The sequence below is a fragment of the Phaseolus vulgaris genome, chromosome 5 (genome assembly GCF_000499845.2).
Source record: "Phaseolus vulgaris cultivar G19833 chromosome 5, P. vulgaris v2.0, whole genome shotgun sequence".
Taxonomy (NCBI): domain Eukaryota; kingdom Viridiplantae; phylum Streptophyta; class Magnoliopsida; order Fabales; family Fabaceae; genus Phaseolus; species Phaseolus vulgaris.
This window is the reverse complement of record NC_023755.2, coordinates 2,977,763-3,121,941: the sequence shown is the minus strand read 5'-3', so window position 1 is coordinate 3,121,941 and position 144,179 is coordinate 2,977,763. Positions and strand designations below refer to the sequence as shown.

The following is a 144,179-nucleotide window of genomic DNA, read 5'->3' as shown; positions in this document are numbered from 1 at the left end:
TGAATGTTGTGATCGTGTTTGGAATGATATTGTATGACGGGATGGTATGGAATTGAATTCATACATTTGGGATAATGTATGGACTGATATTTGCTGTGTATTAAGTATTGATGCCTATATGGTAACAGAGATCTCCGAGCTTAACTGATGATCTAAGTCACATAGACTAAGATATCAGGTGGTGAGAAGCTGATGGGGGAGTTCATGCACACCGTGACATATGAGATGCACGGCTTGGGTTGTATTGAACTTACCCTGATCATTTCTGTTGGATTCGCTGGTAATCTTTGGATTAGGTGTTAGTCTCTGGTAGGACTTACTTAATACGGGTCTTCCGGAAGATGTTGTTTGTTGAATATTCTGGATGTGTAGATCCATGTGAGATCTGTGTGATTGTTTTATTGTTGAGATTTGAAGAAGATTGAATAATTTGAGAAATTGATCATGTAACTTGGTTTTCTCTTTTGATTTAATTGTGTATATTATAAAATTCTATTTTCACTAGCTTACCCTTGCTTTTTTTGTTGTGTATGAACTGCGATGACTGTACTACGTACACGAGCAGATGATCTTACAGGTGTCTGAGGATCAGAAGAGTTTTAAGGCGTTGATTTTGAAACTTATATTGTAAATATTTGTATTTCTATATGTCATAATCACGTACTAGAAATATTTTGAAAAACGGTAAGCTTGTATAGAAATATGTAGAACCGGTATTGTAATAGTTATGTGTAAATTATGGGGTGTTACATTTAATGGTATCAGAGCGGTTCATCCTTAGGATAACCTGAGGGTAGTGGGTTTATTTTGTTTCTCTTGCGTGTAGATTTTTGTTTAAGTCTAGCCCCAAGACTTAGTTAAAAGTTTCTAATAAGATGTTTGACAAAGTTGTTTTTCTTGAAATCTTGTTTGTGTTCGAGTCAAGTTAATTGTTATGAATAAAGATGAAAGTATTAAGAATGAAAAGAATCTTGATAGAGTGGTGAGGGTGCACACTCATGACTAGATCAAGATTATTTTCTATCTTAATTCTAAGTAGCTAGAGTACATTTTAGGGATAAGTTTTGATTGGTTTTTACTTGTTTCGTATGATTATTTCTTTGAAGTTAATTTGTCTTAAAGATGTAGTTGGAAATTTTTAGTAATTTCTAATCAAATTCTTTATGTGCTTAGTAGATGGCACGTAGACCACCTACTCCTCCTCCACCAGTAGATATGCCCAACTTAGCTCGGGCAATAGAGATGATGGCAACAGCCTTGCAACAACAGAGTGCTACTATGGCACAACAGCATCAGGCTGCCCTTCATCAATTAGAAACAACTAGATTAACAGCAGAAGCATCTCAGCTTCATCAACAACCCCATACCTTTAGTCTGGAGGATTTTCTGAGACACAATCCACCCAAATTTAATGGCAAGGTAAATCCAGATGGAGCAGACCAGTGGGTGAGAGACATAGAAAGAATCTTTGAAGCTACTCAATGCCCTGAAGAGAGAAAGTTATCTTATGTCATCTATATGCTTATTGAAGAAGCTGAGTTTTGGTGGATAGACATGAAGCAAATGATGGAAGACAAAGGTGAAGATGCTACTTGGGAGAACTTCAAAGTAAGATTCCTAGAGGAGTATTTTCCTGATAGTGTCAGGTATGCAAAAGAAATTGAATTCATGCAGCTGGAACAAGGAAATCTTTCAGTCACAGAATATGCTACAAGGTTCAAACACCTAGCTAGATTCTACACCCAGACCATGACTGAGGCTTGGAGATGTAGAAAATTTGAATTTGGGTTGAAGCAAGAACTTAAAGAAGTGGTGATCCTATGTCCATTAGAGATTTCCCTGCTCTAGTGGAGAAAGCAAAAGTAGTGGAGAGTTTGAAAAGTAGTAGCAGACTTGCTAAGCCTCATGTGGGAGGACCTTCTAAAAGCATGCCTAAATATGAAGATAGAAAGAAACCTTATTTCAAACCTCAATCTTATAGCAGTGGAAGACCCAGTTCTCAATCACCACCTAGTTTCAGATGTTTTAGATGCGGTGGGCCACATGTTGTTAGATTTTGCCCTCATCCAGTGTCAAATGTGACATGTGATAGATGTCACAGGTATGGTCATGCAACAAAAGACTGTCGTGTCCAATTGGGAGCTCCAAATTCTGGCGGAGTGCAGCAAGTACAACAAAATAGTAATCAAAAACCCAAAGTTGCTGGCAGAGTTTTTGCTATTAGTGGAGCTGAAGCTTCACAATCTGATAGCCTTGTTAGAGGTATTTGTTCTATCCTTGGAACACAATTATCTGTATTGTTTGATTCTGGGGCAACCCATTCTTTTATATCTTTTGATTGTGCTAAGAAACTTAAGTTGCCAGTCCGAGAATTAGAATTTGAGTTGGTGGTATCTACACCAACAGAAGGTATTATAGTAACTTCGTCCATGTGTGCTGAGTGTCCAGTAATTATAGATGGGCAGAGATACAAGATCAACAGGATTTGTATACCTCTAAAAGATTTGGAGGTTATATTGGGAATGGATTGGTTGTCTACTAATCATATCCTTATAGATTGTGGTCGGAAGAAGTTAATTTTCCCGAAATTAGAAGGAATGCAGGTTATCTCAGCTCATCAGTTTGAGAGAGAGATACGAGAAGGTGCAAAATGTTTTATGCTCTTGGCTTGTTCTATAGTTACTGATAAAGTACAAAAAGATATGTTTGTAGTTCAGGAGTTTATGGATGTATTTCCTGATGAGATTCCTGGACTTCCACCTAAAAAAGAGATAGAGTTTGCAATAGACTTGATTCCCGGAGCAGGCCCCATGTCAATTTCTCCATATCGAATGGCACCAGCGGAGTTAGGTGAATTGAAGAAACAACTAGAAGACTTATTGAAGAAGCAATTCATTCAACCTAGTGTTTCTCCATGGGGAGCTCCAGTGCTATTAGTGAAGAAGAAAGATGGTTCGTCACGTCTATGCATAGATTACAGACAATTAAACAAGTTAACAATAAAGAATAAATATCCTCTTCCTAGAATTGATGACTTGATGGATCAGTTGCATGGGGTAGTTGTCTTTTCTAAGATAGATCTGCGCTCAGGTTATCACCAAATTTCAGTGAAAGCGGAAGATGTTCAGAAGACTGCTTTTAGATCAAGGTATGGTCACTATGAATTTCTGGTTATGCCATTTGGGGTGACTAATGCTCCAGCTATTTTCATGGATTATATGAATCGGATATTCAGACCTTTTCTTGATAAGTTTGTGGTAGTGTTCATCGATGACATCTTGATCTATTCTCGTACAAGGGAAGAACATGCAGAACATCTTAGAACCGTCCTGAACATTTTGAGAGAAAAACATTTATATGCTAAACTTTCAAAATGTGACTTCTGGATGTCAAAAATACAATTTTTAGGACATATCATCTCTGCACAGGGAATATCAGTAGATCCTTCTAAAGTGGAGGTTGTACTTCAGTGGGAACGTCCTAAAACAGTTACAGAAATTAAAAGTTTTGTCGGGTTAGCAGGATATTACAGGAGATTTATAGAAGGCTTTTCTAAAATAGTGGCTCCTTTGACCTAATTGACTAGAAAGGATTATCCTTTTGCATGGACTGAACAATGTGAGAAAAGCTTTGAAGAGTTGAAAATAAGGTTGACTAATGCTCCTGTATTGACAATCCCTGATACCAATCAGTCTTTTGAAGTTTTCTGTGATGCTTCCTATCAGGGATTGGGTTGTGTTCTGATGCAGAATAAGAAAGTTGTTGCTTATGCTTCTCGTCAGTTAAAGGTGCATGAAAGAAATTATCCAACTCATGATCTAGAATTGGCAGCAGTTTTCTTTGCTTTAAAAACATGGAGACATTTTCTTTACGGAGTTAGTTTTAATGTGTTCAGTGATCATAAAAGTTTGAAGTATTTGTTTGATCAAAAGGAGTTGAATATGAGGCAAAGGAGATGGATTGAATTTTTAAAAGACTATGATTTCCAGCTAATATATCATCCTGGGAAGGCAAATGTTGTTGCAAATGCGTTGAGTCGTAAAAAGATACAAATGTCGTTGCTTATGATTAGAGAGCTAGCATTGATTGAAGATTTCAGGAGTATGAATTTGGAGGTTTCCATGTCTTCAAATTGCATTAGTTTTAATTTGCTTGTTATAACTAATGAATTTCTGGAGAAGGTGAAGGAGAAGCAGTCGGAAGATTCAAAATTGAAAAACTTCATGGGTTTATTAAATACTGACAAAGCTAAAGACTTCTCTTTAGGAGTGGAAGGTATTTTGAGATTCAAACAGTGTTATCTGAAGGTCATAAAAGCAAACTCAGTTTACACCCAGGGATGACCAAGATGTATCAAGATCTCAAGAAGTCTTATTGGTGGCATGGCATGAAGAATGATGTGGCCAAGTTTGTAGCTGCTTGCTTGACTTGTCAGAAATCAAAGATTGAACATCAACGACCTGGAGGCATGTTAACTCAGTTAGACATTCCAGTGTGGAAGTGGGATAGTATCTCAATGGATTTTGTTACCCACTTACCACGTACTTTGAGGAAGCATGACTCTGTTTGGGTCATAGTGGACAGGTTGACAAAGACGACACACTACCTACCTATAGACCTGAGAATCTCTATGCGGAAGTTGGCCCAGATTTACATAGATGAAATAGTCAGATTGCATGGTGTACCCTCCAGCATAGTTTCAGATAGAGATCGTAGATTCACCTCCAGATTCTGGAAAACACTTCAAGAAGCTTTGGGGACTAAACTCAGACTAAACTCAGACTGATGGACAATCAGAGAGAACTATCCAGTCCTTAGAGGATTTGCTTAGGACTTGTGTGTTAGATCATTTGGGCAGTTGGGATGAAATTCTACCATTGGTAGAGTTCACTTACAATAACAGTTACCAAGCTAGCATAGGAATGGCTCCTTTCGAGGCATTGTACGGAAGAAAGTGTAGGACACCTCTGTGCTGGTTTCAGGATGGTGAGAGTGTGTTGATTGGACCAGAATTAATACAACAAACCAATGAGAAAGTCAAAATGATTCAGGAAAGATTGAAAACATCTCTCAGCAGGCAAAAATCTTATGCAGATCAAAGAAGAAGACCTTTAGAATTCTCTGCGGGGGAGCATGTCTTTTTGGAGTTACACCGTTCACTGGTGTAGGAAGAGCACTCAAATCCAAGAAATTGACTCCTAAGTTCATAGGACCTTATCAAATTCTCAGGAGAATAGGCCCTGTGGCTTATGAAATTGCTTTGCCTCCTTCTTTAGCTAACATTCACAATATTTTCCATGTATCCCAGCTAAGAAAGTATGTACCTGATCCTAGCCACATTCTAGAGTCTGATTCCATCCAAGTCAAAGAAAATTTGTCGTTTGAAGTGAAGCCAATTAGAATTTTAGATTCACAAGTGAAACAACTTCGTGGAAGGAGTATTCCCATGGTAAAAGTATTGTGGGATCTCACCTCTGGAGATTCCACTTGGGAAATTGAAGAAGTGATACGAGCATCATACCCTAATCTCTTTCTTGGTAAGTTCATTTTCGAGGACGAAAATTTTTGTAGTTGGAGATAATGTAACGGCGCTTTTTTTTAGAAAAAGCTACAGACCCCTCCCCCCATGCCATTTTCTCTTCTCTCTCTCTCTTAATTTCTCTCCCAATCTTCATCTATTTTAGAATCTGATCATACCACGCTGTAGCAGAGGAGTTAAGGAACATTTCTACCCGATCAAATTTTCAAACAGAGTAAGTTCATTTTTACTCTAAATATCCTTTGTTCTCTGTTTTTCCTTAGGATTTAGTCATCAATCTTGGTGGGGTCAGTTGAGAAATTTAATCCTCTCAACTTATTATATTATATACAGAAATTTTGTTCTGTTTGGATAATTTGCATTAGGCCCGTAAATCTTGAAGCTTATCCAAACGGCGGGGAATAAAATTCTAAAAGTTGCTTGGAAAGCAAGCAATTGAGGTAAGGGAAGCTAAATTTAATTTTTTATAGCACCCTAGGATAGAAGATCTGAATGCGGAAGGGACGTGGTCCCAATATTCAATTTTTCTTGCAGGGATGTTGTGTGTTATATATATTGGGTTGTTTGTTTATATATTATTTAAATTTGTAAAAATATCATATTTTGATGGTTTAATATTTAAGTGTTGTTTTTTTTTATTTTAATTACGTTTTTGAATGTTGTGATCGTGTTTGGAATGATATTGTATGACGGGATGGTATGGAATTGAATTCATACATTTGGGATAATGTATGGACTGATATTTGCTGTGTATTAAGTATTGATGCCTATATGGTAACAGAGATCTCCGAGCTTAACTGATGATCTAAGTCACATAGACTAAGATATCAGGTGGTGAGAAGCTGATGGGGGAGTTCATGCACACCGTGACATATGAGATGCACGGCTTGGGTTGTATTGAACTTACCCTGATCATTTCTGTTGGATTCGCTGGTAATCTTTGGATTAGGTGTTAGTCTCTGGTAGGACTTACTTAATACGGGTCTTCCGGAAGATGTTGTTTGTTGAATATTCTGGATGTGTAGATCCATGTGAGATCTGTGTGATTGTTTTATTGTTGAGATTTGAAGAAGATTGAATAATTTGAGAAATTGATCATGTAACTTGGTTTTCTCTTTTGATTTAATTGTGTATATTATAAAATTCTATTTTCACTAGCTTACCCTTGCTTTTCTTGTTGTGTTTGAACTGCGATGACTGTACTACGTACACGAGCAGATGATCTTACAGGTGTCTGAGGATCAGAAGAGTTTTAAGGCGTTGATTTTGAAACTTATATTGTAAATATTTGTATTTCTATATGTCATAATCACGTACTAGAAATATTTTGAAAAACGGTAAGCTTGTATAGAAATATGTAGAACCGGTATTGTAATAGTTATATGTAAATTATGGGGTGCTACAATCGAAATTAAACCCAGTTTATCTCATAATGTTCAAGGTTACTTGACTAAAATATTAGTAATTAAAGAATGAAATCTAATAAATTTCCATCAAATATAATAAAAATATAATAGAATGTAATACTAGAAATCGATAAAACTTTATTTTAAATATTTATTTTATAAAATTAAGTTATATTTAAATTATAATTCTTAAAATGGTATAAATATAGAGATAAAACAAAACGCAAACCTATAACTAAAGTAAAAGAAAGATGAAATCAACAGAAATTATAAGATAAAGTTAATTTGTTAGATATTCATCGACATTTAATAATTTTATTAGATATTAATTTTTTTTAATAATGGTTAAGTAGGTTGAATCTGACTCGTAAAGGATAGATTGACTTTGTATCCTTTTCTTAATAATTTTTTTATTAAATTTTTTTAATTAAATATGTTTTATTAGATCAATATTTTAAGAAATAATATAAATTTCATTTTACTTAGTTATTCTTTTCTATATTTATTAAAAACATTAAACGTAACCTTTATTTCTTTTAATGTGACTACGACTTTTATCATTTAACAACATTCCTTCAAAAGTATAGAAACATTCTGATTATTTTGATATTTATTCTATTAAAGCAGTTATTTATATATAGAAGTTATTTTGATACATATAGAAGTTTTTCTTGTATAATAATTATATTTTATTGAAATTTAATAAAGGTATTATGTTTTACAAATACATAACTAATGCATATTATTATAAAATTGTTGATTGAAAATTATTAACATTACATTTCTCAAATATAATATACATCGAGTTAATTCTAGATAATATTTATGTATCCATAAAACACGTGAGGACTAACATATATGTTCTAGCAATAATATTGTTACATAAATTATATATGTTCAAATAGTTAAGTATATAAAATATGACTAAGAAATCATATCACCTTATTATAAAATATCAATTTTTTAATCATTACTACAATTGAAATAGTATAAGAAAAAAATGTTATGCATTTCCTTTTTTTTATCAAATTTATAATAAACAAACACGTTAAATAATTTGGTTACGTACATTGTACAAAATAATGGATTTATTAATTTTTTATTAAACACAAGTAAATATATATTTTCAATAATAAAAGAGAATAACTTTCACTATTATTATTTCTCATTGTATACATCTGAATCTACATAAATCGACAAGACAATATCAAAATCCTATCCCATAATCTTAATAAAACTGTATTCTTGAAGTACAATAAAAATTAAACATACAAAATTAAACTCACAATAAATACTTAATTAAAATTAATATTCAAGCATTAAAATCAGTAAAATAAATATAATTAATTTCCTAAAATATATATTTAAATTAAATTAGCTTTAATATTTACCATCTGTATAGGTTAAATGTTACATTCACTGCATATATAAATCATTAGAAGAAAATAATAAATAAATTATTAAATTGTATATATTATATTAATTATATTAATATTTTTCCTTATTAAAATATATTTGATTGACTAAATATTATTAAGAGTAAGAAAATATTACAATATTTTTTCTATAAATTTATGTTTAGATTTTTTGAAATATCACAAGTGAGATTTGATCTTTTGCACAATATTTAGATCCTTAGAGAGAATTCTAAGAAGAGTCATGGGGAAAATTGAGATAAAAACTATTGGAGTTATACTCATTGTCATGATTCTATTGAGTTTTACGCAAGCCCAATTAAATGGCAAACCTGATAATGCATTTTTTTGCAAAGCGAGGTGTTTTCTCAAATGTACTGGGGAAAGATTTCCTAAACCAAATTGTTTGGAAGATTGTGAATCACATTGTAGTGCATTCCTCTCTAATACGGTTGATAATTGCATTACTAGTTGTCACTTAATGAAGTTCGTTGCCATCAATATCGGTATGTAACATCAAAATATTTACTTATTTTCACGATTTTATAATTTTCCTCTATATTTGATTTTATTAATTATTATTTTTTTCATGATTTTGATAATTGACTTTGCTTTGTTATAATTTTGACCATTGAATTTACTTGCTTCTCAGGTGCTCGTGATCTTATGAACAACGTGATGAATACTTGCTTGAAAGAGTGTGAGAAAAAGTTATAATTTGTAACCAGAATTTGTCATTCTTAGAAGAAATATTATTCCTACAGACTTATGAGAAATACATCTTATTCAATAAATAATATATGTTATTTATTTTAACAAAAAATTCTAACTACTTCCCTCCATATTTTTATGTTCCTTTTTTTATTGTTACTAGTTGTGTATTAATAATATTTTTTTTTAAACATTATGGTAAAATTCTATTAAGGAAGACAATTAGAAAACATTCTTAATAGGAAGTGATATGTAAATTGTGTGAGACGGATGATAAGATATTAATATGTATCTCGATGTATAAAATTAGGATAAGCTTACAAAAATTAATTAACTTATACTTTTTGAATACACAAAAAAATAAATTTAAATAAATGAATATATAAGTCAATGTATTGTCTAAATTGGTGAATCAAATGAAGTCTCATAGACATACAATTGATGATTGAATATTTGTTAGTGAAATTTTTAATAGTTTAGTTGAACATTTGGATCAACACTGGTAGTTATAGAGAAAAAAATTAAGAACTTCTCAACCATGATTGTTCAAGGATTGACATGATACTTAGATCCTATGAACAAAAATTGTTGTATGGTGTTGAAAAGTAAATAAGAAGTGTGTTTGAATTTAAAACTTTAACATAATCTCAAATAAGATTCAATAAATATTGTTGAGTCTTATAAAGGTGACAGATTTAGAAGATGTGGAGAAAGAGGGAAAAAACCGCGTGGAAAAGGAAGAAGCTAATAGGAAACAATGAGAGTTTCAACAAATGGTGTGAAATTTGTAAGAAGAACAATCATGAAATAGAAAATTGTTGGAATAAGAGTAGACCATTATGTTATAATTGCAAAAGATGTTTAAAGGTTTGTCACTTTGGCAATCATCAACATAATTAATTTGCTGAAGCAAAAAATGGTGAAGAGAATTGTTCTTTGCTTGTTAAAAGAAAACTCTATATAACTCTTTTATTTCAAAATCATTTTACACTCGATCAAACATAAGTTTTTGAAAACTTTTTTACTATTGAGAGAGAGTCCAAATAAATTTAAAAATTGTTTGTGAAGCTTTCTTTGTGAAAATGTGAGATCAATATATAGCATGATTAAAGAGAAACACATATTTACTTGGTTTCTCTCTCTCTTTTATTAAAATAAAATATATTTTAAAAAATAAAATATATGAATGTTATGAAAATTATAAGAAAAATAAATATTCTAAAGAATGCAGTAAAGTTTGTCAGTGAAGTTTCTCCTCTGAGAATGCAATTATTCTCTATGAAATCAGATTTATATTTTTTTTTTTAAAATGTCGTAAGATTTATCATTAACTTCATAATATATAATGTACAATTATAATTATTACTTTATAATGGACAATATGATATATTAAAATAAATAAATAATAAAATATAAATTTAATCATATTTAAGTTAATATAATCAACACTCTTTTCTAAATAAAATAAAACAAATTAGTGTTACTTTAGGAAAAAAATATAAAAAAATTTAACCTCTCCTTTATTAAAATAAAATATATTTTAAAAAAATAAAAAATATATGAATGTTATTAAAAGTATAAGAAAAAAAATATCTATTTTAAGAATACTAAGAGTTTGAATAACCTTTAACATGATTTATAATGAGATAATTAAACTTTTTTTAAAAATAAATTATAAAAAGAAACATGATTTTCTTTAAAAAAATGAAGAGAAAGTGATGTTATTTTAGGTTCCTTAGATGGATCATCATGTTGATCAACACTAAAATTATACTTCATCTTCACATTACTCAAAGGTTCATGTTCAACAATTATTTTCTTTTAGAAGTTTCAAAAATTTATTTTAAGAACTCACCAAAATAACCTTGGATAATAAGTATTTCAAAAGTATTTACATATATTTTATGATTGATGGTAGTTGGTTTATATAATTCTTAATTTTTTTGTTACAAGCTCATACTTAAAAAAACCTGAGTTATTTTGTTTTACTTTTTGATATATGTATATTTTATGTGCAATTTTAGTTATAGTTATAATTGTTAATATTTAATTCTCATAATTTTAAAATATTTTAAATTAAGGTCTTTATTTTAAAATGCATCCAATAATTATTTCACTGTGAAAGTGTGCAGTAACAAAGCTAACTTTTCCTTACAATATGTTCTTGCAATCTTTGAAACCCTCGTAGCGCAAAACACACATGACTTTGAAGCCCACATCTGACAAATAATACAATTATTTAGGATATATAAAACAATAATAAACAATTGTTGTCGAGCTAGGTAATAATTTAATTTTAAAAAAATCTAATTATCTCATTATTGTAACACCCCATAATTTACATAGAATAAGTTGAGAGGATTAAACTTCTCAACTGACCCCGCAACCTAAGGAAAAACAGAGGACAAAGGATATTTAGAGTAAAAATGAACTTACTCTGTTTGAAAATCTGATTGGGTAGAAATGTTCCTTAACTCCTCTGCTACAACATGGTATGATCAGATTCTAAAATAGATGAGGTATGAAGTGAGAAATTAAGAGAGAAGAGAGAGGAGAGAAGTTGGTAGAGAGAGAAAGTGATTTGGAAGAAAGAAAAAAATGGTGGGGATGGGGTCTGTTGCTTTTTTAAAAAAAAAAGCGTCGTTACAATTATAATCTTATATTCTTAAAATAGATATTTATTTTTCTTATACTTTTAATAACATTCATATATTTTTATTTTTTAAAATATATTTTATTTTAATAAATGAGAGGTTACATTTTTTATTATTTTTTTAATAAAGTAACACTAATTTATCTTATTTTATTTAAAAAAAAGTGTTGATTATATTAACTTAAATATGATTATATTTATATTTTATTATTTATTTATATCATCTTGGCCATGATAAAGTAATAATTATAGTTGTGCATTATATATTATGAAGTTAATGAGAAACTTTACTACTTTTTTTAAACAAAATTGATAAACTTAATTTTATATTGACTTTTCAACACCATACAACAATTTTTTTCATAGGATCTAAGTATCATGTCAATCCTTAGACAGTCATGGTTGAAAAGTTTTTAATTTTTTTTTCTATATAACTTGATCAACTAAATTATTACAAATTTCCCTAACAATTATTCAATCCTCAATTGTATGTACGTGAGACTTCATTTGATCCACCAATTTAGACAATACATTGAATTATTTATTCATTTATTTAAATTTATTTTTTTGTGTATTTAAAAAGTATAAATTAATTAAATTTGTTATACTTACCCTAATTTTATACATCGAAATACATATTAATCTCTTATTATCCGTATCACACCATTTACATCTCCTAAGAATGTTTTCTAATTATCTTCCTTAATAGAATTTGATGATAATGTTTTAAAAATAATAATTTATTAATACACAACTAGTAACAATAAAAAAGGAACATAAAAATATGGAGGGAAGTAGTTAGGAATTTTTTTAAAATATATAACAAATATTATTTATTGAATAAGATGTATTCCTCGTAATTGTGTAGGAATAATATTTCTTCTAAGAATGAAAAAATCTTGTTACAAATTATAACTTTTTCTCACACTCTTTCAAGCAAGTATTCACCACGTTGTTCACAAGATCACGAGCACCTGAGAAGCAAGTAAATTCAATGGTCAAAATCATAACAAAGCAAAGTCAATTATCAAAATCATGAAAAACAATAATTAATAAAATCAAATATAGAGAAAAATTATAAAATCGTGAAAATAAGTAAATATTTTGATGTTACATACCGATATTGATGGCAATTGACTTCATTAAGTGACAACTAGTAATGCAATTATCAACCGTATTAGAGAGGAATGCACTACAGTGTGATTCACAATCTTGCATACAATTTGGTTTAGGAAATCTTTCCTCATTACATTTGAGAAAACACTTCACTTTGCAAAAAAATGGAGTATCAGGTTTGCCACTTAATTGGGCTTGTGTAAAATTCAATAGAATCGTGACAATGAGTATAACTCCAATAGTTTTTATCTCAATTTTCCCCATGACTCTTCTTGAATTCTCTCTAAGGATCTAAATTTTGTGCAAAAGATCAAATCTCACTTGTGATATTTCAAGAAATCTAAACATAAATTTATAGAAAAAATATTGTAATATTTTCTTACTCTTGAAAATATTTAGTTAATCAAATATATTTTAATAAGGAAAAATACTAATATAATTAATATATTATACACAAGTTAATAATTTATTTATTATTTTTTTCTAATGATTTACATATATTAAAGCTAATTTAATTTAAATATATAATTTAGGTAATTTATGATATTTATTTTACTGATTTAATTCTTTAATATTAGTTTTAATTAAGTATTTATTGTGAGTTTAATTTTGTATGTTTTATTTTTATTGTACATCAGGAATACAACTCTTTTTTTTAAGATTATGGGATAGGATTTTGATATTGTCTTGTCCATTTATGTAGATTCATATGTATACAATGAGAAATAATAATAAGTGAAAATTATTCTCTTTTATTATTGAAAATATACATTTAATTGTTTTAAAAAAAATAATAAATCAATATTACGTACAATGTAACCAAATTATTTAATGTGTTTGTTTATTATAAATTTGATAAAAAAAAGTTAATGCATAATATTTTTTCTTATACTATTTCGATTGTAGTAATGATTAAAAAATTGACATTTTATAATAAGGTGAACATATATAATTTTTGTAACAATATTATGGGTAGAAGGATCATTATTCTTATTGAAGACTAAATTTTATGGAGGAATTCATGTTAGTCCTCACATGTTCAAGTTTATGAATACAAAAATATTATCTAAAATTATTTCGATGCATATTATATTTGAAAAATGTAATGTTAATAATTTTCAACTATCAATTTTATAATAATATACATTAGTTATGTATTTGTAAAACATAATACCTTTATTAAATTTCAATTAAATATAATTATTATACAACAAAAACTTCTATATGAATAATAAAAATATTTAAACTGATTTATTTTTTTAGCATATAAATAACTAGTTTAATAGAATAAATATCAAAATAATGGGGATGTTTCTTTGAAGGAATTTTGTTAAATGCCAAAGTTGTAGTCACATTAAAAGAAATAAAGGTTACATTTAATTTTTTTAATAAATATAGAATTTAATAATTAAATAAAAGGAAATTTATATTATTTCTTAAAATATTGATCTAATAAAAATTATTTAATTAAATAAATTTAATAAAAAAACTTTAAGAAAAGGATACTAACTCAATCTATCGTTTACGAGTCAGATTCAAGTTACTTCTATATTAAAAAAAAGTAATATCTAATAAAATTATTAAATGTCGATGAATATCTAACCAATTAACTTTATCTAATAATTTCTGTTGAATTCATCTTTCTTTTGCTTTAGTGAAATTTCTAATATTACATTCTATTATATTTTTATTACATTTAATGGATTTAGAAATCATAAATTGAATGAAAACATGACAAATGACATTTTTTTTTAATAAATGTGAGGTTAAATTTTTTTAATAAAGTAACACTAATTTGTCTTATTTTATTTTAGAATATGTGTTGATTATATTAACTTAAATATAATTATATTAATATTTTATTATTTATTTACTTTAATATATCATCATGTCCATAATAAAGTAATAATTATAATTGTATATTATATATTATGAAGTTTATGACAAATTTGAATGCATATTTTTTTAAAAATAAAATTGATAAATCTAAGTTTAAAAAGAATGGTTGTGTTTTTATAAATCTAAATACTCACTTATGCATAGATAATTTATCTACTATCCAATTAGATAATTTATTTAGAATTCAAATAGTTAGAATATCTAGATGTGCATGATAACTGATTTGATTATAACTAATTAAACAACTAGATAGTTTTAAATTTATCTTTGAATATTTTAACCTAAATCAAAAAGTCTATAAATACATATTGATTTATTAGGAAGTACTCACTTAATCTTTTCATATAATTATACTCTTAAATTTCTCAAATTCTTATTGACTTAAGTATTAGAAAATCTTTTATAGGTACATTTTCACTCAGTATTTCTCAATAGCTCGGTGACCATTCTTTAGAGGACCCAACTTGACTTCCCTCTAAGCCCCACTTGTTCCATATTAACCTCTCTTTTTCTTTGATTAAGTTCTTCTTGTACTTCATACTTTATAAATGGTATAAAATTATACTATGTATTAAACTTTATCCCTTTCTAAAAATAAAATTTATCCTTATTTTTAATATATTTTATATTGTTAATTTACACTACAAAAAAAATAGTTTTAACGGGGTTTATTTTTATATCATCTAGGGTTAAAACCTCTATAAGTCATTTATTCCAAGTTGTCGTTTCCCCTGCTAAACTATCTCTGGGGAAAGTGTTCCCCGAGGTTAGGTTTTTTTAAACCTTAGAAAAAGTTTTTCACAACTCCTGTTAAATACCATGGGTTTAAGAACCTTCATAAAATACCAATAGTTTCAATAAAATACCGTGGATTTAAAAACCTTTGTTAAATACCGCGAATTTAAACAATTGGATTCTTTATCCGAAGAACTTTACCAGTATGAGTATTAATACCAAAAAACTAATTTATTAATACACAACTAGTAACAATAAAAAAGGAACATAAAAATATGGAGGGAAGTAGTTAGGAATTTTTTTAAAAATAAATAACATATATTATTTATGAATAACATGTATTTCTCATAATTGTGTAGGAATAATATTTCTTCTAACAATGAAATATTCTTGTTACAAATTATAACTTTTTCTCACACTCTTTCAAGCAAGTATTCACCACGTTGTTCATAAGATCACGTGCACCTAAGAAGCAAGTAAGTTCAATGGTCAAAATCATAACAAAGCAAACTCAATTATCAAAATCATGAAAAAATAATAATTAATAAAATCAAATATAGAGAAAAATTATAAAATCGTGAAAATAAGTAAATATTTGGATGTTACATACCGATATTGATGGCAATGGATTTCATTAAGTGACAACTAGTAATACAATTATCAGTCGTATTAGAGAGTAATGCACTACAGTGTGATTCACAATCTTGCATACAATTTGGTTTAGGAAATCTTTCCTCATTACATTTGAGAAAACACTTCACTTTGCAAAAAAATGCAGTATCAGGTTTGCCATTTAATTGGGCTTGAGTAAAACAAAATAGAATCATGACAATGAGTATAACTCCAATAGTTTTTATCTCAATTTTCCCCATGACTCTTCTTGAATTCTCTCTAAGGATCTAAATTTTGTGCTAAAGATCAAATCTCACTTGTGATATTTCAAGAAATCTAAACATAAATTTATAGAAAAAATATTGTAATATTTTCTTACTCTTGAAAATAATTAGTTAATAAAAAAAATTAATAAGGAAAAATACTAATATAATTAATATAATATATACAAGTTAATAATTTATTTATTATTATGATTTATATATGTAATGAATGTAACATTTAACCTAAACAGATTGTAAATATTAAAGCTAATTTAATTTAAATATATATTTAGGAAATTTATTATATTTATTGTACTGATTTTAATTCTTTAATATTAGTTTTAATTAATTATTTATTGTGAGTTTAACTTTGTATGTTTTATTTTTATGGTACATCAGGAATACAATTTTATTAAGATTATGGGATAGGATTTTGATATTGTCTTATCCATTTATGTAGATTCAGATGTATACAATGAGAAATAACAATAAATGAAAATTATTGTTTTTTATTATTGAAAATATATATTTACTTGTGTTTAATAAAAAATTAATAAATCCATTATTACGTACAATGTAACCAAATTATTTATTTAATGGGTTTGTTTATTATAAATTTGATAAAAAGGAAAATGCATAACATTTTTTCTTATACTATTTCAATGGTAGTAATATTAAAAAATTGATATTTTATAATAAGGTGATATGATTTCTTAATCATATTTTCTTAATCATATTTTATATACTTAACTAGGTGAACATATATAATTTTTGTAACAATATTATTGGTAGAAGTATCATTAGTCTTATTGAAGACTAAATTTTATGGAGGAACTCATGTTCGTCTTCACATATTCATGTTTATGGATACAAAAATATTATCTAGAATTATCTCGATGCATGTAATGTTAATAATTTTCAACCATCAATTTTATAATAATATACATTAGTTATGTATTTGTAAAACATAATACCTTTATTAAATTTCAATAAAATATAATTATTATACAACAAAAACTTCTATATGAATAATAAAAATATTTAAACTGCTTTATTCTTTTAACATATAAATAACTGGTTTAATAGAATAAGTATCAAAATAATCGGGATGCTTCTATATTTTTGAAGGAATTTTGTTAAATGCCAAAGTTGTAGTCACATTAAAAGAAATAAAGGTTACGTTTAATTCTTTTAATAAATATAGAATATAATAACTAAATAAAAAGAAATTTATATTATTTCTTAAAATACTGATCTAATAAAAAATATTTAATTAAATAAATTTAATAAAAAAAATCCTTAAGAAAAAGGATATCAAGTCAATCAATCCTTTACTAGTCAGATTCAACCTACTTTTATATTAAATAAGAGTAATATCTAATAAAATTATTAGATAAAATTATTAAATGTCGATGAATATCTAACCAAATAACTTTATCTAATAATTTATGTTGAATTCATCTTTCTTTTGCTTTAGTTATAGGTTTGTGTTTTGTTTTATCTCTATATTTATACCATTTCAAGAAATAGAATTTAAATATAATTTAATTTTATAAAATACTTTTTTAAAATATATTTTTATTTTTAGTTAGCGTGAAATTTCTAATATTACATTCTATTATATTTTTATTATATTTGATGGATTTAGAAATCATAAATTGAATGAAAACAAAACAAATGGTATTTTTTTTAATAAATGTGAGGTTAAATTTTTTTAATAAAGTAACACTAATTTGTCTTATTTTATTTTAAAATATGTGTTTATGATATTAACTTAAATATAATTATATTCATATTTTATTATTTATTTACTTTAATATATCATCATGTCCATAATAAAGTAATAATTATAATTGTATATTATATATTATGAAGTTAATGACAAATTTTACTGTATATTTTTCTGAAATAAAATTGAAAAATCTAAAAAATAGTTGTGTTTTGCTATGTCTAAATGCTAACTTCTTATCCATATTATATAACTTTGAGGTATTTAGAGATATGTTACCCCGTTCAAGATATGCATATATAATTTATCTACAATTCAAATAGTTAGAATATCTAGATATACATGATAATTGATTTGATTATAACTAATTAAATGACTAGATAGTTCTAAATTTATCTTTGAATATTTTAACCTAAACCAAAAAGTCTATAATACATATTGATTCCTTAGGAAGTACTCACTTAATCTTCTCATATAATCATACTCTTAAATTTCTTTAATTCTTATTGACTTAAGTATTAGAAAATCTTTTGTAGGTGCATCCTCATTCAGTATTTCTCAATAGTTCGGTGACCATTATTTAGAGGATCCAACTTGACTTCCCTCTAAGCCCTACTTATTCCACTTTGAATGATTCACACTTCTTCTTGCTAAGAACATCCACTAATTTTACTTAAGTAAATTTTAATGAAATTAATGTTTATAATATAAGCATTCAAGCTAACTAAATCTCCTCATTATCAATATTTATGCAATTATGTATAATAATAAATTTTGTACTTAATTAATTAAATCATATATAATCATATTATTTTGTCAATAATAATATAATTATATATATTATGATTTTAGTAACAAACTTTATAACATATTTTTCTAAATAATGGAAATAAATAGATAAATATAATTGAATTAAATCTAGATTATTAAAAAGAATAAATATAACTAACAACAACGTTTGTTTTACAAAATTATATAAAATAATAATCAATAATTTACATCCAACATTTATCTAATCTCATACCTATTAAAAAAAATATTATATTAGTCAATGATTTGAGAAATTCTACAAATACAAATAAAAACATATAATCAAAATTCATCAAATCATAGAATAAATAATTAAAAGTACATATTTTATTAGTCAATGATTTTTTTTTTTATCTTTTCTCTCCATATTAACCTCACTTTTGCTTTGATTATGTTCTTATTGTACTTCATACTTTATAAATGATATAAAATTATACTATTTATTAAACTTTATCCCTTTTTAGAAATAAATTTTATCCTTATTTTTAATATATTTTATATTGTTAATTTACACTACAATAAAAAATGATTTTAACGAGAGTTTATTTTTACATCATCTAGGATCAAAACCTCTATTAAGTCATTTATCCAGAGTTGCAGTTTCCCCTGCTAAACCATCCTAGGGAAAAGTGTTCTTGGGTTTTTCTTAAACCTCATAAAAAGTTTTTCACAACCTCTGTTAAATACCATTGTTTTAAGAACCTCTGTAAAATACCAATAGTTTCAAAACCTCCGTTAAATATCGTGGATTTAAAAACTTCCGTAAAATACCATGTGTCTAAGAACCTTCGTAAAATACCATGACTTTCAAACTTACCGTAAAATGACTTGTTGTCTGAAATAACTTTCAATCCCATTTTCCATCATCTCTAACGATCCTCTTTCTCTTCCACCGTAGACACACTACTATATGACATAGACTCGATGGTCGCCGACGGCAATCCTAGCAAGAAATTACAATTCACTCACACTTATATTTATTATATCTAAGGAGAAGAAACATTAAATAGGACATTATTATTGTTTTTTACATCACCTTAGTGTCCCAACTCGAGGCACAATTCACCGTAAAAAGAAAAATGATTTTTCTTTTAAATGAAGAGGAAGTGATGTTATTTTAGGTTCTTTGGATGGATCCATCACATGTTGATCAACACTAAAATTATACTTCTTCTCCACATTTTTCAAAGCCTCATCTTCAACCATTATTTTCTTGAGATCTCTTAGAAGTTGCATGAGAAAAACCCTATTATGACTTATTGTTTTCATGACTCCTATTAAGTCCGAATTTAGTTGATTTCTTTAAAATGTTTAATTAGTTTTTAAACGTAATAATTTATGGTAATTATGACTTTTATGTTTAAGTTAATATTATCAGTTCAATCACTCAATGTTTTGAATTTAGACTAAATCATAAATTGCACTAGATTGTTTTAAATTGTCTTAGCTAATTTCATAAATTCATACACTTATAGAAATCTAAATGCTGTTTTACCTTTTATTTATTTATTTTCTAAGGAATGTTGAGTTTCCAACTGAAAATATATGACATAATATTAAATAATATATAGATATGACATAATATTAAATAAATAGTTTATTATATATTTTAAAATAAATAAATATAAATATATGACATAATATTAAATAATTAAATAAAATATTATTATTTATTAAGCTAGAAACTTATATGTTGTTAATATATAGATATTTGAACTTTGCAAAAGAATACATTTAATTGAGGAAGTGTGAAAAATAGTTTAAAAAAATAGTTTAAACCTGTCTTCAAAATGCATTCTCTCTAATTTTTTTTTAAATGTGAAACGTATAAAAAATAACTTTATGTTAGCAACACTGAATTAGAAATATGAGATATTTAATTAACCGTTAATACACGTATTTATTCAATTTTGTTGCTAAATGTTGCGTTTATTCAATACGGTCTTTTTTTTTCTAAATATCAAAAGAAGAATATAATTTTAAAATATGTTAATTGTAGTTAAATATCATTATATGAACTATTATTGAATTTAATTATACATTAAAAATCTAAATGATTTTACGCTATTGTTTAAATGGGTATTTATTTAAGATGGTTAACTTCTCAATAAATTTAAAGCAATATATATTTAAAATATTTTTAATTAATTAATTCCATAAAAAATATACTGAAATAGCATAAAATATAAACTCAAATAACTAAATTGAAAGAAAGTGATTTTAACCATCATACTTAAACAAGATCACTTTTAAGAGCTTTTGTTATACATAGTGAAAGTACTTTTACAATTTTTTTTCTTATTTAATATATTTGGTTAAAGTTGAATCGTAGTATTGTTTTTAAAATAGTACACTACTACAAGAAAATCATGAAATAGAAACCAAATTTTAGAAACTAAAAATATTTTTTTACTATAGTCACTAAATTAGAGACTATTTTAGAGACTAAAATAATTTGGTTTCTAAATTAGTTTTTATTATTGTTAAATGATTTTTAAATTGGTATTTAATTATCAACCAAGGTTTTTGCTATCAAATTTAGAATCTAAATAATTGGTAGCTAGATACCAATTTTAAAAATATTTAACAATAATATAAACTACTTTAAAAACCAAATTCTTTTTAATATCTAAAATAGTCTCTAATTTAGTCACTATAGCAACTAATTTTTTTTTTCTAAAAATTGGTTTTTATTTCATGATTTTCTTGATAAACTACTTTTGATAAATTTAAAACATAATTTGTGCTAAAAACTCAATTTTATTCTAAATTTTAATTATAATACATTAATTATAATTATTTATTTGTTTTTATATAAAATATAAAATAAAATTGTAAAATTTAGTGAAATAATTTATTTATTGTAATTTTTGAAAGTGTCATTAACTAGAAACAATCTATGTAAAGAAGATGACTAGGTTGACTGCATCTCACCAACCTTGCATACTATGTCGGCAGGTTTAGGACACTCTGACATTAAACACGTGTTTCATATCTAAAACAAAAACCAAAAAATCTATTTTTAATCACTTAATAAAAGGTTTAAGATAAAATTTAAATAATAATTTAAAAATTATTTATCAACAATAAAAATTAATTTAGATATTAATAATTTTTTTAATTTATAAAATAATATCCAAATTAATTAATATAATAACTAATTATTTAAAAAAAATATTTAATGATTTTATTTTAATAGTGTAAGTATTATTCTTTAATGTATAAGTATATGTGAGTCATGCATTATTAGCATAGACATCCTAGTTATCTATCTACATAAGCTTTTGAAAAAAAATTAACTCTTTTAAAAATAATTTTTGAACTAAAGAAGAAGATATTAATGCCTCAATTTTTAGAAAGATATAAACAAAATAATGAATTATCACTAATAATAAATAATTGATTAACTTTGTTTCTAAAAAATATAAGTTAGTTTTCTCTTTAGTTTCATATATAAAGAATCAATTTGAATTTACCACTTTCATTTTGGCAAAAATATATTTTTAAGAATAATGTAAGATTCTAATGGAAAACTTTTTGAACAATATTTGAAGAAGGGTTTTCTTCTTAAGATGCTTTCACAAGCTTTTTTTAGATAATTTGTTTTTTCTCTTAATTTTTTAAATTCTATGACATCTCAAGTTACATATTTCAATTTTTTTTCGACATCTAGTGTGGTGGGTTAGAATAATAGGTTTCTAAATTAGGTATTTCTAAGAAATTTTAGGGTTTAGGGTTAAATTCATGTCATTTGTTTTATGAAATTGTTGGTCAGAAACCGTATTTCTTATAAAAACCGTAACATGAGTTTTGAAAACTTCTTTTTCTATCATGGTTGCTTTTGAATTCTCATAACACAGAACTAGTGATTCTATTTCATAGCGTAATCTTAAGGTACTCCGAACCTTGAACAAACCACAAGAACATAGATAGTACATTTGTCTATTTGTCTGATAAAAAATCATAACTTAAAGTTTGGAAACTCTTTTCTCCATCATTCTTGCTTATGGGCTTACATAGAACATAATAATAGTGATTCAAGCTCATGGCACATTTTTATGGTTATCAGTTTTTTCTTCAGATTGCAAGAATTCAAGGATCACAAATCTGGTGAGCACTTTTTAAAAAAATTAATTTGAAATCATACAGAACATTTTTACATTTCAATTAAAACCAAATGCAAGTAAGGCTGTGTTTGTCTTCGGGTGATTACTGTTCACCCGGATTGAAAAGGAAATAAATCTGATGTTTGTATCTGGTAGTTAGCGGGGATTAGGGGGAGAAGAAAAGCGAAGAAAGGAAAAAAGGCTTCCCTAATGAGATGAGAAGATTTGGAGAGAAACCTTTTCATTTTACCATATTACCCATCCGTTCACCTAACCTATATGCCATAGCTGCCTATGCTCGTGCCATGCACTCCAATATTTCCGAATAAATAATTTTAATTTAAAAACAATTATAATTCACAAATAATCAATCGAATTAATTTTGTATCAATTTTTAAATGTAAGGACAAATGTGTAAAGTTACATTTTTATCAATTAAAAAAAGTACAATTTCAATCACACCCATCACATCACTCACAAACTTTTATAAATTTTCTCTACACTTTTCACTATATTTACCTTAATCCAAACATCCTAACTTTCTTTACACTTTCTCTTCAAATCATCTTAAATCCACTCCCTCATTTCCACTCCATAATCCAAACAAAGCCTAAATGAGCATAGTTTTTACGTTTTTCAGCACAGCAACCAGTCAAACTAAAAATGTCATAACTCTTTCATATTTTTTTCAAAAATTCTTGATCATTTTTTAAAGAATTGGATATGGTCATTAGAAGCATTTGATAAGATTGAGTTTTGACTTTAGAGCACACAAGTGATCAACTACTCACTGAAAAAATTAACAACTTTCTGTCACATTCAAGTCCAACTCTCAACCAAAAAAAGAATTAATTTCTACTTACATATATAATATGGCAAACAATTTTCTCTCTTCAAGCTCCCCATGGTACGAGGAACAATGGTAACACAAGCAGTATCTATCATTTGAAGCAACTTTCTTGATCTCTAATTGGCACTGAACAATCTGAGTTAATGCTGAGATCCCTCAATGTCTGACTTAATTTCAGAGGTCTAGGAATGCCCTTTAAGCTAGGAGATCTTTGCTGATTAAGAGAAGTCACAAGTGGTAACTTTTTCTTGCATGGTGAATAGCTATCAGAGTTCATGTCAAAATTCCCTCCTGTCCTTGCTCTTGGGGAGCTTGTTGATCTTGCTTTTGCTTGTGTTGATTTTGTTGCAGCCATATATGTAGGAATTGCAGGTGAGCTTGGGAATGAGTGATTTTCTGCCTCTGAAGTCTGGCTCCTGTGGGGAAATGTGTTCCTTGAAGAAAGTGCTGGAGAATCTAATCCTTCAACCTGATTTTGTATCTGAGTATTTCTTAGCTTTAGTTGTCTCTTTCCACTTTCCTTCCCAGTTCTAGAGTGATGTGAGCTGAAAACTGAGTCTAAATCTTCAAGTTCTTTACTCTTGGAAAGTTGTGTGTCTACCCACTGCTCCATCCAGTACCTCCATCTTCCATTTATCTTATCTCTTTCTGATTCAGCTGACTTCTGAAAGTGTTTTCTTAGTTAGAATAAGAACAATAAGGCCTATTTGGTTTGAGAAATGTTTTCTGTTTTCCTTTCTTCTTTCCACAAATAACTAGAAGAATATCACATTGTTCTCTTTTTTTTCCCCCACTTTGAAGGATTTGTACAGAAAACAGCGAAAATAACAAGATCTTAACTACACTATTTCTTAAGGAAATTGTTGGAAATAGAACAAAATGAAAACATACCTTTCAGTTATTACAAAAATAGAATATGAAGATAGATCATGCTTTCCCAAACTAAAGAAAAACTGGTTTAATAGCTTACTCTGTGGTTAAATGAGTATTCTTTTACTCTTTCTCTCTTAACAACTGCTTCTTTCTTGCTCATGCAAGAGGCATCTACCTCTTCCTTCAACAACATGCTGTCATCCCACCTTCTCTCACTGTTTGAGTCCATCTGACAAATATGAAAGCCATGTTTCAAATTTAAACCGTGCAAGGGATAACAAGTGAGAAAAATATGCTTGTAAGCTTCCATCCACAATAACATGCAGATTATTACATTGGCAGCGAAAATTTACTTTTTTGATGTGATGAGAACATAACTAATGAACAACAAGAACATGTTATCCCTATACCCTTATTATCTTGTCTCTTGAACCTTCTGTATCTTCATGTTCACCACATTCCCATTTTCCTTCAACCATTTGGAGTCTCCTTGCAAAGACATGTGACTGGATACTTACTATGGACTCCAAGCACTTCAGAGTGCACAAAGCTTGGCGTCTCACAGCTCTTCCACGAATGATAGCTTGAAGCTTCACTATTCCCTTCAATGCTCTCAAAGCTTTCCTTGACTGCAACTCTCACCAGTTAGTGAATTGTGTGTAAGAATCTACTAATATGACTTCAGTTACTTATTTTCATCTACCGTAACTTATGTTACTTTTCCCTAATTCTTTCAGATTTCTTTTCCTCTCTTTGGTGTTAACTTGGTAAATATGATCACAAAAATTTTACTCTATTTTCTGTTCAGAAGTTACCTTATTCTCGATTTGGGTAATCACTAATTGGTCAAATTTGTGAATTATGTTACATAAAAAAGTAGTTTCTGTTCCCAAGGTACCTTATTCTAATTTAGGAAATCACTAGTTCGTTGAAGACTTCTAATGAATAAGTATTTACTAACTTCATAACCAAGTTTTAGTTCTGAACATATTTGTGTACCCTTATTTGTATTTGGTTTCTCAAATTTAACTGAAACCGATAAAAGACCACTTAGCTAAGAAAAGTGAACAAGGTGGAAAAAGGATTTAAGCTTCATAAATGTAAATGAGAGAGATTAGAAACTCACTAGGTAACCTCTAAATGCTGTTTGAATTTTGATGGCTGAAGATTCTTCCATCTTCCTCTGGCAGTGGTGTGTGGAATGAGGAGCATCATGCCTAGTTCTGATAGGTTGAAGCTGTTCTTGTTTTTCATTAAGTTGTTGATGAGCTGATTGGAGCCTGACAACCTCGACAGCAACCTGAGCAGCAGTAATGGCAGCTTCAGCAGCAGCAGCTGAAGCAATGGCCACTGTTAAAGCATGCTTGTTGTGTTCTTCTTCAGCTTCACTTAGTCTCGTTTCTTTAGAGAGTGGTGGAGCTGTAATTGAAGGCAATCTCTTGGTCTTAACCCTCCCAAATATCCACACCCTTCTTTTTTCCTTCTGAAAACAGGTTTGTCTCATGAGCAGCACAATCTTGCTTAAAGAGAATTATCAGTCAAATGAGCAGAAAATTTACCTTCGTTGGTGAGGACTGTGCCCCCCATAAAAAGATCTTCTTAATCATGCTAAACCAACCTTTCTTAGCCATTTAACAATATCACATGGAACAACTCCCGTTTCCTTGATCTGAGAGAAATGCTCAAAAGAAACCTCTCTTATACAGCATATATCTTGGTTTTTTGTCTATCTAGTGGCCCCAACTCAGGTTGAACAAGTAGATGGATGAAACGTACAAATTGGCTTGTGAGTAGACACTAAACTGATTTAAGAAATGGACTTGTTGAAACCTAAACATTACACTTGTCCCAAAAAGAAGGAACCATCTGCAGACTTTGTCATAGAATAGAATGGCTTCTCATAGGGGCAAAATAGTTGTTACAAAGACCAAAACATGCACATTAATAAAAACTTTACTTTCAGAGTAATTTTAACACTAATGCACACAATTCAGCATAGTTAAAAAAAAATATGAATGTGATGCAGATATAGTGTGATCCAACATCCACTGTCATACTTACCCATCTTATGAAAACTCTTTGAAAAAGTGCTATAAAACAAAAATAAACTCTTTAAAAAGGTCAAGAATCACCGTTTAAGAGAACTAGGAGCTTGAAAAAAGTGCAGTGTAGTCACTAAAATCAGATGGAATACCTTTGAAATCACCAAACATTCTTTATTATAGTATCAGATACCCAAGAATGAGGAACTTTGGATAGATTTCACAATGGGCACGGATAACAAGATTTTTATATATTATTTTTCCCCAATAGTTAGAAATCACAAGGTTGGAACTTTTGTGAAGTGGATATGATTTTTATGTGGGTGCAACTGCAATCATTTCCCGTTTTTCTTCTTTCTCATGCATGATGAGCTTTCTCTGTTCAAATTGTGGACCCTCAAGAGGAAGTGTTCCACAGCAAAGAAACAGACCCACTTTGCTTTCATTAAGAAAGCCAGTGATTAAATAATAATGAGCAGTTGCTCTCAGCCTTGTGGGCCTCCTCCAAATTTTCCAACTGGCACATGTTCATATGCCTGTTCATTGAAAAATAGTGAAATCACCAAATTATACACCACTCAACTGCTGCAATGTACACAATTTCTACAACATTGTAGTGGAATTCAATTTAGAAACAAAAAAATTAAGAAAACAAACTTTATTGCATGTAATTGATCAAGTTCTTTTGATAAAAAATATTCATTACTATGGTTGGTAAATACTTCATATATTTGTTTATGACAAACAAACAAAAACCATGGCTACAGTTTTGAAAGTGTGTAAAAGTTAAAAATAGTTATTAAAGACCAAGAGTAAAATTCATCAGAAACCAAAAACATGTCTAACTTTAATTTAAAATAACAATGCATCTGTTTTTTCCAGTCAAACATTTTCTAATAAGAAATAATGTTAATTAAAAAAAGTCCTGCATAATGTAAAAGAAATGGCAAACAGCAAGAGGCAGCAACCCTTCATTATAATACTAGGATTGTCAAATTGGTGAAGTATGGTTCAGGGTGGTCTACAAGGATAGCAACTACTATCTGTCAGTTGAAACATAGACCCAATAGTATGGCATTTCCATGAACCAGCTTTGATTTCATATGGCACTGCCCCAAAAGTCAAATCTCTATTATGTATGAACTTGGAAACTAAGTGAATAAAGATGCTCACAACAACTCATCCTGCAAAGGTAGGTAGCAGTCAGATGGGTGCAGAGATATCTGATGAACCATTATATACACACTAATATATAATAAGTAAGGAACAAAGTGAAAGAAGTCTTTAACTCTAAGATTATTATACTATGACAAGAGGGTTGAGAAACGTGTTCTTAAAACATAGCATGGTGACATAATTGAAGTAAAAATTTGGACTTGAATGGTGGGTGTTTAAGATTGGTGTTTGAAGAGTTAAAGAATGTGAGGAAGAGAAGAAAGACAGCTGTAAAAGGAGGGAAAGAGAGGAAATGTGATAATACATTCTCTGAAATCTCATCTTTTGATAAAGATTTCGGGAAGTGAGGGTTCTGGTCGGCTATTTGAAAACCAAAAGCACAGAGTGTGTCACGCAATGGTTTACTTTAAAATGACTTCTCAGGATTGAATCCTTTGAATGAAAAAGATGTTTGTTTGGTTATTAATAGAGTACTGAATCAAGGTTTGGTTAGCTTGGTGAATCAGGGCCTACCCTCAATGATACAATGAACGTTTTAGGGGAAACAAACTTGGACCAAAACTGGGACTATTTATTATTGTACCACTTTTTATCCTATTCAATTGAATTATCCTCAAGAGACAACTATGAGGTTAAACCACCCATCAATAATTATGACAACGTAAGCTTGTCTCTACTGTTTTTCTTTTATTCTTTCTCCAAACAACTTATCCCAACATACAACACTAATATTTCTCTTCACATATTATTTAGTGTAGTACCATGCCCATGAAATCTGGGCAGTTAATAATAGCTTAGAGTAGTGATAATTACTCAAAGTAATCATAAAATTTAGGATGTGTATTATGTTTTTCTTTTGCACAAGCAACAAGACAATTTGCTTGTTGCTTAGCTTCTTGCGTCCATGTCTCCATCTATGTTAACACATATAGTTGTATTATGTTTTGCTCATCTTATCTAGGAAAAGTTGAAGGTTTATTATGCTTCACACACTTGCGCTAAAATTCAAGCTCCAGCTGAAAACTCCTAAACATGAACATTCGATATCTGTCTATCATCTTGCCATAAAGAAAGTGGTGGATTCCCTTGCTGCCACTGGTTTTCCAGTTTCCTCTGAAGATCACATTGACACTATATTGGATGGTCTTCTAGAAGAGTACGATGTTTTTATCACATTTATCACCTCCCATCTTGATCCTTATAACATTGAGGATATTGAAGCTTTGCTTTTAGTCCAAGAAGAAAGATTCGAGAAACACAGGTCTCTTGAACGTCCCTTCATACAAACTAATGTTTCCTCTACCCACTAGTCTTCTTCGCCATCTTCCAACTCTTCTTTTCGTGGTGGTCATGGATCTTTCAGATCATATAACAACAAACAACGCCAATAATCTTTTCGCAACCCACACACTTCTTGGACTAACTCATCTTCTTCTACGTCTTTTGCCCGTGTTCAGTGTCAACTTTGTTTTAAATTTGGCCATACATCTCTCACTTGTTGGACTCGTTATGATAATAAATCGCCTCTATATGTCTCTGTTAATACTATATGTTAGAATTGTAGGCCTAAAACAAGAGGGGTGAATTGTTTTTAAACGTTCTTCACAAACTTTGAAGGTATGGAGAAAGCCAATGAAGAATCAAAGACAAAGGAATGAAAATGCTCAAGTTACAAAACTGTTTTAGTTTATTTCTAGAAAATCAACTGGATGTTTTTGCGATTCAACTGATTGTTTTTATCAGCAGTTTATAAAAATAACTTAAAACAAATATAATTGAGATTAGGGAAAGAGAGAATCACACAAACAGATTTATATTGGTTCACTCTTACACCAAGAGCTACATCCAATCCCTAGAGACCACTGGGTATTCCATTATGTAATTAACCACATATTACAACCACACACACACACCAAAGAAGTGATCTTAAACCCCTAAAAAAAACTCACTTCCTTTGGCAATACAACACACCACAGATCAGAACAACCTTGACTTAGTGAAACACAAATCTTTACAAAAATACAGATCAAGAGAGAATAAGGAATGATCACACCTGATACAGATTCAATCACAAAAGATTACACAGTAGTCTTATTCCACTCTTAGCAAGTTCAATCAAAGTTTGATGTAAATCTTGGAGAAAATTGTTTTCAAAAGATTAATCTCATGTTCTTACTACCAAGAGAGTTAAACAACCTATTTAAACTCCAAAAGGCAGTTAAAAGCATTTAATGAAGGAGTAAAAACAGTTTTGAATCAATTAAAATAGATTTACCAAACTTAACAAATTTTGTTGAGAGTTTTCAAAAAAAACAATCAGTTGAATTGTCAAAACAACCAATTGAATTGGTTTGACAGCAAGTCAACCAATTTCAAGCTTTTTCAAAAACTTATTTCAAAAACCACGAAGTGTCAAACTACCGATTGAAAAGATAAAACAACTGATTATTTTTCCACTTCTTTGCAAAACACTCTTTTTCTAAAGGATTTGATTTAAACCAACTTTGAATCCTAACTAAGAGTGGATTTACAATTTAAACTACTCATAACACACACACACAAGCTACACCCAGTCTTCAAGCAATCCATAGAGATTTGGAGACATCAAAGCCTTGTTCAATACTATATTCTTTCCTTCCTCATCTAACCTTGATCAATTTTGAACCTTCCATCTTGGGAACACCTTCCAATATCCAAGATCCCTTGTGGTATTCTGACACTGGTGCAACCCATCACATAACTCATGACTGCTCTGTTTTCTCCAACAAAAATGCTTACACTGGTAATGATTATGTACAACTTGGCAATGGTTCAGGTATGAGCATTCGTGATTTTAGTTCTACTTTTCTTTCTACTACTCATTCATCTCATTCCTTTAAATTGCATAATCTTTTAAGTGCATCTCAGTTTGCACGTGATAATGGAGTCTTCTTTGAGTTCTTTGTTGATCATTGCTTTGTTAAAAATCAAGATACAAAAGAGATAATTCTCCAAGGAAAAATTTATGATGATCTTTATGTTTTTCCACATTTACAACAAGCTTTGCAACCCTCTATTAGTACTGCTTCTTCTAATAATGTTGTGAACAATTATGATATTTGGCACAAATGCCTTAGACATGTTTCACTAGAATTTTTCATCATGTTATGTGCTTACAAAATATTTCATATAATAATAATGTTGATTTCTGTGATTCTTGTGCTAAGGCTAAATCTCATCAATTACCTTTTTCATCTTCTCTCACTCTCTACACTACACCTTTGCAATTGATTTTTGTTGATATATGGGGTCCCTCGTATACTCCTTCCACCAATGGTTCTTTATACTGTATTGATTTTCTTGATGTGTTTTCCAGGTTTACTTGGTTATATCTTCTCATGTCCAAATCTGAGATCACTACTGTGTTTTTACATTTTAAACTCCTTGTTGAAAAATAAATTAGTTTCACTATCAAAAGTCTTCAAAGTGACAACGTCAAAGAATTTCTATCTTTAACTAAAAGATTACGTAATTTTGGCATTGCTCATCGTCTCACTTGTCCACACACACACCAACAAAATGGTTCCATTGAAAGGAAACATCGCCATGTTGTTGGAACCGGACTCGCTTTTCTTGCTGCTTCTTCTCTTCCTCACGCGTTTTGGGTTGAGGCTTTTACTTCTATTGTTTACATCATTAACATATTACGCACTCCTGTTTTAAATAATCTATGTCCTTATGAAAAATTGTTTTCCATTAAACCTAACTATAATTTTCTAAAATTTTTGGGGTGTGCATGTTACCCATTGTTACGCCCCTATAACCAACACAAGTTTGACTTTCATTCAATTTTATGTTTGCTTCTTGGTTATGATGACAAGAGGAAATGTTATATTTGTCTCCAACCTAGTGGTAAGATTGTTATATCACACAATGTTTTGTTCAATGAGTATCTCTTTCCTTTTTCTATGCCAAACAATCCTTTTATTCCCAATGATACTTCCACTAATACCTCTGTCTCTTCTACTACACCTCTTAGTGTTTTTCTTTTTCACATGAATCTACCTGTGTTGCTACCACCACTTCACGACTCTCACCTCCACTGTTTCTCCTCCTCTTGTGCCAGATAATAACATTCATCCCTTGCTCACTCGTGTCAAAGCTGGTATTTACAAACCTAAAGTTTTTACTACTTCTCTTTCTAATGCTTTTCTTAAACCCTCTACTTACAAACAAGTTGTGGCTAATCCTCTTTGGTTTCATGCCATGCAAACTAAGTATGATGCTCTCTTACAAAACAACACTTGGACGCTAACTTTGATGCCTTCTAATGCTAATCTTGTTGGATGCAAATGGGTCTTCAAACGAAAGTTCAATGTGGATGGTTCTCTTCAATGTTACAAAGTTCGTCTTGTTGCCAAAGGTTTCCACCAACGTAAAGGACATGATTTTGTTGACACCTTCAACCTTCTCATAAAAAAAAACTATTATTCGTGTTGTTCTTACAATTGCCATGTCTTCCCGATGGCCCATTCATCAAATATATATCAATATTTTTTTCTTCATGGCGAGTTGGATTCTCCTGTTTATATGCAACAACTTCCAAGATTTTCTTCCAGTGACTCATCTCAAGTTTTTTGTTTCAACAAGGCCATATAGGCTCCACGATCATGGTTCCAGAAACTCTCCACCACTCTTCTCCAAATGGGCTTCCTTCACACTAAGAGTGATATCTCTTTGTTTACATGGTTTACTTCTTCTAAAACTTTGTTTATTCTTATTTATGTTGATGATATCTTGGTTACTAGTAGTTCAGATATCTTAGTGCAGGATTTTATCAAAATCATACAACCACAAGTCACACATAGTCAACCACTTATAAAAATGAAGAAGCTAAATTAAAGAGTCATGGAAGTCAACCACTTATAAAAATGAAGAAGCTAGATTAAAGAGTCATGGAAGCACAAGGCAAGCCTTCTAGTTATTCACTCATTGTGTGAACAGCTTCTTTTACTCCAAAACTAAGGTTTAAACCTCCAAATGCATGAAACCTTCTCAATGGGTATGCAAGTCACTTTAAAAATTATTCATTGAAGCTACATTAGACCTCTCACACTAACCTAAAAAAATTCACATTCAGGTTTAGAATTCTCACGTTCAGACTTAAAATTCCAATCGAGAATGTTAAGTTTGACTTTTAAACTCTAAATCTGCTTCCATAATGAGCTTAGCTTCTTCTTTCAAAGGCCTTTTTACTTATTTCTTAACTATTCCTTTTTTTTCTACTAAAAAAATTTGAAATTTCTAGTAATATGTTTAAGTAGATAAAATATTAAATATACTCTTATTTAATGGTTGGATTACCTCAAATTAAAACGAAATTTCAAGTAAGAGACTTGCAAATAAATGCTCTAAATATAGGTATATAAAGCATTTATCAACCCTTCAATGGAGGTCAACAATATTTGAACTCAATAAAAGAAAATCCCATATGTAACACAATACACATTTATTCAAAACGCTCAATAGTCTTAAATTATATATTTAGAAGTCGATATTAAAGATAATTTAAATATATTTTTTTTTTTTCTAAAATATTTTTAAAAAAAATTATAAGATTTAAAGTAAATAATAATTCAAATATAATAATTGATTTTAATGATACTATTTCAAAAAATTTGAGATGCATATTATAATGCTTGATAATCATACATAACATAATAATTAAGATTTCAATTTGAATATAGATTCATTGACCCCTAATGGGATTTGAGATCATAACAACATTTTTTTTTATGAACTTAAAAACACTACTGGTACCTTTTTTTTTTTCTACACTATTTTTTCATAGAATGAATGTATCATTTATTTCATACCAATAAAAAACCCAATCCACGACTACTGCTGCTGTAATCCAAACTGGCAGTAGCCAGTGGAGTGTTTGGTTCAATAAATATGCCACCTGCACTGCTTTTTCATACCATTTTCAATTCTATATAAGAGATTTATTAAACTAGAATATTCAATCTGATTTTCCTCTGTTATTTAATTTATTGAATTTCTTTGTTTTATTGATTTAATTACATTTTAAAACAGCAATAATTTAAAAACGCTAAAAATATGTGAACACTTTAACGACATATACAAGAGTTACATAGAGATGAAGAGAAAAAAAAAAACTAAGTTTTTTTATGCCCTAACGTAAATTCTTTAGTATACAACTGATCAAAACATACATACAAAGTATGTTTAAGATACTATAAAACTCAGACACTTCTCTTAAATGGCGTGTCGGTGTTGGATACTCGTATTGGACACAAACACTCATATGACACTTGTAAGACAACGTATCCATGAAGTGTCCAATTCAAAAAATATTTATTGGATTTATGACAATTCTAGTACGATTCTAACACAATTTTAGAAAGGAAAAATACATTAATTTTCTAAAAACTCAAACTTATTGTATAAATTTTTATTATAATTATAAAAATAAAAAGTAAATCTTTTTGAACCAATACTGAAAAACATTTTTCTGCTTCAAAAAAAATAATAATTTGGAACATACATGTACACATAAACATTTATTATCAATTTATATAATTCATAATTATATAATATATAGATTTATGTCCCCATATCCTACATTTTAGAGATTATACATATATATGTGCATGTGTCTGTGTCGTATCAGTATTAGTGTCAGTGTTTGGACTACATAGTTAATGTGAGTGTCTGGGCTACATAGTTAATGTATTTTAGAACGTAAATTTTGATATACACATTTTTCCTTCAATCACAAACATTGTTGTTGCTTTTGAAATTTTGATCCTTTTAAAATATTAAAATAAACCAAACGATTAGTAATATATATTGTTGCTATACACAAAATTGATATTATCTATTATAATAAAAAAAATATTATTAAGCCATAATTGACCTAATATATAGATAGACAACCTATTATACATAGTTTATGATAATAAATAATAAGTTTTGATTTATTTAATCAAACCTAAACTTAAACATAGACCAGAGGACTAAACTCATTGCAAGACTATACACTACATGAAGATAAGATGAAGTTTAGAAGAATCAACATGTGAGATAGATTAAATACACCATTAATATAATATAATATACTTACTAATATGCTAATTATATTTGTAATTATATACTTTAACAACTTTTATCAATCAATTCTTATAAAACTTTGAATGTATAATTTTTTTAGTATATTCGTCCAATGATTTATGAAAACAATCATATTTAATTGGAGTTAAAAAATGTTTACAATTTTAAAATTATTATTAAAATAACTAGATTTAAATAGTAATTTTAATAATGTTATGCATTTCCCTTTTTTTTATCAAACTTATAATAAACAAACACATTAAATAATTTAGTTACATTGTAATAATACATGTATTATTTTTTTATTAAACACAAGGAAATATATATTTTCAATAATAAAAGGGAATAATTTTCACTTATTCTTATTTCTCATTGTATACATTTGAATCTACATAAATGGACAAGATAATATCAAAATCCTATCTCATAATCTTAATAAAATTGTATTCCTGATGAACAATAAAAATAAAACATACAAAATTAAACTCACAATAAATACTTCATTAAAACTAATATGAAAGAATTAAAATCAGTAAAATAAATATCAGAAATTTCCTAAAATATATATTTAAATTAAATTAGCTTTAATATTTACAATCTGTTTAGGTAAAATGTGACATTCACTACATATATAAATCATTAGAAGAAAATAATAAATAAATCATTATCTTGTATATATTATATTAATTATATTAATATTTTTCATTATTAAAATATATTTGACTAACTAAATATTTTCAAGAATAAGAAAATATTACAATATTTTTTCTATAAATTTATGTTTAGATTTTTTTGAAATATCACAAGTGAGATTTGATCTTTTGTACAAAATTTAGATCCTTACAGAGAATTCCAAGAAGAGTCATGGGGAAAATTGAGATAAAAATTATTGGAATTATACTCATGGTCATGATTTTATTGAGTTTTACACAAGCCCAATTAAATAGCAAACCTGATGCTAGATTTTTCTGCAAAGTGAAGTGTTTTCTCAAATGTAATGAGGAAAGATTTCCTAAACCAAATTGTATGCAAGATTGTGAATCACACTCTAGTGAATTCCTCTCTAATACGGTTGATAATTGTATTACTAGTTGTCACTTAATGAAGTCCATTGCCATCAATATCGGTATGTAACATCAAAATATTTACTTATTTTCACTCACAATTTTATAATTTTTCTCTATATTTGATTTTATTAATTTATTTTCATGATTTTGATAATTGACTTTGCTTTGTTATGATTTTGACTGTTGAATTTATTTGCTTCTCGGGTGCTCGTGATCTTACGAACAACGTGGTGAATACTTGCATGAAAGAGTGTGAAAAAAAGTTATAATTTGTAATAAGAATTTTTTATTCTTAGAAAAAATATTATTCCTACACAATTACGAGAAATATATCTTATTCAATAAATAATATTTGTTATTTATTTTTAAAAAATCCTAACTACTTCCCTCCATATTTTTATGTTCCTTTTTTTATTGTTACTAGTTGTGTATTAATAAATTATTATTTTTAAAACATTATCATCAAATTCTATTAAGGAAGACAATTAGAAAACATTCTTAACACGGAGTGATAGGTAAATTGTGAGACAGATAATAAGACATTAATATGTATCTTGATGTATAAAATTAGGGCAAGCTTTAAAAATTTTAATTAATTTATACTTTTTAAATACACAAAAAATAAATTTAAATAAATGAATAAATAATTCAATGTATTGTCTAAATTGGTGGTCAAATAAAGTCTCAGACATACAATTGATGATTGAGTAATTGTTAGTGAAATTTTTAATAGTTTAGTTGAATAATTTTATCAATAGTGGTAGTTATAGAGAAAAAAATTAAGAATTTCTCAACCATGACGGTTCAAGGATTGACATGATACTTATAATCCTATGAACAAAAATTGTTGTATGGTGTTGAAAAGTCAATAAGAAATGTGTTTCAATCTAAACATTTGACATAATCTCAAATAAGAATCAATAAATATTGTTGAGTCTTATAAAGGTGGAAAATTTGGAAGAGGTGGAGAAAGAGGAAAAAAAAAACCACGTGAAAAAGGAAGAAGCTAAGAGGAAACAATAAGAGTGATAGCTGTCGTTTTGCTGTCAAATTAATATGATTCTAGCGTAGACTTGTCTAACACTAGAGAGATGATAGTATAATTATGGACAAATGTCCCCAAGTCGTCTCCCAACGAATCCAATAGTAAAATCAGTTAATCAGGGTTTAAAATCTATCTGCAAGCAGTAAAAGTTAACAATAACAATAAAGATGAAAAGGGGGTTTGAGATAGTTGTGCAAAAAAAATATAAAAGAGATTAAAATAGAAAATAAAAAGCGGTTGATCCCAAGTTCTTCCACCATTAAATTCTTCACAGGTTCTCTAAAGATTAATCTTTTCTCAATCCTCCAACAGAGCTAAACCAGATTGAACAAGCGCTGATCTGATTCAACTGAAACTCACCAGTAAAACATGCATCTACTAGTTTAATCAATACCCACTTTGTTCCATGCGTATACTCCATGGGAATGCTTACCTCCTCTCCCTTGAATCATGCGCCCAAGAAATTAATTAGAACAATGCGAACTAACTAAGAAACCAAAGTTTAAGATAAGGAAGACTCTCAATCATGCGTTCAAGTACAACCTCTCACAAAAACTAGTTTTCCAGGAGATTAGACAATAAAAACAACTGCTATAGAGAATTAAAAATCGAAAAGAAAATAAACTAAGAAAACCCTATGAAACTCTCTCCCTTTCTACTTGATGCTTGTGTCCTTTTATAAGGCTTTTCTGCTCCAAGGATCTTGGGAAAATATTGCAGTTTAGATTTTGTAAACAGTTTCCACTTTCCATAATTCTTTTTATTTTGCAGAAGATTTGCTTCCAATTCTGTTTCTGGAATCTTGTAGCTTTTATTTTCTCTTTCTTCTCCTCATAATTTGTTTTCTGTTTTGATTCAAAGAAGCAACTTTGACTTTTGCATATTTGGCCCATTCACAAGGGTAGATGCTTCAGATCATTTACCCTAAAAACACAAAATTAACAATAATAATATATAAGGCCCAAATAAACCCAATTAATGGAATATTAATTAAAACAATGGATTTATTTATTATTATAGTCCAATAATTTATGATTAAGGCTATTGAGTGTGAATAAATATATGCTCATCAAATACCCCCACACTTATCCTTTTTGCACTCCTGGGCAAAACACTCTACAAATATTTAGAAAGCTAAAAGGAAAAATAATGAAAACTAAAATGCAGCAAACCAGAACAACTATATCAGCATGATACATTTTCAAGACAATCAAGGAATCAAAACCAGCATGAATGGAATCCTATGAATTGAACTACAAGTAGGTAATCGAATTCAAAGGTGAATCAAAATTTGATAAACTTCTCACCAAATGCTCTCTAACTCTCAAGTGTTTAGGTTTGTATTTACACTCAGCACCCATGCATACAAACACTACCATATGCTTAGCAGGACTCTAATATTCACAGCCATTGAAAAATATGCAATCAAAGATCAAGAGGACTTTATAAGGGATGTAATGGGGCTAAGGTAAAGGTAGGTAAAAGTGGGAAAATAGGCTTAAAAACCATAGAAAAACAAAGGAGCAATGAAGGATAAGTCTAAAAACAAGCGTAAGTATTATGACAATTCAACTCCTCTTTTTATTTCAAGATATAATTTTTTTCATATAGTAGATAGTCAATCCAATGTATTAGAAGATCTACTCTTATTTTGTTTATTTTGCTTTGCTTTTCTTTTTCTTGTTGTATTCTTTTTTTTTTCTATCCCTTTTTTAAAAAAAAAAACTGAAGAGGTAAACTATGAAAATGACATACACCCCCACACTTATTCAAAAACCTATTCCCAAATGATTTCAAAGCTCCTTTATCTTCTAAGGTAGGAACAAACATGGTTTTTCTTGTTTTGGGGCTTGTAATGAGGGTTAAAAATAAGAAAAAGGTTATAGGCTCAAGGGGCTAACAAATGGATTATCATAAAGGTAGGCTAATATGGCTAGTGGGTTAATTTAAACAAAGAATGTCTCTATCATATCAGTTCATGCACGTAAATCACAGTTGTAAAACAAAGAATCAAGCTAAGTTCTAGAGTATAAGCAGACACAAGTGAAAACACACTAAAAAGAATATTAGACAATCTGTCAATGAAGCTCAAAATCTCACCTGGGACAGTTTATCACAAAAGATTCAACTTTAAATTTCTCATAACCAACTTATTTTTCAAAACTTTTCTAAGAAATCCACACAACAAAGATCAAGAAACTCAAAATTTATCTATAAACATGCATAATGCTTGTATTAGATGCTCTAAATGTTTGCTAGAAGAAAACAAAAAATATTAAGGAATTTTTATTTGAAAGCAAACCAAGTAAACTACCATGAAAGAGAGGTGAGTCACAAACCCTAAACTTAAATACCAAGTCTTTCCTAGTCAGAGTCTTCCCTGGATCACTTTTCAAAATAATTTTTTCTTTAAATAAAAAAAAACATAAATAATGAATAAAAGAAAATAAAAATAAAAATAAAACAGTAAAACAAATCCTAACTACAATTCTCCCCCCACACTTAAATCATACATTGTCCTCAATGTAAAAACAATTAATATATGTGTATGATAAAAGTAAGGGAAGAAATACTCCCTCCTCAAGCTTGAGGGTAATTCGGGTATTGCAAGGTAATCTCTTCCACCGTCTCGTCTTGAGGAATCTCATGAAAGAGCTTAAGACGGTGTCCATTCACCTTAAATGTATTGGTAGACGTCAGACTCTGCAATTCTACAACACCATGAGGGTGGACATGGGTGACCAAAAACGGTCCAATCCATCTTGAACGCAACTTTCCAGGCATGAGTTTTAATCTGGAGTTGAACATTAACACACGCTGGCCGACAACAAACTCCTTTCCAGTGATGAAGTGGTCATGTAGATGCTTGGTCCTTTCCTTGTAGAATTTGGAGTTCTCATATGCCTCCAAACGGATCTCGTCCAACTCTTGCAGCTGAAGTTTTCTCTGTTCTCCTGCCTTGTCATAATCCATGTTGCATGTCCTTATTGCCCAGTAAGCTCTGCTCGATCTCCACAGGTAGATGGCAAGCTTTTCCAAAGACAACCCTAAAGGGAGACATCCCAATAGGTGCTTTATAGGCTGTACGATGGGCCCAAAGAGCATCGTCTAAACGTTTACTCCAATCCTTCCTTGTTGGCTTAACCATCTTCTCCAAAATGCGTTTTATTTCTCTATTAGAGACCTCAGCTTGACCATTTGTTTGTGGATGATATGGTGTGGACGCTCTATGGATCACCCCATATTTCCGAAATAGGACATCGAGTATCCTGTTGCAAAAATGTGTGCCTTGGTCACTGATGATGGCTTTAGGAATCCCAAATCTGCAGAAGATGTTAGATCGAATAAAAGCTGCAACAACATGGGAATCATTAGTTCTTGTGGCTATTGCCTCCACCCATTTGGAGACATAGTCCACAGCAAGAAGGATATAAGTGAATCCAAAAGAAATAGGGAAGGGACTCATGAAATCAATACCCCACACATCAAAGACTTCACAAAATAGCATGGGTTGTTGGGGCATCTGTTGTCTTTGGGAGATGGCAGTGCTTGCTCTTTGACACTTCTCGCATGTGGATGAGACGGTCCATGCATCTTTAAAAATGGTTGGCCAAAAGAAACCACAATCCAGTACCTTTCTTGCAGTACGTTGTGCAGCCAAGTGTCCTCCGACAGATGAAGCATAACAAAAATTTAGCACAGATGGGATCTCCTGGTCAGGAATGCATCTGCATATGATCTGATCACTACAGAAACGCCATAAGTATGGGTCATCCCAGACATAGTATTTGGCATCACTCTTGAGTTTGTCTCTCTGTGCCTTAGTTGCCAATAGTGGAAAAACGGAAGCAACAAGGTAGTTCACTATGTCAGCGTACCAAGGTATAAGTTCAGATGTGCTAGATAATCTAAAATATGCATTAGATACTCTGGTTGGACCGTTTACTGATTCCGTTATAAGAAGAAAATGCTCATCTGGGAAATCATCATGGATGGGCTCTGCATCTTGTTCCTTCTCAATTCAACAAATGATGTGAAATTTGTAAGAAGAACAATCATGAAATAGAAAATTGTTGGAATAAGGGTAAATCATTATGTTATAATTGCAAAAGATGTTTAAAGGGTTTGTCACTTTCACAATCATTGTTATTGTTCTTTGCTTGTCAAAAGAAAACTCTATGTAACTTTCTCATTTCAAACTCATTTTACATGAGTTTGAAAATGTTTACAATTTTAAAATTATTATTAAAATATCTAGATCTAAATAGTAATTTTAATAAATGTAATATGATTTAAAATTTTATACTTTGTTGGAGTTAGAACAATAACAACATTTTATATATCTACACATAATATATTATAGAAATAATAATTGCTTAACATAAAGATATATTTTAAAATTATATTATACCAATGTAATTTTATTTTAAACGTTGGATATTTTTCGATTGGATATTACTTTTTTCAAAACTCACTAAAAGTTATTTTCAAATATTATATTTTAAAAAAACTATATTTATCTATAAAATTATGAATTGTTCTTATTATTGTTAATTTTTTTAACAAAAATTTAACATTGATAAATATAAAATTATAACTTAATGACTAAATTAACAAAAATAGTTTTTATATATAATTATTGATGATGTAATATTTGATAAAAGTTAACTGATATAATTTAATCTCTTCTCAATTTTAAAACTTTTAAATACTGTAGTTCCAAAAATAATAACTTTACATATTACATACAATATTATATTAATATTAACTAATATAAGGACTTATGAATCAAATTGTTATAATCTTTATGAAATATAATAGTTTTTGTTATTTTCTTTATACAATATAGTTATAAATTTATTTTTGAAACATTTTTGTTAAAGAGAAAACAAGTTAAGCTAATTGAAGATAAAAGTTTTAAATATTTTAAGTGTTATTATTTTGTATCAAGGTTATAAACAAATAGATAGTTTTTGTTCGTTTAATATATTTATATAGTGTCTAACATGCTTAATCGAAATATCTAAAGTGATACGTAATCATGACAATAACAAGTTTTTATTTCAAAATATAAGTTATGATTAAAGTAGAGCCAAGGAGATCATGTTAGACGACCTCAACAAAGATGGATAGATGAGACCTTCCATAAGTATTAGTATTAGATGATATTTCAAGGATAACAAAAGGTGTCAAATATAGACGTAAGGAGAGCATCAGATTATCATCTATAAATAACAATATTATTCAAGAATGTGTTTCAATTACCTCAAAGCACAGTAAGTTAAAAGATATTAAGAGAAAGTCATGACTATCTAAGAAAATATCTTACAAGAAATGACTTGGAAAGTAAGCATCTACCAATTGTCTTATTGGACACTCTTACAAGGAAAGCACCACCTTACAAGAATGTGCAAGAATAAGAGGAAAAAGCCTTGAGAGGCATCATCGACATTACAAGTGCAAGGGATAAAGTACTAAAAGTCTTAAGTGTAAGAACAATAGTTTGTCTTTTAAATGATAAGTTAGGGAGATATCTAATTGTAAGTTCTTTGTATGTGAAGTAATTCTCTAAGAAGAAGAATAAGAGATATATTATATATCCACTCTAAAGAGTGTAAACCTTGCAATCAAATAACTTCCTTTCGTATAGTCTGGAAAAAAAAAATAATGTACTTGATACTAAATTTAAGAAGGATTCACTCAACAACTAGAAAAGACTTTATGTACTTTTCTTGAAGAAACATGTGTAATCAAAGAGTCAGAAGTAACTTTATATACTAGATTGTAAACTAAAAATAAGTGGTAATGATAACACTTATAATGTATTTGAATATTAACTCTCGTTATATTTAACTTAAAAAAAAAAGATGTAACCTTATTTAAAAAAATTAAGATAAATAAATCACATAATATTGTTTTACTTCTCTTATTAATATATATATATATATATATTGTTCTTGTCTATTGACTTGCTCGTTGGTTGACTCTGATGACAATTTTTAGCTTCGTCTGTCTCTTTAAGAATCTGTCTTATCTCTTGTAGCTCTGGAACGTAGCTCCGTTGAAACAGAGGGGGTCCTACCTATTGATTGCACTCCGACGATCAAGTCAGTAAGGGCTTACAAGAAATTAAGAAGTATTCAGTTTCAATCCCCCCCCCTTCCTTTTATAGCTTATCTCTTGTAATAGCTTCCTCTCACGAAAATCTCATTTCAACTGAAAGCATACTCAACAGGAGAAACACAATCTTTTTAGGGGTGCCCTCTCTCAAAGTGTTGCAACATAACCAAATATCATCTCCAAGGAGTGCATAAAATAATAACAGAATAACCACCAGGGCACCAACTCATACACCAACATCAGGGCAACATCTACTTACATGGGCACCCTACTCATGGTGCAACGTTATTTTTTACTGTACCTGCAACCTAACCACTACGTGCCCTAAAACACACAGGCTTAGGTTAAAAGAAAACATTTACTTGACCTAGATCCCTACACACTAAACCGAGGTCCACAAATACCATTTATTAATAGCCTTATATGTTACGTGTAAAATGTTACTTCATTTATACCAAAACGAATTTACCGACCCAACTGGCTCAATCACATGGCCCATTTTACTGGCCCAACAGTTGAACTGACTTGCATGTGCTATGCCTATGCACCAAGAACCGAGTCTTGAGCCCTGAGCGCTCTGTCAAGTACATACATATATATAAAAGAATTGTTTGATAGGCTTTTATAAAAAAATTAACATAAGTTCAATTCAATCCTTCTATAATTATCTTCACTTTAATTTCTTATTTAAAGATAATATTTTTTTCATTTATCATCTAAATATTTCGTTTGTACATGATCCATAAAGTTTTTTTTTTCTGAACATATATATTGAATAAGACTTTGATGATTAATAACAGAAAAAAAAGTTCATAAATATATTAAAAGAATAACTTTTTTTTTGCGAGCATGTTGTTTATTTACATATAATTACAGTATCATTTGTCTTAATACGATATATTATAAAACATGAACATAAATAACAAAGTTACAGAGAAATGTATATATAATAACTTCTAATTTATAAAATTGTTTAAATGAAATAATTTAAATTTATGATACTATAATGAAGAACTTTGCAATATATTAATTCAATTTTACTATATCGGTCAAACAAGAGTTTCAACAGTTTACCATAAGTTTTCATCTTGCTTAATTTTTTTATTTATATAATGCAATATTATATATAAAAAGTAATAATGCAATATTATATATAAAAAGTTCATAAAAGTAAAATCTGTAACAATAGTTAAAAAGAATAACATTATTTAATCGTTGTTGATTATATTAATAAAAAATAAAATTATAAAAATAGTAAAAGTAAGATATTATTAGATATAAAAATATTTTATTTAAAAACAAATTTTAACATGATCCCTGTTTTTTAAATAAGAAAAATCAATCATAGTTAACAATTTAATTTAAAAACAATAAATTATTCATTTTTACTTTTAATTTTAATTTTTGTATACGTTATTTTGTAATAAAATAATTATTTTATAATAATCATCCAATTTTAAATTTATTTATAACATGGAGTTGTACAAATGAGTTAAAATACGATTTTGTTATGTACTCTGTTATATGCAAACTATTTAGGGTAAAAAAACGTGCAGAGGAAAAAAAAAGAACAAAAAAAATCAGATTTTGATGTAAAATGGTAGCAATCTGGAAGTGTGTAACAGGTGATGACGATAATGTAATGAACACGCTGACGCTGACGCAACGTGTGTGCTATAAATGAAACCCAAACGCAGAGTGCTTTAATTGTACTTCAACAATCTCTGTCTTCGTAACTCGTTGTTGCGTTTTCTCTTCCTCAATTTTTGCGAACGAAACCCATTTTTAACTTTTGATAGGTATTGTGGGAAATGGGTAGATGGGACAACCGTAGAAGGTTCTTCCGCCGCCGGAGATCTCCGGTGCCTCCTGCGAGATTCTACAACATCAATGCTTTTCTTCCTGGTATTTTCCAAATTATTGCTTTACGGTTCAATTGCCTATCTGTTTTTTATTTTGTTTTTCCTTTTCTTGAAAAGAAAATTGGACTTTGGCATTGTGCTGTTAGTGTAGGGGAGGGATGTTTTTGTTGAATTTGACGAGGAACTAGAATGAATCTCTATGTTGTCGTGCGCATAAGATATTGGAATTGAACACTTAAGTTACTGGTAAATCTTTGGAATGGAGATATTTCATACAATGATTGACTGTGATGAGTGCTAACTTTTCGTGGAGGGTGCTTGGAGGGAAGATGAGTGCTAGTATGACACACTCTTTTCCGTTTTAAAGTTTTGTTAAAAACTACAAAAACAAAATTATGTTTGAGGGAGGAAGACTCTTTGTTAGGGCTAGGTGCAATTATGATTCTACCTAGTATTGTTATCTATAAAATTATCCTATTTTGTGTATGCAATTTCTTTGAGTGTAATACATTGGTCCGAGATCCAATTCTCATAATGAGAAGAAACAAAAAATGGGGAATGCTACACAAGACATTCACAAAGATTTTGGGGAAATGAGAGAAAAACTTGATCGGTTGGATACCATTATACCGTTGTTGAATATTTGGTTAAGCAGAAGGAGATAGACAATGGAGGATACTTTCTAGGAAGTTTTGCCCATGTTAGAAATACTCCATCAAAGTAAACCATGGAACATTTTGATGTTCATTCTTCAAAATTTGAAGATGAGGTGTCAATGGAGTTTTAAAAGGCTCTTTAGAATGTTGAACTTCCAAACCCTTATGGAAGTGACCCTATTGGGTGGATTGCTAAGGCTAAGAAGGGTTTTGAGATTCAGAGAAGCCTTCATCCTTGTGGAAGTGGTTGTTGTTCATGAGTGTTGACATTTATAGTGACAAAAAGGGTCATAAAGGATGGTACAACTCAGGTTAGGTACCACGTTGAGAAGAGAGAAACGGAGAAGGAATATAATGAATTTCATGTGTTAGGTGTGCAGATGAGTATTCTTATTTATAACAAAGAAGATATACAATAATAAGGACCAAAGTCAATATCTAATATTGAGAAATATTTGTTAAGATATTTCCCTCTCTAATCATATCTCCATATTTAATATAATCATATCATACGTCCATATTTAATATAATCAAATCATATCTCTAACATAATCAACTCATATATGTATCATATAAGAAAATCTTGTTACAAATTTCATACAAGACCCATAAAGAGACTTGTGTTAGCTACTTGGTTGGTTGTCAAAGATGACAAAGTGAATAGTGACAAAGCTAATAGATATTTCCTGAATATGACTTTCTCTGTCAAAACAACAATCAACTTCAATATGCTTCTTCCTTTCAAGCCATATCTTTAACACTATCCCTCAAGTTGGACATAGGTATTATATGAGTTAAGCTTCTTAAAACTGGTTAGATTGCACGACAACTTTTGTAGAGCAAAAATAGGTAGTTGACTTGACATTTCAGAAAGTTAAAAATGCTTAGAGAACTCAACGATTGCGAGAAAGCAAAAATGATCAAAGGACACAATAGCTATTGGAAAGAGAAAATGCTTAGAGGACACGACAACTACCAAAACCAAAAAGCAAAAATGATAAGAGAATACAATGGTTGTCGAAAAATGGAAATGCTAAAAGGACATGGTGGTTGTTGAAAAACAAAAAAGTGCTCCAAGAACACACTCACTACTGGGAAGCAAAATGAGAGCAAGAATAATCATTGCATAACAAGGAGATGCCAGAGGTGACCAAGGTAGTCAAAATTTATATTATAGTTAGAATCATGAAGGACTCACAAGATCGTAATTCGTGAGATCGAAGTTTCTACTTCTACAAAAACATGATATTTATACCCATATAAATAACATAAATATTTAAATAAAAATCAATCTCATTATCGTATTTTAAAAATATTTTGTCAAACTTAAGTTCATAGTAAACCATAAGAAATAAAGCATGTCAAAAGTCACAACTTGTGAATAACAAACACCTAGATATACCAAACTATGAAGTACCAAGTCCAAGGCAAAGAAGACCTAGATGGCTAAAGCTAGACAATAAACATCTAATTTAAATATTTCAAATTAAAAGCAAAATTCAAGGGATCTTCAATACCTCCATTTACTTCATGAAGCATATAAATAAGAATACCCTCCTCATCTAGAGGTGGGATGTAAGGAACATCATCCTCTTGAGCTTGACCATTGACCAAATATTTATCATCTCCATTTTAAATTTGTAGCATCATTTAAACCGATGTTTTCATTGTTTTCTTCAACATTGGATGGAATATCATCAAGTTCAAACTCCTAAAGTGATCTTTTACCTTCTACTCAACAATTTTGGATTAAACATGACATAAACAACATCATCCATAGTTTCTTGTTTCAAACAATTTCTTTTCTTTGTATAGACCTAATAAATACAAATGCAAACATATGTACAAGTAATTACTATTTTACTATAATTTAATTCTAATTCACAATTTATAAGATCTAGCCAAATGTACTCAAGTTACATTCACATCCAAAGGAACTACATGTCAAACTAAGTACTCAAATGGAAAACCTTTGAAGCTATGGATGTTGATCTCCATAAGACTCCAACCAAATTGTTAGAGTCTTTTCCCAATTACCCTAATAGCCAAGGAAATTGTTCTTGCCAATCTCTTCAACAATGTCATCCAACATTTTACAAATTTTATCTATTGTTTTTGAGATGACAGATGCATCAATGGATTTTAGAAAAATAGTTCCCTATGGATTGTTCATTAAAAAGTTCAATTTGTCTTTCTCCTCTTGTCGATCCACCCATGGTCATTACCGTGCATCTTGTTTTATTCCATGTAGTCCTATGAACTTTCAAAGCATCTTTTGTTGCCTTAACTTCTTCTTTCAAGCACTTTACTCTAATCTTATGGTATGAAGGTTGCTTAAATCCAGGGCCATAATTTGAAAAACTAAATCCAGCATTTTTCTCCTAAATCCTTTGCTCCTTGACATATTGAATGGTATGGCATTTTCATAGAAAAAATTTGCAACTGTGAGTTTACTGATCCTTTGTGAATAATTGATTAATTGTGGCCTGTGAACTTACTGCCTTCTTCATAAAAATTGTTTCTACTACTGCCCACGTCCTCCTCTCCATTCCATTTTCTTTTTTCATCATAATATCAAACCTTGTTGTTTTTCATTAACCTTTGCTGTAGGCCCACAACAACCTCAAACATTTCTCTTTTTACTTCTTCAGCCACACTTTTGTTAGCAATTACATCCTTTTTAGTTCCTGCCAAGTTGTGCTTCTAGCGATAAACTCCTTTTGAATTTTTCTTTGATCTCCATCAGTGCTTATTCCATGCTTCCAAGCAAAGTCTGTTCCACTACCCGGAGCATTTTTTGCCATTGTTTCAGGTTGAGAGGAGGCATCATTTCCACCATTAGAGCCACCAGCGGAAGCAATTGGAGATGTGTTTGACATCTTTGATTGTCAAACTGCAAATTCATTATAGAGAACATGAAAAAACAGAGAGCATCTTATCATGTTAAAAAAAGACAGAAAAAAAATAATGGTAAAAGAGAACATGAAAATCAGAGATCTTTATAGAAGTAGAGAAAAATGTGAAAATGAGATAAAAAAAAACTGTGAAATGAAGAATGAGAAAAAATCTGAGTCAGAGTAAAGGCAACAAAGAATGGGGAGTAGTGGAGAGAATTGACATGAACAGAGAGTTTTATTAGAGTACAAAAGAATATGAAAACTAAGATAAAAAGAATGTGGACCTGTTGGTGAAAAAAAAATACCTTGGAATAGGATAACAATGAGAAGAGTGGTGGACTAGTGGCAGAGAAGGCACCAAGTCACGGTGGTGTATTGGTGGAACCAAGACCCCAAGTTGCGATAACAGATTACACATCGTTACATTTTGAAATGGAGAGTATGTGAGAAACTGTTTGTCTCTCTATAACATGATATTTTTTCATTATTAACTCTGTTAATAATCGGCTGTTGTTTGGGGTTCAAAAGCCCAAAGGAGAAAGAAAAACGATTTCAAATAGTGGTGCAGACCAATTATGGGACATTACAAAGTTTGAATAGTAGTGAATTTTAAGATACTAGTTGTTGCAGCTGAAATAATGGCCCTTCAAGGTGCTAGAGTTTTGCATTTGAGAAGCTGAAATTTTGTCCTCAAATAAGTGTCATTTTGTGAGTTTTTTCTTTTTCATGTGACTTGATTCCTTTGAAGCTGTTGCCATTTCTTTTTCTACCAAAATTCTGTTAAGAACCTTGGAGCAGTGTTCTTATCAATTATTAAAATTTTGATTGCAATTGAAGAACCCACAAAAATGAAAATAAAGGAAACAAAACCAAATTTATAGTTTGATGAGAACAAAAATTTATGTCTTTATATACATTTGTTGTTACCCTCTTTTTAGCTGTGGGCATGCATTGTGACCAGAAAATAAGAGGCTTTATGAATTGCCAAACATAATTTTGTTGGCTGCTAAGGAGGCATTACGTGTGGATTATCCCTAGTAGTACTACTACTTTAAAACATTACTTGCATTGATATTTTACATGTCGTGTTGTGGGAAATATTCTACGGCATCTAACCAAGCCAAAATTAGATATTCAGTGTAAAGGGGTAGAGACTTATAAATTGACTTATGAATTGAGTTGGTTAGAATTCATGTAGTATGCTTGTCTGTGTTTTTACCAATATTCTCTTCTTTATATCAGTAAATGAACATTTAGTTAAACTTATCGCCACCTAGCGAAATTCTTCATTGAATTGTAGTTTTACTCTTTTTCTATTTATCCATCTTTATTTGGTATGGTTTCTCCAATCAAGAATACTTAATAGGAGAATGGGCCTAAAAACGAGGCCTTGCGGTGTACGAGAGGAGAAAGAAACTAATTATAAAAGAGAACGAAAGAGAAGAAGTGAGACAGGTGATGCCAGAAGTAGTGGAGGAAGAGAGAGAGAGAGAGAGGAAAATAACTGAATAGGCATGTGGGGAGGAAGGAGTCGAGAAGAGGGAAGCAGGAATAAGGAAGCAGCACATAGAAATTAGTAAATGGGACCAAGAATAAAGGAAGAGGGGTTATAGGGAATTTTGAGGGAATACTGTGTGCTGGTAAGAAACTTCTTCCTCGGAGAGGGTCTATATGGGTGCATATATTTTATTTTCTTCAACCATCTTCCGTTTCCAGCATCTGTAAGGAATGTAGCTCCATTTCACTCTTGTTTCATATTCTGCTGTGGTTGAATATACAGATGTAGAGAATTACATTGCTATTACATTTTTTTACATCAATATACTGAATTTCTTGTTTTTCAATCTTGTAAGAGTATTGGCAGGACGGAATACCCCAATGGGAGAAGAAGTACTGCACTACAGTTGGATGGGTACCATGGCAGAAAATTGTTGATTCTAAGACGTTGATATGCTGCCACAGCAATGTGTCTGATTGGAATGATTCAGCCGCCGAAGAAGCATTCCAAAATGCCAAAAAGCGTTACTGGGCAAAGATCAACAGCCTTCCTTGTGATATTTCTCTGCCTGATCCAGATACTTATATTGATCAAATAGATTGGAACCCTTCAATTGATCCTGATCTGGTTAAGGAAATAGACAATGCATTGTTTACTGTTCTGGATGAGGAACAGATAGAAGATATGAAAAGCAAAAGAACAAAAACTGAAGTTAGAGATGAAAATCCTTGGGAATGTCCTGCTGGTAAAGTATACGAATGGAAACTGGTAAACTCTGGAAATGTGGATAATACTGACAATCCATGGGAGTGTCGCGTTGGTGGTGGAAATGGTGGATTAACTGACAATTCTTTGGAAGGTGGTCTTCATATGTCCTGGGGTTGGAATAAGGGAAAGGAACATGAAAATCAATGTAAGGATTGGGATTCTGGAAACTTAGAGGATAAAGGATGGGGTGAAGTTAGGGACAGCTCTTGGAGTCAACAGCAGTCAACTAATTTGTCTAACATTGGCAAATCTCCATGGCAATGCAAGTCTAACCAACAGAAGAATGTAACTCCAATGAAGACATGGTTGAAGCACCAGGAAAATGCTGATGTTTCAAGTGATTTGCAATATAGAAGGAACTATGGAGGTTGGACTTCTGAGAATCAGGGTAACCAGTGGAATCAGGGCAACCAATGGAGGGAAAACTCTCATAGACGACATAATGGCAATCGATTTCATAGAGATGGCCGTCAAACAGGTCATTACTGGGACAAGGAGAAAAGCAAAAAGAGGGATTTTGTCTCTTGATTATAACTCACTGTTTTTTTTTGTGGGCAACAGATTTCTTTATTGTGGAACTGTTTGCCTGGATTTTGGTGGTAAGGGTTTTGCTGTCAATAGTATATGGTATTGGCTTTATCCCTGAGCTCTAAAGGGTTCTTGTCAGAGTAAATGTTACAATACTTAATACAAACATTTCTCTTTCCTTGGTGTGTAAACTTTATTCATTTCACTGCTTGAATCATCCTTTGTCAAGTCATTCTTTTACATCTTGTTTTAGAAAGTGCAAAGTGAGTAAATGAAAATAAGAAAAAAAGAATTGAATTAGAGGAAAAATTAAGGATGTTTAGATCAAGAGGAAAAGATAAAAAATGAGAAAAAGTACATAGAAAGTAGAAGATTTAGATTACTTTACACCGGTAGAGGTCTTAAATTTGTAAAATAAGATAATGTAAAAAAAATTAAAAATCTAAAATAAAGGAATAGAATCTAGGTTTAATTACCTTTTCGGACCTATATTTTTTTCAATATTCAATTTATTACAATAATTTAAAAAAAAATTAATATGGTCACAAAATTTTTTAAAAAAGATATAATTGTCTCATCGATCAAGTTTTTATCAATGACATTAAGTATTGAAAACGTAATGTAATAACATTGGTTAGTACAAGTGGATTGTGGCACTTGGTAATGTGACATTATCTAATATAATTTATTTTTTTTATATATTTTAACTTTTAGGCATAATGGGATTGGGGAAAAAAGATTAAGGGAGAAAGGAAGTGTGAGAATTGATATCGGCGATAATAAACAACATCACTCTTCCTTGATCCTTGATGTCCTTCTTTGCGAAAAGCGTGACACTTTCAGGGATGATTTGGATGCGAATGACACTTCCTTGATCCTTGATGTCCTTCTTTGCGAAAAGCATGACACTTTCCAGGATGATTTGGATGCAAATGAGAGTGATTGCGAAATCAACAACGAAGATCCCTGGAAGAAAGTTGCAATCTTTGCCTTTTTTTATTGTAACTTTGTCTTTGATTTTGTGTTATCTTTAGGATGAAAAATGACAGAAGGGATATAACGAGACTCGAACACTTCTCTTAAATAGCGTATTCGTGTCGGATACACGTATCAATATCGATACTTGTAGGACATTTTATCGATAAAGTGTTCAATTTAAAAAATATTTGTTGAATTTTTTAAAATTTTAACACAGTTTTAACAAAATTTTAAAAGTATAAATACAATAATTTTTTAAAAATCCAAATTTATTATATAAAATTTTATTATGATTATAAAAATAAGAAACAAATTATATCTTTCTGCTCTCAACAAAATCTGAAACATACTTATGCAAATAAATATTTACTGTTAATTTATAATTTATATAATATATAAATTTGTATCCTATATTTTAGAAATTATAAACTATACGTATTTCTGTATTTTTGTGTTCGTCTCAACAATATAACTATTCAGGGATCCATTACTATTCTAAGAATGGCAGAGATGTGAAAAGTGAGTGCAAAGTAAAACTAACTGGTACCAAGACTATAAATAAGAAGTGGTTGAAGAAGAAGCAGAAATCCTGAGAATGCCTCCACAGGTTCCTCAACCAAACAAACCCAACAACTTCTACTTCTTCTACGGCCACCGGAAACCCTCCCAGAATCGCCCCACCGTCCGCGGCGGCCTCTTCTCCAACCGCCAAACCCTAACTCCCTCTTCCAAACCCAACCTAAAAACTAAACCTTTCAACATCAAAGACTGGGACCCACATTTCCTCTCCAACCCTTCTCCCCGCTCCTCTCCCCCTTCCCCCACCCTCCGCCTCTCTCCGATTGCGCGTTTCATCGTCGACGCCTTCCGCAAAAACGACAACAAGTGGTGCCCCAACGTCGTCGCAGAGCTCAAGAAGCTCCGCAGAGTGACCCCAAACTTGGTCGCGGAGGTGCTAAAGGTTCAAACAAACCACGCTCTGGCCTCCAAGTTCTTCCACTGGGCGAACAACCAGAAAGGGTACCATCACAATTTCGCCTCCTACAATGCCCTCGCCTACTGCTTGAACCGCAGCCACCAGTTCCGCGCGGCGGACCAACTCCCCGAACTGATGGACTCGCATGGGAGGCCCCCCAGCGAGAAGCAGTTCGAGATTTTGATCAGAATGCACTCTGACGCCAACCGAGGGCTTAGAGTCTACTACGTGTATGACAAAATGCGGAACAAGTTTGGGGTGAAGCCGAGGGTGTTTTTGTACAACAGGGTCATGGATGCGTTGTTCAAGACTGGCCATTTGGATCTGGGCTTGTCGGTTTATGATGATTTCAAGGAGGATGGGTTGGTTGAGGAGAGCGTGACTTTCATGCTTTTGGTGAAGGGGCTGTGTAAGGGTGGGAGGATTGACGAGATGTTGGAGGTTCTTGGGAGGATGAGGGAGAGCTTGTGTAAGCCCGACGTGTTTGCGTACACGGCGCTGGTTCGGATTCTGGTTCGGGCGGGAGATCTGGACGCCTGTTTGAGGGTTTGGGAGGAGATGAAGAGGGATGGAGTGGTGGTGGATCCCAAGGCTTATGCTACCATGATTGTGGGGCTGGCTAAAGGGGGTAGGGTTCAGGAGGGTTATGAGTTGTTCAAGGAGATGAAGAGCAAGGGTTTTTTGGTGGATAGGGTGATATATGGAAAGCTGGTTGAGGCTTTTGTAGCTGGGGGTAAGGTTGGATTGGCTTTTGATCTGTTGAAGGATTTGGTGAGCTCAGGGTATACGGCTGATTTGGAGATTTATAATTGCCTTATTGAAGGTTTGTGTAATTTGAAAAAGCTGCAGAAGGCTTACAAACTTTTCCAGGTGACTGTTGGGGAGGGACTTGAGCCGGACTTCTTGACTGTGAAACCGCTGTTGGTGGCTTATGCTGAAGCAAATAGGATGGAAGAGTTTTGCAAGTTGCTTGAGAAGATGCAGAAGTTGGGTTTTCCGGTTCTTGCTGATCTCTCCAAATTCTTCTCCGTTTTGGTGGAGAAGAACGGGCCAACAATGGCTGTGGAGGCATTTGCTCACTTGAAAGAAAAAGGTCATGTGAGTGTTGAAATATACAATATTCTTACGGATTCTCTTTACAAGATTGGTGAGGAGAAGAAAGCATTATCTCTATTTGATGAAATGAAAAGCATGATGGAACCTGACTCGATCACATATAGTATTGTGATTCAATGCCTTGTTGATCTTGGTGAAATTCAAGAGGCATGTGTATGTCATAATAAGATCATTGAGATGTCTTGCATTCCTTCTGTTGCAGCTTATAGGAGCCTTGCCAAAGGGCTTTGCAAAATTGGAGAGATTGACGAAGCCATGATGCTTGTTCGTGATTGCTTAGGCAGTGTTAGTGATGGACCAATGGAGTTTAAGTATAGTCTTACCATTATTCATGCATGTAAATCAAATGATGCCGAGAAGGTGATTGGTGTATTAAATGAGATGATGGAACAAGGTTGCTCTTTAGACAATGTCATATATTCTGCAATCATCTCTGGCATGTGTAAGCATGGAACGATTGAAGAGGCTAGGAAGGTTTTCTCAAACTTGAGGGAGCGCAACTACTTGACAGAATCTGATACAATTGTGTATGAGGAATTACTAATTGATCATACGAAGAGAAAGACAGCAGACTTAGTGCTATTAAGCTTGAAGTTCTTTGGTCTCGAATCAAAATTAAAAGCCAAGGGCTCTAAGCTGTTGCCAGGTTGAAAAATAGCTGTGGGGACTGATTGTTCTCATTTTTGTTCAACATGTTGAATTCGGAAAAACCATTTGGGAGGATCAACAATTTTTATCTGGATACGATTCAATATATTCAATTTCATGGCTGGAAACACAGATATTGCAGCATGGAGATTGTCGCATATCCTATAGCATTGGACAGTTGCATTATAAAGGTAATAAATTGCTGGTTGCAAAGATGGCATCCTTAAAAGGCATACTTAAATAAAGCAAAGTCGCTCCAGAAAGCTTAAGTGACATCAAGTCATATCTTAAGCTCTTACATGCTTCATGAATTCTGAATATCAATTGTTTGTGTTCTTTCTATAAATCCATTTTGGAATGAAGAATGGAATATATATATATATATATATATATATATATATATTTAATATAAATTTATATATATAGACTAGATATAATTACAGAGTATTCCTGTGATACAAGAATTTATGCAAAAACTATTTGCTCAAACTTGATCTCCCTTGCTCCTTCCTATCGTCAGGTCCCAGGGCCCTCAAATAAAAGGTCTTTCAGCTGCCATTCAAGTCCATTTTTCAGGCGATGAGATGAATTAGAAACTCTTGATACGACAGCATCAAAGAAAGTGATCCAGGTCTAGAAGGAATGGGCCAAGAAAAGAAAGGAGTGGGCATACAGTTGTTTTTGTGCCCAAGGTAGCAAGGCTGCAACGAGTGAAGAAGCTGCCTGTGTTGTGGAAGGGATTACAAGAAATATAAATTGGGGCAGCCTGCTTTTATATATGGTCACCAAATAAAAGCATAGGAATTTCTATAATAGTATTATTGTTATCCAATTCTGTTGAGAGGAATCTTTTCTGTGATGCTTATAGCTAAATCATAGGTTAACATGGCTTATGATCCAAAAATTTAGGAATGTAATGATTACAAATATGATGAATGTAGAATATACAGTAAATAGAAAACCCAATCTTGCATGTTTTCTCTTATATTTCTGGAGTCACTCCTACTCGGAAAGAGCCTTCTCTAACACTGAATCAGCTTTCACGCAGAAGTATGATAGGTATTGTTCACTATTTGGTTGAATTGTTAACTAAAAAAATCTGAACACAATAATTTTACTGAGTTAAATTTTTTAGTATATGAATGGCATGTTTGTTTAAGCCTGTAGAACTACGTATTAACCCATTTGCAGCATATTCCAAAAGTATCTGGGGGATTAGTCATTACATAGAGAAGAGCAATAACTACTGGCCATTTCTTTAGCTGCTTCAAAATAACTGGGATAAAGACATGGTTGAGGTGAACACTGCAAGCAATAGAGTAAGCAAGACACCTTTCCATTTGCCTTGTTTCAGAGCTTCTTTATGTACTGTGTATTGATTAAATGTTCTTCACTCTGAAGAATTTACTTGAATGCATCTCTGATTCTAACCCAGTTACTTGTTTAACATTTGAAGTATTTTTTATTTATAATATTGTTTGGACCATGCTAATTTCTTACTCCTTTTTTTGGTTTCTTTTTTGGATTAGCAAAATCCTTAGTATCTTATCTTGTACATTGAAATAGCCAAATTATACCAACCTTAATGGGATGAAATACGCCCTACAAAGTTTCATGTCAAATTTATTAATCATTGAAAAAAAATTCATAATAATTTTAATTCAAGCAAGGATAATCACTATGAGTTGCTCATAACTCAAACTCATTGTTGTATTTTTCCGGTATATCCCTTCGCAATAACCCAACAATATCAGTTTAAGTCCAAAAGATTGAGTTTTGGGAAATACTTTATGACTACAATGATGAATTTTGATTTGGTTCCTTGGCTTGGGTTTGTGATCGTTTATACTTTGTCCCTTGAAATGCAATTTTGACTGTATTGAAATATAAATTGTTTGATTGTGGAAAGATCAGTAGACAGAAATGAAAAGGGAAAGAACCTTCTAATAATGCTTTACTGGATCAATGGAGGGACCAAATTGCTTAAATTTGAAAAATTAATGTTTTGTATGAATGTTTTAAAATCATTTCTAGAACTTAGAAATTATTTTATTTTTCTGCATAAATTTTTTTTACAGGAGAGGGGTGGGAATCTAAGTTTCCCATTGAGGGGAAAAGTTTTAAATAATTATATTTTTCATTTTAAGAAATATATTAAACATACTAGACATATTTATGACATTTTAAGAAAATATAATTCCTAGGAAACATGATTGTTGGATATATAACAAGGACTTTTAGACCAAACATTGATTTATTAAAATCTATCTAGTATGACATGCTTTTCTGATGCTGGTAAAATACATGCCTACACCTTTTTTTTATAACATTTAACAATTGAAATTTGTATTTAATTTACCAATGCTAATATTTATATAATAATCCCTTAACTCTATCTCAATAGTATTAGATTTTGATTATTTATTATTAACATTTTGCTCCACGACTACTACACGTGGAACTCTTAATCACTACACCAACAAAGTTGGTGTTTTTTTTTGTACTTCTTACATTTAACAATGCTAATATGATATCATGTACAATGACAAATATGCTTTGATAATTAAGGCATAACTAATCTTGTTAAGAAAAGAAACCTTTGATTTAAGGAAAGAACATAGAACGCCAGATAACACACTTTCGAACATAATGTGCAGAATTATGGGATGATCTTTCATGCAGAAAAACACCTAAACTCGCGTAAAGGTTCCCTAAGGATGATGATAAACAGAGTTTTAACAAACCAAAATAAGTCATATATATTTATTTATTGCATTACACAATAGAGTTAACCAAATTCATTCCTTTATTTCAAGAAGTAATTAAATTTAAATTAAATAAACCGATCAATATTTTAGGAGTAAAGACAATGAGAAACTCGTAGTCATCCACTTGTAACAAATAAGAATAGGCACAATGTAGTAGACAATTCAATTCGACTTAAGGTACGTGACAAAAGAATTGGAGATAATATATTTTTTTGGGGAATAACTACAAAAGGATTTGCGATTGCTCATAGTCTTTTTGCTAAGATCAAGAATGAAACAACTATTTTTCTGCGCTTACATGTTCCAGTGTGAAAACTACGAAATGTAGTGTATTTACCTTACCTTTTTATTGGTATTTTCAAAATAGAGGCAGCTCCCCTCTCCCTCTGCATTTGAAAGTCTGTTGATCTACTGCAGCAAGATCATCCTACATTAAATTATGTATTTATAGACACAATGAAATTTAAGCTTCCCTTTTGGGTCTGTTGCGCAGGGTAGGTTCTTCTTGCAGGGCAGGTTCTTCTTGCACATATGTTTCAATACTGTCGTCTTCACTTCCATCATCGCTGTCGTCATATCCCTCAAGTTCCTTTGCTGCTTCATTTTTTGCTATCTGATATTGTGAAAGATGTCATCAAATCAGGCGTAATAATAACCCGTTTTAACCCCTAAAATCAATTTTCTATCTCCAGTTTCGCATAAGATTTAGCAAAAGAACAGAAAACTATAAAATTGGTCTTCAATTCCACACACAAGATAGGTTAGAAACTTAAACTAGTGTGCAAAGTAACAAGCAGATTTTGTTATTGGATTGGCAAATAGAGTCTCATAGCATGTTGCCCAGTGACTCAAGTGTTTCAGATGTATGCAAGCAGAAATCACATATCATTCACAGAAATAGAAAATCAATTGGAGAATTCTATACATGGGTTCAATTAGTTCCTACTTATCAAAGAAGCCATTATAGAAGCTACGACAAAAACTTCGTAAGAAAATATCTCAAAAAATTTAAGGTCAAATGTTTTACTGTGTATTAACTAGAAGCCGTCATGTCTGAAGCCAGAGAGATTCAAATTATGCAGAAAAAATAATAAAACCTACTCGAGTCTGGACTCAAAAAAAGTGTGTTTGGTCTTGTATACATGTCTAACTTGTATATCATCAATCCTCTAGAGTCTGAACTCAAAAATGTCCTTAAAGGTGCAAGCAAAGATTTTGTGCTACACTAACATATCACGTTGAGAATAGCAAGGTTGTATAGGTCATGCTAGCAAGCAAACTGATGTTCAAGGAATGCATATACAGAATTACATTTGTCAACTGCCTTTTGACTCTGTCTAACTAAGAATTTCTCTCACTTGAGTGTCGTGCCATTAACCAGCAATTAATACACCAAGACACTAACAGAAGCAGAATCTGAGGCTATATAAGCTCACCAAACAAAGAAAAACCAAACAATCCTACTTTGCAGCACGAATCCATTCCTATATTATAATTGGAAGAATATGAACTAGTAAGTATCTTATAATTTAATGAAAAAGCGTTATTAATACACTCCTACGATAATTTCGAATGCATTTTCTGCGGTGAAATCTAATGACACTATTTATTTATTAATTTCTCTTACAATACTCATTACCGTACCCTTATTATTGTAGATTCATCTCGTTAATTTAATCGAACCTAGACCTGAATCCCTTCAATAAAATTTTAAATTTGAGTCTTGTAGTCGGAAAAAACATGACTAAAAAGAGATAATTTTATTAGAAATAGTTAGTCAAGTTCTTCGAGAAAGATTAATCATCAATAAAGTTGATAAAGAGTTTACACCAACATCACGGTGATGAAAACAACATTACTGTCTTTTTTTGGCTCGCACGAATCTCACTGTTGAAGTCATCTTAGTAGGTCAAGAATGAAAAGAGTTTATAAACAACTTTACCTTGATTCCTAAGCAATACTCATCTTAGTAGGTCAAGAATGAAAAGAGTTCATAAACTACTTTACCTTAATTCCTAATCAATGGAAGATTTTTTTGGCATCCTGGAATAATTTCATTCATTTTACTGTTATATGAAGAAAACAACCCTCTTGCTAAAAAGAAACAGCACTGCTAACTCCATGCCCATTAAACTAGATGCTACACTGCTGCTGTTAGTGAATGACCACAATTGCATAAACCAACATGGGGAATTTCGTCAAACACGTCTACGACATTGGACAACATTCCACTAACACCATATAAAACTCACATTACCAAGAAAACCAATTATGCCAGCTTAATCATCCACTTACAATAATTACACAACTCATACTTTTTAATTCCTGCACCTAAACATCATGTGTTTATATATATTACTTTAAATTCATTTTGTTCTCTAAAATATTCAACCATAAAAACTAAACAAAATTAAAAAAACTAAAACGAGTAGTCTTCAGGTCGAAAGAAGTAAATAGAAGTTTAACTTCTCCACAAAGATTATTCCATCCATAAATAAATTTAACATAAATTAACGATACTTATACAATTTTGATTTCCATGAAAATTTAACTGCACTTTTAATTCTTCAGTTTTTCAAAAATTACGACTAATTGTTAATAAAAAAAACTAATACATTCGAATAAGAAGTGTTAACACTTGTTATAAATTTTGGTTTTAACATTCTAGACTTACATGTTTTATTAACGATGGAACAAAGTTGTTTAGTTTTGAAAATTAAAGATACAATTAAACTAATATTTTATATTAAGAACTAAACTTTTTTTTTTCTAGAAGTTTTATCGAAATGCAAGTTAAGAAAGGTTACCTCCTCGCGCCATTCTCGGTCGAGCTTATCGCCCATTCGAAGTGCAGCGAAAATGGTGACGGCGAGGAGAGAGGAAGGGAGCGCGATTGCAAAGAGGATGCTCTTGGTGCTGGGGCCCGCACGCGCGGCCGCCACCGTGCTTCTCCGTTTCCGGGCGGCGGCGTGGATGCGAAGCGGCGGAGAGTTGAAGAAGGGTTTGGCCCTGAAGGAAGCGAATGCGGAGGGTTGAGAGATTGGATTGTAGACGCTGAAGAATGTCGCCATGGATATATGCTGATGCTTCTGTTCCTCTTCGATGCTATTTTATCTTCATCTTCATCTTTTTTTTTTCTTTTCCTTTTATCTTTATTCAAGAAGAACCTCTTATATATGCAAATATGTTTATTAAGCTCTTAAATTATACCAATATTATTTAAAATTTGTTTTTAAGTTATTGTTATGTTTCAATGAAAATAAAAAAAAATTATAAAAATTATTACTATGCAACTTAACAATATTATTGATATTTTTTACTACACTGACATTTCACATCTTCATATTCTCACCAATGTCATGGTAAAAACAAAATTAAAACATGATCTATTCAATTCAAAATAAATTCATATTTTTGAACACAAAAATATTAGTGTTCTTCATAAAGAGATTTTTAATTTTTATATATTATTAACACTTTGTTATTTACGTCAATAGAGTCCATAAGTATTACTTTGGTAATATTAACCGTGAATTAAATTAATGGAAGATTGCATTGAATTAAATTTAGAACATAAATAACTAAATTACTATTTTTTTAAATAAAAGACTCAAACAAATTTAAACAAAAAGGAACAATGCAAGGTATAGTTTGCCCTATTTTTGTATTCATTCTTTATCAATAATAATAATAATAAATATTTAAAAAAAAAGAGGTCACCAAAATAAATTTTGTTTTTTGAAAGTATTTTTTACCAAATGTGTTGAATGATAATCCAACCAATATTGTATGATTTTAAAAACATTGCCATTAACTATTAATATTATTACTTGTATTTTATATTTTTATTCTACTTTAAAGCAAAATTTAATTTATTCTGAGAGATTATGGTAATTTAGTTTAAATTTATATTTATTATAGTTTGATGTATTTTTGGTCGATGAATTTTGAATATTTATATTTTTTATATTTCACCGAATTTGATATTAAAAATATTCTAAAAACAAAATTATCATAAAAAATAAGTTATATAAAAGAAAATAAAACTCAATCATTTGTATTCTAAATCAAACCAAAGACTATATATATGAAGAGAGAACCCAACTTGTTATGTGATGGAATTTAGGTACTAAACCAGATACCAGTTTCCTTCGCCAAACTGAGAGTATTTGATAAACTCATAATTTTTTCTTTTCAAAATCGTTTTGGTTTAATTTATTAATGCTACTACAGAAAATGAAATAGATGCGAATAAACTAACTAAAATAAGATGTTCTTTTTGAAATCATTGGCAGAGAACTTCACATGCTTTGAAATGGTTGTGTAGCATAAGCCCTATGATACAGAGAATAGTTAACACAAGTGAAATGCCATTCTAATCACAATTTTAGTACCTGGACTTAAAAAAAGGGCATAAAAAAATAATTCATATTAATGGCATTCAGGTTTCTATACAAAAAATTAACTGAATAACATATCTAACTGTTTTCATCAAGGGTCATCCACTTCCAAAACAACCCAGTGACAACACTCAACACTTGGCATTTGGACAGCAGCAACAAACACCAAATATATTCAAAGCTCGGATAATCAGAAAAACCAAACCTTCTCCTGCAGATTCTTTCAATATGGCGTGTGAAAAGGAAGGATAGTAATGATACTTGAATGGAAGGATGCTCTGAGAGAGATCAATTGAGTGAAATGAGGTCATTGTCATCTTCTCCAGGGGGAGACAGTGGTGGCACAGCCACTTCGTGAAATGATGCAGCAGATTCAAAAGACAAAACTCTCCTTGTAGCTGTTTGAGATTCTTTGGTTCTTCCAGCCTTTCTAGAAGAGAGGGTCACAGCACCAGCGGCTCTTGATGAATTACTGCTATCAATTGACAGCAGGAAGTTTTCTTTGGAAAGGGATGGTGCCGATGCAATGACAGAACTGAAGACTCCAGATTCCCTTAAATTTTGGACTATGACCTGAAGACCAGTGCATGAGGAAATGAGTTTGGAGCGTAAAAACACGTTGAATTACTTTGTAGGTCCCTATATTTAGAATCTGTGACGAAGTCCATCAACTGATAAATCATTTTTAATTGGGTCCCTATCTAGTCATCACTTTTCGTTAAGAGTTCTGATTAGTACAAGGATCATGATGATAAAAGCAATTATTTATACCATTAAGTAAAAGTTCTCATTAGATATTAACTCTTACCAAGTCATATCTCCATCCTAAGTGACACAATTTAATGTGTTTGGAAATGGAGGGAAAACAGCTAGCAGAAAAATATAACTAGCCAAATGTTTTCCCACGACCACCCGGGAAAACTGCCCAACTTTCTCTTCATACAGTGAGTATCTTCTTTCTGCCCCTTCCATTTTTTTTTCACTTTCCAAATCTATGATTCACTTATTCAATAAAGAAGGAAATAAGCTTTGTTGTTGAGATATTAGGGTCTAGTAGGTTATTAGTTTTATTATTTGCAGGCCTGGATTTAGTAATAGTAGTAGAATTTTAACCCTAATATAGGGTTTTGGATCAGGGTATTGCAATAATATTTTATGTTCACTTCCATTAACCTTCTTTATCTTCCCTGACACTACACCTATAATGCTTATCAATCACTTACCATGGGAGAATATATGCGAGTCAACACTCCCTTCCTCAAAAGTTTTATCTTTAGGTCTTTATCACCCCAAACAACATGTTCATTATACCTGGATCAACATGCAAAGACCCAAATGTTTTTGGAAGATCAGCAACAGTGGTTAGTTAACACATGGGATAGATGAGCATATATAAATAGTAAGAGTTGAAGCCGACATACCACTTATGCATTTCATCTTCAGTTGCAGTTGAAGCAATGATAAATGCCTGAAATTGATAAGGTGTAAGGATGAATGAGTGTTCACATACAAGTTAACATTAGGACACCAGAAAGTATAAAAGGGTAGTTCAGTGCAATAGGCTCCTCCGTTGTTGAATCTAATGACCTCCCATATGCAGGGAGGCTATGTAGGAGTATAAATTAGTTGAACTAATTGTGAATTATTGAACTCCGGCTTGTGCTCAATCGTCTTGTTTAATTAGCTAAACTAACCAAGTTCAAAGTGCTCAATTATTCAAATGAGTCAAGCTAAAGCACTATAGAATGGATACTAATAGCTAGTAAATAGCTTATACATATACCAAGGTGATGATTATAATTTTTTTTATTAAATTACTACAAAAATATAATTTTATTTCCTATTATCCGAAAAATCTCATCTATCTATTTTAATCATAAAGATTCATATTTTAAATACACAACCATAAACTTTCAACAAAAGATTTATCTTTTCTATCATAAAAAATTCACTTCTAATATCAAGTCATAATTTTTAGACAGTTACACTTCTACATACTGGCATAAGAAAGCCTGTTTTGTGACAAAATGGAAAATTGAACAGGACAGGAGAGAGAATAACAAATAATAAAATCTGGAAACTTACAGATCTGTCAAATTCTAACATGAAGCATCTTTTGACATCTTCTTTTGTAGGTTTGCAACCACAGCGGTCCCGTCTAGAAGTTAAGTCTGAGAATTTAGCATACGTGTAATGTAAAACAGCAGCTTCTTCCAATTTGATTTCACTGGCATAATTGAGAAGAACCGTCAGGGAAATAACAAAAATGTCAAGGGATACACACATTTCTTATGATTCAAAGATCATACTTTGGGGTTTTCATATAATTATGCCATCTATGTGCACCATTAGGCCGAAGATGATCTTGTATCCGAGCAGCTGATTTTCCATTTCCATAAGTCAGGAAGTAGTTTGGATTGCCACGTACAGAATCTTTATACATTCCAAAGTATGTATCCTTTGGCAGATGATCATAATTCTTCTTAAACATTGATATCTGCTTTGACAGATCAGGAGAAGAGGTTACAGATTTATAATTTAGATTTACTTTAGCAATGTACTGGTCACTTATCCAGTATTTACTTTAAAATTGGGTTTGAAATTTTCATTTAGCTAATTTTGTCTAATATGTCTTGAACTGGGTGCCTGGTAACTTCTTTTGTTAACGATTTCAATGATTAATAAGCTTCTAAAGTTCTCACAACCCTATCCTACCCACCTATGTAAGCTGAAAAAAAGTCCAACATGATGCTCAACCCAGCAATAGATGCTTGCCATCACAACATCTCAAACTTCAAGGCTTTTAATCCCCTATAAAGTACAGTGACCCGATGCACCAGTTTGAGTAATAATCTCAAACTTTGAACTCAAAGGAGTTTAAGTAAAACCAGCTTTGTCAGTACAATGTGATTGTCAACTATGTATAGATATAGGGAATCCATTACTTTCTCTTAATGAACTAGTGTGTTTCAATTTTGAAAATTCAAAACGTGATCAGCATGGTTAATTGAAGAAAGAAAAAGCATAGCAAACAGATTTACACATATATTATTGATGAGCTTAATACAATCATATCCACGAAATGCTATTTATCTCAGATTCTCTGCATTAAGTTAGATACTTTTCAGAATGACTGTATACAGCGTTCACGACTTACCTCACTAAAAGGTTCTTTGATATCATCTCGCTCAATACTGCTCTCCTAAAAAGAATAATCACAGCAGCACTAGTTACAAAATTGAAGCAAACAATATAGCAAAATTTGTTCCAATACAATGAAATATACATCAATACCAAGCAATTCAAAAGAATCTGCAGATTCTACTCACATAGTTAGGAAATATGACCATGTCAACATGTCCTGGAACATCAAGGAGCAACTGCCTTAAAGAATATTCCCGAGCACCAGCAGGGTGTATTAATTCATCTGTGTCAAGATGAAGAATCCAGTCCATGCCAGAATCCTGATATTTCAATTTCAACAAGCAGAACAGAGTTGATGAAACGAATTACAAACCAAACCGTAGTTTTTTAAAAATAGAGAAGGTAAGGATTAGTGCAACAAAACAGTTTGCCATACCCTTGCCATAACAATAGCCATCTCCATGTTGAGAGATTGCTTCACAAAAAGCTCATAATTGCATGGTTTATAAAAGAAACCTGCTAGCCATGTCTCATTCCATATACGGCTGATGCAACCAACCAACGAACGAATAATTAGCTTCACAAAACCATCTCTTAACAAAATTACAATTTAGAATAACAAGTATCCTGAAGACAAAAGGGAAATTAAATATCTACAACAACAGCAACAGCATAACATGAGCTAGGAAAAGAAATAAAATTTTATAGTAATGAGCATGACCAAAAATAATTAGAAAAAAACTTAAATAATTACAAGTCATTGTGTAGACATACTGAAATATCAAACTACTATGGTTAAAAGCATCTTCCATATATCACCATTTACAAATCGAGAAACTCCAAAGACCACTATTCTATTACAATCGTAAATTGAAAAACTCAACTGAACAGATAAGAGTCTGTAAGAAAATGATAAAAAAAATTGATCAACCTCTTAGCTTGTTGCTCTTCCAGCTGTTTTGTTCTATATATAACCTTTACACCCTGGTTTAAACAACATAAACGAAATTAGAATAGTATGTAAGAGAAAGGAGGAAGGCAAAACAGATTAAAAAAAACAATCAAATCCCGACTCCCGAGATGGATAGTACATTGTTTGTCTACTTACAGGAATTGATTCAAGGACATTTGACACTTCAGGGGAAGCAGCCTTCCCCTCCACAAAAAGGAAAAAATTTGTCACACCAATGACTTTATGATAAAACATCCAAGGTAGAATCTGCTCAAGCCCCGCAGATGTACTAGTCGTAACACATATCTGCACGTCAAGAAGAACATGTGGATCAAATCAATAGCAACACAGATACTTCTCAAGACATATGCAGAAATAACTAAAAATGAACAATGAGAAAAAACTTTCTTTCAACAAAATAACTTAAGGATAAGAACACTTAATATCAACCATATTTTCACACAAATATTAGCTACTGTACTGACAGAAAATCTCTCAATTCACAAACAACGCATCCAGCACAACAGATCACATAAAAGCAAAAAAAACACAGATCTCATTCAATGCATTTGCTCAAACCCATCACCGGAATCAACTCAAATCATCATTCCAACGAGATCTGTAAAGATATAAACAACTACTGACAATAAAATCGCTTGAAAATAAGAGCAATTACACAAACACATCCTTACAAACAACCTTAAAATAATCAATTACCAATAAAACTCCCAAATAAACCCCCACACAGATCACCTTACCTCACGCACAAAAACTAGCACAAACTACTCTAAACAAATCCATCTCAACCCGGATCAAACTCACCAAACCCAAAAATCAAATCCCAACCATGAAGCAAACCGTTTGCTTCAAACTGCTGCCATAGTAAAGAGCAATGACAAAAAAGGCAACCCCCACATACATTTCCAATAATAATAATAAAGAAAGCCAAAATCCCAATTCCTACTATTTGAGTCCAGATTCTCTACTAACAAAAAAATTTAAAAAAAAATAGTTGTAACACCCTCTAATTCTAATTAAATTGGAAAAACAAATGAAGGGGGAAGTGAAAAACTGAAGCACAGAAGGAACCTTGGGGGTGAGAGAGGCTCCAAAGTCGAGCTTCCAGTTGTGGTAGTAAGGGAAGGAAGGGGAATTGGTGCGGCCAAGATTGACACAGTCAGAACGGGACTGGGAGTGGGAGAGATGTGAGAGGGGAGAGGGCTCCATGCCGGGGAAGTAGTGGTGGGAGCCACCGGTGGAGGAGAGGGTGGTTGGATCGGTTACGCCGCCGCGCCATTGGAGGATGAAGGCGATGGCGGCCAAGGAGACAGGGAGGAGAGTGAGGAGGAGGAGGATCTTGGATATGAAAGAATGGGAAGAGGAGGAAGAAGAAGATGAAGTGGATGAACGGAGAGAAGCGTAAAGGTGGTGGTGGTTGTTGGGGAGGGGCATGGTGGTGGTAACGGTGGATGCGGTGGTTGGCACGCACCCAACACGGTGGTCACAAGGCAGCAAACGTGACTGTGACTGTAAGGAAGGTGTCAACTGTCTAAAGTGTGTGTAGTGTGTAAATCTTTCCTTTAAAAATGGAAAAAAAAATAATAATAATAATAATAAGAAAAACAAGTGGGGTCAAAAATCATCTGAAACTATCACTTCAATTAAAATTTAATTGTAATTTTGGTTTATTTAATTTCTGATTTTACTTTTTTTATTAATTTTTATATTTTATTTAAAAATATATATCTAGTTAGAGATTCGTATTTATATAATTAATTAAACTTAAAGTTTAACTATTAATATAATATTAAAACTAAATAGAGTATTTTCTAATAAAAGTGATTAACGTTGTTATAAATTTTAAAAATATATATATAATTTGTCTTTAAAATTTACTTACGGAAAATAGAGAATTGTGTTGGTTTGGTGTTTTCTGATTTTAAATTTTTGATAAGATAAAAAAAATAAAGAAAATCAACACTCGTATATTTTATAAGGAATAAAAAGTGTAATTTTTAAATTTTATTTTACAAAACTCATAACACATTTTAACATACTAAAAATTTATTTAAGTTATTATTATATAATTCATATCTATCACAGATCGCAATTAATATCTACATTATGTTTAGTTAAGTATCTACAGTAAGTTGGAAAAAAAAATTATCTCTTTCAAGAAAAATTGGTCAAAACTATAAACATTAATAATTTCATAATTTTTAAATTAAAAAGTATATCACTAATACTTTTTAAATTATAGTAAAGTTCCAATCCACCTCGCATAACTAATATTTTAAAGACACAATTAACCATTATTAGACTTTTAATAAAATTAGATGTTATAAATTAACTATGAGACATATTTAATTGCTAGTGTCAAAAGTATAGATTAATATATAATAACATTTATAATGAATTACTTTTAAAAAAATCAATTGTTTTTACACATATAGTAAACTAAAAAAAAAATAAGAATATCTTTATCAATTGCCATATTCAAAAGATTTGCATATTGATTATGAGTTTGTTTATCTCCTTTTAAGGGTAACTTAGGCTCTAAATTGTTTCTTGGTGCCTTTAAATTAAGGGTAGGATTTGAAGCATTGCCAAAAAAAAAGGAAAAATCTTACTCTTTCCATTTTTATAAGAATTTACATTAGCAATTATTTCCCCTTTTTTTAAATTTTTAATTTAATTAAAATTAAAAAAGGTAAACCTTTTACCCTTTGCTTACAAAAGTTATAGTGTGATCTAATAATGAAAGATGGGTTTCATAGAGTATAAAGTTACTATTTAGCTAATTAATTAATTATACTTAAAATATCTCATTTTTATTAACTCTCTACTTATAATTTGTAAAAGTGTGAAATATATGATTTGAAATTAAAATATAAATTAATTTATAAATACTAAGAAAAAACATTTTATGAAAATTTTAAATAATAAATGAGAATTTGAGGATTTTAATCCAAAAAAAATGCAAAACATTCATTTAAGTCAAATATTATCTTTTCAATTCTTGCTTAGTACAAGTTGATTCTTTGTTAATATTTAATTAGCATTAAAATGACTTTATTATTATTTGACTAACAAAAGTTGAAGCAAAGTCAATTTTTTATTTTTTTTTACAAATTACTGTATTTTCTATGAGAAGCAATTCTATTGGATCGAGTGGATTATTGTAGTCAATAAAACTCTACCACCAAGTATTAAGATGAATTTGAATATTTTGGTAACAATTTCATATATTTTTTAGTAATAGTATTTTTTTTTTTAAACGGTGTTAATTATATTTATAATTTTAATTAAAAATCTAGTTAACTTTGGGTACATATATTACTTTTAGATAAAGAAAACTTATGTCATGTGATTTTGTGTTACATATAAAACCATATGATCAAGAGTGTGTGAAGAAAAAGTCACACACATTTTTAAGAATTATTTTTACTATTTACTAAACTTGAAAGATTATATTAAAATAGTTTTATATTTATTTATTTTATTAGAGATAAGGAGATACATGTTCTAAATAATTAAGATTATTTTTATAGTATAATTACCATTTTGATCCTACATTAAGGGTTAATAAACAATTTGATCTAATGATTTAAAAAAAAACGATTATTTCATAATTTTTTTTTAAAAAAAGTATGAGATTTGATCTCTTCTGTTAAATTTGCATGAACAACTTTAAATGGTGATGTTGTGATACACAAAGTGACACGGTTATGCACAGGTAGATTCCACGCGTAATCCAACACCATTCTTTTCACCTTATCAATTCTTCCTTATTAAGCCTCATATGCATCCTCACCCAAACTCCCTTCTCTTCCCTCCATCCGATGAAAAACTTCACCTTCCTCTGCATTGCATATGCCACCCTATTGCGTCATGCTCAATTGAGATGAGTGACCAAACTTTTTTAAATATTCGCAGGATTTTCAAAACCCTTATCAACAATTGCACGCAAATGAGGGAAATCTTCCATGGCAAACAATATAAAAGTTGTAACAATTTCCTGCATTAATTTTTTTACACCTAGTGTCTCATGAAAAATAAAAGACAAATCAAATCATTAAGTAATAAAAAAATATTTTCTTATAAATGGCACTCAACCCATAATAGGTTTTTTAGCACAGAAAAGTAATATTAAAATTGCACTATTACGATATTCGAGAGACTAAATGTGAAATTAATATTCTTTTTGTTTTTTCTCATTTGATAAGATTTTTAAAAAAATAATAAAATTCAAGAGTGGATTAAATTTAAAATAACAATAAATTGTGAAATTACATGTTGAATGTTCGATAAAAATCATTTTCAAGAGAAACAGAGGTTCCAATGAAAGACCATTTTTGTTTGACATTTATTGGTTACGAGGGTGGTTCTAGATGCATAATCTACCATTTTTGTTTGTGTCCGTCCTTTCAATGAAGATAGGTTCCAATGAAAGACCATTTTTGTTTGACATTTATTGGTTACTAGGGTGGCTCTAGATGCATAATCTACCATTTTTGTTTGTGCCCACTCTTTTGACGAAGATGACCAATTTTTAAAATAGGTAAAATAATCATAGTGAAAAATTATTTTAATATATGAAAAAATGGTCACTCATCCCGATTGAGCATCACACAACTGAAAGGCGCATGCGATGTAGAGGAAGGTTGGATGGAGGGAAAGAAGGGGGTTTAGGTGAGGGTGAAGATGAGGTTTGATGAGGGAGAATGGAAGGGGAAGAGAATAGTGTTCATTATACATGGAGTCTACCTGTGCAAATTATAATTCACTTTACCACCAGAGAAAAAATGTCACAAAAATCAAATCCAGACACTTGATGAAACCCTTTGCCTACCAATTATGCTTTATATTTTTTAATTGAGCCCTTTCATTTTCCTTGATGTGAAAAACTCATTTTCTCCTAACATCTTGTTGATTAAATGGTAAAGAAACTAAATCACATGTTTTGTTTCTAAAAAAAGAATCATATTCTTCTTGTCAACCAATTAGCATCACCAAGAGCTTGTTGAACTGTTTTGGAATTGAAACAAGTGAGAAACAAAAAATGAAACATTTTAGGTGAGATTTTGAACATCTACCCCATCTTTAAATTCATAGTTGTTCCCACCAACCATCCATAGACATCAAACAACTTCTCGTCCAACTTCACCCAAAAAACCAAGCCACTACCTACCTCAGTAACCTTTCACATTTGACCCAACCCAACTTTCTTGTGGTAACTATATCAAATTAAGGTATCCAGATTGAATTATTTTATGTTTATCACAATCAAACCCTCAATCCCTCAAGGCCAAGCTTGAAAAACCCTTCGATCATGGCATGCTTCTTCTTGCTAAAGTATCCTTCACTAACTCATCTTATGACTCGAGTCCACGTCTATGATAGTGTTTGCTTCATGAAAGCATTAAACAAGCTTAAAACCTACATCTTCTGGAAACAACCCATCTACCTCACATCCACACCAAGTTAAAAGATACTTTGATAAATATGTTAATCGTCTCATTGACATTGATAGTTTATATTTTTCAGGAACCAACACAACTTTATCATCTAGGTGACACAATAACTTTTTTCTTGGGAGATATTTCAAGTGGAGTGTGACAATTTTTTAAAGTCCATCCCACCTTAACTTTCACTCATGGCCTCTTACAACCTTCACCACATGTTTTTCCTAAACTCAAGCAACAAATAAGGATCTTGAAAACCACTAACTAGAAAAACACATTGTATGAGCTTTCTATGATGATGATATCATCCACAAATACTAGAAAATAGATAACATGAGACTTGTTTTTGTAGATGAAGGGAGGAGATTGACTTTTATTGTCTAAAATGCCAAACTGAAAATTGTTAAATTGTAATCTATTAAATTGTTGTTGAGGTGCTTGTTTTAACCTATAAAGTATCTTGTTCGATCTACACACAATGGATTTGTTCCCAACTACAAACTTAAGAGGTTGTGTCATATACATTATTTCTTCAAGTGAGCCCTTTAAAAGACATTATTTACATCCAAATGAAACAATGACTAACCATGTGTAAATAGTGAGTATAATGTGAATTGCAATTGACTTCACCACTGGAGAAAAAAAATCTAATGAAAATTAAATCTAAACACTTGATGAAACCCTTTAGCCACTAATTGTGCTTCATAATTATTAATGGAGCCATTTACATTTTCCTTAATATGAAAAAACCATTTTCTCCCAACAACTTGTCCATTAGATGGTAAAAATATCAAATCATATATCTTTTTTTTATCGACATCAAATCATATATCTTGTTTATTAAGAGTATCATATTCTTGTTGCATTACAACTAACCAATTAACATCACCAAAAACTTGTTGAGCCGTTTTGAATTTTGAATGAGTAAAAAATAAAGAAAAACTAAAATAAGAATCGATTTTATTACATAAAGAAATTTTACAATGATTCATGACAAACTTCAATGCATTACTATTTGGATGGTCTAATATAGCATATCACAAGCTTACATTATTAAATGTGGTATTGTAAAATTCATATAAAAAACAGAAACAAAATATACATCATAATTTGTATGTTTAACCACTCTAACAACACTAGACAAAGTTTGCATAGTGGTTGAACCATCAAAGGATGGTGAAGAAGACATAGATGTAAATAATAGATCTTGTAAATTGAATAAAGTCCACCATCATTAATAATTTCGTTAATAAAGACTTTATTAATATTTAACAAGACACATATATATATATGATGATTAAACTCAAAGGAAACAAAGTTATTAACAATTTGACCAACACTTAGCAAGTTTTTGGAAATAGAAGGAACATGCAACAAATTTTTAAGTTTAAAAAAAATCTAAAATAATAAATAACACACATGAAAATGAAAAAGAACTATCACTATAAATATTTATAAACATTCATCATTTTCAATGAAATTTGATTTTGAAGAATGATTTTATTCATTCCTTGAGATTTAGCAAGAGATAGAAGAAGATGCAATCAAGGACACAAGCCAACAAACACTTAAGCAATAACTCTTGAAAAATGCAAGACTACTAGATGCGCAAGCAAGCCACTACCCTAAAGAATAATGCATCTCTACCTTATAAAAACGTTGATCATTTAAAATTATATTTCTCAAACATACAACAATTTTTATCTTGGGGGAAAATAGTAGAGCATGATAATTTTTAAAGTTCATTCTATATTAACTTCACTCAAAAACTCTTACAACCTTCACCGCATAACTTTATAAGATGTTCTTTCTAAACTCGAGAAAATAAAGGTCAAACTTGTCCATCAAATAAAATTTATCGTGAAAATCACTAACTAAAAAAACACATTGTTAAAATAAAACCAAAGTTTGCTAAAACCTTATGCATGAATTGAATCAGTGACAACATCTTTTCACTCCTAAAACAACCAGCCCATATATTTTATGTTGATAGTAACGGTTCTATTTTAATGTTTAATGAAATAAATTATCTTATTTTAATATTTTACATCTTTATTGTAAATTGTGATTAGTTCTTATATGTAAGAGGAGTCTAAATGGACCAACATTTCTTTAAACTTTGATTTGTCTTAAATGTCTTACATTCAATTAAATTTATATTATAATCAAATGATATTTGTGATTTTTTTAAATTAATAAATCCCAATATTCGAAATGTAATTTAGTATATACCATTATTAGTTCTTTCACCATCCTTAAATTCTATTAAATGAAAAAACTGAAAATAAATCACTCTAATCATTCATTCATAATTTTATAAATCTAAAAGATATTAAAATTAACTCCAATTAATATTTTATTTATTTCCTCTCAAATTAAATTCCATCCACGAGTAAATATTTCAGTACGATTCTCCTTTTTAGTAGGCTAATTATTCATGACTTGTATGTAAATCAATACAAGGACTTCTGATAAATTTATTCAAATTTTCTTTTAGAGAAAAATTAAAACTTTTTTTTTCATACACTAAAAATAACTTTCAAACATATTAATTAATAAAATTTATATCATTCTCTAAATTCTTAATTTTAAATTATATATAAATAACTTATGTTAATTTTTTTGTTCTTTTCTATAAACACTCACAAACACTCTTCCAATTAGATTTTAAATCAATCACTTGATTTATGTGCCATACTCTTTCAAAATACTCTCTTGATCTTGTAGAAAACAGATTTTTGACCATCCAATGTTCTCAAAACTAAACTTAAACTTGAACAAAGATAATCAACACAAGTGCAGTTTTAAGTGTATGTGATTAACTCAATCATCAACACACTTTCACTGTTCAAAATTTCACAAACCAAGATGCAGAAAACCCTTTACCATTATCACATGAATCACCTCCAAAGATTTTGGTTGGCCACCTCAATGGATAGGTTTCTGCACAACCAGACAGTATAAAAATTTCTCTTTTCCTTTTCTTTTTCCTTCTCATTTTTCTTTCCTTAATAAATTGCAAATCATAAGGCTGATAAGTACACTGCAACTGGAACATTGAACCTAGGACACCTCAAACATCAGCACACGATTCTTCATCATATGAAAGATTTATTGAAAATCATATGAAGTTTCATCAACCATAGACATTCCCCGATTTTGGCTGGTCAGAATTAAAGTCTCACCTACCTACAGTTCCGAGGGCTCCATCAAATATACAACACCATGAAACAGGAAAATACAAAGACACAGCACCCTCTATATACAAAAATTATTTCAGCAGAGATCACATGCTATAGTGACTAACACTAGCTCTAGCAAGCTATCACCTTCAAATGTTTCCTCAACGAGGTTGGTGAATTCGGTGAGAAACACCCTTGACATTCACATGCTGTGCTGGCTTCTCAAGATGCTTTGCAAGCCCTGATGGTGACAACACCTTTGGTGATTTTGGTGCCATGTTAATCAGAATAGCTTTAACATCCTTGTTAAGATCTGATTAAGAAACAAATTAACTCAGACATTGTAGTTACTCTATCTCATTCTAACAACCAAGTGAAAGATGTAACATTCAAAAGGAAAGAGTAGTTCATGTTGTAAGTAATTCAAATACTGACATGAATGATTCCACCAACATAAAGAATAGGCATCACACATGAATAATATTACTCACCACAAACTTATAAACTAGTGAAAGACACTCAATAAGACCAGAAAACATGGTATAATTGAAAGAAACAAATAAAATAGCATTTGAAACCAAAAGGAAGTCATGTAAGTAGACCAGCAAATAAGAAAATGTTAAAAGATTTTCAATAAACAGTCACAGATCAGTTATCTGTTTAGCTTCCATGCTTACCATGAGTAGCCACTTTGCCATCATTAGGATTATCCTGAACAGGATGATCTTGAGATAAAGAGGACAACACCAACTGCTCAAACTCGTTTTCTAGAATATCGAAGTCTTCTTCCATGCCAAGATCAAAAGTTTCTGAGAGCATATTCTCCATATCATCATCATTAGTAGAGTCATTAGCCACTTCTTCAAACTCTTCCTCCTTATGCTGACTCAACCAATAATCACGAAACCATGTTGAAGATTTGACAAGATCCCACCATTGAGGTGAAAAATCCTCAACCTGACGAAGAGAAGCCGGTATGAACAGAGGTGCATTTGGGTTCAGAGCAGAACTTCTTCCAGAGACCAATGCCATCACACCTTGAAGTCAATCTACACGGTACATCACATCAAAATATCAATTTACATGATGTCATTCATGAACTAGAAAAATACAATTTATTTTTAATATTCAACACTACTCAACATTTCAATGACACCATTTGAGACTAACCATATCCTATCAATAAAACTTAATATTTTTTATGAATAGAATTTCTTTTCAAAAATGGTCCAAGCAATAAGGCCCAATCACAACAGAAAGTGATGGAGAATTTATATATACCAATGCAGTTTCACTTAAAAGAAAAGAAAAAGGAAAAATCTTTCCCCTTTAGTTCGATTCCTAAAACCAAGGTAGTGCATGGAAGATCTATAGTTTTAGGAATTTATACAAGAAAATAGAATAACAAACAGATCGCAGAATCAAATCAACCCAGTGAACACCCACTGTAAGAGACTCATTCAATTGAGCTAAAAAACATGATCCACTCATGGTTTGTAAATAGCACCAACCTTCCTGATTTAACATTCAACCATAACAAGAAAATCAAACCCATAACACCATATATCTAATCAAACCAGAAATCAAGAAAACCAAAACAACATAGACAGCGATCACTTACAAGATCAAGCCCAGTGAGGAATAAAGTAAAAACAACAATAAAAATCCAATCTTTAAGTACTGTCCGCACACATACCCACACGAAATTTGCTATGTACAACAAGATCACTGTAAAGAATTAAAAGAGAGAGAAAAATCTACAAAAAGGGTTCATTCACTTGAAGGAAAGGGTCGGTGCAGAGTGGACTCACTAAATCAGAATAAGAGCCAGAAAGAAAAAAAAAATGCAATCTTTACACAACTATCGGTACAAAAAGCACGATCTAATCTAAGTCCTGAAGCTTATATCAACAAAAAAATGGATCACGGTTGAAAATTGAACGAGAAAATTGCACCCATCGAGTGTGAACACAAACATATGAAGAAAACATAACGCTCCATGGTCAGCTAGTTTCAGGGTACCTACCCAACACAACACTAACGTTGTTGATTTGCGAAGAGAGATCACAATTGCAGAGTGAGTGAGCAAAAGACACAGAGGAAGATAAATAACGACAGGGGAAAAAAAGGTGATAAAGGGAAAGGGACAGCAGCCTCGAGCTTCGGAACTCCCGAAGCTACGGTTAGGAACGAGTGTTTTATCGAGTGGAGTCGACACGTGCCATGAAAGCGGCAGAGTGATCAACGGTGGAGAGAGAAAGGGCTGATCGGACGGTCGAAAAAGAAACAGGTGGAACAGATATTTTCAGATAAGGTTCAATTATGAGTAGAAACCTTCGAGGCTATGACAAGATAAGGGTTGCTTTGGAAAAAGTTAGCTGTGGGCGGTTGTACTGTAACCAATATTTTGAAATAAACGCAGTGTGTCAGTTTACAATATTAGATCTTGGAACTTGAATTTGGGGTTTCATTACTTATATATTTTTTATGAGATTTTTTTTTATTCTTTAACATTATATATACATGTATGAAAATTTAATAAAGTGATGTAATCTTGTATTATTTTATTAGAAGAGATCAATTTGAAAAAAAAATAATAAGAAAATGGATATATCCTATTTGCGTCAAAGAAGTTGTTTTTAAATATGATTTTAGTTTAGTATAAAAAATTTACAAAAATTGCTAGGATATAATATAACTTTGATTTAATGAAGAAGTCGTATTCATTTATATTGGTTAAAGTTAATCACTAATATTTAAAAAAAATATTTATTTAAGGTGAAGTAGTTAAGAGTATGACAATTTCCGTGAATTATTTTTATACTAGACTTGTTTAAGACTTTAATTTAATTTAATTTAAATGAAGTTCAATTAGGATGTGATGAATTATGAGTCTGTGAAGTTGAGGTACAAATAAAATATCTATTTTATGGTTATTTGTGTTAAATTAGAGGTTTAAAGTTTAGTCTAATGGATTATCTAAATGAATTTAAGGTTTAGACACAAATTTTGTTTAGCAGACTGTCTAAACGCAAGATAGATTTATGAGAACTTGAAGAAAAAATATTATCTAGAAAACAGTGTACAATAAGAAAAATGAATGCATTAAGGAAATACTCTAGTTTTTTTATATAGAAAATGAATAGTAACTTAAGCTGCACAAACACAAAACAAACAAATCTAGATATTTTAAACAAAACAATGGACTAAGCAAATTTAAGACTAGCCATTCGTAGCGTTCTCACATTAAACGGTCTAATTATAACACACTAGATTATAACGCACTAGATGATCTAGATGGAACACGTTAGATGGTTAGATGGTCTAAGTGAACTTAAGACTAAACATTCTAAATGTCCTCAAATGTTAGATGATCTCACTTATTTTTACTAAACCATCTAGTATATTGGCATACATCTAATAAATTGTACTAGACGAATTAATAAGAAGAATGAGATTTGATTATTTTTATATTTTTTTATGAGATTGGATTGTTTGATTCTTTAACATATTATACACACATGTGTGTGGAATTTTAGTAGAATGATGAAATTTTACATCAAAATTATTATAATGAATATATTTGAAAAAAAAAATATATAGTATACTTCAATTTTAAGAAGTTGTCATTTTTAAATATGACTTTATTCAATACAAACATTTTTACAAAAAAGTTGTTATAGCACAATATGACATTGGTTCAATGAAGAAGACTAAAGAAGTTGTGCTTACTGACTTTGTTTGACATTAATCAACATTATTAAGCTTTTTTGTTTAATTACTTTTCTGGTCCCTACATTAAGGGGCGATAATCACTTTGGTATACTGGTTTTTATAAAATTCACTTTGGTCTCACGATTTTTTTTAAATGATGTAATTCGATCCATTTTATTAAATTGGCTTAAACAACATTAAGTGTTGATGATGTGACATACCACGTGTAATATGACATTGCTCACTGCTATAGTTGAAGATATTCAATTTACTTTAAGTTTATCAAACTTAAGGAAAAATGCTTAACCAACAAAAGATTTTTAAATTCTCCCAAGTTGTAGGAGTTCCAAGTATACCATGCATTCTCTCCTTTCCACCAAGTCTTAGCTTTCCTTTTATTCTCTTTTGTACCAGGAAATGCCTCAAATATGTCTTCCATGCCTTATGACTTTAGTTGTTGCAGGGTTGTATTTTCCATTGAATTGTGGTGGAGATTCATTTCTCAATTTTTAAAAATCTAGTACCAACACCCTCATATCGAGAGGTAGTGGTCTAACTATTCCCTATATATTTTTATTTTTTCTAAGAAAGACCATTAAATTTGTTGTTGTTTGCTTCCTAATAACATTGGTCATCTAAGATGCTTCCTGTCATCGATCATGCCAAGTCTTAATTTTCAACATATACTTCCACATGTTGAGTTTATCAATATAAATATATAATTTAATGCAAAGTTGAAAACACATGATTGAGAAGAATAAACCTCATTATCCATAATGGAAAGGAAAGACATGTGTTTGATACCATAATGTAACACCCCAAATGAATTTGTGTAACATATACAATAAAAGATATGGATAATAAAATTTAAGATAAAAGAAACATTACATTACACAACACAAGTAATTCAAATGTCCTTGTGTCTTATGTAAAAAAAAAAAAAACTACTCAAGTTCCTAACTTGTATTGTTTTGAAAATGAAAAGTATATACAAGAACTATTTATTCATCACACAAAAGTTAATCATATGAGTAAGATTTTCATTTTTTCCATTTTATTAAGTAAATCACTAAAAATCTTAATGTTGTCGAGTGAAAACACTATAGAAACCAAATTCATAAGTCAAAGCATTAATGAAATGAATTTAAAGAAAAAATATGCTAATGTCAGAGAGTAGTTTTTAAAATAATTAAGTTGATTTAAAATGTTTTTTTTTTAAATTACAATGTGAATTATAAGAAGAAAAATTTCCTTAATGAACAAAAAATAATTATCAGAATCAAAATCAAAACTCCTTAATGAATTTCCTCAAAAAAAACATTTTTGATATTGCAATAGAAAGGACTAAGACATTGTCCTACACAAACCTTTAAAAAAAGAGCTCATAGTTTGAAATTGAAAACCACACTATATTTAGTTTATGATATGGGCACAATCAATTCAAACACCATTATTCAACAAAGCATCTTTCATTGTCTATTTTTATATTATTGTATCAAGCTTGTAGTTTTGTTTAATTTTTTTTTTTAACTTTTGATTTTGCTTCTCTCTAACATTACTTTGGTGTTTTTTTTAAAGTTATCATTTAAGTATAATTATGAAACTTGATATTACATTTATTAAGTGCGAGACAAAAATTAAGGGCTAAGTTAATAATAATTAAAATTATGTATAAAAGTAAATTTCCAAATGTAAATTTTATAAAATACAAAGATAAAAAAATACAACTAAACATTTTTTTAGATATTCTTTGACTCTCTTTACTATAATTAACCAATTTTGTGTGAAAGGTATTGTATACGAATATCAATGCTAATTTTTCATTTTATACTTTTAGGCATTGTTTATAAGAAAAAAATAATAATAAGAGTCTCTCATTTATTTATTTTTGTTCTATTTCTTTATTTTCTTTGAAACTCACCTTTTATTAATAGAATAGTTTTGTGAAGTAAAAGGAAAAAGAAGAATCATAGTGTTATAGTTATGACCATTTTTCCATTGTTCATAAGACCAAATGCATACATCATTGTTGTATTTAACTTATTCTATAATAATTAAACCATATAAGATTATTAGAGTTAAGATATAGTTTCCTCCATTGGATCACATCGGAAGGTAACACCTCTACAACAAACATAAAGAGAACATCAATTATCAAAGATGATAACATCACATAATCAAATAAATTTTAAATATTTTATATTTAGACTTGATTAAAATTTAACTAATGTACAAATTCGATTACTTTTAATTATTTTTTTACTAAGAACTTTTGTTTTATTGATCACTTAAAATGTGATTTTATTTATCTAAATATCCTATTATTTGATTTATCATCAATGGAATAATATGGTTGTTAGTTTCTGTTCATATCTCATTGATCAATTTCTTTTTTCCTTCTTCAACTTTTTCAACTCGTTGATTAATTTGTTTATTTATTTATTTTTTTAAGAACGAGTTGATTGAAAAATTAGAGGAGATTGAAAGAAAAAAAAGGTTAAAAATGAGAATGACAATCATGGTACGCAAAATTAAACAACAAGAAACATAACAAAAGTAAGATATATATTTTAAATTTAATAAAACGATTTTTTTTTAAAAAAAATACTTAAAACTTAATTAGATATCTATATAAAAAATTGAGATAAATTAAAATCATATATTTTTGTTCGTTAAGAGCATATTTATAGTTTCTATAAAATAATAGATTTTGATTTTTTAGTTCTTCTAAATTTTTCCTTTTATTTTTTTAGTGTTACATGCTCACTTGAACTTATCTATACTTATCAATGGAATCAAATGTTTAATATTAAAAATAATAAAACATTAACAATTCATATTTTTTTATATAATTACGTTATAATTTCAATATTATTTTTTTAATATTTTTCATATAATTTAATTATAAATTTATTTTTTATTATATATATTTATATCTAAACAATGTTTATATCAAAACATCTGTATAATTATCAGAATTTCACATTTTAAAATTATGTTATGGAAAGAAATTGTACCTGATTGAGTTTTTGATGTGATTAAACTTGAGTAGATGGTTTGATTCCAGATTTAATGGGTGGAGTAGCTGTCTTCAAATCTGATTTTGGTAGAACTTCAGAATACTTCATATCAGAGTTCCTAACTTCAACTTTATGTTCATCATCATCATCTAATCAAGTAAACAAATTCAAAATCATCATCTAATCAAGTAAACAAATTCAAAGTCAAATTTAATATCTCAGATTTACTGTTTATGATACAGATACCAAAATTATAGAATGATCTTAATATTAATTGAGTGTCTTTTCTAATTATCAGTTATATGAAAATAATCAGGTGTTCAATAAACCAAATACACATTATATCTAAATATATATATATATACCTCCTCCTCCACAAGGGGTTGCAGAGGGTAGTGGCCTTCCACATGAGTGTGCAACATGAACAACCTTATTTACATCAATAAGCTCATTTGCAAGAGTGGTGTTCCAGAAGTGCTCACACAAACATGAAGCATCAGCACTGTTGATCTCATCACAGCACTTTTGTGAGGGATTCATCTGAGGGCCAGACTTTTGAACATACATGCCACATTGGGTTATGAGGTCCCCTATGCCAGGGCACTCCCCTACAACAACATCACCACAAAACACTACAACTCCCATCATGCCCAGAATCACAAGGTTCTTGCTTTCCATCATCCTTCCCATTTTTCTGCAGTTTTTTTCTTCTGCAATGGAGGAGTTTCATTTGGGGTGGGTAGGGATAGGCATTGGAAGGGCTTTTATATTGTTGTGTGAGGTCAAGAAAAACTGAGAAACTCAAAGAAGGACGCATTTGGATTATGATCATCAAAATAGTGTGTTCTTAGTTTTTGTTGCTTGTGGGAAATGGTTACTCTGTTTTACTATTCACTGCATTTTCTATGCACCAATTACTTTAAGCTTCTTCAATCATAGGACATCTTTGATTGTAAAATTTGTAAAAAAATTAATCAAAACAAAGTCATGATTTGATAGGGATGTAATCGAATAATATAAAGAATTTTAAATTTAAATTATTTATAATAATTTTATAATTTAAAATATAAATTTGTATTTTAATTATTTTAAATTATAAAAACTAAAAGTTGTTTCCACTTTCTAATGCGGGAGTACAGAAATTTAGGGGTCATTTTTTTTTTATTTCATTAAGGGTAAAATAAACTTTTCACCGAAACTATGAGGTGCAGAAAAAATAATAGAGGTGCGAAAGGACTTCTCCAAATTGTTTAGGCTAAATCTCCCTATAGACACCAACATCTTCAAGTGAAATTACTATAATACTTTTAATGAAATAAAAATTAGATTACATTTAAGTGCACCCAACACCCACCAGCCAAGAAACCTTCTGGATGTAGCAATCCAAAATCCAAAATCAGATATTTATATCTAGAACTTAAATACTCATTTCGAATTTCGAATATACGTATCTAGAACTCATATTTTACTTTTGGACACGTGTATTCAGAACCTTAATTGAAAATGAAATTAGCTTACGGTTTTTTATATTTTTATATTTGGAGGTACTGACATTGTTTTTTGGATTTATGCATCTGTAAGCCTATCCAGGCTTCTCCGGAAAAAACTTACCTCAAAACAATGTGCTTTCTTACCTCAAAACAATGTGCACCACAACTAAAAGTGAAATATTTCCTCCACCGTCACACCAACACCAGCTCCTCTACAGCTAAAACGGACTCCAAGCTCCTATGCAGCTTTTATCAAAAGAAAGAAAACAAGGACAAAGTTTGGTTTAAAAAGTTGTGTTGGGTGCACATAAAAAATATATGGTGCAGGAAGAAATTGCGAATTGTTTATCGATTTGGGCCCATGATTCCAGCTCAAGCCCATCATAAGAGGGCAGCGTCGATTTTGAAAAGTGAACCGCAGAAACCTGGCGCGTGATGGTTGTGCAACTGAAAGCAGGTACCCCAATTCAGAAACCCGCCACAGCCACCATTCCCACTCGCACCGTCGTTTCAACACGAACCGAACCCTAACCCGATGGAGAATCGGACTCAGGTGCGGTGCCCGGAGAACCAAGAGCTGGCGGCGTACATTTGGAACAAGTGGCAGGAAATGGCGGAGCAACCCAAAGGCATTTCTGATAACTTCGAAATGACCCTTTCCAAGGCCCACTTCAATGTCTGTAGCTCCCAAACCCCAATTCGAACCATCAAGGATTTCTCTCAAGTCAAGTACGTTCTGTTTCTCCCACACCATCTTACTGTAGAAATGCCACACTTTTACGAATTATAATTACATGCGTATTATGAAAATCAAATTACTTTACTTTTAGTTGGGTTCCCTCCTTTCTGTCCACTAGGTTCGACTGAAGACATTGCTTAAGGGATTCGAATTTAGTTCAACTTGGACTAACAACGTATTTGTTTTGGAGTTTATAATTTGTGCATTTTTGTCACATTGTGTTGTTATGTTTATATCTTTGAAGATTTCGTCTTTGGCTGAAACAAATGGTATATTGTGATTCATGTGCTTCACCTTAACTAGTGGGATGAGACTTTTGTTGTTGTTGTTGTTGTTTGTGGTGTTTTAGTTGACATCATATGTAGAAACATGTCTTAGACTGTATTTATAATTATAAGTTTGAGGATATTTTGTTGTCGTGTATTACAAAACTCCAATTATGTTTTAAAATTTGAAAATTATCCAAAATTTGATAGGTTGGTTGTGGACCTTGGAGGCTTGAACTTTATTGTAAAGGGGTTATTGGGTCTTTAGTGATTGGTTCTGTGTGTGTATTCATGTGTTTGTGAAGCGAGGATTGTTAAGGATGAAGGAAGGGTGTTTAAATTGAGTTTCTTAGGGTACTGATCTGATGGTGCTCTTTTCTGTTTTCTGGAAGGGGTGTGGGGAAAATGATATTGAGGCTCATGCAAGGGTTTTTTGGGACTGGTTCTGAACCGGAAGATTTGAATAAAAAGGGTATGTCTGGTGCTATTTATTTGTCTTTTCTGTTATTTCAATTGGCTTTACTTTTATATTTTCTTTTTATGCAGAATTCTGTCTAATTATTCCCTTTTTCTCCAATCTTATAGGAAAGAAAACTAAAGGAACCAAACGTTATGTGCCTCAGAGGAACTCTGTCGCATATGCGTTGTTGATAACCCTTTACAGGTATGCATACACGATACAGTCACATGCGCTACTAATGTATATGTTTTTTTTTTTTTCTGGGTGAAATATGTTTGGAAGTTATCGTGGTAAAACTTGTTGGATTGGATTATGAGATTTCACTCATTTTTTAATAGGGGAACTTCAAACGGAAATGAATTTATGCGTAAGCAAGAGCTTATTGATGCTGCTGAAGCTAGTGGGCTATCTCGAGTGCCAATTGCGTATGAATAATTATTTAATGTTTCTGTTTTCTTTGTTTTTTAAGTAGATAAGTATCTACGAAAATGTATATAACTTTTGATGAAGCACATTCTTCATGACCAGGCCAGAAAAAGGGAAAGGAAAACCTGGACATTTTGGAAGTTCTCAACGGGATTGGTATAGTGGATGGAATTGCATGAAGACCTTGATAGCTAAGGGATTAGCTGTAAAATCAAGCTGCCCTGCTAAGTATGGGTTTCCATTGTGCACATGTATTTTTTTTCGCAATGTACTGCTAGTGTTTGTATATAAATATTTTTTTAACCTTTTGGATTATCTTTCACATATTAAAATCCACTTGTTAGGAGAACCTTCTTACTGTGAACCTATAACTAATTATGTGTCTATTTAGAGTTAGGCTTGAACTCATTTTTCCTTGTGAATGTGCTTTAGCAATTGAGCCATGTATATAGTAACGTACGGAATCCTTTTAGGCATTATTTTTATTTGTGATTCATTTACTGTTGAGCATTGTGCTTGTGATTTAAGGCGTTCTATTGATTAATCTACCTAGCAATGCTGATGTACATCTAAAATTTAATTTAGTGGATGCTAAATTGTAAAACCAGAATTTGTTAGAACGGTTCTTTTTAAACAAATTTAAATTCTGGGATATGGTTTTTAAAAGAAACATGAAAATTGACATGTTCAAATGAAAATTCCCCATAGTTGAATTCTGTTTTGTTCAGGTACATGCTAACTCAAGAAGGCAAGGAAACAGCTAGTGACTGTCTCGCAAGATCTGGAATGGCAGAATCTCTAGATAAGTCAACTTCTGTTGAAATTCCTTCTTATATGGATAACCAAAACTCATTGGATGTGGAACCCAATGGTGATGTGGAATCAGAAGTGTTGTCACCATTGACCCAGCAAAAGAAGCCTATGGATGTCCCTCTAGATTGCCTTGGGAGGGTATTTTTCCTCTTAATTAAATTCATTGTTACTTTGTTTTGTAGAAATTATGTGTTCTATATCTTCATGAAACCTAAAACACTAACCCTTATTTATAAATTTTATAAAAATCATAATCCTAACTCAAGGAAGCTTCATCCTACTATACAGCTATGTGGATCTCATAACACCATTGGCATGATATGATAAGAAAATATTGTCACCAGTCCAACGATATAATGAAGAAAAAGATGAATAGGAAAACTAATCATACAGTAAAATCTAAGATATGATTAGACATTATATTACAGTACTTCCTCTCAAGATTAAAGCTTCCAGAGCTTCAAGCTTGTTGTAAATGTTCCCTTTAGATAGAAAAGTTAGACGCTTTTTATGTGCTATAGTGGAGAAGTTGGAAGGGATAAAAAAATAGAGTAGCAAAAGGAAGGAAGAAAACTCTTTACTCGTATTATTTACTAGTGTTTACAAGGAAAGAAATCATGCTCTCCTGCACTGCAAGACAGAGTACAATAACAGAAAAGTAGAAATTTCAGAATGATAGCAAGAAACAGAGAATTTCGGCGAGAGAAGATATTCCACACTAACAACCTCCCTTTTTCTCTCTCCCTCCCCTCACATATATCTTCCACACTAACAACCTCCCTTTTTCTCTCTCCCTCCCCTCACATATATCATCCCTTCGTCATGTAATTCCCCAATTGCCTATTGTGGATTATCTTTCTCTCACCTCTATGCACTCCCTTCTCTATCGGATCATGTGATATGTCCCCTTTCTCTAACTGACTCCTTTCTTTTATTTTTACTGTATTGTCCCTCCGCTATAACATCTCCCTTCTCAAATGTGCCCTTACAAAAGTTTTCAATATTGGTCATTGTGTTAGACGCTTTCTGTGTGCTATAGCAATGCTACCATGATATGGGCTTCAAAAACCCCTTTTACTTTGTGTTGTACATGGTTACCCACCTCTTCAATAATAAGTTCATCTAATGAGTTATTTGGAAAATATCAACAGAAGTGATAATCAATACAAAATTGCAAGGATTGACACCAAGCATATCTCAAGATATTTTAAACTATTGTAGTTTCTATATATGATATGTTATTTCTTGTATACTGTGTCCTACATATTATAATTTACTGTTATGAGTCCCGTGTTTGTGTTTGTGCTTCATAGGTTACCCCCTTTTTATTCAAAGGAGGTTCATGAATTTAATGTAATAAAAATATCCTTATCTGTTTCTCTTCTTATTCTCTTGTTAGTTCACCTGCAGATGATTTTGCTTTGCCTGATAATTGAAATGTACTTTTTTCTTTGCTGATTAAAATTTCTTCTTTTGAAGTTTACTCAATTGGGTTACTCCAAGGAACACATTATTAGTGCTTTCACTGAAGTTTCCAGAATTCATCCAAATAAAGATGTCTCATCTCTGTGGCCAGCTGTTTTATGTCATCTTCGAGAGCAACAAATCTATGGTTCACAACCAGAATCTTTAAGTATGTTAATAATTGTTCCTTGATTAGTGCATATACTATTTTTTCTTTTTCTGTCTCAGATTTTCATAATGACACTGAGCAAACTTTCATCTCTATTAATCATTTCATAAATTATCAGGGTCCAGAGATCTCACTGGAGAAGTGAGCAGAGCTGTGCGCTCATCTTGCGATGGACATGTGACAAACATTTTTTCTCGTGATATTCCTCCTTTCCCCTTGAGGGCTTGCTCTTCATCTGTATGGTTTGATCTATTTACTAAATTGATATACTTTTAATATTGTGCACTCTTTCTAACATAGTAATAGATTCTTAATGCATGTAAATATAATGATTAGTGGTTCTCAGAATGATGAGAACTATTTTTGTTTTGAATTACAAATTCAGTTGTACTGCTCGCCCTGATTGATCAAACTAAGCACAGTAAACCCTAGTTGAACGTAAGTACACAACTCAGTTCATTTTTTCTTGATTCCTCTGTTACAACCAATTTAAATTTTGAAATTGATATTCTAAGACAATTTTCCTCTCATTATGTATCCTTTTCTCATCCAATTTCTTCTATTTATTTCTCAATAAAATTTTCTAAGACATCATGGTCACCACCTGTGCATGATGATAGTTGCCAACGTGGACAGTACCATTCCTCTTCCAGCCTTGGACTCGTGTACATGAGTTCAATAGCACAATTTTTATTAGTTCAAAACCTGTTTGTTTTCTTATGCTTATATGTTCCAGTTTTAAACTTCTTAGCGGCCTTCCTACTCTCCCCCTTACCAAAAATCCCCTTGTCACCTTTCTTCTAGCCAACCCCAAACTCTACATATTTTGAGATTTTCTTTTTGGCCAAAAACTTCACAGCCATTCTTGTTTACTCTCCCAAAGTGCCAACTTAGCCAGGTCAAATGTGGAGGGAAGTTCTCACACATTCTGCTGAACCAAACAAAGCTTCTGCATCTACCTACTCTACCTTCTTTGGATGAGCTAGATACTCTCATGGACATGAAAGACTAGACCTAGACAGTCTTGTGTCAACTTCATGGCATGGGTTCCCTTCTCAGACCCATGTAATGACGCTTTTGAATCCATTACCAAACTAGGTTGTGTCTTCTTCATTATTGCATGAATAAAAGCATTTTGAGTCAAAATTTTCATTTTGAGCCAAAACTAAAATATGAATGGTAAATCTTAAAGAAAATAAGGTATGTACAAGAGGATGATTTTGCTTTCGAAAATCATATGTTCATGTTTGTAGCGTGTGCATTTTATTATTCTTTCAAAGTGATTTAGATCTAACTCAACACTACAAAACCAATTTGTAAGGTGAAGATTGCCTTTAATTATATATTGTATTTTAGCACTATCACTAGTTAATGTGGGACTTGGGTTTTTCCCAATACCCCTCCTCACGTCCAACACTATTGGGCATGATGCATAGATAACATGGTGAGTGACTTTTTAATGAATCTAGGATAGGCTCTGAAACCTTATTAAAAGGATAGTCAATTTTGTAGGGTTGAGTTTGGTATAAATCACTAAGATGTCAATGTAGACCGTTAAATTAGATGGAATAGAGATGAAATTGAGTTGTACTAAATTAGGGTTGAATGTGCTTAACTTTTATTAGGGCGGAAAGTGCAAATTAAATAAAGAAGTAAATGGATTTGGCCCTAATTTGTTTTTCTATTTTCATCCATTTATCTAAATTTTTGCTTATGCATTCATGTGAAGTTGTTTATAGTTTTTGAAACAAATTTTGATATTAGTACTTGATGAACATCTTAGGACCACCCCATGCAAAATCCTAACAAAGATGAGCTTGTATCAAAGATTAACATTTTAAATGTGCCACCATTGAGCTTTGGGGAGAGATTTGAGGATGCTTATGACATAATTTTAATATTGGATGATCGGGAGCAATTTGCCACACAAGGGTTAGTTGCATGAATACTACGTTATTATTTTCACTCAGGACATTATATGATTTGTATAGCATTATCAATGGTAGAAGGCCAAAATTCTGCCATATAAGCATGCTACTGTGGCCTATGGAGCTGCCATAGCGTAACTCATTGAGTTGCCATTTAGTGACATATCATAGGCTATTTTTTTAACCTTTGCAATCATTTAATGTCTTGATGTACAGTTAATTTTTATTTACATCACTCTGGTGTATTGTGTGGCTTGCTGCTAATAACCCGAATGAATTTTATATTTTCTTGTTTCAGATCAAGATCCAGGAAAATTATTGAGAATATCTGCAACCAATTCAAAATTAAAATAGAAGTGAGTTTGATGTCTTAACTATCTACATGTAGTTTCCATACATCCTATTGCTCTTGTGTACGTATTGTTTACTGCATGTTGACACTAATATTTATTATGGAAACTAACAGTGACCAATGTGATCACTTGGGGAGATATCACTATCATGCGTAGGTCTTGCATATATAAGTCTATTATTGCTTTAATATGAACATGAACTTGACTTCAGAGTCAGATGCCTATTTAGTCAACGATGGTCTCTTTCTTGGTTTAGGGAATGTGATACTTGTTTGATGCTTTTCCTAGTGATATACCCCCTTGTATATTATTCAGTAACTGGTTTTCAGTTTGAGGAAATAGAATAATAGGAAACAAAACAAAATATGGGGAGAGAAATGAGAAAGGAAGGGTGCTTTCATAATATGAACAGAAAAGGAACTCAAGGGGCATAATCCTCTTACAAGGGACGTTCCCTTATCACTGGGACAAATTTGTTGGTATTATTTTCTCCAAAAAGCCTTTACAATTTCCCATATTTAACTCCAAATGCAATCTCTTTTAACTGATTCATTAACCCCATATTAGCTCCAAATAGAACCAACTGTAAATTATTTATTAATCTTCTAATAAAACCCCCTGTAACTTACTCATAATTTACTAACCACCTACCATTGTTTATCCTCCTAGAATAATCCCACTTGCGCTGACTTTATTCTCTTCATTAATTATTGACATGTGCTCTTGTCTGACAACCATCTACCGAATAATTAAACTTGTCCTCAAGGTTGATGTCAGGTGACTGACTATAAGCAGTTAAAAATCCTCCGAAGTGGCTTCTGCAATCTGGTCTTGCTGCTGAATAAGAACCTATACCACCTGCACTCCCTTCTCCATAATTGATTGATCCGTAAGAGGAGAATAGATAATTGCGTCCACCTGCTAGTCCATGGGAAGGTCAGTCTCCACATGATAATTTCCTGCTGTCTTCTCAAGTTGTTAAGATATGCTTTAAAAACAGGATTATCTGAGCATGAGAGGGAGCTGGAGTTAAAATGCCTAGAACCAATCTGTTTGATCACCAAATATCATAGCCAGCAACTAGCTTAGGGTGTTGGAGAAGGCATAGAACCTTCTTATTTTCAAATAAACAAATCTCATTGCTGAATATTGGAAGTGGCTATTAGCATAGAGAACCATATAGGTTCATGTTAGGTTCCTTTTTCTTGGAATATTGATAATAGTTTCTATTCCCAAAAAATTAACACCCAGACAAGGAAAATGTTAGATATTGTTAGATATAATTAGATATTATTATATATTGAGATATTATAGATATTATAGATATTGTGAGATATTTATATTTATGTAATGGGCTCAACCCATATGTTTATTTTCCTATATAAACATAACCCTATGTGTTCAATATACACAATGAATTTACCCTATTCTTTCTTTTATTTTAATATGGTATCAGAGCCATTTTCAAGTTTATCCTAGTGAGTGTTTATTGGGCTTATTAGGCCACCCACTATCGAGTCGTTTCACCTATAATATGTTATCCCACGCACGAGCTGTCACTCTCGGCGTGAAGGAGGTGTGTTAGAGATCCCACATCGACTAGAGATTAGAGCATTTAATTGTATATAAGTGGGTGCAAATTTCATCTCAGAAGCCGGTTTTATGAGGTTGAGTTAGACTTAAAGTCCACTTCTTAATAGAAAAGAAATTATGAATATGCTTGTTTATTGCTAAAAGAATCACCTTAGCTCCAAGGTATTCAAGTATACTTCCAAAAGCGCTCTCTCTTTTTTACGATGGAATATGACCAGTAAACACAATTCAAAACATTCCCCCTTTACACAAAACCTATATTTTACACAACCTATTTATAGGAATTACAGTAAACCAGATAACAGAAAAAAATAACAGAACCAACTAACCAGATACACTTTTGACCCTTTCCTTTTCCTATAATAAACCTGCAGACCATTTACACACATATATTTTATATCAAATCTTTCCTAACATATTGAGCTCCTATTCTAATGAAACCTCAGCTTTCCCAGAGCATCATTGCTATCCACCAAAGCTACCAAGGTCGCAAAATTGATGGAGGTGGTCTACCATACACTAACTAAAAAGTACAGTAATTTGCTGCACTATGACAATGCCTATCATACCAACATTCAGCCTATTATAAACGTCTATCCTAGCCTTTGTTAGTTTATCATTTGCTGTTGTATAATATTTCTAATGTTCAGTGTTGAATTTTTATTAGTTTATCATTAACTACATATTAGGTCTTTGTTTTGATAAAGTTCTCCATAAATACTTATGAGAAAAAAAATAAGAAAGTAAAATGAATTGAGTTCCTCCTATAAGCTAAAATCAACTTATGCACTTTAAGGTCAGGAAATGTTAGTTGAGAGAGCTTTTTAAAGAGTTAAGTGCGGAAGTTCATTTTACTTATTATTTTCTCTCTCTATTGAGTGTGTAGGAAGAAGTTTATCTAAATGGCCTTAAACCAATTGTAACTGATTGTTGGAGATCCCACATCGACTAGAGATTAGAGCCTTTCATTGTATATAAGTGGGTTGGAGATCCCACATCGACTAGAGATTAGAGCCTTTCATTGTATATAAGTGGGTTGGAGATCCCACATCGACTAGAGATTAGAGCCTTTCATGGTATATAAGTGGGTGCAAACCTCAACTCTATGAGTCGGTTTTATGGGGTTGAGTTAGGTTTAAAGTCCACTTCGTAACACTGATGTATTAAGCTCCTAATGAAAACCCCTCTAACTTACTCATAACATACTAACCACCTATTATTACTGCCTATTCCTCCTAACAATAAAACCTCCAAACCTTGTTCTCCTCATTAATTATTGGGATTGCCTCATGTCTAACATTGACAGCCAGCATTACGTATCATTATGTATTTCGTTTTGGGAATTTACCTTTGGCATATTATATTACTTGCTTCAAAAAAGAAACAGCCAGGAGGTTGCAACAAAACTGTTCTTGAATTTGAGCACGTTATCTCTGTTTTAATTTTCTGTTAAGGTTTTTGGATAGCATTGCTTTTAAAACAAATTAGATTTGATATTAGTTAGTCATACCTGGGTAGATTGGATGAAAGATGCATTTAGACATGCTATTTAGAAGATGGCGAAAATCATCTAGAATTTGGTTCATATATAGGTTCGACGATTGCCAGTTGGAGATGGGATTTGGATAGCACGTCATAGAACTCTTGACAGTGAATATGTGTTGGATTTTATTGTTGAGAGGAAGAAAATTGATGATCTACGCAGTTCCATCCGGGATAACCGCTATAAGGATCAAAAGTTAAGGCTTCGGGTAATTATTCCTTAATTTTTTAAAATTGTTTCTTGTCAATTTAAAATTGTTTGAACTTGTGATGGCAAGCATATTGTGGTCACATACTAATGGTTCTACGTCTGTTGGTTTCTTTTCCTATTTTAAAGAATATTGTGTCGGCAAGCATATTGTAATGGATGTTTGGTTATAGAATTTGGGTAGAAATATCATCCAAATACATTATATTCTTTGACATGATGTGGAGGAATCACATCAGTGCTACTGAATAATTACAGCAGTTGAAACTTTAGTTGTGTTATACCATTTCCTTTTATATTTTGTTATTTGATATCTCTGGTGAAGAATGTGGCACATTATTGCTATGAAGAAATTACATATTGTTTGATCTATGCAGTGCTGCTTGGAATATGTTCATGTTATTCTCATTTTATTCAGCTGTATAATTTTAGAAGCATGCCATACTGACATAGCCTCCTCATCTCTCATTTCTGTTTCAATTGCACTTTCTAGAGGTGTGGGTTGAAGAAGCTGATATATCTTGTGGAGGGTGACCCAAACTCTTCCGAAGCTGCTGAGAGCATAAAAACTGCGTATGTAATTTTTTTTCATTAAATTCATTGTGCTGCTGGCCATTGCCGGGGAAATTGAAGAAACCAAATTCAGGCTGATGTGCAACATTATTACCATCAATGTTGACTGTTATGAAAATGCTAATGTTTGGTTTTGTGATAACATTTTGTTTTGTAATTTATTAGTAAAAACAGGAAGTGACAATGAAATATTTTCTCAAACCAAACACTCCCTAAAGTACATCTGCGTCTAGGTTGAATGGGGTTCATCAAATGAAACTGTGTTTTTTTTATCTTTAATAATCACACTAGTTGTTGTATACTGTTCTTTATGATATCTTGACTGTAAATTATCTATTTCTGAGTACTACATTGTTCATTTGTTTCTTTGTAGTTTTTATCGTTGATAAGGGAAAGTATCATTTTTGACGTTTTGCTTTGTGCAAGCGAGTGAGCAACCCTCTATTGCTGAAATTTTCCATTGACTTTTTTGTTTATTTGGTGATGTGGTGGGTAGAGTTCTTATGTTTTGTTGTGGTGATGCCATTTCATGAGGTTTATGTAGCAGTGTGATGGGAAGGGGTTGCTAGATTTCTCGAGTGACGCTTAATCAAATTGTTTGCCTATATCTTTAAAGCTCTAAAGCATTCACAATTTCTGTTCACGTCAAAATTAGCCCCTTTCAGACTTTGTAATCCTACCTTCTACAGTTGTTTTACAACAGAGATTCTGGAGGGATTTGATGTACAGAGAACAACTGGCTTAGGGGACACTCTAAAGAAGTATGGTTATCTTACCCAAGCAATTTCTCAATATTACAAGACAGAAATTCTTGTAGACAATGTTAAATGCTCTGGGACATGTCCTCCTTTTGGTGAATTTATCAAAAGGTGTCAAGACCTTGAGAAAACAACAGTTAGTGATGTATTTGCCATCCAGCTGATGCAGGTACTAGCAATTTGAAAATTTAATTTGAACTGTTTTTCTATTGATTGTTTAGTTTGTCTAACTAAACTGAATCCATTGACCTTGAGTACCTCTTTAATTTGCAAGTAAGAACACATCTACACCTTCGGGTGTAATTTTTCTTTCAAATGCTATTTACTGGCAATTTTCTGAAAGGACAGCTTAAATTACGTTCTTAGTTTTGGATCATTGCTCATTAGTACTTGGAGAAATTGTATTATTTTTTGGGTGGATCCTCAAATCTACTTTGATGGTGTATTGAAATATGATCAAGAACTGGCTGGATGACAAGGTTGTTTTTGGTCTTGTGCAATTTCATTGAGCAACATGTTTGTTGTTCTTGAACCTTTGTTTTACGTAATGGACTTCAATTACTTGTAAAATTGGATGCTTAACTCTAACACCTTTTCATCCTACAATTACTTCAATTACTTTGTTTTTATTCAAACATTTTGGAATTTGCAAATGCAGGTCCCACAGGTTACAGAGGAGGTTGCCATGGCTGTGTTGGATCTGTTCCCTACACTTTTTTCTCTTGCCCGTGCTTACTCACTACTTGTGAGTCCTCATTTCTTTCTTCCTTCTAGAAAGTCAATTGTTTAGAAATGACAATTTGATTCAGACTGGACTGGATGGTTTACCCTAAAAAATTTGTATGAAGTGAGGGTTTCATAACTAGGATTTTCTGGTCCATGGATGTGTTCCATCGGTGTTCCAAGGTTTCACTTTAAACTAATCTGGCTTGATCAGGGGATAAGTAAAACCTAATCACGGAATGCTTCCGCCAAAGAGTGAACTTGGGCAGAGTCCGAAAAATTAAATTTTTGTTCAACACATTAACCACTTATGTCCAACTTTTTGGTTTTATAACTAGGATTTGGAAGATCTTTGGGTAGCTTTTGAACTGAATTAAATATTGCACTTTTAATTGGTACTCTTTGTTTTGTTGATTGATTTGTTTCTTTAATTTCTGCATTTGAATAACATTCTTGTTTCACTAGTTTGTACAAAAACTGGCATAAGTGGTGAGAAATTCCATTTATCCAAAGTACCACACAAAGTAATGAATTTTGATTCCAAGTAGTATTCACTATTCAGTACTCATTCAGTATGGATGAGATTTAAAGCTGCAAATTTCCAGAATAATGGATCTGGATCTGGGTCTATTTCTTATACGCTGATAGGAGTGTGTTATGGTGTTCTTTCAGTTCATTTTTAGCTGCTCTGACACTAACTTCTGCTCCCTTCCACTTCTAATTTTACCCGTTCTAATTGTTTGATTTGATTAGGAGGGTGATGGTCGTGCTCAGGAGGAAATGCTTCGAACACAGAGTAGCAATGTGATCAATGCAGTTGCCAGTAGGAACATTTTTCAGTTCGTTTGGGGTAGCTAACTTGCATTACATTCCCCCTTGAAGTTGGATTTTTGGATGTCAATCAACTAAGAAAAGTTGAATACCATATTTTTTGTACTCCATCTTGTTGGCACTGCAACCCAGGTTCAGTTTGCCAGCAATTTGTATATTTTGTAAAGAAAATAGACCCTATATATATTGCATAGGAGTTTATGAATTTTGTTATCACATAACTATGATTAAGATTATAGATTGAATATATATTTTTAGTCCTTCAAAATGATGAACATTGATGACATTAAGCTTGGTGGTGACTTATAGAATTCATGTTAATTCCTGTGATATTCACTATTCACACAACTTGTTTCTGCTGCATACAAATTAGCATGAACTTCATCTAACCATTTAAAGAAGCTGAATGAATCTGGGTATAAAAGAAAAACGAAAAAACATAAACATTTGAAATTAAATATTGACTTATTTAAGTTATCATTATAATATTTTCAATTGAATTATTAAAATATTTATTCTCAGTCCTCAATTTTTTGTTTGTTTTCGTCTTCACGTCTTCAACTTACCAACTAGCTTGTGTCACTGAAAAAAATATAATTAGACGATTCTGGAAGACTAAAATACATTTTTATTTTAGGGACTATAAAAAAACTCATTTTAAAGATTAAAGAATTAATCATTAAAAAAAGTCTCTTTGTTTATGCTAATATTTTGCTAAGTGATGATAAATTATCCTAATAGTCCTAACCAAAGGATAAACCATATTTCTTTTGGATGAATACATAACATGAATTTAACTATTAACCATCTGAATATTGGACATGTAATTCCCTAATTAATTATACAATAAAATATAATTACATACATGTATGTACACAGTTTCTTACTATATTTATTCAACAAAATTTACATAATTAAAGTTTTTTTAAAAAAATCATAAGTATTACAAATATCTACATAAGATTTACATAATTAAAATTTTTCGAAAAAGTTACAAGTATTAAACTATCTACATATTTACTTATGAGAAGCTCTTTATTCTCTTTCCATAATTGCCTTCTAGATTCATATACCAACCATAGTCATAATATAAAAATACATAAAAATCAGATAAATTATCATTAAATTATACTAAATATAACATGTAATAAGAAATCACTAACACAACTATATCAAATAACTTTACCTAATTTATTTCAAAATATGGTTTGTCTAAATATCTCTCTTTGAAGAATATAAAATAAGATAAAGACTTGTATTAAACATATTTTATTAGAGAGTAACATTTGACTTATTTTAAGTTTTCTAATACCTAGTTTTAGTAACTTAAAATATTTGTTTGAAGTATGTTTATAATTTTCATGTAATGTTTATTTAATTTTTTAATTTCCTAAATATCTAAGCATTAATAAAGTATTTTTACAATATTTTTATTTTAATTTCAATTATAATTTATGAAAAACCATGCATGCTACACAGATTTTGATTTTCAATTTAAAATAACTATAATATAAATTTATTGAGATTGAGGAAGTTATGAAAACATAATAGTTAATATAAATTAAAATATTTTCATTATGAGAGTCAAAGGAGATAGTAATGAAATATTATTTTTAAGAAACAGAACGAAAACTAACACAAAATATTATGTTGCTAAATGTTACTTTTCATGAAAACGTTAGATTTTAAATTTTAGAATTTATATATTGTAAACAAATTATTCTACCCGATAATCAGTATTATGTATTCTAGACATCACTAAACTAAATTTATAAATAAATAAAACTCTATATGTAAAAAAGAGAACTATCTCTGTGTTTTTTCTTAACTATTTTCATATATAATGTCATTATTAATTATTGTGTTGAAATTAAAGCTTGTACAGTACGTAGGTCTACATTTAATTATAATCATAATGTACTTAAATTTCACCAAAAATTCTCTTGAAAAATGAGTGGTGGGCATACATACTTTTTAACATTGTTTCTTCGATTTAAATTATGTTTTTGTACTAAAATTTGCAATTTTTAGTTTTCTTTATTTTTTTATTCATAATTTTGATTTCTCAATTTTTTCCCGAGTTTAGGCTTCATATTTTAGAAAATTCACAATTTTATCTTATATTCAGTTTCACCTATTTTATTTTGATCAGATGAAACTTAAGACCTAACATATTTATTTAAGGTTACAATAAAAAATGTAATTTTAATAACAAAAAATAAAATCTAAAAAAATGTAAATATGAGAATTAAAGTGAAATTACAAATTAATTAAAATCTGGAAACTATAATCATAAAATAAAATATAGAAAATTAAAATCAAAGCTTAGGAATTAAAAGAGAAAATTATAATATATCATATTATTTTTAGTTAAGCCCGTTAATGAAATATATGATTTTCTCTAAATCATGTACAACATATCATCATCTATTAAAGAGTATCTCTTGAAGAGTTTAGTGTGACAGTTAGACAGTCTAATATGATGAAGAAGAAGATTGTGTACTAAAGATCTTCTAATAATCTAGTACTTATTTGTTATAATTATTTTAACAGTTTTGTTTCTGAATGATGTTTTATATAGAGTTTTTATGGACTCAGTCAACACACCAAAATTGAGAGAGTTCTCTTTATATAGACCTTCTATTCTCAATGAAATTTTTTGTTTTCTTATTTTATTATTGTTGAGAATCCAAGACAATGTATATAGAATATATTTACTCTCATAGTTGGTTTTAATGAATATTTCTGTCAGAAGCAGAAAATATTTTATATCATTTGTTTGTTTTTATCTTATTTGTGGTTTTATCTGTTGTGGCAATTAAAAACCAGTTAAATACATGAAGATGATTAGCAAAGTTGATCACTGATATTGGAGTCACAAACAAAATATATAAGATAAAAATTCAGCTTATGTTTTAGTGAAACAAAATATACCATAAAAAATTCAACTGAGAAAATTTGAACACATTTTCCTCTCAAACTCAGGTATTGACTTGTTTGTTCTTTGCTTTGTCCAAGGAGAAGTCACCAAGTGAATTGTGTAGCCTTCAACATGAATCCAATTTTGTTTTGGAGGATCTTCCTAAGGTTTTCCTTGCTATCCTCATCATCTACCACTATGGAACAACTATGGCCTGTTTGGACATGCTTGTATTTGACAATGATACCTGTTTTGGCCAGCACTAAAATCTTGTACTCTACAAACAGACAAATCTGGGTAGAGAGGACCCAACAATTCAGAAACTGCATATTCCTTGCTGCACCAGAAGGATGACAAATTAGAGGTGACATTATCAACCCTTTTTCTTGTACATTTTTTATTTCTGAGAAACTCTTCAAGACAAGAGCTTCAATTCAACTAACTTATAAAACCCCTCATAACAAACACTTCAGAGCTTTGCAACTAGCCGGGGAACAGTTTTTGGATTTTTGGTTTAGTTGCTCTTAGAGGCTTTTTTGGAGTTGTTGGTGTCACTATTTGAAGTTATTAATTTGAAGTTGTTGGTGTCACTATTGATCTGCTGTCCAAGTTTCACCTTATGGACTCAGGTAATGATTTTTTTTGTTTGTTTTCATGGCTAAAGAAAATGCTGCATTAAGAACAGAAAACAATAGAAAGAAAGTTTAAACTGTTCATATGGTTCACTTGGTTTTCTTAATGTGATTTGTAAATAGTTGTTTAAAAGTTTTAAGAAGTGTAAGAAGTAATGGAAAGAAATCCAGAGCACAGCATTGTAAGAAGTGTAAAACTAAAGTCACCAAAACAGAAGTGAAATTCTGAACTAAAAGAAATAAGTAACCAACCAGGATGTGTGGACTCAGGTGCATGATAAGTTGATCAATTAGTCAGTATGAGGGGAATGAACTTTTTTTTCATCCTTATGGGGTCTTACTTTTGCTAATCCAACTGTTGTGGATTGAATAGGTTCACCATATCAATGGATGAGGGAGCTGAGATGGGACTCCCAGGGATTAAATCCAATAAGCCTTCTCATTGACTGTGCCAAATGTGTTGCATCTGGAAGCATTAAGAATGCAGATATTGGCCTTGAGTACATATCTCAGATTTCATCTCCTGATGGTAATGCAGTGCAGAGGATGGTGAGTTATTTCAGTGAAGCACTTGGATACAGGATAATAAAACATTTGCCAGGTGTATACAAATCTATCAATCCCTCAAAAACATCACTATCTTCAGAAGATATCCTTGTTCAGAAATACTTCTATGAATTGTGTCCCTTTTTGAAGTTTTCATACCTGATCACAAACCAAGCCATTGTGGAGGCCATGGAATGTGAAAAGGTGGTTCATATTATTGATCTCCATTGTTGTGAGCCAGCTCAATGGATAGATCTTCTACTCACTTTCAAAAACCGTCAGGGAGGTCCACCCCATCTGAAAATTACAGGCATTCATGAGACGAAAGAAGTCTTAGACCAGATGAACTTTCATTTGACATCTGAAGCTGGGAATTTGGATTTTCCTTTACAGTTCTATCCAGTTGTTAGCAAACTAGAAGATGTTGACTTTGAGAAGTTGCCTGTTAAGACAGGAGATGCTATTGCAATAACTTCAGTTCTTCAGCTGCATTCGCTTCTTTCCACTGATGATGACATGGCAGGAAGAATCTCCCCAGCCGCAGCAGCATCTATGAATCTGCAGAGAGCAGTGCATATGGGGCAAAGAACTTTTGCTGAGTGGCTTGAGAGAGATATGATCAATGCATATATCTTGAGTCCTGATTCTGCATTGTCACCTCTTTCCTTTGGTGCCTCACCTAAGATGGGGATTTTTCTGAACGCCATGAGAAAGCTCCAACCAAAACTGGTAGTGGTTACTGAACAAGAATCAAATCTGAATGGATCAAATTTGATGGAGAGAGTTGATAGAGCATTGTACTTTTACAGTGCCTTGTTTGACTGCTTGGACTCTACTGTAATGAGAACATCAGTTGAGAGGCAAAAACTTGAGAGGATGCTTCTTGGAGAACAGATAAAAAACATCATTGCTTGTGAGGGAGTTGATAGAAAAGAAAGACATGAGAAACTCGAAAAATGGATTCGAAGGCTTGAAATGGCTGGTTTTGTAAAGGTACCTTTGAGCTACAATGGGAGGATAGAAGCAAAGAATCTGTTGCAGAGATATAGTAGTAAATACAAATTTAGAGAAGAGAATGATTGTTTGCTTGTCTGCTGGAGCGATAGGCCATTGTTTTCTGTATCAGCTTGGAGTTTTAAGAGATGAATGTTCATATATGTGCTGGATATAAAAGACCCTTGCATTGCCATGGATTTCAAGAGGTTTAAAATGAAGTAATAAACAAGACAAGAAGGTGGATGGTTTTTGTTTTCATCTTTTTTCTTTTGTAGGTTTTAATTGTTTCTATGTATAAAGGGTTTTACATTTTTGTTCTCTAGAGTAGAGCTGGTGATGATTTGAAATAGCCAAACAACAAATCCATCTTGTATTCCTCTTGATGTTAATATCCATTCATTTTAGTAAAATATCCACTTTTAATCCTCACCTGGGTTAATATGCAAACAAAATTTGTTTATATCACTGCACTTGGTTTGTATCTTTTTCAGTGATATCAGCAAATATAACATTAGCTAAAACTCATTTTTGTTTACAACAGCTGAAAATAAAAATGCAAAATATTTATAAGAAAAGGGCATAGTTTTGCCCAAGGAATATTTGAGTATGTATGTTACTTCAATGTGTTTGGCTGTGCCATGAAACATTGGATAGGATAAGACAGTGTGCTAAAAGGAACTCTTGTACCTTAGTTGAAATATATATGTTTTTTCTTCGTTTTATTTATTTAAGCCATTCCCCTTAAGGTTATAGTGCCACAGACAATACGAATTGGTAATTAGTGTTTGAATCCTTTGGTTTAAATATAAAACTACTATTTGACATTAGATGACATGAGTTCAATGCATCCTTTAAAAATTCTGGTCTAGAGTGAACAATGTGCCAATACCAAAATATTTTGAAGATATGAATCTGTTATTCAACAAAAATCAGAAGGCTTCTGTTCAGATATCTAAAATGTTTCCATTGAACAGTTGAATCTTACATAAAATATAAGTTTTGATCATTAAAGGGCCATGTCTGCAAATCATTTCTAGTTTTATGTTCTGTGGAAATGTATTGTAATGTTTCATATTCTGTTTCATGTGTTAAACTGGCGTAGTTATATTAAAAATCTGTGTTTTCAACCTTCAATTATAACTATTTTGGTATGGAAGTTTGGATAACCACTAGATTTAACCGATTCACATGTCCATAATCTCATGAAATACTCATCATGTTCAGCATTGCTTTTGAAAGGACTCTTGCTTCTATGTGGTTACATTGCATATATTTTAGTAGATTTCCATGTCCAAATAGGAAAGTTACAAAATATCAGCCTTTGCTTTCTCCTCCGGTATATAGCATTGTTTAGACCTATAGTTGATGACTTTAATTTTACACAAGAAGGTGGAGTGTCTCAAAGCACAAGGCAACTTTGTTTGAATGCTGCTCCCCTTGTAGTATACTATACAAAAACTATGTTTATCCTAAAGATAAAATTTATGCTATTCACAAATTTGCTAGAACCATGTTAGTAATTATCTTACGATTTAGGATACAAATCGATTCGGTTTCGAAAGTTTGCGATACGATTAGTAAGAATAATTATTTTTACTCTTGTATACAGTTGTATCGTGTGGATTGTATCATGAATTGTATGAGTTGCGAGATGGTTTCGTATCGCGTCTTGTATTTTATTCTGAATTTAGGTGTGAATGGGTCGGATCGATTGAATTAGTTTTATAAAAATCCTAATTTTAATTTTTTTTCTTTCATTTAACAAAGGAGTTGAACCATATAATCTAGTCCAATCCAACCATTATAATATTAACCTAATTTGGTGAGTAATACAATCACTCTTTTTTTTATCATGATTGTGATTATTAATTATATTTTTGTATGTTTTATGTTATATTTTTTAAATGTTTATGAATCTTACATTTATTTGAAATATAAGCTCTCCAAATTCATGATAGATTCAACTACCGTTATAACATTTTTACACAAATCAACATATTATATTTTATCTACGTTTGGTCTCTTAGGAGTTGTCTCATCCCTCCATAAACTAGGGAGTAATAATGACACCATGTTTGTCTCCTTTGCAAACAAACTTCTTCTAACAATGTCCTTATCTGTGACTACCTTTTATATGCAGCCAAACAATAATGGTTTTGGAGGCTTTAATGACTAACGTGGAAACATCTACTTTCACACACACCAAGACACTAAGATGCAAGGAACCGTTTCTCATCTTATTGGGTGAAGCAACCAATTATGGTCGAAATCAATGGTGACAAGACCAACTCTTTTCATTGTTGCTAACTATGCAGCTACCGATCATGACAAGATTTTTAACTTCTACTGCCTTACTTACCCCCATGAAACCCAATATCATGTTCTCTATGAAGCCTTACTTGCCCTTATAGGAACTTTGGATGCTCTTGGATGTTCATCTGTGTTCTTCAATAGGATTGGCAATGTAGTGACAAGTCGAGAGGTTGCTTGCTGGTGTACATTGTCTTTTGGATGCCCAAGGACCAACTCATGGACACAGGTAATACTCTCACTACAGAGTAAAACACTTACATATCCCACATGTAACCTTGTTTTCCTACAAATTTACAACATTTTACATGGTAATAATGTGTTAATCTACTAAAAGTGCTAGAAAAAATTGTTCTTTGTTCTTTGGCCTTGTATCTTTTTCTTGTCACCAACTCCTTATGAAAGCTTAAGTTACCGTTAAAGGTTATTAATGTCTAAGATCATGTCAAGGATGAACTATCTCAAAAGCTTAAGCTTGTGAATAGAAAATTTATGTCTAACAAATTTATGTACTTGTTGTCAATATTTGTGCACGAATTAAATTTGACTTGGAATACTTGTGAGTTTGGAACACTCTTAATGTATTTGTAGTGCTCTTTTCCAGTTTTTCTGATAAATCTCTTGTATATTAGATTCACCATACCCGTGGCTCAAAGATATGAATGGGGAGGATAGGGATAAATACCTGGCTCGTATTCTTAATGCCTGTGCCAAGTTTATTGAATCAGGAAGCATCATGAATGCAGATACTGGACTGGACTATATTGCTCACATTGCCTCCCCTTATGGTGATGCAATGCAAAGGGTAGCTACCTATATCAGTGAGGGTCTAGCTTTCCAAGTCCTGAAAAATTTGCAGGGAGTACCTAAAGCTGTTAATCTGTCAAAAACAATGTCAACCTCGGAAGAACAACTTGTTAAGAAGACATTCTATGACTTGTATCCATTTTTAAAGACTGCATATGTAATCACTAGCCATGCCATTGCTGAAGCTATTGAAGGAGAAGATGAGGTCCACGTCATTGATCTTGGTGCATCTGATGCTGCTCAGTGGATTTATCTTATGCATAGATTAAAAGAAAGCCAAAAGAGCCCCACAGTTCTGAAAATCACAGGCATACATGAGAAGGAGGAAATTCTAGAGGAAGTGGCCACTCAACTAAGAGTAGAAGCTAAAAGTTTGCATTTCAATCTCCAATTCAATGCTATTGTAAGCACTTTGGAGAATCTTGACCTTGAAGAATTGCCTGTGCAGAAAGGAGAGCCTCTTGTAATCAGCTCAGTGCTTCAGCTGCACACTCTTCTGGCCACTGATGATGCAATGGTCTGCATCAGGAGCTCGCAGGAAGAACCAATGCATCAAAGGACATTTGCTGAGATGCTTGGGAAGCAAAAGACCAACCCCAGTTCTGAATCATCGTTGTTACAGCTTCCTCTGTGTGCTACTTCAACAAAGATGATGCACTTTCTAAATGGCCTGTGGAAACTCCAACCTAGAGTGATGGTGGTTACTGAACAAGAATCCAATGTCAATGGTTCTTTGACAGAAAGGGTTGACAAAGCATTGGACTTTTACGGTGCATTGTTCAACTGTTTGGAGTCAACTGTTTCAACAACACTAGTAGAGAGAATCATCATGGAGAGGACTCTACTAGGACAAGAAATAAAGAACATTGTTGCAGGTGAAGGAGTTGAGAGAAAGGAGAGGCATGAGAAATTTGAGACTTGGATCCCAAAGCTAGAAATGGCCGGGTTTGAGAAGAAACATATTAGCCATCATGGGATGATGCAAGCAACAAAACAGTTGCATGGTTATGGAAATGGATACAAGCTTTGTCCGGAGAATAATTGTTTGTTTGTATGCTGGAATGATAAGCCACTATTTTCTGTGTCAGCCTGGACAGTTTAGAAGATGAATAACATGGTTATGTAGGAAGGTGTATTGCTATGGCTTCCACACATTTGAAAAGCATAAGCTAAAATGAAATTCAGTTATATAGGTTGCATTCACTTATATATATACTATAATTGGATCTTATTTAGTTGAGATAAGATAGACTCTTCAATATCATGTGTCTAGGATTTTGTGTAAAGGGTCGTGTTTTTTCAATTTCTCTTTTTAAGTGATGAACCCTACAGAAAAATCAATCTACCCTTTTGTTTGAGACAATTTTCTTCAATTGTTCGGTGGTGATTCAATTAGCAACAAGCTTGTTTTACAATTAGACGACAATGTTTTTTAATAGAAATTCGCAACATATTGATATATACAAATGATAGATCAAATTCCTCTCAAAGTAACTTCTGACAATAGTTACTTCTCATTCTCATCCTTCATTTTCTCTTAATTGGTCATAAAGTGTTATTTATTAAAAAAAAATTAGGACTAATTCATCTTTAAAATCACGAGGTGAAGATAGATATACTACTCAAGTAGTTCTCTTATGCATCTTGGATTTTCAAGCATCCAAAGTCATCTTCTCTTAAACAGGGTAATAATAGAAATCGAGAACTCTGCAATTAGAGGTATATTATTTAAGATCTGAGATTTTACTATATACAAAATTTAAACAAGTTTATAAATAGGTTAGAGCTATCTATTCTTTGAATCCATGATTATATTTATTGGATTATGAATATCCACGAGTCTTTTTTAACTGTTGGAAGATCAAAGTATATTTTGAGAGAAAAACTTGGAAATAGTTACACTGCAGAGGCCATGAGATTCTGAAATGTGTTAGATTATTGGATTACCTTCTAACATTCAAGTATTGATAAAGAAGTGGTAGTTGTGTGATTCTGAAACCAATTGAATTATACATGTAGTATTGCTCAAATGTTGAAATCAGGTCAAGCATTAAATTGATCCTCAAATGATGGTGGATCAATGAGTATTCGAATGAAAGAGAAACAAAAACACTTCTTTCATCCAGAGTTATATTGCTATATGGGAAAAACAACAATAACCCAAATATGGTAGTATTAAATACAAAAATTAATAAAAAAATTTAGATATTTTATAATACCAGTGGATTTAATTTTATAGATAAAACTTCAAGTGATTCACATTAATTTTTCCAACTGTTGCACACTGCACAGGTTTTCATGCATGAACAAGTCAAACATAAACCCAGAATGCATACATCCAAATTAAAACTATTTTCAATAGCTATATGAAACACAGATCATCCGAAAGTTCAAAAGTGAATCCAAAAAACTCAGAATAAGCCATTGATATTTCAGAGTAAGAGATCTTGCTCCATTACCTAACCAAAGAGCAAGTACATCACCACTAATAAAAAGTTGGTGGCTACCACTGATCCACAAAATACATTCTGGAATTTATCAACATTCTCCGGAAGAAAAAAATGCTAATAAACCCTGAGAAACCAAAACCATTAAAAAGAGCTACAAATAGCTTACTGAAACTCCAAAAAAAATTCAACTTTTTTTGTTCTAGATGAAACCCAGATGCATGATGAATCCCAAAACCCACAACAAATCTGGTAGACGACATTAGCCATGGCGCACAGTGAGATTGTACTCCACCACAAAATGCTCAGGGGTAGAAAGGTGTTCGACACTGTTGGCTATAGCATAGCCAGTGGCGAATCTGAAGACGCCAGTGCCACCAACGATGGGCATCTCTCTGTTCTGCTCCGCTATGGGGTTCCTCCCGAGCATGCTCAATGAGCTTCCAGCGTAGTCCCCTTCCTTGAAAGCGAAGTTGATGAGCATGAAGGTGCCCAGATCGTTGAGAGAGGCCAGGCCAAAGAGCCCCTGGGCCCTCCCAACGGGCTTGGAGCTGAGCTCCGGGCCTTCCGTCATGGGATCGTCCATGACGAAAGTGGTGCCGAAGCCGTTGGGGACGTTCTTGGGGGTGTCGACGATCTGCACGATGGAGGGGTTGTTGGCGGTTCGAAGATCATGGTAGAAGAAGTGGATGTGGGTCTGCTTCTGCGAAGATTGGTGAGTCTGTGAGGGAAGTTTGATGTGGGACTGATGAGAGAATGATGCGTGAAGATGAAATGGGAGTGTGGAGAAGAGAGTGAGAGAGAGAAGGAACAAGAATCTAAGAGGAACAACAACCATTGTTGTGTTCTTAGGTCTTAGATTGTTGAAGATGGTTGTTGTGTTTGGATAAAGTGTTCACTTATAGAAAAAGAAGAAATAGCATTTCATATTTGTTTCATTTTTTTATTACCCATGTATTTCTCGAGCTAAGTTATTGAAGACTAAAATAATATATATGAGACACTTCTCATGTGCAAAACGTCAAATTCAAGTTCTGGACACGTGTAAGTTTATATTATAACTTGTGCTTAAATCGTGAAAATATCTTTTTATTTTCATTAGAAATACATGATATTAATTATGTATGAAGTATTATTAATATATTAATTAATAATAAATACTTTAATTTGTGCTCATTTGTTTTTAGTTCAGTTTCGGAATTTGGATTCTTTTTATTTGAATAAACATTGGAAAAATATCTCATGACATGATGCGTAAAAGTTTCTCCATTTAGTATTTTTTTTTTAAAAATTGTGGCAGTTTTGGGATATTTATGGATTAGTGTATTGGAATGCATTTTCTTTTACTTATGAATTGGGTCATTTGAAATGTATTTTTTGACTTATGGATTGGTAGATTCAGAATGCATTTTTTTATTTTTGATGTTTTGTAGTTTTTAATAATTTGTTAGAATTTCATGGTAAAATGTTAGTTGGTAGAAATATAGACAATACTGAAAAATTTGTTGAACTCCAGTGTTAATCAATTTTAAGACTCATTGGAAAACATAAACATGTTTTCAAATTGCTAATCTTGCTTTTCATATATAATTATGTGGTTGTAATCAAATTCATAAATCAATAAGTTGTCAATAGTAACTCATTCACTGAATTTGTAGAGTAGAATATTGAAAGGGTGTAGAAGAAATACCCGAAATATAATATTAAAGTGGATGGGTCATTGATGATAACTTATGAAAACCATGTGACCCTTTTGTATGATGTGTGTGTATGTCCACAAACAATGTGACCCTTTTATATGTTTTTAGTTGCATTTCTGTTTTGTAATTTGATGAAGCTACACATTGTTTACATTATTATTTTAAAGGGTAATGAAATTAGTTTCTTACACAATCGTGAGTGAATTTGTTCTTCCGCATTTCTAATAGCCACAATGTACATTTACATATTAATTTATGAATTCGATTACAATGTCATAACTACATATGAAGATCAAACTTTGGTGATTGCATAAGAATGTTTATGTTTATGTTTTTCAATGAGTCTTAAAATTGATTAATAATGAAGTTCAACAAATCCTTTTTCATTGTCCATACTTCTACAAATTTACATCTTATCATAAAATTCTAACAAATTATTGAAAACCACAACCAAACATCAAAAGTCAAAAAATACATTCCGGATCCACCAATAACATAAGTTGAAAATGCATTTCATTTTCATCAATCCATAAGTCAAAAAATACATTATGAATCTACCAATTCATAAGTCAAAAAATACATTCCGGATCCACCAATCCATAAGTCAAAAAATACATTCCAGATCCAACAATCCATAAGTCAAAAAAATTCATTCAAAATTCATCAATCAATAAATTTTTCAAAATCCATATTTCGAACACCTATAAACCTCACAACGGTACCTTTTCAAATAAAAATAAGAAAGCTAATTTTGGTATTTTAAAAAATTAGGAGTGTAGGAAGACACACCCACACTCCGGAAGTGCCACGTGTAAAAGTTTTTGCTTTCAATAAAATATTTTTTTTTTCTTGAAAAAATTGTAGCAGTGAGAAGTGTCAAAATTTTCTTTTTGTGTTCCTTTAAAATGTATTAAGTATAGATTTGTTTGAGGGCCAACTGAACAATTTGGACATTTTTGTTCCAATAAACACTCATTAAGTGCGTTATAGTGCCACTTGTAAAAGTTTATACTTTTACCAATTTTTTTTTTTCATTGCACGGGAAAGGAATATATTGTATTAATTATTTATGGAGTTTTATTTCCTAATTTTAAAGTATAATATTATATAAATGTTGTTTATATAAATGTTAATTGTAATGATAAGTGAGATGTTAGTCATATTTAAACGATTAATTTGTTTTTTGCAAAAAAATTCAACAAATAATTTTTTTATTTTTAAAATTTTCCTTTTTTAATATTTTTAAAAGTCTTTTTTTTTTTAAGTTGTGTATAAGTAAATGATCCATAAATTTAATTTAATGTTATTGTCAATGGTTGTTTTCTTTTAATCATAAAATTTCCTTCCATATTATTATTATTATGACACGATCTTGCTTTTTTTGCATATTATTATTAGGATACGATTTGGTGTATTTATTTAATATAATTATTATTAAAGTTTCATTTTAAAATTGTTCAAAAGACAGTTAACTTTTAAATATTGTTTATTAAAATTCATAAACACGATTTTCTTAACAACCATTGGAATGTTTGAATAATAACAATTTTTGCAACAAAGAGATAATTTTTATCTTATATGATTTGTATATAAATAAGTTTATACAACATATACACAATAAAATTATGAATAATTCTTTTAGCCTCCAACTGTAGTAACTTATATTGTTCTCTGGATACCGTTTTCTTTCCTGCACACACGTTTAAAAACAAAATACTAAATCATTGAATGATGTTCCAAGTGTTATAAGAAAATATAAATGTTAGAAAATCAATATAAATTGTTATGTGTGTTTCTACTGCGAAACAATATTTTGTGTTGAGTATATCAAATTATATCAACACATTAGCAATAACACAGTATATACAGAAATATATAATCCTAATCACATGTTAAAAAATTACTACAAAGTAAAGAATAATAATGTGATAAAAAACACAAAAAGATAACAACAGTACATAGGAAAAATATAATCGTAATGATATGTTAAAAAAATAGTTCAAAATAAAGAATACTAATCATATGTTAAATAATTAGTACAAAATATAGAATACTAACGTGATAATAAGTACTCAATGAACTATATTTAAGTGTTAAGAATTAGTATATATAAATAATACTTGATGTTATACCAACAATAGAAGGAATTTTATATGAACACTATAGAGTGTTAAGTACATATAAATATGCAACACATTAAGTTGTAATCAGATAATGCAATATGTATAAAATTCATGATAAGAAAAGAATTAAAATCACTGTGAGGTGGTTATCTTTTTATGCTTTTGGGTTTTCTTGCAAAATAAATAAGTTCATAAAAAAACAAAGAGAAAACAAGAATATAATAGACATAAATATTAACCATGTTTAAGCAACCTATATGATTGCCCATATAAAATTCAAATAAAATTAAAAAATCTGTCTGATTTTATCAAGATTTAAAATATAGTCTTGAATCCCAAAACTATTACGATACACATTTATTCATATCATTTTCATAACGATGATCCTAATGTGTTGACATGGGTGGTCATCATGTTTAAAAAATATGTTGATCTTCTTCCTGAAGTGAGTGTTTCATGTCCAAAGTTGACAAGTTTTTTAAGAACGTTTCTTATAAGAACTTTGCATTTGACTTGTTTGTTTGAACCATGCAAAATGACATTCTTAAACCTACCTCTTTGAATATAAATGGCAAAAGGAAGAGACAAATTCTACACAACAATAAAAACTAAATATATGCATGTGTGACAAATAAAATTACATTTCAACTAAATATAACTAAACCAAAAGTCTTTTTAAAAAAAATACCAAATGACTTGCGGTGGAGTGGTAAGCAAAAAGGGTTATTGTAAAATGCACCAAGGGTTATTGGGTTCCGACCTTCAATCTCCATAAAAAAATCTATCACAATATGTTTGTTCACCGCATAGGAAGTCAAGTCAAGATATGAAGATTGTAGTAAAAAGGTATGTTACTGTAAATTATATAATTTATTATGAATTACTAATGATTTTTCTCTTTTTAGTGCAATCAATGTATTTAGTGTCATAGGGGTAGATTCACTTCATTGTCACAAAATTTACGTTGGATCTATCCTAAGGTATATATTCACTTCTTCATTAAAACTATTAAGTTTTACTTTTTTTAGTTCAATTAAATTAAGTGTTACTTATATTTCATAATAGTACAATAAGCAATAAGAAAACTTTGAATGTAGTTATTATGTGATGCATGGATGTGGACCATAGCACTTGTGAGGATTATAGACTCTTGGTAGCAGGTATTATGTGATTTAAATGCTCTAACATCTCATTTATATATGCATATTTGTTAGTATAAACACTAATATACTCTTCCATTTCTCAGCTTTTGAAGATTCCGAGCCACTAAGCACACAAAGTCTTGAACAAATCCATCAGAAATGGACCTGCTACTTTCTACAAATTTAGAATCAAAACATACAATGATTTGTAACTTTCTCATGTACATTTTCATTATATTTAAATTATACAATTTCTAGTTTTATTATATTTAATAGTTTATAAATTTGGGAAAAAGTACATTTTATTAAATTTATAAAAAAATTGACACATTTTACACTGGTGCTCCAGACCAGTGTTGTCAAGATCGCGAGTTAACTCGCCGATCTTCCGAGTTTACGATCTTTCCAGGCAAAATCGCGTCAGATCGGAGATGGGATCGGACCATCTCTGGATCGGAGCGATCCAGCGATCCAAGGGCTGGATCGGACGATTCATGGGCCCCAGCGATCCATGACGCGACCCAAATAGAAAACCCTAAATTAATAAAACCCTAATTTTAAAAACTGAAACCCTAATCTGAAACGAAACCCTAATTTTTCTTAACTTGTGTCGCTGATTGTGCTTGTCGCCGCAGCTCTTCTCGTTGACGCCGCCTTCGCGCACCACTGCGTACCACCGCGCACACTCTTGCTCGTCGCCGTCGCCGTCGCCTTCGCGAACCATCGCGAACGTTGCGTTGCGCCGCCGCCGCCTTCGCGCACCACCGCGAACGCTCCGCTTTCGTGCTCTCTCTGCTTCGCGATCGCTCCGCCTTCGTGCTCTCTCCGCTTCGCGATCGCTCCGCCACTGCCTTTCTCTCTGCCACTGCCTTTCGTTAATTTTTGGTGATCATTTATAATGGCTAGTGGAAGAACTGATTCAGCTTGGAAGCACTGTGTGTCTGTTGATGGAAAAACAAGGAACCTAAGGTGTAAATACTGTGATAAAGTACTCACATGAGGGGTTTACAAATTAAAACATCATTTAGCCGGGACTTCAAAGGATGTGGGGGCATGTGTATCAGTGCCTGAAGATGTTAAAAAATCAATGATGGATACTGTTGTTAATCTGCAGCAAAATTTTTTGAAGAAGTCAATCTCTAGAGAAGAGAGTTCAGTGGGACAGACAGAAAGTGGTATAAAAAGATCAATTGAAGAAGAGATTGGGAACTCATCAAATATTTTCAAGAGAAAAGGATCTCAAAGTACTATTAATGCCATTTTCAAGAAGAATGATAGAGAAGATGCATGTCAAGAGATTGCTCGGTTTTTCTACAATAATGCTATCCCTTTTAATGTAGCAAAGAGTGAAGAATTTAAGAGGATGGTTGAGTTAATTGGTAGACATAGTCCCGGATTAAAGCCACCATCCTATTATGAAATAAGAGTGAAATACTTGAAGCAAGAGGTTGAGAAGACAAATCTGATTGTAGAAGAACATAAACTTTTCTGGAAAAAATATGGATGTACAATAATGACAGATGGTTGGACCGATAGGAAGAGGAGGACTATACTGAATTTTTTGGTAAATAGTCCAAGGGGAACGGTCTTTTTGAAGTCTATTGATGCATCTGATATATGCAAGACAACTGACAAAATCTTCAAAATGGTGGATGATATTGTTGAAGAGGTTGGGGAAGAAGATGTCATCCAAATTGTAACGGACAATGCAGCAAATTATAAAGCAGCTGGGGAGTTGTTAATGCAAAAGAGGAAAAAGTTGTATTGGACTCCTTGTGCAGCCCATTGCATTGATCTAATGTTGGAAGATTTTGAAAAGAAAATCCCACTCCATCACGACACAATCGCCAATGGGAAGAAGATTACAACCTACATCTACTCCAGAACTGGTCTTATCTCCTTGTTGCACAAATATAGTGAAGGAAAAGATTTGATAAGACCAGCCAATACTCGCTTTGCCACCTCTTATCTGACTTTAGGATGCTTGAATGATAATAGAGGATCACTTATTAAGATGTTCACATCCTCAGAGTGGCAATCTAGTCAATTTGCAAAAACTAGAGATGGAGGGTTGGTGGAAAATCTGATAATGGACAAGGGATTTTGGAAAAGCATTTTAAATTGCTTGAGGGGTGCTCTTCCCCTGATTAAAGTGCTGCGCATGGTTGATTCAGATGAGAAACCAGCCATGGGATTTATTTATGAAGAGATGGATAGGGCAAAGGAGAAGATACAAAATCTCTTCAATGGAGTTAGTAAAAGGTAATTTACCTATATTTGATTTCTAAATTAGATATACAAACTTGTTTTGGAGATTTATTTATTTGTTTTTATCTTATTTAGCTACACTCCCCTTTGGGAAATCATTGATCGGAGATGGGACAACCAATTGCATAGGCCGTTGCATGCTGCGGGCTATTATCTTAATCCCATGTTACACTATCATCCTGACTTTAAAGTTGATTATGAGGTGAAACGTGGAATGTATGAATGTTTGGAGAGGTTGGTGAGAGACCTTGATGTGATGAGTAAAATTGATTTTCAATTAGAGAGTTTCAAGAGCAAGTCTGGATTGTATGGTACTCCCTTAGCTCAACTTGGACTCAAGACCAAAACTCCATCACAATGGTGGGAATCATATGGTGATGAACATCCAGAACTACAAAGATTTGCAATTAGAGTATTGAGTTTGACTTGTAGTTCATCTGGCTGTGAGCGTAATTGGAGTGCTTTTGAAAGGGTAAGAATTTAGTTCATCTGGCTGTGATTTCATAATTATTTTTTAGATGATCATATGATGTGTTAACTACTTTTATAATTATTTAGGTTCACACTAAGAAAAGAAATCGTTTACACCAAATGACTATGAACGATGTGGTGTTTGTGATGACTAATTCAAGATTGACGAAGAAGAAAGATGTTAGAAAGACAAAAGAATATACGGTTGATGATCTTTCTTCTGATGATGAATGGACTGTGGAGGAAAATGAAACATTACATGGTTTAGATGAAGAAATATTACTTGAAGTTGGAGCTAGTAGAGGAGCAACAATTGAGGTTCCTCCAATTGATGATGATAATGATTTGGAAGTTCCTCCAATTGATGCTAATGAAAATGAAGATTTTTTGGAGGATGAAGATGATTATCCTATGATGAATGCGAATGATTTTGTTGGATAGTTTATTTGTATTAAACATTATCTTGAATCTACTTTCTTTTAATTATGTTATGTATTTGAACCGTTTTATGAATTATGAATCTATGTTAAATTATGTTATGTATTGCAACCATTTCATGAATTATGAATGTATTTTTAATTATCTTATGTATAGTAACTCGAATAGTAACTCTTCCGAGTCGAGTTACGATCCCCGAGTTACGAGTTTTTTTTCCCTCTCCAATCCACCTCCGAGTTACGAGTTTGACAACACTGCTCCAGACCAATGAGTAAGTACAGCACCAGTAATAAAAAGATGGTGGTTACCACTGATCCACAAAATAAAAACATGGAGTTTGTCAACATTCTCCGAAAAAGAACCTGCCAATAAACCCTGAGAAACCGAAACCATTAAAAAGAACTACAAATAACTTACTCAAACTCCTAAAAGAAATTCTACTCTCTTTTTTCTAGATGAAACGTAGATGCATGCGAAATGTGAAAGATGAATCCAAAAAACCCACAAAAAATGTGGTAGATATTGGAATATTTCCATGAACTTCAAGATATATAAAGATGAACCAAGTATGTGGAAGGTAGCAAAAACTACAGAGAGGAATACGTGTATACACAATAACAGAATACGTGTTTAAAGGGAAGAAAGACAGAAAGAAAAGAAGGAAGAGACACGTAAAAGGAAGAAACACTTTCAAATAAATTGCTTCTTAGACTACATTAGTGATGAATGGCGAACAGTGACATTGTACTCCACCACAACATGCTCAGGGGTAGAAAGCTGTTGGAGATCGTTGGCTATAGCATAGCCGGTGGCGAACCTGAAGACGCCAGTGCCACCAACGATGGGCATCTCTTTGTTCAGCTCCGCTATGGGGTTCCTCCCGAGCATGCTCAATGAGCTTCCAGCGTAGTCCCCTTGCATGAAAGCGAAGTTGATGAGCATGAACGCGCCCAGGTCGTTGAGAGAGGCCAGGCCAAAGATCCCCTGGGCCCTCCCAACGGGCTTCGAGCTCAGCTCCGGGCCTTCCGTCATGGGGTTGTCCACGACGAAAGTGGTGCCGAAGCCGTAGGGAACGTTCTTGGGGGTGTCGATGATCTGCACGATGGTGGGGTTGTCGGCGGTTCGAAGGTCATGGTAGAAGAAGTGGATGTGGGTCTGCTTCTGCCAAGATTGGTGGGTCTGTGATGGAAGTTCGATGTGGGATTGGTGAGAGAATGATGCATGAAGATGGGTTGGGAGTGTGGAGAAGAGAGCGAGAGAGAGAAGGAACAAGAATCTAAGTGTAACAATCATTGTTCTTAGGTGTTTGACGTGGAAGATGGGTTGTGTTTGGATAAACTCTTCCCTTATAGAAGAAGATACACCATTTCAGATTTTATTTCAATTCTTTATTACCCATGCATTTCCCACTTGCAAAACGTCACATTCAAGTTCTACACACGTGTATTAAAATATACATAAAAATACAAAGACCACCGATATAACTTTCCTCGAGAAATGCGTGGGTAATAAAGAAATGATATACTTTTTTTTTATAAGTGAAGTGAACCAAACACAACACAAGCTCCTACACATCCAACACCTCATAAACCCTAAACCTAAAATGATTAGTGTGTTTGGATTGTTGTTTGTGGTGTGTAGTCACAGAATAATAGCAATCCAAGGAAAGTTTATAGAAGAATCCCGCATAATCTTACCCACAGAGAGAGTGGAGAGATTCACACATCTGCATTATTATTTCCATGACATCTTCGATGGTGAAGAGCCAACATGTATAACAATCATAGATCCACCAAGGCAGTCTCTTGGTGGATTTGGAGCCACTGTCATGGTGGACAGCCCTTTGACTGAAGGGTCAGAGTTGAGTTCAAAAGAGGTTGGAAGGGCTCAGGGAACTTATGCTTTGGCTTCTCAGCATGATCTTGGATTTCAGATGGTGATGAATTTCTTGTTCAGTGAGGGTGCTTATGAAGGGAGTAGTGTGAGCATGGTTGGGAGGAATGGTGTGTTGGATGAGATCAGAGAAATGCCAATTGTTGGAGGCAGTGGTGCTTTCAGGTTTGCTCGGGGCTATGCACTGGCAAAGACTGTGTGGTCTAATTCTACATCTGGAAATGCTGTTGTTGAGTACAATGTGTGGCTGTATCATTTCTATGAACATGGAATGGAATAAGAAATTTAACATCTTCTATTTGAAGTGTAAAGCTCTAATATTGCATCCAGTTATCATGAAGTTGCTGTGATTTCATATGGAGATGTGAATTTTAATAATTAAGCAAAAGAAAAATGGACACAATTTCTCAAGGTTCTTTTTAATATCTAAAGACTCAAAAGTGAAAGATAGTTAATATCCAATATTCATTATGTATATAGTAAGTGTAATGTACAACTCAAAGAGTCTTGCTTATATCATTCACATGAGTGATTTTATCATGTAACTATATTTGACATTGTAATTGAATGTCAATGAATTAGCTTCTCATATATAAAAAAATGCATAGACATGCTTATATCTCAATCAAACTTAGCCTTGAGCACCATAAATTTAAAAACTATATCCACATTTGAACAATTTGAAATGCTACTAAGACCATATATCAATAGTTATTGAAATACTTAAAACTAGGACTAAACGTCAACAAATGGACAAGTGATGGTATAAAAGGTTTGTTAGTGGAAAAGATAAAAGCTTAATATAATAACATGTGTACCGGTCAATATCGGATATGGAGGGTGGAGATCTCAGCGTCGCCGACCGACATAACCATATTCGTTATGCCTAATAGAAGGTTAACATGATCAAATAGTGATTAAGCATTAGATAATATGCTTTTAATTATGATCTAAAACCCTAATTTGACCCAATAACAAAGGGTCCATAATAATCATATAAAATAGTCACGGGTTTCGAGAAAAATGTATGTCATCATCACACATTACTTACATCGAACATCAAATACCGAGATCTCACTTGAGTGTCAGAGTGTCTTTTGCAGATACTATCTGAACTGAGAGTTTGTGAAGGAATAGGAAACAATAAAAGGAGAGGAGGCAAAAGATAATTGATCGACCGATAAGGATGACAATAGTTCTTTCAATACCAATTCGTTCCAGAATAGAAAAATAATTGATGATGATCTTACTATTTTTTTAATATTTCATTCTAATTTTACTAATAGTATTATTATGTGGTAGAGAAATTGACAACCATATAGACATAAATGCTCTGTGGTTGGTGTGGACATTTGCATAGAGGTGGTCTAAACGGTAGTTAAACCCCTTTTTTATTTGGCATGGTGTGGCAAAATTAGTCGGTTGTGTACCAAAGTGTGAGCTCTACTGCTGCCACGCATAAACATTGACCTGTTATGCCCATGACAGCATTGCTTCATGTTCCTTCCACCACCCAGTCACTAACATACTTTTCATTATGGCTCTATAAATTAGATACCCTGCCCCGTTCCTACAAGAATCACTAATAGTATTATTATGTTATTTGTTCATGACTTTAATTTGTATATTATTTGTTTCAGGAATTAAGTGGTTAAAATCAACATATTGAAGAGGAAAACATAAATTGTAGAGTGCCACTTTTATTATAACTGTTTTTAAGTTGTTTTTAAATTACTTCTATTTGGATGTATGTTTTAAGTGTAAGGCTACATACTAGACGAGTCTGTTTCGATCTCAGTAACCGGACATCCAAGTTAAACAACAATAAGAATAGAGAAAATAAATGTGCAACAACAACATAATTGCGCCACATTCTGAAATATATGAAAAATATCTCTAATTTATCAGACAAAACGAAATAAACTAAAAAATATACCACAAATATAAAGGAACTACCATACACATCAATTAACAACTGATTCAACCCATAAAAGTCAAAACACATAAACCAAACACTATAACTAGAGTTTTCTTTTTATAACTAGAGTTTTCTCTGAAAAAGAAAAGTATATTAACTACTATTAATTTTGACTTATGTTTTAACTTTTATTTGTCATTTGAGTTTATATTTTTTGTTGTAATATTTGGATTTGATTTTAAAAATCTATAAAATATTTTTTTTTAAAATTCGTGGATATCTTTAAATAGGTATCCAAGACGAGTAATGAATAATTTCTATGTGTGTGCCCGACCCCTTGCTATTCTTAAATATGAATAATAATTCTTAAAAAAAGTGAAGATATTCTAATTCTCATCTAAAAGTATCTAATTAATATGATACTTAAGTTAAATATTCTTGGAATAATAATAATAATAATAATAATTAGTGTTTATATAAAAAATTAAGGTACAAAAGACTTTTTATAATATACCTTAAATCTATATATACTAAAATTTAAAACAATTACTATTCAGTAAAAAATAATAGATTAAAAGGAATTCTATCCAATAAGACCTCAAGCCTCAACATATTGGGTAACCTTTTACATTTCAAAAGCACTTGAATAGGTCATTAGGGTGTTTCTTCCTCTCTACACTTTTCTTCCTGCACCCCTACATTCTTTAAAAATACCAAAATTTACCTTTTACAGTTTTAGGTGTTTCCGAAATACTGGTTCCATAAACAAAGAATATATTTCCAAAATAAAAAATCTGAAAGACAAAAAATCATTCGGAAACATTTTTTTTGGAATAATATTTTTATTTCCGATTTATAAATCTGGAATTCATAAAACATATTTCAAAAAAGATGTTTTTGGAAATATTTCGGAAAAAACAATCCGGAAGTATTTTTCTTAAAGGAGCAAAACAGTCTTTTCACAAAGTGAGGGGGTGCAGGAAGAAATTTGTAGAGGTGCAGGAAGAAGTTGCCTAAACATTATTGGTTAAAAGTGATAGTCCACTTGATTGAACTAAGCATTGAAGGGAGCAATGGGTCATTTTCCTACCAAATTACTTATGCTACAATTTAAATGGGCTTAGATTAGTTTATCAATATACTTATGGATCGAATTTTTTTATAAAATAATAATTATATTTTTTAAAATATTAAAAATATTTTGTGTGTAATATCATTTATGTATTAAATAATTATACGTAAAATTAAAATTAGATTTATTAATATAATTTAAACTTAAAAAATATATTTATTTTTTATTTAAATTATTTTTTAAATAATTAGAGTCACATAAAAAGGCTTATAGCCAATTTAAAATAGTAATCGGTTTGACTCAACACAAAATTATTTAATGATCAGCAAATTATATTGCTAACTCTAATTAACTGAAATATTATCTATAAGCTTACAAATAAAACATTGCACTTTGTGAACATATATAAAAGAATCTATAATCATCTTTCAGCTAATAATCTCTTTTGATAAAATTAAATATAATACACCTTTAGGTCTCTATATCTAGAAATTTTTAATTTTAAATATTAGTTTTAAATATTAATCTATACAAAAATAAAGAGATTCTTTTTGTAATTACTTCTTTTGCATAAATAATAATTATTTTTTCCTTTATACTTTAAAAAGAATTCATGTATTTTTTTTTCTTTTTTCAAAGTGAATTAACTACCCACAATAAAATTATAAAATTAATAGAAGTTTTATATATTTTTATGGATTTTTTTTAAAATCCCAAAATAAACTTTAGCAATATTTGTTTGTGTTCATAATTATTATTATTATAATAATATTTTTATTTTATTTTATTATAATAAGAAAAAAATAAACAATGTTTTCTCGTTCTCATCCTTTATTTTTCTCTTAATTGCTCATAAAGATTTATTTATTAACAAATTAAAAAGAAAAACTAATTCATCTTTAAAATCACGAGGTGAAGATAGATAAACTACTCAAAATCATACATAAAGATGTGCAATTTGAAACACTACAAGAAAATCATGAAATATAAACTAATATTAGAAAGACAAAAAAAATAGTTGTTATAGTGACTAAATTAGAGACAATTTTAGAAATTAAAAAAAAAATAGTTTCTATTGTTAAATAGTTTCTAAATTGGTGTCTAGTTAGCTACCAATGTTTTGACTACCAATTATTTAGATTTTAAATTTCGTAGCAAAAATCTTGGTTGCTAATTAGATACCAATTTAGAAACCATTTAAAAATAATAGAAACCAAATTTTGTTTTAGTCTCTAAAATGATCTCTAATTTAGTTATTATAGCAATTAATTATTTTTTGTCTCTAAAATTGATTTCTATTTGTTGATTTTCTTGTAGTGAAGAGAAAAGCTCCATCTCTATAATGGTCACAAACAATTACTAAACCACATTTTTTGTGAATAAAGATCAAAATAACCAATGCATGAAATTCTAATTAAATGTATTTTTATGACAATTCATATGAAACATTCCAATGATGGGTGCATGCTCTTTGTTTGCTGGCTGTGGATTATTTGCAGATTTCTATCTAAGCAATATTATGAGGGCGAACAAACCACATTGAATGATCACATGCTTCTGGGATTGGATTGTTGTGAACAACTAGTTCTCTTATGCATCTTGGATTTTCAAGTATCCAAAAGACTCGTCAAGTTGAACCCATCAAATTCTTAATTTGGATAAGTTATGTAAATACCTATCAAAGATTCAAACTCATTTTTTCTTCTCTTTGTTCTGTTAAAAATAGATATTACCCGTATAGGGTTTGATGGTTGAATTCCCAAAAAATCTTATGAAAAGTTCTAGAAATGTATGAGGAAGACTTGCTTACACACACCCTATCACTTAAGGAAAATTAAGTGTGTAAGATCTTGAACTACATATATGAAATGTAAGGTGAATCTATGATTATATTAAAACTTGGATGATATATATATATATATATATATATATATATATATATATATATAATGTAATATATGAGGTTTAATACGAATAGTGTGTAAGACATATATTACACTGGTTATTTAATCGGTGTAATATATGTAGTAAATTTTAGGCTTTAAAACGAACAAAATTGGTTTCCCGAGGCGTGAGTAATCACTGTCCGTAAGAACTTATCTGCGGTGTATTGCGCAAGTCCCCCCCGGATACAACAACATCTTCCCGGTAATTTCCGAGGATCAGAACTAGCAAGTTTCTCTTTAAAAGAGTAATACCCAAGTAGAACCCAGAAATATTATAATAATTAAAAGTAAGTGAGGAGAGAGAAAGTGAAATGTAAAAGAAGGTGGGAGGAAGAAGAAGGTGTGAAGAAGATGAAGAAGGTGAAAGTGAGATGCGTTTCCTGAAGGAGGGGAACCCTTGTTTATATAGGCAAAAAGGTAACAGCCCCAAACGGCCACTACCCACGTTCCAGTAGCCATTGGTGGCGCGATTCCAGGTTCTAACGACACCACTTCTTCAACCTCCGAAAAACCAGGCACAGCAGGGGCGAAACGACTTCTCCACTGCAGCAACGATTCCGAAAGACCAGGTGAAGCATTTCAGTTTTGGATTTCGCAACAAAAATCTCAATGTGTTTGATTTTAGGGTTTTCTCGCATGCCCTGTTTTTATTTGCAATACCGCAACTTCGTTTTACAACAATCCCCCACATATTGCAAAAGATAAAACATAGAGATATTGAAACAAAAAGAATATTCTGGGTTCATGTAAGATATAATGCATAAGATCTGGTATAGCAAGCTATATGAACCAGTCTTAGATTAATGAACGTAACACATAGTGTAGTTGGTATAACAAGCTATATGAACCAAGACAGTTAGTATGTGTAAGAGGTTTATCAATCATAATACACCCCCACATTACTTGTTGTTATTGTTGTGTTGCGCTACTAGGCCATGCGCATGCCCGGTATTCATGAGTGCTATAGAGATCTTGCCAAGATCTCATGCAAGCGGCCCCACTTGACACTCATATAGGTGATTTCATCAAGTGTATGCTGCAAATCATACACCACCCATAAGGGATATGAAAATCATTAAAACTCTTTTACCTCTGAATTTTAACTACAAAGTTTATCCTCTCGATAATGCAGTAACTAGCACTTTCACACACACCATAGGAATGGACAGAATTGATTTAAAATCAACATCAGTGCTAGCAGAACTAACAAGTGACTTGATTTTACCCATATGAACCTTATTCATGGGATCTCCAATCACAAAGGTTGGGTTTCCATCACTTGTTTGTTTGTAAGTGACTTAAGTCCCATTCCCCTCGATGTTTCTAAAATCATTTTTCTCCCTAGGGGTTTAGTCAGAGGATCTGCCAAATTCCATTCTGACTTGACATAGTCAATAGAAATCGTTCCACTCTTTAACAGTTGTTTCACCAAATTATGTCTCAATTGTATATGTCTATTCTTTCCATTGTAGCTTTTATTTTTAGCTATAGCTATTGCCGATTGGCAATCACAATGCATTGATACAGATGGGGTTGGTTTCATTCCTAAAGGAATGTTTGCTAAGAAGTTTTTCAACCACTCAGCTTCACTACCAGCCATTTCTAGAGTAACAAACTCAGATTCCATTGTTGATCTTGCAATAATAGTTTGCCTGACTGATCTCCATGTAACTGCACCACCCCCAAGTGTAAATACATAACCACTAGTGGATTTTGTCTCATCTGAATCAGAGATCCAGTTAACATCACTGTACCCTTCTAGCACAGCGGGAAATCCACTATATTCAATGGCATAATCCATTGTACCTCTCAAGTATTTCATGAGTCTCGCAAGTGCATCCCAATGATCCTGACTAGGACATTGAGTGTATCTACTCAATCTACCTACTGCATAAGCAATATCTAGTCTAGAAAAACTCATTAAATGCAATAAGCTCCCAATTATCTGGGCATACTGAGTTTGAGAAATAGATTCTCCTCTGTTCTTCTTTAATTTGGGTTTAGCATCATAAGGGGTGCTCACTGACTTAAAGTCATAGTAACCAAACTTCTTTAGAAGTTTTTCAGTGTATTTTTCTTGGGATAGTAATATACTATCTCCCTTTCTTATGATTTTAACTCCTAAAATCACACTTGCTTCACCCATGTCTTTCATCTCAAACTTAGATCCAAGAAACAATTTTGTTTGAAAAACTATATCATTGCATGTACCAAAGATTAGCATGTCATCCACATACAAACATATAATGACATATTCACCATTTTCAGATCTAGAATACAACATTTATCAACATCATTGGTAGAAAAACCTTCACAAAGTAAAACATTATCAAGTTTTTCATGCCATTGTTTTGGTGCTTGTTTCAAACCATACAAAGATTTTAAAAGTTTGCATACTTTTTCCTTTTGACCTGGAACTACACATCCTTCAGGTTGAGTCATATAAATTTCCTCTTCTAATTCACCATTCAGAAAAGTTGTTTTAACATCCATTTAGTGAATTACTAACTTATGGATAGATGCTAAGGCTAGCAATACACGGATAGAGGAAATCCTAGTAATAGGTGCAAAAGTATCAAGGTAATCTATGTTATGTTTTTGAGTAAAACCTTTAGCAACTAATCTTGCCTTATATTTCTCTACGGATCCATCAGGATGGTACTTCTTCTTAAAGATCCACTTACAACCAATGGGCTTTGCTCCTTTAGGCAGATCTACTAAGGTCCATGTATTATTTTTCTTAATTGAATCAAGCTCAGTTTTAATGGCCTTATCCCAATGTTTAGCATCAGGAGCACTAATAGCTTCTACAAAACTTATTGGATCATTCTCAACTAAATAAGTATAAAAGTCATCTCCAAAAGATGTTTCCTTTATCTGTCTTTTACTTCTCCTAACATCCTCACTCAAGGTATCACTAGCACTATCTATAGGTTGTTCAGATGTACCACTACTCTTTAAAGGAAAGATGTGTTCAAAGAACTCAGCGTTTTTCGTCTCTACTATAGTGTTACGTTCAATTATATCACTATTAAGGACTAGAAACCTATAGGCAACACTATGTTCTGCATATCCTAAGAACATACAATTAGATGTTTTAGAGCCTATTTTCCTTTTCTTAGGATCAGGTAACATCACTTTAGCTAAACACCCCCACACTCTTAGGTATTTCAGGTTAGGTTGATAACCTTTCCAAAACTCATAGGGTGTTTTACCAGTTTTCCTATGTGGCATCCTATTTTGTAAAAAACACGCAGTAAACAAAGATTCACCCCATAAATTATCAGGAGCATTAGAACTAATAAGCATGACATTCATCATTTCTTTAAGAGTCCTATTTTTCCTTTCAGCTACTCCATTAGACTCAGGTGAATATGGTGGGGTTACTTCATGAATAATACCTTCTTTTACACAATAATCATTAAATAAAACATATTCACCACCTCTATCTGACCTAATTCTCTTAATTTTCTTATTCAGTTGATTTTCTACTTCCGCTTTATAAGTTAAAAACATGTCAAAAGCTTCATCCTTATGTTTAATTACATACACTTTGGTGTATCTAGAAAAATCATCTATAAAGGTTACAAAATAATTTTTACCACCTCTAGACATGATTTGTTTTAAATCAGCAAGGTCGGTATGAATTAAACCAAGAATTTCAATTTGACGTTCTACAGAGTGACATATTTTCTTCGTTATTTTAGATTCTACGCATACATCACATTTACTACATTGTTTGTCATGCATGTTGATTAATCCTAGACGTTGCAATTTTATAACATACGAAGAATTCACATATCCTAATATAGCATGCCATATATCATACGAGTCAACAATATAAGCAGAAGATTTAGATTCATTCATAATTTCAGAAATGTTTAATACAAAAAGGCCTTGATCACAATATCTCTTTCCCACAAAAACATTGTTTTTTGTCATAACAATCTTGTCAGATTCAAATGACACTTTAACCCCAACTTTACTTAGCAATGCCACAGAGACCAAATTAACTCTAATTGATGGCACATGTAGCACATCATTCAAAGCCAGAGTTTTCCCAGATGTGAGCTTCATAAGAACTTTTCCTTTTCCTAGGACAGGAGTTGTCCTGGAGTCACCGAGATATACTTGTTCTTCTCCATCCCCCACACTTGTGTAGGAGGTAAACACATTTCTATTTGCACAGATGTGTCGGGTAGCCCTAGAGTCTACCACTCATTTGCTCACATTTGTCACAAGGTTTACTTGTGAAACGACTGCCACAATAGTATCTTCCCCTTCGACTAGATTTGCCTTAGGAGGATAGTCGTTTTTGGCCCTATGTCTGCACTGAGGTGCATGATGGCCTGACTTTCCACAAACAAAGCAATTACCCTTTTTCTTGAAAGTGGGGTTAGTTCCACTGGGACGAGAGAATTTGTTATTAGGTTTCTTTTTGTGATCAAATTTTTTCTCGTACCTTTTTTGAGCTAGTTTGTCTTCTATCATGTTTGCTTTGGCAGACAAAGCTTTGGCCTTTGCAGCAACGCACTCCTTCCTGTTTGTGTCTTCGATGATGATGTGGGTGATCATATCTGATAGAGACATATGTTTCTGTCTGTGCTTCAGTTGTTGTTTATAATCCGTCCAAGATTGCGAGAGCTTTTCGATCAAGAGTTTGGACACGAATTCATCCGACAAGTTTATGCTTTCAATTTTGATATCTTCAATCAACTTGTGATATTCGTTTATCTGGATTTTGAAGTCTTTGCCTTCGAACATCAACCAGCGGTAGTAGTTTGCAATTACGAACCTTTGTCTGACGATGTCTTCGGCAGTATATTTGAGGATAAGAGAATCCCAAATATCTTTCGCATTCTTATAAGAAGCATAAACATCGAACAGATCGTTAGATAACACACTGAATAAAGTGTGACGACATACCTTATTCGCATGGATCCAATCATCAACTTGCTTCGTAGTCGTGGTTGAGTCGGGTTTGACAGTTGTAAGTGCAAGAGCAACTCCGTACATGTCCAATAGGGTGGACACACATTCTTGCCAACGTCGGAAGTTCTAACCGGTGAAAACTTCAATTTTGGAGACATCCGGAAATGGTTTCGCAAAAATGGTTTGCGTTGCGGAAACAACATTTGACGGTCCCGGAGCAATGTTGTCGTTGTTGTTCAGATTTTCAGCCATAAGTCCTTACGATTGTAGTAAAATTTAGGCTTTAAAACGAACAAAATTGGTTTCCCGAGGCATGAGTAATCACTGTCCGTATGAACTTATCCGCGGTGTATTGCGCAAGTCCCCCAGGATACAACAGCATCTTCCCGGTAATTTCCGAGGATCAGAACAAGCAAGTTTCTCTTTAAAAGAGTAATACCCAAATAAAACGCAGAAAAATTATGATAATTAAAAGTAAGTGAGTTGAGAGAAAGTGAAAAGTAAAAGAAGGTGGGAGGAAGAAGAAGGTGTGAAGAAGATGAAGAAGGTGAAAGTGAGATGCGTTTCCTGAAGGAGGGGAACCCTTGTTTATATAGGGAAAAAGGTAACAGCCCCAATCGGCCACTACCCACGTTCCAGCAACCATTGGTGATGCGATTCCAGATTCTAACGGCACCACTTCTTCAACCTCCGAAAAACTAGGCACAGCAGGGGCGGAATGACTTTTTCAACATTTTTTGAGTAATAATAAAAAATAAGGTTCTTAACATTTCAAATTGTTAGTTTTGGCCAGGTGAGCACTTGCAACAGTAACATTTCAATTTTGAATTTCGCAAACAAAAATCTAAATGCCTTTGATTTTAGGATTTTCTCGTATGCTCTGTTTTTATTTGCAGTACCGCACATACGATACATATTAAATCCTATATTATATTAGTTGACTTAGTAATCGTTCGTATAATAGGATTAATCTGATAGTTTAACTCGTCTTATATATAATTAATTGATATTTTACCATGTTCTCTCCGTCTATGTAGGATGACTATAAAATAATTTCTAGAACCGATGTAAAGCATTGCTCAAATGTTATCAAATGTTGAAATCAGGATAAGGATTAAAATGATCGTCAAGTGAATGAGTCTCCGAAAGTTCAAAAGTGAATCCAAAAAACTCAGAATAAGCATTGGATATTTCTTCTGAGTAAGTGATGTTGCACCAGTAACCAATGAGTAAGTAGAGCAACAGTAATAAAGAGACGGTGGTTACCACTGATCCACAAAATAAAACCTGGAATTTATCAACATTCTCCCAAAAAAGAACCTGCTAATAATCCACGAGAAGCCGAAACCATGAAAAAGAACTACAAATAACTTACTCAAACTCCTAAAAACAAATATACTTTTTTTCATAGAAGCATGCGAGATGTGAAAGATGAATCCAATAAAAAGCCACAAAAATGTGGTAGAAGATGACATTAGTGATGGCGCACAGTGATATTGTACTCCACCACATAATGATCATAGGTAGAAAGGTGATCGACGGTGTTGGCTATAGCATAGCCGGTGGCGAACCTGAAGACGCCAGTGCCACCAACGATGGGCATCTCTCTGTTCTGCTCCTCTATGGGGTTCCTCCCGAGCATGCTCAACGAGCTTCCAGCGTAGTCCCCTTCCTTGAAAGCGAAGGTGATGAGCATGAAGGAGGCCAGCTCGTTGACAGAGGCCATGCCAAAGATCCCCTGGGCCCTCCCAACGGCCTTCGAGCTCAGCTCCGGGCCTTCCGTCATGGGATCGTCCATCATGAAAGTGGTGCCGAAGCCGTTGTGGACGTTCTTGGGGGTGTCGACGATCTGCACGATGGAGGGGCTGTTGGCGGTTCGAAGGTCATGGTAGAAGAAGTGGACGTGGGTCTGCTTCTGCCACGATTGGTGGGTCTGTGAGGGAAGTTCGATGTGGGAGTGGTGAGAGAATGATGCATGAAGATGGGTTGGGAGTGTGGAGAAGAGAGTGAGAGAGAGAGAAGGAACAAGAATCTAAGAGGAACAACCATTGTTTTGTTCTTAGGTCTTAGACTCTTTAAGATGGTTGTGTTTGGATAAAGTGTTCTTATATATACAAAAAGAAATAGCGTTTCATAATTAAATTATATTTTTCTTAAATAAGTTTTTAAGATTTAAGTCAAATAAAATAATATATATATATATATATATATATATATATATATATATATATATATATATATATATGAGACACTTGCATGAACAAAACGTCACATTGAAATTCTCGACACGTGTATTAAATTTATATATATGACTTTCAATCTTGAAAATTGGTCTTTGTATTTTTATATTTGTTTTTTGTTTTAAATAAATTTGAGAGTACTGTTTTTAATTTGTCTCGAAGGAATATAATATATAAAAATATGAAAGTTATTTATTAAAGTTTAGAGATTATCTTAAAGTAAAATATTAAGGATTAAGTTGAAGTTGTTTCTTGTATTTAAAACGCTCACCACGCTCTGCGCCACTGTATCAGGGTGCCTTATGATACTTTGCAATAGTAGGTGTGGGTCAAATATTTTTTATTTTTAAATAAAAACTTTAATGTGAGACATCACTATGCAACTTAAGATCTTAGCTAGGCTGATACCTCAAATAACAATAATCATTTATTATCACATGAAAAAAATATTATTAAACAAAAAAAATAAAAATACAAAAATATGGGAGAATTAGACAAAAACTCATATGTTAACAAAAACGATACAATGGTATATTATACCTATTCATAAAGAATTCTAAGAACAAATATTTTTGTGCTTCTGTAATATTTTATTTTATTATGTGATATTGTTTTATTTTTATCATTACAATTTTGAAATTTTATTTTAATTTATTAAATTTTAAACTATGTTATTATTATTATTATTATTTTAACTGTAACGTATCTAGTATAGATTCATATGTAATTAAATAATTCAAACTTCACACACTCACACTAAATCTAAAGTCCTATAATATTAGGCGGAAAATTTTAAAAACAAAAGGAGGGAAGAAAAATTTGAATTTAACATTCAAATTTAGATCATGATCTAATCAATGGCCTAGTTTGGTTTATATTTCTTATGCTAGTAAGATATTGTGATGGTATCTATAGATACTGACACGGACACTGATACGACACGTACTACAAGAAAAAGTATTTTTAGAAACTAAATTTTTGGTTTCTAAAATGATAAAATTAGTCACTAACTTAATTAGAGACTAATTTAGAAACTAATAGTTTTAAGTGGCTAAAATCATGGTCGCTAATTTTAGATACCAATTTAGAGTCTAATTTAGAAACCAAATTAGTTACCATTAAATAAAAATCAATTTAGTGACCAAATATGTAGAAACTAATTTAGTAACCAAATATATAGAAACTAATTTAGTGACCAATTATATAGAAACCAAATTAACAACCAATTTCATTGAAACCAATTTAGTGACCAAATATATAAATACCAAAAAATGGTCACTATATTAGTTTCTAAATAATATAATTTATTATAAAATATTATTTTATTTATTTATTTATTTTTGTTTTTTGTTTTTATTTATTTATTTACCTACTTAACTTTTTCATATTTTATATTTATTTGTAGATTTAAGTTCACTAATTTAAAATAAATTTATAAAGTTCATCAACTCAAAACAATTATGTTCAGAATCCAAATATGGATAAGTAAATTATATTGCGTAGTTGTTTGAAATCTACTTTCAACTATGTTAATATCCATGAGTTATATTTACAATAAAGTTTAATCTATTCCTATTACATTTTTTGTGCCTACTTGCAACTCACTGAGCTACTCACTGAGCTGTTGAAAAAAAGTAAGAGCGGAAGTGTTCTTCTCTATCCATCAAACTATTTACAAACTTCTGGGCTAGAACAATCTTGGAAGCAAGAACTGAAAGATTCCATTTATTTTGATCCAAACAAAACTCTTGTATTGACTTCAATATAATATTAATGATAAGGTATATGTTCCAAGAATGAACGTAAACTTTATTGGTGAACAAAATCGACCCTCAGACTTTGCTACGAACAGGATCCTAAGTTCAGTCCTAGCTAACAGAGCAAATGAATGACCTTATTTGGTTATTCCTACAAAGCTCTCTTAGATAGCCATCTACTGTACATGGCAAAACATTCTTCAGGCTTGTACTCTGGAGCTGTGTGGCCTCCACCCTGAAAATATACCAGTACAAAACAATGGAATCAAAAACTAGCAAATATGCTACATACCTCATTCTCATTGCATCATTGTTTGTTATAGTATCAAATGGAATCTATATTTGACCCACAAGAGCAGCAAGGAGAACAAAAAAGACTTACCTTCACAGTTGCAAATGTCATTCGATTGAATTAAGTCCTTGTGTATCTATTTGTAGGAAAACACAAATTTAATCAGCTTTAGATAAATTAAGCTTGGTGATTACATAACTATAGTTACTGGAATACCCTGCAACTTGGCCATCTATATGCCATTGTCTCCAATCATCCACGATGGAGTAGTTTAAGATCTTATCCATGCTTGAGTTGCCAAGAAAGGAACCAAAAGATCATGATCACCACTGTTATATAGAAAATTTATTTGGTATGTGAAATTCAAATTAGTTCAACCGTGTTACCTTATTCAACATATTAACATAGAGAAAGAATATTGACCTGTATACCAGCGATCGATAGCCCATTCAACTGAGATTTACATGATACTCAAAACTGCTTGGGATATCCCTCTTGTGAGGTATATCCAACGAACACTGACACCATTGTCCAATACTTCCCTGCAGCACATGCAACCAAGATTTATGTTATATTAAGTTGTATATCCAATTATATCTGAAAAAGTTACTATCATTTATATCAACTACACCTGACGGATATGCAATACAGTGCGAACATTATCATCATTGGCCCCAAAACTGCAGAGGAAGTATACATAGCTCTAACAGTAGAAAGGAGATGAACATCAAGTTAACACAAATTGGAGAATCTGTGATAATGAAATAATGATGGACTTTGCGATTGTCTCTATTGATTAGAAATGCTACCAAAGAAGTTCCTGTTGAGACTCTGGTGAGTCAAAACCATACTCAGGCGCAATAATTAACAATGCCACCTAACCCTTCTTCATAGTCAAAATAGCTCTGTCAAGCCCATCAATTACTTGTTCTGCTCAATCCATAAAACACTCACATTAGCTATCTTAATAAATAATTTAGTAGAAATCAGGAGAAACATTGAGACATTCTTTCAAGTTACCCTTATCAGTTTTGAATTCAAACAGCTCCCCTTCATCATCATGACCCTTGAGGATCTTCTTAATGACCTTCTTGTCATCAGTTACATCTGACAGTCTTCTAAGAAACTAACACGAGTAATCTCCAATGATGCATTTGGTGGAACTACACCTTCGCCACTATGTGCTGGCTTACCCTTTTCACCAAATCCACCTACAAAACAGATAAATAAATCATAAAATTTGAACAAAAGTAAATAAATAATTACTATTTATCTTGTTTTCAGTAAAAGATAAAAGCAAATAATGGTTTTCCAATAGTACCAAAACTCAGCAGACAACTTACATTGAGGCTTCACACTTAAAACCACTTTCTCTCCCTTCTTCATGGTTTTAACAGCCTTTGACAAAGCAGGACAAAAATAACCTGTAACAGAGTAAACATTAATCTCACAATTTATAACATGAAGAGCGTAACAAAATTAATAGGCACTGACCATCTTCGACTGTGAACTCCAATCCATCAGCTTTTGCTACTAGAGTCCCATCTTCAAGACGTGCTTCGTAATTCACTGCAACAACAAGATTCACTAAATGTATGACTGGTCACACATATATACCAAACACACAGAAAAGAGCCCTTATTCATATAAAAATCAATCAGAAGAACATGAGAACAAAACATGGATGCAAAATGCACCATGTAAAGTGTTGAAGCTGGAGAAAGCTTCTTCCCTACCAAGGCTTGATGTGTGTTTGATGAAGAAAATGGCTTGAGTGCTTTGAAGATTGTAATAGGTTTTTAGATTCATTTGTAATTAGGCTTGTAAGTGTGTATGATTGCCTTTTGTTGTATAACCTATCCTAGATGCCTAACCAAGTCTAGATCAAGCACATGATGTGGTTAAATGGTTTTTGAAAAGCTTTTTAAAATGATTTTAAAAGTTTTAAATCAGTACACAAATAAATCTGTTTTATGAAGAAAGAATCTGTTTATTTCTTCTTTGTTAAAAGGCTTTTCTAAATTTCTGTTAGGGCACCAAGGGAAAGCTCAGTTCGTTATTTCAGTTAAGCTGAGCTGGTCTGTTTGTTATACTTTAATCTGTTTTACTGTGAAGGAACAGGTTTATTCTTTGGTCTGCTGAAAGATTTTTCACTAGTTTGTTAGGGCACCAAAGGTACAACTCAGACAGAGTTGGCAGTTTTCACAAAATAAATCTGTTAAGTTAAAAAATGAATCTGTTGTTTTCATAATTGCTTTTCAACTGTTTTTTAAAAAGAAGTTAGAAACTGTTTTCTATATAAAGAAAAGTCTCTCTCACATGAATTAGTGCTGAGGAATTACGCTTTTGACAGAGATCAAACAATTTCCATGTGTGAAGAAGGATTGAAAGATTTTTTGAAAGGTTTTCCAAAGAGATTTTCAAGTGTGCTTGTTCTAGGAAACCTTTGATCTTGGTGAAGGTGCTGGTGCAGTTCTGCAGCAAATTGAACTACTGGTTTTTGGGTTCTTGCATCTTCTTTTCAGGTGTAATCTTTCCTTTATTCTGTTTTGTAAAGGTGTAAGTGTTAATCACTCCTTGATAGGGTTTCTTGGAGTGCAAGGTGTGCTGAAATAGGGTTTTTCAGCATTGTGTGTGTTGTTCTTGTAGTGTTCAAGAACTGCTGTGTTTGTAAGTAATTGGTACTGGTTTTAGTGAATTCCACCTTGGGGTAAGGTGAGACTGGATGTAGCTCTGTATGAGTGAACCAGTATAAAAACTTGTGTATCTTGTCTTCTCATCCCTGCACTCATTTCTGGTTTTGCTTAATTCTGTCAAGAACTAAATCTGTTCTTTTGAAATTGAATCTGTTAATTCTGGGTTTAAGTGAAAACTGTTCTTCCTGATTTGTTAATGTCCTCTGATTATAAACAAGGTTGCTGTATATAATGGTTTAAGTGATTTGTGAACAAACTGGCCATTCATTTAAATCTGAGAAGGGATCATTCTTCTTAAAATCTTGTGTTGAGTAATTTTGGTTGATTTCTAAGCATAGTTGTATCCTTCATCCTCACAATATTAAGCTGATCTGGTTCTGTTATATTTCTCTGTTGATCACAATTTTATATTGAACAAATTCAAATTGTGCCAACACTGCTCTGAAGAATCAATCTGTTTCATGTAAAAACAATCTGTTCTTTTTGGCTCTGGAATACTGAAAAATTGTGTGTTCTTGCGAAAATTTTATAAGCTCAATTCACCCCTCCCCTCTTGAACTTAGACACTAATAGACCCAACATAAAGAACCTCGTGCAAAACCCTAATGATGCTACACATAAATAGTAAATGTACATGCAAACATCCAGAAGCACTTCAACAAGAAGCAGCATAAATTTCATTATACAAGAATTCACAATTCCTCTACCTATACTCTGATAATAAATTTGGACTCTAAGGAGCAAAGAAAAAGATGGGTCCAAGAAATGAGAATATTAAAAATGGATGTGGTCATACAAGAAAGACAAAAAACAAAAGACAGTACAAATAATATTATGGCATCAATTAAGGGAAAGATGGCAGAAAATTGGTTAAGGCTCTTGGTTTTGTTGGACAATGGGACTAACTCCAAGACCCTGTTTTCGTAAAGAACCTGAAATTTATAGTTTACGTTATTCTTTTTTTGTGGAAGGTGAGCAATGTATCAAGCAGAACAATATTTTCCTTCACATACCCAACTGTCCTTGAGGCCCACCAGCAGAATTCATTGATATCAAAAGGTGAAGTGTCACCAGAATTCACATCATTCAAAAGTGGTTGTCACCACAAAGTAGCACATTTAATCTACACATCAAATAAACTCAATATTAAACGGAATTAAAAACCTAATGTTCATCACATCAAAAAAATAAATGATTAAATCCAACAATTTATATAATTCTAAAAAATAAACAGTTCTTCAATAGGTATCTCTATCTCTAGTACATTTTGCTACTTTAAAGACAGACCAACATATAACATTGAAAAACCACAGCAACGCATACTGTGACATAAAAGAGAAAACAAATTCAAAAGAAGTAGAGCAGTAGACAAGCAACCTATGAAGCACAGGACCACTGCATAAACACCAGAGACAACAACGACACTCTAACATAACAGAGACTAAACGAAGATCATTCCCTATTGAGTTGAAAAGAGATTTTTGTCTATTAATGGTTTCAGCTACATCCAAGAAGCACCATGAACACAAGTTGTATCATAATAGATATAGTGTTGACGGTGCATTTTATCAATTTGTATCTTCAATCAAATCTAATTTCTCTTGAGAATTAAAAAATACATTAGTTCTCCTTAAGAACTAACTCTCCATAAATATTTTTGGGAAATACAACATGATAACAAAATTTAGGGTTTTAAGATGGGAAACAGTGAGTAAAGTTGTGAAGCTTCGATGAGAAAAAAAAATATAAAAGACAAAGATCGAAAATGGAGCATGAATTAATGGAGCGAGAATGAAACTTAGATTGATAAGTAGAGTGTGTTGTCGTCGGGTGCGTTGCCGTCGCGGGTGCGTTACGGTTACGGGTGTGTTACCGTCGCAGGATGTGTTGCCATTGCAGGTTGCCGTCGCAGGGTGCGCCGGTTGCTGGTTGCGGCGGTTGCAGGTTGCCGTCGTAGGGTGCGGCGGTTGCAGAGTGTTGCTGAGAGTGAGAGATGAGTATAAAGTTAAAGAGAGATAACTTTAAAATTTAAAATCCTGGAGAATATTTGCTCTCAAATTTAAAAAAATTAAATAAGTTTTTGAAAAAATATGCATCTTTATTTAAATTAATTTTTTAATTTAAATAATACTTTAAATTTATTATTAATTTAATTTTACATTTAAATAAAATTAAAAAATTAAAAAATTAAAATACTATTTTAAATGTAATTTTTAAATTGATATTAATTATTTTATATTATACTAAAATTAATAAAGTAGTAAATTTATTCATATTAATTTAAAATATTTTATAAATTAATAATTAATAATTAATTTTATAAAATTTAATTACTCCAAAATTAGTATCTAAGTTTAAATAATAGTGACTAAAAATTTAAGTATCTAATTATATGATGATTAGAAACTACCAATTTAGTTTCTAATTTTATTATTTTGAGAGACCAAAAGTTAGTTTCTAAAATAGATTAAAAGTGACTAAGAAAATGGTTTCCAATTACATTTTAATAAGAGACTAAAAAATTGGTTTCTATAAAAAAAAAATATTATTAGCTACCAAAAATATAGTATCTAATTATATTATAATTTTTATTAATAATAGATACCATTTTAGTAACCAATAATTTTTAGTTTATAAAATGGTATCTAAATTAGTTACTATAGAAACTATTTTTTTTTAGTTTCTAAATTAGTTACCATTGAATCATTTTCTTGTAGTGACGGATATGGACACAGAGATATGTACAATTTCTAAAATGTAAGATACATGGACACGGATCTATATATTATATAATTATGAATTATATAAATTGATAATAAAGATTTATGTGCACAAGTATGTTCCAGATTATTTTTTGGAGCAGATTTGTGGTAATTATTCAAACTCTCAAACAATTTTCATCTGACCAATTGTGCAATATGCCCTAAAATCTTTTAAAATTTTAAGTTTTGGTGTCCTTGTGTGGGATGATGCAATGCATGAGGTGTGTAAAATTACCCTAATGGAGGAAACAAAGGTTAAGTTTTATAATCTCATTAAAGTTAGTTAGTCGCAATCACATTAAGTGATGAATAATATTGGAATAAGTTGTGTGAAATGGTGCATGAGGTGTGTGAAAAGTGACTTCACTAGGAACATCAAGATATAATTATCAATTTCTTTTATCATATTTTCTCTATTCATTAATAGCTCTTCAACCTGGATATAATCCTAATAAACAATTTTCAAACAAACCAATTCTTTTATAATTATATAATATTACTCAATAAATATTGTTCAAAAAGGATAAATATAACATTAAGTTGTATACTTAAATAAACTAACGAATTTTAGAATTTATAAGAAACACTTCAAAAAATAAAGTTTATTACATTATAGTGTTTTCTATATTTCTATCCTTTAATATAGATAAATTGTCAAATAACTATAAAAAATTAACTTATTTTAATCAATAAGAAGCCAAGTCTACTTTGGATAACTTTTAAGGAATCCATCACTGAAAATATCTCCTGCAAATGAAAGGAAAAAAAGAAAGATAATTTCTTCCCACATCATATCAATTTTAATCCGCACCCTATCACTTTTTTTAAATTTCCAAAATTACTCTTATTTTAGATTTGAAAATTCAAAATAGAAAATAAAATTAAAAAATAAAAAAGTATAATTTGGACACAAAAATTCATAACACAAAATTAAAAATGCATTTAAGATAAAAATTTCTGGAACTCAAAATATGTTATGAAAATTTAAACCGGAACTCAAAATATGTTCTGAAATTTAAATCTAAAATATTTTCGAATAAAAGGTTATGAAACTAATTTTTATTTACACCCTTATTTTATTTAAGGTTATTTTCGTTATTTATTTAGGATAGTGATATGTTTGGAGAAAAATTGTGAAAAAAAATGTGTTAACCTTTGGTTCCAGCAGCCAAGATGCATGGGATAAGGATTAAGGGATGGGTAACAGAACCTTTTAAGCTACTAAATTATCTAACTTGTGCATGTGTAGTTTTTCTCGGTGATCATTGTGGTGATGGCAATGCATTACTATTTCGAATATTAAAGATTGGATAAAATGTGATGTGCAGGTCATCCCAGAAAGCTAGATCACTTGCTTAACCTTGATGGTGCCAAGAGAGATTGCATGTCGTCAAGGTGAATCTTCTAGAAGAAGGTTCCTTTGACTCTATCGCCCTTCAAGGTGAATTTATCTAGAAACTTCTAGAACTTTTATCACACTAATTCTTTCTTCACACTAATTCTTGTGTTGCTGCAGACCATTCTTGTGCATATCACTATCTTATATCTCCTATCCTACAACACTTCTCTTCACCCTCATTTTCACACCGCCAAATCTTCTTCTTTTTCTTCTGTCACCTATGGCCGACAGTTCATCCAACAACCAACCATTTGATATAGCGACCTGGCTTTCCAACATAGAGCCTAGGCTAGCTGAATATGCCAGCCTGTTTGAGAGACACTTAATTGATGAAAAGGCACTCCCACTGCTGACATGGATAGATTTAGGAGTGATGGAACTAGAAGCCATTGGGGACAAACGCAAAATTCATAAACAAATAAAGAAACTGAGGAAATCATCAAGAGTTTAAGTTGATAGTTTGTAGAAGTTTGTATAAGTTTCTGGTTTAAGTTCTATAAGTTTCTGGTTTATGTTCTATTTAGTTCCTGGTTTAAGTTCTATAAGTTTCTTCTAATTTCCTAATTATGTAAGTTCTGTTTTATAAATTCTGTTTTGTAAGTTTCTATAATCTAATCATTTTAATATAATAATTATTTTTTTTTCTATAATTTATTTATATTTAATAATCTTTTAAAAGCGTTAATTAATAAAATGAGACTAAGTGCCACAATCACATTTGTAGTCCTTGATGCGCTTTCCAGTCAGAGAGTAAGAGTGAACAGAGTATTTCTTTGAGCACTTTAAACTACAATGATTCTGAAACCAATTGAGCTTCTTCTTAACACCACTTCATCACTCACCAATAATTCAAACTCTTTTGCTATTCATTTTTTGAATTAACACACACATTTTAGTTTTCTTCCCCAATTCAAACAACATTCAAACCAATCAAATTCACCTAAATGTTATCAAATCTTGCTTCTTCATATCTTCTCCCACTGTCACACTTACACATATGTTATATATTTATCCATAAATTTTGTGAGAATTTTCTGATGAGAGATTGTTTCAACTAAACCAATCTTATTGAGTAGTAACATATAAAGTAAACTTTACCTATAGAATTAATCAGAAGGGCTGAAGAAGAAGATAAACATATATATATAGCAACTTTTAGTACATGAAAACTCAATCACTAAGAATTAATCATCATCAAGCCCTGACAGGAGAATGTTGGTGTTGGTAGAGATGAAAAAAATGAATGAAAAAGAAAAGGGTTAAGGAAGTGATGAGATGACCTGGATTTCCTGGTAGGTTTCTTTTCTTCTTGTGAGGTGTTTGTGAAATTGTGTTTGAGTCATTGCTATTATTTGTTGTGGTTGAAGTGTTTGAATTTGGACTATGGAGTTAACGAAGCATCTCTAATATTTTTCACGAGACCAAGGACTCCAGGTTTGTTACGAGGTCAAAATTGAAACATAAAAATGAGGTTCATAACTTCGTGCCTACGAGGTTCACCTTCTTTACTATCTGCTTTGAAAATGTAAGGAGAGTCTTGATATATAAATCACTTTGAGTGTGTAATATAGACAATATAAGACTATACTTTTGTAATACTAAAAGTTCACAACAATTCCCCATTATTGCAATACACAAGAGTAAGAAAGATTGAAGACAATTCTTGTTCTCATATAAGATGTATTGCATTTTATATTGGTTTACAAGTATAAATTTTGAAATTTATGTTTTTTTTTTCCAGATATAATGGAGGGACCTCCTATACTTGTGGTAGTCACCTGAGTTTGAGAAAATATTAAATTCTATTGTTAAAGTTTGATCTTAAAGACTTCTTTAGTAGTAGAAGTTAAGTGTCGTTTACTTTAGGTCCAAAATTAAGGTCCAAAATTATGATGTAATATAATCACCTACCAATAGAATATATCATATATTCATATGAATATAATCCATGTGAAGTGTTTATTCTGCAAAACTTTCATTCAAATTCTTGGAGTAAATTAATTTACTTTTCATTTCAGCTTTCCAGTAAAAGTCATTATACAAAATTTTATGTTGATTTGATTTTATCATATTATTTTTTAAGAGGTCATTACAATTTTTATTCTAATAGAAGAATATTATATGACTCATGTTTTAATCAATGTTTTATTTAATTATCAATAAAAATTAAATATTTAAAATAAAAAAAATTATATTTTAATTCTTATTTTTATGGTCCAAGAAATATTTTTCTATATTTATGATCTAAGATTTTAAATTTTATTATGTGTAAATATATTTAGTAAGTCTATTATACCTTGATCTTAAACCACAAATCACTAGTTAATGTATCGTACATCATTCCACCAATGAACAACATTAAGCACAAAATTTCAAAAATTTGCTCAGTTGGTAGCAGGTCACCACGTATTCCAACAAAGGTCACCACTTCTTGTGACTAACTACATTCACGCTGATTTTAGAAAAGTAGACTTTGGTGTCCTTCACCAAGGTCAATCTATACACACCTCATGTACCACCCACCAAAGAACAACAATTAAGTTAAAATTTTGAAAATTTGTTCAATATGCAAAAAGTTGGTAGGAAGTCACCACTTATTTCTATATGAGTCACCATTTATTGTAACTAACTACGTTGGCACTAAAATTAGAAAAATTTACCTTGACAACCTACATTAAGGTCACTTTACACACATCTCATGTACCATCTTCCAAAGAACAACACTTAACTAAAAATTTTGAAAATTTGTTCAATATGCTAATAGTTGGTAGCAAGTCACCACTTATTCTTACATGGTTCACCACTTACAGTGACTAAGTACATTGACACTAAAATAGAAAATTTTACCTTGATAACCTCCATTAAGATCACTTTACACACACCTCATGCACCACCCACCAAAAAACACTTAGCTCAAAATTTTGAAAATGTTTAATATACAAAAAGTTTATTACAAAGCCACGCTTCTAGGGTTTATCATGAACGCCGTGAAATACAAAACACCTCTTTTTCTATATGGTTTTAATTAATCTAATGTATTACGAAGTGGACTTTAAGCCTAACTCAACCCCATAAAATCGGCTCATAGGGTTGAGGTTTGCACCCACTTATATACAATGAAAGACTCTAATCTCTAGTCGATGTGGAATCTTCAACATAATGTGTGATCCGTGGTTCAATTCACAGATTGGTTCCTGGCATGAAGGGGTACATAAACGCCCAAAAACATAAGGTTCAATTCAAGTGTTACATGTATACTTTGTTTTAACAAATTTCTGCTCTTTTTGAAATTGATTTACTTATTAATTTGACGACAAGTAGAAAATAATAACCGTGGACAGGGGAAGAACTTCGAGAAGAATGGAGTAAGCGAAATTACCATAAAATCCAAAAAATAAAGAAATAATTTTTCTTCTGCTTTTCTTGGGGTGTACATGCTCACTTTCATTAATATTTTCTTTTAGTTTCTTTATATTTCTTTTATAAATTTTTGTACTCAATACTCTTTGGCAATTAAGCTAAATTGTTCTACATTTCTCAATAACAAACTGATTTAGTTGCTATAATATTCTAATTTTGAAGTTGGAATGTAGATTTTCTTTAAATTATAAAATCAGTCTTTGTAGCAATTTTTACCGTACTGTGTATTTGTTATTTTTTCATAAATTGCAATAAACTTATACATAAATTTAGGATTACATTGGGTAGAAGCAAGATTTATTTTATTTTATTTTTATATTTTTCTTCTAAAAGTTTTTTTTTTGAAAAAGTTTATTTAAACAAATTCAATTAATTATAGAAGTTTTCTATATTAATTTTACACGAGTTATGTCTAAATTTAATTTTGTTTCTTTTGTTCTCTACAAATATTTGTGGAGAGATTTATTGAAACATTCTCACAACTACTGTTTAGTATATACAAATATTTTCAAGCTTGGTATTATAGCATTTTCATTTTCGTTTTAATCAATTTTTATATATTGTCTTAGAATTTATTAAGGTAAAATTATGACATTTTGAATAATTTTTAAATTTTATTTACTTTTTAATTTTCATTAATATAACATTCAATAATTTACAATTTATATTTATTTATAATTTATAATTTTAAATAATTTAAAAATTTTATTTATTGTAAATTATTCAAAATTTTAGATAAATATAAATCTAAATTATTTAATGTCCTACTTAAATAAAAATTTGTAATAAAAAACCTAAATTACTTATTGTTCTACATAAATAGAAATTTACAATAAATAAAATTTCTAAATTATTCAAAATTCTAAATAAATACAAAATCTTAAACATTACAAAATCTGAAATTATATTATTTTCTATTTAAATAAAAATGTAAGATAAATAAAATTTCTAAGTTTTTCCAATTCCTAAATAAATAAAAATCCAAAAATTTGTAATGTGATTCTCAAATAAAAATCTAAAATTAATAAAAGTTTTAAATTATTCAAAATTCAAAATAAATCTATATCCTAAATTATTTACTCCCATTATTAACTAAAAAATATAACATTAATAAAATTTCTAAGTTTTTTAAAATTTTAAATAAATATAAATCCTAAATTATTTTACTTCTACTTAAATAATAATCTAAAACAAATACAAAATCAAATGATTTAATGTTTTACTTAAACAAAAATAAATAATAAATTTCTAAATTATTCAAAATTCAAAATAAATACAAATCTTGAAATATTTAATGTCATACTTAAATAAAAAAAATTACAATACATAAAATTTCTAAATTATTTAAAATTCTAAACAAATACAAATCATAAATTATTAAATGTCGTATTTAAATAAAATTTTGCAATACATAAAATTTATAGTTATTTAAAATAATAAACCAATACAAATTCTAAATTATTGAATATCATAATTTAAATAAAGATTTACAATAAATAAAATATCTAAATTATTCAAAATTTTAAACAAATATAAATCTCAAATTATTTAATGTACTACTTAAAGAAAAAATTTGAAATAGATAATGTAACACCCCGAAAATACATCTAACTATCAGAATATAATATTTATAAAGTTTAAATAATATCTAAACAAACACACAATATATAAACAAACAACATCCCTGGAAGAGAAATTGAATATTGGGATAATGTCCCCTCAATATTCAGATCTCCTAGCCTAGGGTATTATTGAGAGTTAAAGTTAGCTTCCCTTACCTTAATTGCTTGCTTTCCAAGCAACTTTTAGAATTTTATTCCCCACAGTCTGGAGAAACTTCAAAATTTACGGGCTCTGTTTGAAAATCTGATCGGGTAGAAATGTAGCCTGACTCCTCATCTACAACGTGGCGTGACCAAATTTTGGAATAGATGAGGTATGAGAGAGAAAATGAAGAGAGAAGGGAGATGAGAGAAGTGGGGGAGAGAGAGAAAGCATGAAAAAAAAAGGTAAAGAGGAAAATGATGGGGCAGGGGGCTGTTGGTTTTTATTTACGGGGGGTTACAATTATCCCCAACAACAAAAATTTTCGTCCTCGAAAATTAGCTTACCAAGTAAAATTAGGATATGATTATCTTATCTTCTCTTATTTTATTCTTCAAGGGGAATCACAACATGTGAAAGTTCATAATACTTTGACTATGCCGATGTTTCTACCATGAAGTTACCTTACTCAAGAATCCAAAATTTTAACTGACTCCACTTTAAAAGAGAGATTTTTTATTTAACTAAATAAAAAATGAATCCCATAACTAAATCAACATGGATTCTTCCCATATTTATTGGAAGAACCTCTTTTACTTTCTAATAGTCATATGTGGGTGTCAACATGACTAGCTCATTTTGTTCTTCAATTTCGAGCGATAATATTCTCATATTCAGAAGGACGTGCAACATCAATTACTATAGACCTCTCCTTAGAACTAAGAGTAAGATCTACCACCATCTCACTCCATCCAATACCATGTGCTAAAAGATTCATTCCCAACCTTATGAAAATATAAGAATAACCCAGCCAAAACAAACTTCCTTAACATTAATTCTAGTACCCAATGTCACCTCTTCACCACTTTTGTCAAACTGAGACGTCTTAGCTCACCCAATTATTTTCATAACTTCAAGCATATAATTCCCTTGCATAGGTAGAATGTGCGTAGTCTTCATTAATCCATCCCATATTACTCATACTTAGTCATTTTTCTTCACTGTATGTGACATGTAGGTGATAAAACCCATGAAAATATTATTTCACTCTCATCCCGTGAATGTCAAAACTATGTTAACATACTTCCTAGTCATTATTT

General features: G+C 31.3%; 15 protein-coding genes, 1 long non-coding RNA gene and 1 pseudogene across 25 annotated transcripts; 8 read left to right on the top strand and 9 right to left on the bottom strand.

Moving 5' to 3' along the window:
* Nucleotides 1-23,770: 23,770 nt before the first annotated feature.
* LOC137834853 (protein IQ-DOMAIN 11-like) lies at nucleotides 23,771-28,123 on the bottom strand. The gene is made up of 5 exons (XM_068643074.1): nucleotides 26,277-28,123; nucleotides 25,844-26,200; nucleotides 25,128-25,346; nucleotides 24,815-24,946; nucleotides 23,771-24,508 (listed from the first exon to the last, which is right to left on the bottom strand). Exons 1-5 carry the CDS (start codon nucleotides 26,346-26,348, stop codon nucleotides 23,936-23,938), a joined length of 1,353 nt encoding a protein of 450 aa, XP_068499175.1. The 5' UTR covers nucleotides 26,349-28,123; the 3' UTR covers nucleotides 23,771-23,935.
* A 16,671-nt stretch (nucleotides 28,124-44,794) lies between these two features.
* Nucleotides 44,795-51,717, top strand: LOC137834851 (uncharacterized). Its single transcript, XM_068643072.1, has 3 exons — nucleotides 44,795-44,989; nucleotides 45,080-45,185; nucleotides 50,549-51,717. The coding sequence occupies exons 2-3, from the start codon at nucleotides 45,092-45,094 to the stop codon at nucleotides 51,487-51,489; spliced, it is 1,035 nt and encodes a 344-aa protein (XP_068499173.1). The 5' UTR covers nucleotides 44,795-44,989; nucleotides 45,080-45,091; the 3' UTR covers nucleotides 51,490-51,717.
* Nucleotides 51,718-52,955: 1,238 nt separating this feature from the next.
* On the top strand, nucleotides 52,956-56,194 carry LOC137834850 (pentatricopeptide repeat-containing protein At4g20740). The gene is made up of 2 exons (XM_068643071.1): nucleotides 52,956-55,398; nucleotides 55,728-56,194. Exon 1 carries the CDS (start codon nucleotides 53,063-53,065, stop codon nucleotides 55,208-55,210), a length of 2,148 nt encoding a protein of 715 aa, XP_068499172.1. The 5' UTR covers nucleotides 52,956-53,062; the 3' UTR covers nucleotides 55,211-55,398; nucleotides 55,728-56,194.
* LOC137834852 (uncharacterized) lies at nucleotides 55,604-56,015 on the bottom strand. Its single transcript, XR_011084975.1, has 2 exons — nucleotides 55,881-56,015; nucleotides 55,604-55,759 (listed from the first exon to the last, which is right to left on the bottom strand). It is a non-coding gene; the product is annotated as an uncharacterized lncRNA (long non-coding RNA).
* Nucleotides 56,195-62,227: 6,033 nt separating the features above from the next.
* On the bottom strand, nucleotides 62,228-68,093 carry LOC137834848 (glycosyltransferase-like KOBITO 1). Its single transcript, XM_068643070.1, has 11 exons — nucleotides 67,561-68,093; nucleotides 66,628-66,777; nucleotides 66,451-66,503; nucleotides 65,956-66,064; nucleotides 65,705-65,839; nucleotides 65,533-65,577; nucleotides 64,685-64,872; nucleotides 64,461-64,602; nucleotides 63,797-63,843; nucleotides 63,599-63,686; nucleotides 62,228-62,948 (listed from the first exon to the last, which is right to left on the bottom strand). The coding sequence occupies exons 1-11, from the start codon at nucleotides 67,921-67,923 to the stop codon at nucleotides 62,664-62,666; spliced, it is 1,605 nt and encodes a 534-aa protein (XP_068499171.1). The 5' UTR covers nucleotides 67,924-68,093; the 3' UTR covers nucleotides 62,228-62,663.
* A 6,934-nt stretch (nucleotides 68,094-75,027) lies between these two features.
* Nucleotides 75,028-77,440, bottom strand: LOC137834847 (protein EARLY RESPONSIVE TO DEHYDRATION 15-like). Of its 2 annotated transcripts, XM_068643069.1 has the most exons (4): nucleotides 77,145-77,291; nucleotides 75,796-76,167; nucleotides 75,266-75,431; nucleotides 75,028-75,125 (listed from the first exon to the last, which is right to left on the bottom strand). In XM_068643069.1, exons 2-3 carry the CDS (start codon nucleotides 76,148-76,150, stop codon nucleotides 75,280-75,282), a joined length of 507 nt encoding a protein of 168 aa, XP_068499170.1. In that variant the 5' UTR covers nucleotides 76,151-76,167; nucleotides 77,145-77,291; the 3' UTR covers nucleotides 75,028-75,125; nucleotides 75,266-75,279. The 2 variants fall into 2 exon arrangements, with proteins under 2 accessions (XP_068499170.1, XP_068499169.1); XM_068643068.1 differs by having other exon boundaries at nucleotides 75,028-75,431; nucleotides 77,145-77,440.
* Nucleotides 77,441-80,709: 3,269 nt separating this feature from the next.
* LOC137834846 (uncharacterized) lies at nucleotides 80,710-82,603 on the bottom strand. Its single transcript, XM_068643067.1, has 3 exons — nucleotides 82,218-82,603; nucleotides 81,850-82,001; nucleotides 80,710-80,956 (listed from the first exon to the last, which is right to left on the bottom strand). The coding sequence occupies exons 1-2, from the start codon at nucleotides 82,540-82,542 to the stop codon at nucleotides 81,871-81,873; spliced, it is 456 nt and encodes a 151-aa protein (XP_068499168.1). The 5' UTR covers nucleotides 82,543-82,603; the 3' UTR covers nucleotides 80,710-80,956; nucleotides 81,850-81,870.
* A 1,123-nt stretch (nucleotides 82,604-83,726) lies between these two features.
* Nucleotides 83,727-96,393, top strand: LOC137834845 (crossover junction endonuclease MUS81). 2 transcript variants are annotated; one of them, XM_068643065.1, is made up of 15 exons: nucleotides 83,727-84,071; nucleotides 84,740-84,819; nucleotides 84,933-85,011; nucleotides 85,146-85,232; nucleotides 85,336-85,461; nucleotides 85,962-86,184; nucleotides 87,526-87,679; nucleotides 87,798-87,916; nucleotides 89,463-89,611; nucleotides 89,906-89,963; nucleotides 93,146-93,304; nucleotides 93,797-93,876; nucleotides 94,566-94,803; nucleotides 95,293-95,379; nucleotides 96,111-96,393. In XM_068643065.1, exons 1-15 carry the CDS (start codon nucleotides 83,878-83,880, stop codon nucleotides 96,213-96,215), a joined length of 1,938 nt encoding a protein of 645 aa, XP_068499166.1. In that variant the 5' UTR covers nucleotides 83,727-83,877; the 3' UTR covers nucleotides 96,216-96,393. The 2 variants fall into 2 exon arrangements, with proteins under 2 accessions (XP_068499166.1, XP_068499167.1); XM_068643066.1 differs by lacking the exon at nucleotides 93,146-93,304.
* Nucleotides 96,394-99,727: 3,334 nt separating this feature from the next.
* Nucleotides 99,728-101,432, top strand: LOC137836214 (GRAS family protein TF80-like). The gene is made up of 2 exons (XM_068645058.1): nucleotides 99,728-99,737; nucleotides 100,114-101,432. Exons 1-2 carry the CDS (start codon nucleotides 99,728-99,730, stop codon nucleotides 101,430-101,432), a joined length of 1,329 nt encoding a protein of 442 aa, XP_068501159.1.
* Nucleotides 101,433-103,554: 2,122 nt separating this feature from the next.
* Nucleotides 103,555-105,501, top strand: LOC137836138 (GRAS family protein TF80-like). The gene is made up of 2 exons (XM_068644994.1): nucleotides 103,555-103,777; nucleotides 104,225-105,501. Exons 1-2 carry the CDS (start codon nucleotides 103,555-103,557, stop codon nucleotides 105,499-105,501), a joined length of 1,500 nt encoding a protein of 499 aa, XP_068501095.1.
* Nucleotides 105,502-106,796: 1,295 nt separating this feature from the next.
* Nucleotides 106,797-107,743, bottom strand: LOC137834844 (dirigent protein 21-like). Its single transcript, XM_068643064.1, has one exon. The coding sequence runs from the start codon at nucleotides 107,682-107,684 to the stop codon at nucleotides 107,109-107,111; it is 576 nt and encodes a 191-aa protein (XP_068499165.1). The 5' UTR covers nucleotides 107,685-107,743; the 3' UTR covers nucleotides 106,797-107,108.
* A 4,839-nt stretch (nucleotides 107,744-112,582) lies between these two features.
* LOC137834841 (uncharacterized) lies at nucleotides 112,583-114,077 on the top strand. Its single transcript, XM_068643061.1, has one exon. The coding sequence runs from the start codon at nucleotides 112,899-112,901 to the stop codon at nucleotides 114,075-114,077; it is 1,179 nt and encodes a 392-aa protein (XP_068499162.1). The 5' UTR covers nucleotides 112,583-112,898.
* A 165-nt stretch (nucleotides 114,078-114,242) lies between these two features.
* LOC137836137 (uncharacterized) lies at nucleotides 114,243-114,991 on the top strand. Its single transcript, XM_068644993.1, has 2 exons — nucleotides 114,243-114,551; nucleotides 114,638-114,991. The coding sequence occupies exons 1-2, from the start codon at nucleotides 114,243-114,245 to the stop codon at nucleotides 114,989-114,991; spliced, it is 663 nt and encodes a 220-aa protein (XP_068501094.1).
* A 493-nt stretch (nucleotides 114,992-115,484) lies between these two features.
* On the bottom strand, nucleotides 115,485-116,337 carry LOC137834843 (dirigent protein 21-like). The gene has a single exon (XM_068643063.1). The coding sequence runs from the start codon at nucleotides 116,279-116,281 to the stop codon at nucleotides 115,700-115,702; it is 582 nt and encodes a 193-aa protein (XP_068499164.1). The 5' UTR covers nucleotides 116,282-116,337; the 3' UTR covers nucleotides 115,485-115,699.
* A 207-nt stretch (nucleotides 116,338-116,544) lies between these two features.
* On the top strand, nucleotides 116,545-117,185 carry LOC137834842 (dirigent protein 21-like). Its single transcript, XM_068643062.1, has one exon. It carries the CDS (start codon nucleotides 116,592-116,594, stop codon nucleotides 117,159-117,161), a length of 570 nt encoding a protein of 189 aa, XP_068499163.1. The 5' UTR covers nucleotides 116,545-116,591; the 3' UTR covers nucleotides 117,162-117,185.
* Nucleotides 117,186-127,951: 10,766 nt separating this feature from the next.
* On the bottom strand, nucleotides 127,952-128,798 carry LOC137836213 (dirigent protein 21-like; annotated as a pseudogene).
* A 1,889-nt stretch (nucleotides 128,799-130,687) lies between these two features.
* Nucleotides 130,688-135,779, bottom strand: LOC137834840 (peptidyl-prolyl cis-trans isomerase FKBP62-like). Of its 8 annotated transcripts, none has more exons than XR_011084974.1 (10): nucleotides 134,324-135,751; nucleotides 132,533-132,752; nucleotides 132,382-132,462; nucleotides 132,059-132,249; nucleotides 131,848-131,968; nucleotides 131,670-131,741; nucleotides 131,462-131,580; nucleotides 131,255-131,367; nucleotides 131,129-131,174; nucleotides 130,688-130,981 (listed from the first exon to the last, which is right to left on the bottom strand). XR_011084974.1 is itself a non-coding variant. In XM_068643058.1 (10 exons), exons 1-4 carry the CDS (start codon nucleotides 134,779-134,781, stop codon nucleotides 132,140-132,142), a joined length of 300 nt encoding a protein of 99 aa, XP_068499159.1. In that variant the 5' UTR covers nucleotides 134,782-135,779; the 3' UTR covers nucleotides 130,688-130,981; nucleotides 131,129-131,174; nucleotides 131,255-131,367; nucleotides 131,462-131,580; nucleotides 131,670-131,741; nucleotides 131,848-131,968; nucleotides 132,059-132,139. The 8 variants fall into 8 exon arrangements, 7 of the variants coding, with proteins under 7 accessions (XP_068499159.1, XP_068499156.1, XP_068499158.1 ...); XM_068643058.1 differs by having other exon boundaries at nucleotides 132,533-132,607; nucleotides 134,748-135,779; XM_068643055.1 differs by having other exon boundaries at nucleotides 132,533-132,625; nucleotides 134,748-134,978.
* Nucleotides 135,780-144,179: the final 8,400 nt, after the last annotated feature.

What these genes read in the sequence shown, in the direction of transcription:
- LOC137834853 (XM_068643074.1), bottom strand. Translation starts at nt 26,348, where the DNA reads ATGGCTAAGAAAGGTTGGTTTAGCATGATTAAGAAGATCTTTTTATGG. An exon ending in CACAGTCCTCACCAACGAAG is followed by an intron (nt 26,201 to 26,276) that starts GTAAATTTTCTG and finishes ACCTGTTTTCAG; the next exon opens with AAGGAAAAAAGAAGGGTGTG. An exon ending in AATACTCATTTAACCACAGA is followed by an intron (nt 24,509 to 24,814) that starts GTAAGCTATTAA and finishes AAACACTTTCAG; the next exon opens with AAGTCAGCTGAATCAGAAAG.
- LOC137834851 (XM_068643072.1), top strand. Translation starts at nt 45,092, where the DNA reads ATGGGTAGATGGGACAACCGTAGAAGGTTCTTCCGCCGCCGGAGATCT. An exon ending in CATCAATGCTTTTCTTCCTG is followed by an intron (nt 45,186 to 50,548) that starts GTATTTTCCAAA and finishes CAATCTTGTAAG; the next exon opens with AGTATTGGCAGGACGGAATA.
- LOC137834850 (XM_068643071.1), top strand. Translation starts at nt 53,063, where the DNA reads ATGCCTCCACAGGTTCCTCAACCAAACAAACCCAACAACTTCTACTTC.
- LOC137834848 (XM_068643070.1), bottom strand. Translation starts at nt 67,923, where the DNA reads ATGCCCCTCCCCAACAACCACCACCACCTTTACGCTTCTCTCCGTTCA. An exon ending in TCAAAGAACCTTTTAGTGAG is followed by an intron (nt 64,873 to 65,532) that starts GTAAGTCGTGAA and finishes CTGTCAAAGCAG; the next exon opens with ATATCAATGTTTAAGAAGAA. An exon ending in CTCGCATATATTCTCCCATG is followed by an intron (nt 62,949 to 63,598) that starts GTAAGTGATTGA and finishes ACTGGTCTTCAG; the next exon opens with GTCATAGTCCAAAATTTAAG.
- LOC137834847 (XM_068643068.1), bottom strand. Translation starts at nt 76,150, where the DNA reads ATGGCATTGGTCTCTGGAAGAAGTTCTGCTCTGAACCCAAATGCACCT. An exon ending in TGGCAAAGTGGCTACTCATG is followed by an intron (nt 75,432 to 75,795) that starts GTAAGCATGGAA and finishes TTTCTTAATCAG; the next exon opens with ATCTTAACAAGGATGTTAAA.
- LOC137834846 (XM_068643067.1), bottom strand. Translation starts at nt 82,542, where the DNA reads ATGGGAAGGATGATGGAAAGCAAGAACCTTGTGATTCTGGGCATGATG. An exon ending in AACCCCTTGTGGAGGAGGAG is followed by an intron (nt 82,002 to 82,217) that starts GTATATATATAT and finishes TTACTTGATTAG; the next exon opens with ATGATGATGATGAACATAAA.
- LOC137834845 (XM_068643065.1), top strand. Translation starts at nt 83,878, where the DNA reads ATGGAGAATCGGACTCAGGTGCGGTGCCCGGAGAACCAAGAGCTGGCG. An exon ending in CTATCTCGAGTGCCAATTGC is followed by an intron (nt 85,233 to 85,335) that starts GTATGAATAATT and finishes CTTCATGACCAG; the next exon opens with GCCAGAAAAAGGGAAAGGAA. An exon ending in AAATCAAGCTGCCCTGCTAA is followed by an intron (nt 85,462 to 85,961) that starts GTATGGGTTTCC and finishes TGTTTTGTTCAG; the next exon opens with GTACATGCTAACTCAAGAAG.
- LOC137836138 (XM_068644994.1), top strand. Translation starts at nt 103,555, where the DNA reads ATGGTGACAAGACCAACTCTTTTCATTGTTGCTAACTATGCAGCTACC. An exon ending in TCGAGAGGTTGCTTGCTGGT is followed by an intron (nt 103,778 to 104,224) that starts GTACATTGTCTT and finishes CTTGTATATTAG; the next exon opens with ATTCACCATACCCGTGGCTC.
- LOC137834844 (XM_068643064.1), bottom strand. Translation starts at nt 107,684, where the DNA reads ATGGTTGTTGTTCCTCTTAGATTCTTGTTCCTTCTCTCTCTCACTCTC.
- LOC137834841 (XM_068643061.1), top strand. Translation starts at nt 112,899, where the DNA reads ATGATGGATACTGTTGTTAATCTGCAGCAAAATTTTTTGAAGAAGTCA.
- LOC137836137 (XM_068644993.1), top strand. Translation starts at nt 114,243, where the DNA reads ATGTTACACTATCATCCTGACTTTAAAGTTGATTATGAGGTGAAACGT. An exon ending in ATTGGAGTGCTTTTGAAAGG is followed by an intron (nt 114,552 to 114,637) that starts GTAAGAATTTAG and finishes ATAATTATTTAG; the next exon opens with GTTCACACTAAGAAAAGAAA.
- LOC137834843 (XM_068643063.1), bottom strand. Translation starts at nt 116,281, where the DNA reads ATGATTGTTACACTTAGATTCTTGTTCCTTCTCTCTCTCGCTCTCTTC.
- LOC137834842 (XM_068643062.1), top strand. Translation starts at nt 116,592, where the DNA reads ATGATTAGTGTGTTTGGATTGTTGTTTGTGGTGTGTAGTCACAGAATA.
- LOC137834840 (XM_068643054.1), bottom strand. Translation starts at nt 134,781, where the DNA reads ATGAATTCTGCTGGTGGGCCTCAAGGACAGTTGG. An exon ending in GGAGTTCACAGTCGAAGATG is followed by an intron (nt 132,463 to 132,532) that starts GTCAGTGCCTAT and finishes ACTCTGTTACAG; the next exon opens with GTTATTTTTGTCCTGCTTTG. An exon ending in TTTAAGTGTGAAGCCTCAAT is followed by an intron (nt 132,250 to 132,381) that starts GTAAGTTGTCTG and finishes TCTGTTTTGTAG; the next exon opens with GTGGATTTGGTGAAAAGGGT.